Raw genomic sequence first — 101,859 nt, forward strand, 5'->3', positions numbered from 1 at the left:
GGAGTCAGCCACGCCTAGCTATATCAAAATACACGCAACGAGTAGCCCACAGAAAGGCTAGGCTAATGGTTTTTACTGGTTTTGATGAGTTTTAATGCAAAATACATATATATACCTAATTTTTATTTTAAACTTAGTTTCTGCTTAGATTTTAGCATAAAACATTGATTGATGGCGACAAGAACCACGACCATAGTGGGCGGCATGCGACGTAATAAAAACTAAATGAGCGAAGTTTTGGCGGCAAAAACTGATTGCCGCCATCTTGCCGTTGATCTATAGGCGATGTCCACTACGACCACATTACATAGATCAGGATCCTTAGAACTGTGTCGTAGGTATGCGTAATTTGACTTGTGATCCTCACAGTGAGTGGTGCTCCTTGGCTTCTTGGTTTCTATTAGAAAATAGAAAACTGAAAAGGTTTACTGGAAGAAATTCCTTAAAGGGATAAGTTCGGCTTTGTACTGCCTATCCTGTGCCATAAATTTGTGTTTTGTACAATAAAGAGTTTATACACACATACATATATACTTTCAATAATTATGTCAAACAAAGGGGGTTTTGGGTACTAGACAGGACACAGGACCATTAACAACTAGGCGCACCTGACTCATCAAATTGCGTTCTTACCTAGTTATGGACTCTTTCCAAAAAACCCCTGATTATTTCTTATAACGCAATCAAAACATGTTTTCCGCTCCACGTATCTCACGTATTCATATCCATTTGCGACATTGTATGAGTAATATTCGGAACGATGCGATCAAACACGACGCGATATTGGATTGATTTCGAACGGCAAAATATCATACACACTTACCAACATATCTTTACTCTCACTACCGACCCTATTAACAATCCGTTAAGGTCGATATTAGTCTAAAGAAGCCGTAAGTATAAAGCGGTAAAGGTTTACGATAACGCGGGGGTGGCTATTCTAAATCGCGCTGACGTATTATAGTCGGACCTTTGCTTTCACCTGATACAGATAGCATAGTAGGGATATGGCTTGGCTTAAGTACGTGTTTTTTTTGAAACTATAATAAATGAGGGTGGTAATCAGTTATATTAGTTAGTTATTTCTGCTGTTAGGGAATATCACAGAGCGCATTATTGAACGACCGAGCAAAGCGAAGCGAAGTTCTTACATTCTACTACAACTTCGGCTGGCTTGGCTAGGGGCAAGTAAAGGCATTTCGAAGATTTTTTGATTTTTCATACTTTGTTTCGCGATATATTTTGTCTAATTGAATTGAAATTAGGTAGGTAAGTAATAGCGTATTAGAGGGCTTTCTACTTTGTATTAAGTTTTAACATGAGCAGGGTCGATCAAGGGGTTAAGGAGCTAGAAGTCCCAAAAGCTATTTATGACGGGTCTTGCTATACTGGTCAATTCGTCTGTAAGAAAGTATGCGTGGCCATAATGTAGGTATGTGGTGGATACCTACGCGAGAAACTGGGCGTTTTAGGGGGCATATAAAATAATAGTAGGTATCACTGTTCTGCGTGAGTTAGAAATGGTGAATTAATGGTACAGGCCCGGTGGTTTAGACCTTATCACAGTTAACACTTTTAAGGCCCGGAACCCGCTAAGCGGGCGATCTGTTCATAGTCGCTGTCGCTTTCCTCTACCCAGAGGGGAAAGGCAAGAACCGGCTACAAATGTACTGGTAGCGCTACGAAGAAGTTCAGTGAATTACGTTAACTTCATGGTAAAATGATACGTAGGTACTTACTGTAATGAGTCTGGTATAAAGGTACATTCATTGTGGCACGCTTCTGAAAAGAAACAAAAAAATTACTGATCCCTTTCTATACCTATAGGAAGAGTACACATACCTTAGTACTGTTAGTACCTACCTAAGGGTGAATTCCAACTTTTCTTAGCCTTGCCATTGCGAAATAAATAGAACGGACATTATTTACCAGGTACCATTTTATCACGAAATACTTGATATAGGTAGCAAAAAATAAATTACTTGGTTAGATTCTGCTACAGCTGCTACACCGTTCAATCATGACAATGGCTCCAGAACTCAAAACAATTCAGGATCATGAGGTAAATCTTTACGTCCGATCTCTATTACGGATAACAAGTCGTATCTATAATACGGTTCTTTGCTATCATAAAGGCGCAAACGACAGGGCCACGGACAGCAAAAACAGTTCGGATAAATAAATATAAAAACAATAAAACTGTTGTCTATGGGCGGGAGAATGGACGCGCGCTGGCGGCACGGTGACCACACGAACGTAATTCATTGGTTTTTTATTCGATACTTATAGCGAAATTCATATTTTCTATGGGACGATAACCCTTCGCGCCTTTTTTTTATTTGCGGCCTTTTTCTACTGACAAGATTTGCTTGACCAAACTATAAATAATAATTCTATATATAATTTGAAATGAATAAAAATATGATGAATATATTTAGATGTTAATAGGGTACTAATATTTATATTTCTAACACGAATCTGTTGCCAAGACGGAAATGTGCCTTGACTAGACATTTTTAGCATAAAATGTATCTAAAAATTGATTTTTGATGGTTAATCTTTGTATGTAATGTCTATTTACACATTAGCAAGATGGTCGCAGTTAAAATTTTCACCGCATATAAATATTCTATTTGAATCTATTGCGACCTATAGATAATTTACTTGATGGTAAATAATGAGTTACATATACTTAGGAAGGTACCTACTTCATCTAGAATGTTTATTGAATTCCACTTGAATTTTACACCTAATTACCACTTAAGTTTCCACTCCCAACGATTATTTATATTATTTATTAGTACCTACGTAACCTTATTTTAAGGTGTTTCTATTATAGTAAGCAACTGTTTATAACTGCCTTGCGGAATGTATTTCTGCCTACAAAGTAGCGGCTGTGTCCCGCTGCCCCTAGAGCCGTGGCCCCCCTAGCGTGGGGGTGGTGTTTTCAAATTCAATTGCGCGCAGTCCCGGGGCGATCTTTCTGCCCGAATTGAATATCAATCGCCGTGGACTGGAGTGGACATTACGTTTGAATTAAAATTATACTGTTGTTAGTTAAACGGGTACCTTTTATTAAAGCGTGTATACTATAGTGATCAGTTAAATACACATTTTTTTGTCATTTTTGCCACGGCTCATTTAAGTATGGAGCTTGGAGTCCGCTCATCAACTTAATCTAATGAATGTTTCTTCACGATGATTTCCTGCACCGAAAAGCGACCGGTAGGTACCTAAACATCAAAAAGAAAGAAAGAAGTTATACCAGATAGAGTTCCGAACCGGGCCGAGGTTCGAACCAGTGATTATATTACTATCGAAATAATAGTCGCACGCATTGCCGCTATGGGCCACCAAAGCTGCTTAAACATTACATCTCCTTGTCTGTTAACTCTCAAGTCATCGCACTTGCTTTATGGGGTTTTCAAACAGTGGTAGAAGTGGCACATGGCGCATCCATAAGCGCTCATCCTATCCCCGATGGTCTAAACGCACAGATATGTTCAGAAATTGTTACGCTACGTCTTACGTAGGCGAACAACGCGCGAACGCGGCGCGGCGCGGCGCGGCGAAAGCGGCCGCCGCCGCGCCGCGCCGCGCCGCGCCGCCTGACGTTCGCGTGCAAATCGCGCCGCACCGCGTTCGCAACGAGATCGCTTACGTAGGACACTTCTATGGGCATCAAAGGATTGATTTCGCCGCGCCGCGCCGCGCCGCGTTCGCGCGTTGTTCGCCTACGTAAGACGTAGCGTTAAAGGGGACTTCTTGAACTTCGCAGTCCGTTCGGAAATGATATCATTGCACAGCGACGCGAGGGAAAACCAAATATTTTCCTATTCTTGCTCACGATCTTTGATTTCTAATCTGTAAATACAAATGGTGGCTTTGATATTGTAATAGCAAGACAAATAAGAATATTGATGGCTGCTCTTTGTTGTCAAGATGTTGTCTCTAGAAATATGTAGGTAAGTAACCTATCTGTTTACTTATAGATTGGATTGCTATGAAATAAACTTAAACACGTTGCTTATAAGTATACTTCGTGTATATAAATATCTGTTTTTAACTATTTTTCTAAATATTTTTTTTATCAGCATAGAATAAATATTATTATAGATAGGTATTACACTTTATGTTCTTGGTCTGTATACTAACATACTGCATCATACTTTAGCAAAATATTACGTACAGAAGTGACTGAAAATAAATTACATGCACATGCTCAGTCGTCCCTCTTTAAGTCTTACCGTCCAGCAATTTGTAAGCATTTGTTGTATTTTACTTGTACCTACTCGTACAAGACAATTTAACTCAACAGCGGAAGTGAGGAACATAATTTACTTAACTCGCCAATATTTTTAGAGTCTTTTGATTTATCTATTGTACATTGTACCTAATATCTATTAGAACACAAAGTGAATTTCTTGTCCAGCGCATTATGAGAAAAAGTTAGGAGATTCTTTTTATTCTCAAGTGGTATCGTAAAAATATGAGTATGCGTAATAGGGTAGGTAAATAAAAATGCTCCTTCAAACTAATTATTTTTATTTTTATAAACTATGAATGAATCAACGGGCCACTGCTCTTTTTTTCTGTGTTCAATGTCGTGGTACCTATTTATATTAATCTCGTACCTAACTACTATTATCTATATTACTATTGATTCATTTGGTACACAGATTTTTGTAACACCTAAACATTAACCCCCTTATTCATAAAACCAAAAAACTGTATAGGCCTGATTTAGTTAAATTATGTTTTATCCCTATCATACAAATACATTAGTCAAATTAACATCAGATAAGGACAAACGATTATTAGCTAATTGATGCTTGTAGTGCGTTTATGAATAAGGGGGTAAATATCTTGATCCCAATACTTAACCCAGACTGGCAAAAACAAGTAAGACCACCTTTAACCCTTGTATTTTATGGTTACACGCAGAAAAGGTTAAGAAGACATAAGTTATACAGGTGGTGGTAAATATTTTGCGCTACAGGGTGTATGGAAATGCGGCCAATAAGGGCGTTTACGGTCGATCGTAAAACTACCGCTGCGAATAAATATCGGGCTGCTGCTACTGATCACGTAGATACAATACCTACATCCAGACTAGAAGGCTTACCTAATTAGACTGTGGGAATAATTAAAATTCAGGTCATTACAAGTTTTAATATGAGCCAATCCAACCTCATAATAACAATATCAGCTGTAGCGACCTATTATTTGAAGAGGTACATGTTGTAAATAATATACTTGGTCTATTTCAATTCTAAAACTAATGTTTATCAAAAGAAGGTTAAAATTACCCTGAATTACTTGAAATTTGGATTGCAGTTGCCCTGCCTTTGCGGCTTTCAGTAGGAGGTAGTTTATTTCTGTGTTCTGGCTATAACAATGGAAAGCCACTCGTTTCGAAGAGGTTTATTCTTTTTGCTATGCCGGGAACGTGCTCATTAGGCATGTCTATTCTAAGTTTCCGTCTTTGATTCAAGGAAGGTACCTAGACGGTTTTCTTCCATATTATAGTTAGTATCAGGGGGTTGTCAATCAAACACCTATTTATATTTATGTACCTACCCGTATTTTTGGGTGAGTTTATATAGTAATTAGTAACGTAACCATTGTAGGATATCTTAAGGATAGGATATCTCACACTGCGAACGTACTTACATACTACCACAAAGACTAATAAACTGTTGGGCAGGCTTGCATTGTATTTTTACTGAAAGTGGAAGAATATAGTCTATTTTATAACATATAAAAATACACCCTTCAAGGATATTCTATACCTACATATATATCTATATATATAAATGCAAGTGTCCTGACTGACTGATTCATCAACGCAGAGCCGAAACTACAAAAGATAAAAAGTTGAAATTTGCACTCTAGATTACATTTATAAAGTGTACGAGAGATAAGAAGCGATTTTGAGAAATTCAACCCCTAAGGGGGTTAAAAAGGGGATGAAAGTTTGTATGGGGTTCAAGTTTTATTTTAAGCTAGAAATTTGAAACTTCGTGAAAAGATATATTATTAAAATACAAGAAAACTGATTTCAGCATTTTTGAAAATTCATGCCCTAAGGTGGTGAAAAAGGGGTTGAAAGTTTGTATGGATATCAAAAAATTTTGCGAGTGGTGGACTTGAATCTTTATATTTAGGGAGATTATTAGAAGACAGGAAAAGTAATTTCAGCGTTTTGTAAAATTCATCCCCTAACAGGGTTAAAAAGGGGTTGAAAATTTTATCCATTACAAATGCTTTGAAATTTCTTAGAAAGGCATAATAGCCGATTATAAAAAAGTGTTTGCAACGTTTTTGGAAATTCAACCCCTAAGGGGGTTAAAAAGGGGATGAAAGTTCGTCTTCGGGTGCAAATTTTATTTTAAGGTAGGAACTTGAAACTTTGTAAAAAAGTATCAAATATAAATACAAGACAACTAATTTCAGCGTTTTAAAAAATTCATCCCCCAAGGTGGTGAAAAAGGGATTGAAAGTTTGTATGGATATCAAAAATTTTTTCGAGCGCGGGACTTGAATCTTTGTATTTGGGGATACTATTAAAAGACAATAAAAGTAATTTCAGCGTTTTGTAAAATTCATCCCCTAACAGGGTTAAAAAGGGGATGAAAGTTTGTACGGGGTTAAATTTTTCTTTTGAGCTAGGAATTTGAAACTTCGTTAAAAGATATATTATTAAAATAAAAGAAAACTAATTTCAGCGTTTTTGAAAATTCATCCCCTAACAGGGTTAAAAAGGGGATGAAAGTTTGTATGGGGTTAAAGTTTTCTTTTGAGCTAGGAATTTGAAACTTCGTTAAAAGATATATTATTAAAATACAAGAAAAATAATTTCAGCGTTTTTGAAATTCATCCTCTAAGGTGTTGAAAAAGGGGTTGAAAGTTTGTATGGATATCAAACATTTTTTCGAGTGTGGGACTTGAACCATTGTATTTAGGGATATTATTACAAGACAGGAAAAGTAATTTCAGCGTTTTGTAAAATGCATCCCCTAACAGGGTTAAAAAGGGGTTGAAAGTTTGAATCCATTACAAATGGTTTTGAAACTTCTTAGAACGGCATAATAGCCAATTACAAAAAAAAATTGCAAAGTTTTTGGAATTCCAACCCCTAAGGGGGTTAAAAAGGGGATGAAAGTTCGTCTGCGGGTGCAAATTTTATTTTAAGCTATGAACTTGAAACTTTGTAAAAAGGTATTAAATTAAAATACAAGAGAAATAATTTCAGCGTTTTTGAAAATTCATCCCCTAAGGTGGTGAGAACTAAAAGAAAAGTTCTTAATTTCAACATTGCTTGGATATGAAAATTATAGGTTCTAAAGATGTAAAATGTTGAAGATAAGATTCCACGCGGACGAAGTCGCGGGCAACAGCTAGTTAATAATAAAATATTAGCAGTACTGGCAATCTGGCGCAGTAGGTCATCAAGGTATCTCCCTTAAGTTCTGAAAGTTGACTTCTCAACACAGCGGCAGTGAAGTTAAGTCATAGGTATTAATTAAATTAGGTACGCTACAACAGAGAATGGCACAATATGCCATCTAATATAAAAAGAAACTCGTAAAAACGAATAATATTTGACCTTACGTTATTATTTTGATGCCCCACATGAGGCGTATTCATAGCAATAACAACATAGTTCTGCGGGACCGCCGCAGGTGCCGGCGCCGTAAACTTTTACCGCTTGCGATTATAACATAAAACCCCGATACGGCTGATACACTCGCGGCCCTGGAAGGGGTAGCCACGAGTCACTCTAGCGCCATTTGCACAATTCCACTAACCCGGGGTTAACCGGTTAGACCGGTTACCAGTACAATTTGACACTGCGTTAATGGTTTAACCGCTTAACTCCGGATTAGTGGGATGGTGCAAGTGGGCCTTAGTAGCTAGCTAGTTGTACTTGGTTGTACCCAGTAAGCACGCGATGGTCGTAGGTACTTATCGCGCGATAACGTCGTATGTAACATACGCCACTTTTATAAACTGACACAGTTCTGAAGGATATCAGAGGCTTTACATCATTTTCATGTGGAAATTTGACCATAACTTAATACGTGTTAGGATTATTTATTACATAAGGGTCATTCCACCGTTTCGGGTGTAACACTTGAACTCATAAAATAAGGTTTTATCCGATATTGTAACAGGAACTAGGAGGTTATAACTATTGATTCATCTACTACTTTGATAATATTTTCCTTTCCTGTACGCACATTATTAAAGTATAAGAGAAATAACGAGAGAATCACTAAAAAGTAGCTGTTTCGGGCGTTACGCGAATTGGCCTATACCTTCTGACCATCAGTACCAAAATGCATAATTAAGCGAATTTTATCAAGTAAGCTCCAGTTTTATTTATGTCAAGTAATAATAGTTAGTATAGTCTACTGAAACACTGAAGTAACACTTAGTATCACTTCTTATTTAAATTTAATAAAATAAATTACCTGTTTCGGGTGTTACTCATGGTTCGTTTCGGGTGTTACGAGTACGAAATTAAGACAGATTTATACGAAATTATGGCTCATTTTATTGAAATTATTGTCTTTTTAATAAATTCGATTAAAAATATAAGTAACAAATGCTGAATTATTTTAAAATACATTATCTTAACAATAAAAACTGTTTCTCGAAGATATCATAATTATTTTTCTTTCGATGCGAATATTTCCGAAAATATTCACTTAATCAAAAACTTGTTGATGGTGACACCTATTCATTTTGAAAGATCTATCCAACGACACCCCACATCACAGGATTAAATGCAAAAAAAATTGAAAATATTTTTTTTGTACAGGAGCTACCATAAAAAAACATTTTTTTTTCGGTTTTTTTTTGTGACATGAAGGTTCGGTATGTTTTCTATGGAAATAGGTTAGTTTTGACTTCTTAAACCAGTTTTCATTTTTCAACCCTTGGGTAGCGTTTCTTATGGAATGACCCATAAGTAATATTCACCACAAAGGTGTACACATGCTTGTAGTGTAGCTTTTATGATGTCATGAGTTAGTGTTACACATGATAATAGTTGGCAGGCTGCTAGGTTTTACAGTTGTTTTGTAACTACATTAGTTAGTTGACTTACACAAAGAAAAGTATGCGTAGTTTTTTGTAGTAGGTATCTACACAAATAATTAATTTATCCAATATGCAAAACCAAACAAGAAAAATATCACAAAAGGTGGGCCAAAATTATTGTTCGACGAAAATGCGTTACCATCGGTTCATCGCGGTATTAATATCGGGGGCCGATATCGTAAGATTAGGCAGATCAAGATCATAATGTTTTGACGATAGTCACATTAAACCAATATATGGGCAGGATAGGTTCGATTAGGTGGCTTCAGATGCCCGAAGGGCAAACTGCCCAGAAGTAGTCCGTCGACTCAGGAAACGAGTCAAAGATTTTTACGTTTCACGATATGCCTAGGAATTTCACGATATGCTTGATCTTACGATCGGCCGCCGACATTAATACGGTCATGATGTACTCGTAGGTGTAACACTGCCTAACACTAGCGAGCTGGATGACAAGGCGAAGCGTAGCGTGAGCGGCCCGTGTCGCGTGCATGGCACGTGCGCATGTTTTGGGTGTTTGTTTACAAGTGTTACGAGTACAAGTTGATACGTTATCTGACAAATTCTGGGTAAAATACAAATCAAACATTTATGTATACAGTAGATACAATTCAAATTTAACACAATATTTCGGCCTATTGATAGTCTAGTATATACCGATGGGTTTGAATATTTGGCATTAAATTTATGTACGTGTTTTATGTACCTGTATATATCGTCGTCTAGTACACTGTATTGAGCTTACTATGGATGGCCTACTATTACTAGGCCTATTTAGGTAAGACTGTCTCTACATTCATACATACATACATAATATAAATTGAAAGCAACACTATAAAATGTGAAAGGATACAATTCTGTTATTGCACCAAAAATTGAGGTTGACAATAATTATATAGCGGCATAGAAATAAATGTACGGATAAATTCTAGATAATCTCGTGTCCATACCTCAACCCTTTTTCGCCACTTTAATTAATCATGGTTGCCGCATCGGACATGTTTAGCAACAAGCTCGTGGTTTAGCGTCGCGTGCAAGTCACGTGTAAGTCACGTGCAAGTCACGCGTTACTCGCTTAATGAAGCATAACAACACGCCACTAATGCGATACTGTTCAAAACGATGTTACAATTTAAATTACTTTTTAAATCTTAGGATTACTAGTGTTGCTCTTACTTAAGTTGTATGCTGGTTGTGTATCTAGTTTGATAAGCGATTTACTTTACCCCTTGTTTTGTATTGTATTGTGTTTGTTAATCTTTAAATGTGTTTACTTTCTTAATGTGTAATTATTCGTAACTTTCTGTATTTTTTTAGTCTTGTCTTGACATAAATTTTACCTATCTAAGTACTTTTATGGGAAGTCATACTATATATTATATTTCATAGAGGTACCAGGTACAAAATTATCTGCAGTCCAATCAAATAGGTACCTGCTTAAAATAGGGCTCTCAAAAATTTGTGCTAATATCTGTTAATACTCGTGAGTTTGGTCAAAATTTCAATAAAACCTAGTAGATTATTTTTCGTTTTCGTGAGCCATTAATGTATTAAGGTATAAATTATATGCAGGTGGTACTTACATTTCATATGAATACATACTCATATGAAATGAAAAACAGGGCCTCACAGAACTCGTTATGTCTTCTAAATCTAATTAACTGAGTATAATGTATAATAAATCTAATAATATGATATAAATGACAGTTCCTCACAACTTGGCAAGTTTAATAAGCCCTCTTGTGAAGGGAAACTATTGTAAGTAGGGGTATTAAATGGTAAACTTATAAGTAACAACGAATAGTGCTTTGTATAGTTAAAGGGAACGCTGTAAGAATGTAGGTACAATCATGAATAACTGTGAAAATATTACTGCAAGTTACTTAAGTTATTAGTGACTTATTACAATACCTAAACTATTATATTGGCATTAAGTTTAATAATGAAAATTTTAGGTTCTAGACATGTATATGAGGTATTTTTTAAAACAGCCAAATGTTGTGTTCGATTATTAGGTTTGAGTGTGAAAAATTCAGACAAAAAGCTCTTCTCTCCTGTACTTTTCTTACCACAGGCAATTAATACTCATCGAGAGAATTCTAAAAGCCCCAAACACAATTAGTTTCGTTATTTTATCACAGAGTTCCTATCCTGGCCACCTCTAGTCTCCATCATCAGATCAGCTCAATGGCACCATAATAACTATTGCATTGTCACCTGACTTACGTATGTATGCAAAATTTCAGCTCAATCGGAAACCGGGAAGTGGATCAAATTTAACTTGCAAGATTTGATTACAGATAACGGTCAGGTGAAACTAAATAAAAGCTTGTAAAATTCAGACAAAAAGCTCTTCTCTCGCGTAAACTTATGGGCATAATATGTATGTACACATTTAACCAAAGGATCAAATTTTGTATTAAAAAACCCCACGGAAAAGTTGGATGGATTTATCGCATATTGTATCATGCATCCCTCTCGAGGTTGGGTACGTTCTGTTAGTACGTGACATCCACATGACATACGATGAAAGCAACTATCATACATAATATATGCTGGCTTGCTGTGGTCAATCATATTCATGGTAAAGCCTATTAGACTCAGATGTTTTACTGCCGTATTCGAACTTCAAGATATTCACAAGAGATGACACGTACTAGATCCATTCTAGATAGGTACGTTATAGTTTAGGTTTCAACTATGTAGTTCTCTTTTGCAGCTCAATTCGGGCAATCAGTGTCACTTTTACGTGAGATAGTGTTAGATATCTATTAAATGTGAATTGGATCTCTAAGTCATATCTTGTGGAAATCGTTCAAGTGTAACTCCAGAATCGCATAAATGTCAAAGACAGGTTAGATCTTAAAACATATCGTTATAATAAATAAAAATAAAATAAAATAAAAATCATTTATTTCAGACCTTGGTCCATACACTTACATCGAAAAAACTAACTACAAACTAACTAAATTTAACTTAAAATAAAGTTTTGTTGAATAGTATCTTGGTGACGTCTAAAAGATATCTAGTAGATGTCTATTTCAAAATCCGAATCGGGCCCCTAGTCTTATAATTTTGAAGTAATAAGTCTATTTAGTAAAAAACAAAAGCAATTTTGTGCTCACTTATCCCAAAATAATAAACACAACCACTAAGGGTGCGTGTACACTGACTTTCTAAGCATAAACTTACTCAACTCGGAACTTCTCTAACGTGTATGAGTTGGGTGAATCGGGGCAGGTATTATAATAGTTGTTTTCACTAATTTATCTTTTGCGAAGGGTCATATCATATTTTACAGTAAAGCATTCCAAAACGGAAATCGCTAATAACTTTTCTGACAAGTCGAATATTGTGATTTGTTTTTTTTTTTGTGGAAGGTATGTCAATTGAATCTAATAAATATATTTTTTATTTTTTTCCAGATCCAACAGATGAACAATTATCATAAAACAAGGTATATCTTTACTAATAAGAAGAGCCACTGATACGATAAAAATAAGGCAGACTCACGCTAGACCGGGCCGTGACCGCTGATCACATGGGGCTTTCCATAGAAAACCAAGCGCTGGAAGCTCCGGCCCGGCCCCGGCCCGGTTTAGCGTGAGTCATACTTTATAGTGACCTTAATCGAATGGCATGAAGCAGCTCTTTCGAATGTATTCATATAAAGGAATAACTCCGTACGCCAGGTGATTGAGATTACGTCCCGAAATCATTTCTATTTTTATACGTTTTTATACGATTGCGCCTTTTATAGCTTGCCTGTGTCGCATATTTAAATTTTATTCGCCTTAATGTCGCCACACACGCCACTGCTTGCAATATCATACCTATACCACCAAGTCAACATTACAATTCAACGTGCAGATGTAAATCTTATTACATTGCATTAGGGTTTAATTTACGTTTTACTGGGTGAAAATAAAATGGTCTTACGTATACAGATGTCGGCGAATAGAAACGATTTGGGAGCAATGTTTTTATTTAGAATGATGCCATTTGGTGAAGGCTTTACCTGAGGGTTTTGATTCGAACGCCATCTCTGGGCTCCAAGTGATACTTTGCATGATTATGGAAACTGAGAATAATGAAATTGGGAGAGTGTATTACAATGTTTGATTTTGAAAAACAAGACAAAGATGTGATGTATTTTAAGGTTATGGCCAGTTATTGAATATAATATGTATTTATTTAATTAAATATTTTACTTGCAATTAAACAATAATATAGCTACCTACGTAATGAGATTAAGGTGTATTCGGGTAATACCGAATGTCGGATAATTCCGAAATTCAGATGAAAATCACCCTTAATGCCATCATAATAAAAGTCTCATTTCGGAATTATCCGACAGTTTTCGACATTCGGAATTACCCGAGTAAACCTTAGTTTAGATACGGATAAGATTTATAGCTCCTGATCTAACTAACTACGGACATTTTTCGTTGCATATTACGAGCTACGGCGTAGCATTCGTAGCACATATTTGTGCGTGAATAGAAAAATAATCAAGAGTCGCATTCAATTTTTGGAAATTGAATTGTGATTTGACATTAGCTTGATATTATTTTGTTTATCACGTTTGCATTTATATCAATGCGAGCGAGACGTACAGAGAGTAATATCTAATCAAAATTAGAAATTTAAAGTTCGAATGCACTAGGAAAAATCACTAGGAACCTATACTACAAAAATGAACCACAATAAAACATCAAATAAACGGCAAAAAAAATCCGTTTGTTGTACGGGAGCCCCCCTTAAATACTTATTTTGTTTTGTTTTTTGTATTTGTTGTTATAGCGGCAACAGAAATCCATCATCTGTGAAAATTTCAACTGTCTAGCTATCACGGTTCATGAGTTACATTCAGATAGACAGACAGATAGACGGACAGACGGACAGCGGTTAGTAATAGCGTCCCGTTTTTACCCTTTGGGCACGGAACCTTAAAAAAACATCATAAAAGAGAACCTGCCAGTAAAACGGTTTTCAGCTTTTGTCAAGTGCCTTGAGCAGAGCACATCGACAAACAACGGCGCGAATATAAACTTCCGTCATAAATTAAATCACAGCAAATCAATGGCGCACGTAACCCAATAAAGGTGTCGCTGCACTGGCGTGAATTTTTTCCTCTAATTAAGGGGGCACCGCGTGCGCATGGCGTCGCGTAAATCATCCGCCTTATTAAAAGAATTCCACGAATCGAACCTCCTTAAGAAACCTTTAACGACTCTCAAAGAAAAAATAACCTTAACTGAATCGATACACGGTCCGGTTTAGGTTGTGTATTCAATTGAAAAGTCATTGATAAGTAGGTGCAGAAAAGAAATGCTTTTTAATATCGCCGAGTGTGAATGATTTTTGTGTATTAAAACGGCTTTGGATTTATTGCTGTAAGTGAAATTACCTATGTCGTTATTTTCATAATAAATATTTAAAGTTCATAAGGAGCTGTTTACCATATATCTTATGATAATGAAATGAGGTGGGATTACCTTTTATTTTTATAGACACCAGTGGCGGCGCGTCAAACATATCCATAAGCAAGTCGGGGCTAATTTGGTTTACCTATTTCCTTTACAACTCTGCTCAAACGTCCAAAAACAGGCAAGCCGGTGGGAATCGGCTTTTATGGACGCGCCGCCACTAATAGACACTTAAATAAATATATTATTAGCTCTTAAATTAATTGTAGATTATAATGCTACAATATTCTAAATAAATTAACGTCAATTTATTTTTGATGACGTATTTATTTTTGGTTCTGCTTTTCGGTGAAGGAAAACACGCTTCGTGGACAGGTTTCGTGAGGAAACCGGACTAATCCCAATAAGGCCTACTTATAGTTTCCCCTCTGGGCTGGAAGGTCAGATGGCAGTCGCTTTCGTAAAAACTAGTGCCTACGTCAAAACATGGGATTAGTTGTCAAGCGGACCCCAGGCTCCCATGAGCCGTGGCAAAATGCCGGAATAACGCCAGGAAGAAGAAGAAGATTAAAGCACGAAATATTTACTATTTGTTATTCTACTTTACTATCAAACTCTTAATTATTATGTATTTATCTCTAGGGATAACGCTTAAGTATATGAAATTGGTTGCAATTATTGTAATCAGCAAGGTATAGATTATTTCCGTTTCATCGGAATCAATAGCGATCATTATAATAACAACATATGACGGCAATAGGTCTTATAGAACGCCAGCGTGTACTACAGTGGGGAGGGTGGAGGGACATTATTAGCCGGGACTGATCCGGATCGAATCACACCCGCGATCGGAACACAGCTACAGCGCGTTCGATGGTTGTCAGACCGATAATTTAAGAATTATCTTAGATCAATATAAGCAATATCAAAGAAGAACTCGTGATATAAACATATGACGGCAATAGGTCTTATAGAATGCCAGCGTGTACTACAGTGGGAAGGGTGGAGGAACATTATTAGCCGAAGCTGATCCGGATCGAATCACACGCGATTGGAACATAGCTACAGCGCGTTCGATGGTTGCCAGGCCGATAATTTAAGAATAACCTTAGAGTTAGACCAAGGAAAGTCAGCAGCGATTTTGATTGCCAACGCAGTGCAAGTGTTATTTATATGCTATAATTTCATAGAAGTTAGACGGTTAAAATAACGCACTACGTGGGTTATCAAGATCGCTGCAGGCTTTTCTTGGCCTAACTCTAGATCAGTATAAGAAATATCAAAGAGAGAAATCGTGATATAATAATATGACTGCAATAGGCCCTATAGAACGCCAGCACCGTGTACTACAGTGGGGTGACCGCTGGAGGGACATTATTAGGTATCCAAAACTGATCCAGATCGAATCACACCCGCGATTAGAACCCAGCTACAGCGCATTCATTGTTTTATGACCGAATAAGAATTGTCTTAGAATTAGATAAGTAAGAACGGTCAATGGAGGAAATCGTGATTTGATACAGACTGCTAAAATTACAGAATAGTCGATGATCGAGGTATCTACTTAATGCGAAATCTAAAATAAGTAGTTATTGTAGATTTCGCACCGCGGGTATCAGCTATATGCTCTGATGTCAACTGGTCACGTCATGTGGTACCTATTACCAAAATCAATTTGGAATCTAATGTTTGTTATTCGTTTTATTTATAAATGTGTAAGTAATTTTATGTATTACATTTAATTCAACTTTTAATACGTGAACATCAGCGAAATGCTGTACAGAGAACATACATGGATAATTATGACTTATTAAATTAATTTACTTGTAATTTCAACTATTTATAAATAACTTATTAAAAATGTGTTTACATTTCTACTTTGATATACAACAAACTTTGTATTCATTTAGCTAGATGGAAGCAAATAAAAAATAACCTGACCTGAACACAGTGAATTATGGATCCTTGATATTGATGAAAAATTAAAAGTTACTTACAGTTTCGGTCCAGACTAAAAATATAATTTGGCAAAGTCGTAATAAATCCCTCTCAATTACAAACTAAACGAATCAGCCTGTAGCCGATCGGCCCCCAATTCATTCGAGCATATTTTCATAAATGCAAACATTCAGAAAGAATTTCCTTCGAAAGCTCATAAATATTTCCCACTTTTACTACTCCCACCCACGCCCTTCATTACAAAAGCCAACTTTATAATAAAGGACATAGAGCTTTGAATGTATTGATTAGAAACAGTCATAAGCGCGTTTTTAAACGAGAACAGGGAGTTGGAATTAAAGATTAATCTGAATCTCCAATAAATATTGGAACGCATTCGGTTTGAAATTGGAATCGAAGAATTGGAACTTATTCCGGACCCATTTGTAGATGAGGTGTTTTTGCAACGTGAGTTATGGCGACGCTAGGCGAATTGGTTGGGATGAAAAAACGGTCAAGAGTCATTAGAGTACTTGCACAATTACGTGATTGGATAGCGACTTTAAAAAAATCGGAGGATTGGTGAGGTAACATTTGTTCGAATTTAAAAATAAGTAACTTTTTCGGCCCTAATAGTTACATTACAGACATTTAAGTTCATCGTAAAAAAGAAAGGAAATCAAGCTCTTATTTATTAAATATAATCGGGGGGCACGGCAGTGCCCCCGCCAAGTCGAGCGCGAAGCAAACACTGCCGTACCATCCTTTACTGGAACCATTTCGCCGCATTTTCAGGCCCCTATTTGAGAACCTCTGGATAAGACCAGAACGCAGAAATTTTGGTCATCCAGTAAGCTATAATCACATACTTAAAATCCAAACTTTCAAGTCTGTAGGTCATTTAGTTCCGAAGTTAAGCGAAAGCAAAGTTTCGCATTTATGAAACTCACTCATGATCATCAGAATAGAACTAGTACTTCCCATAAACTCAGAGAGCTGAAATTTGGTACAGAGTTAGGGTTTAATGGCCACATAAAGAGAAAACCTAAAAATATTGCAATATCAGTCACGTTTTAAAGATCTAAGAACTGCATAAGTAAGTTTGTAATCCCATATAAATATATGATATTACAAAGTTACTGTTGCAGTTCCTACAAATAGTAGGTAAAGTAAAGGTACACTACGATGTACGATGTGAGTATCAATGAAGATATGTTTAGTTATGATATGTGTATACATAGTATGGGTATGAGTACCCGAAAAGAAGGACTGCCTACAAAAAGAGATGAGATCCCATCAAAAACATTACATGTAAAAAGGTGCAAGTCTCGCAACACTTTTACTACAAAAAAGTTTTGAGATGTAATGTGAAACCAAGTCGGTTATTTTAATCAGTGCCAGGAGGTTTCTACAAAAAGAAGTGAAATCCCACCAAAAACATTCTGTAAAAAACTAGCCAAGTCTCGATGGAGCTGCTTGTTTATCTCTAAAAAGTAATGAAATCTAGACAAAGTCGTGCCAAGTCTAAGGTTCCTTACTGCGATTTCTTTATTATTATAGTTAATGTTGTGTGACTTGGCCGTTGAAGGGTACACAAGGGTACAAAACCAGGTGCTCCATGACACCATTGCACCAATCTGTCGCCAGAACCGCTACCCATTGACGATGGAAAATTGCCACTTGGAAAACGTTGATTCAATAACCCAGTCAATTGTAGGCTTGATAAAGCTGCGTATTTCAATAATACTTATGTATGGGCGAGCCTGAAAAACACTTCTTTTTGGTGCAATGGCAGATTGGTGCAATGGTGTCATGGAGCACCTGGTTTTGTACCCTTGTGTACCCTTCAACGGCCAAGTCACACAACATTAACTATAATAAATCGCAGTAAGGAACCTTAGACTTGGCACGACTTTGTCTAGATTTCATCACTTTTTAGAGATAAACAAGCAGCTCCATCGAGACTTGGCTAGTTTTTTACAGAATGTTTTTGGTGGGATATGATTTACAGTTTCTTTTCAAATATTTACCTACCTGTATTCCTACTTAGACCAAAAGCCAAACAAAAATCGATTTCACTTTAGTTAAGTATTAATATTATTAACAAGAACATTATTTTAATCAATTAATTTATTTCTCGCGGAACCCATCAATATTTGTAATAAATAAAAAAATATATACGCAAAGTAGAAGTTAAGTGATCCGTTAATAAGATTTTTTGTTAATTATTCGGATTACTAAAGGGTGAAGGACTTATTAGATTAAGATGATTTCTTGCGCTCTTTGAGACTCTTCACTAATTTAACTTTTTCAAATTAGTAAGAAATATACAAAATTGAATTAAAGACTTCGATAATACTCGTAAATCGGCGTTCTATAATTAATAACTTGTAGTTCATTTTTTTTGCATTAGAAAGAACTTGGAAGAAGGTAAGCGATTTTGGCATGTTTTTTAATTGAAAAACGCTTATTAAAAATCAGTAACTATCATTTATGAAAGCAGAAGAATATAAATGATCGTATTAGATTCATAATTGTTACATATTTGCCGTAACTTATTTATAAAATGTGTTTTTCAATTAAAATACATGTCAAGATCGCTTACCTTCTTGCAAGTTCTTTCTAATGCTAAAAAAAACGACGTATAGGTAACTGAAAAATCCCCTCACCTTCACAACACAAACTCATTCCTAACATTTTGATTTCCGAACTTAGTTTAGCATAGTAGGATTTGCTTAGTTTAAGTTAATAGATAAGTACCTAATGAATTTCTATAACCAAAATATGTTTGACTGTTGATACTGGCGAAATTAAACGGAATGGGACAAATGCTTGGCAAAACAACGAAATTAGAAGAAATCGCACTCCAGCTATTATCTCTTCTGACCTCGCCAGCCAATCGGTAACTGACCGCAAATAAATCTGAGTCCGCGTTACCCGTAAATCTGGTCCATTAACTGGCACTTAGCACTTGGCCGAGGGGACCTAATTCCATTTGTTCGACCGCTGTCTTGACGACGGGTAATTTGGCTTTGATTGTTTCTTGGATGTTAGTTTGGCTAGATGTTTGAAAATTACACCAGCAATTATTAGTTGTCTTCGTTTTATTTCTATTTCGAATATTTCGACGGAAGGAAGCTTAATAAAAGGTGTATGTCGGGTAAATATACCGTAAGCATAAGAGAAATAATTTATTTTCATTGGAAAATATAATATTAAAGTAACCTTCATCTTATTAGCTTATTAGCGTTATTTCTAAATTACTGTTTAGCTGCAATTAAATTTAGGTACAATTAAATTTGGCAGGTGGTACTGCGATAGAGATTAGGTTTAGATGACATATATGTTTCATGCGGATTGCGGGTATGTATGAATTGTATGATATCTTAATAAACTCCCAGAGAAAATTACACTACTTGAAAACATATTCATCACGTAAAAGACAGTGCTATGTCCTCGACCGAGTCATCCGTTTTTCCTTTAACTCTTCTGAATCATTAATTTTGAAACAGCAGCTGCAATTTTCCATTTACACATTGTGCCATAGATCTTATTTAGGCCGCGGTTTCCTTCCGGCTCGGGCTGAAATGTGGTGCACTTACGTCGCACACTTGGCGACGTATGGGCCCTCTAACTAGCCGAGACAACAGACGAGGCCACATGGAGAGCAAGGAACGGTTAGAACCTCACTGTTCTAGTAACTGTACACCCGTGAAGTACCCGCACTAAAAAGAACGGAACACAATTTCAAAATGTCATTTAACAAGTGTAAAATTACACATTAAGTACATGCAAATCATTTCCTTGTTGTGTCCTCTGCTGTTAGGTAGGTACTCAAAATTAAGGTACATACGACATTTCTTAAGTTTAAATATTGGGGGTGTGCTAATTCCACAGAATTCAAAACAAACAAATTTCTGAAAAAAAAAGAGTAATTAGAAACTGTCCGTGACAGACTGACGTTAAACGTTTCGTTAAACACGAAACCATGCACCCAGCTTACGCTTTCGCTTGAAAGTCTTCCATAACCTTTGATTGATTGGACCTATGTAATTAGATTGTCAATATGTTTCGGCCGCCTCTAGCCATCCTTGGCACGCTCGGCGTCAGCGTCGAAGCCGCTAATTGCAGATTTACCGCCCGCGCCGGCGCCGCGGCCGCGACGTATGTGCCGCCGCTCCGCCCCATAAGTGCTAAGTGCTGCTTTTATTGGCTTCACTAGCTAAATTGATGGAAACCGAGCTCTTGGTTTTTACGCCAACTTTTGGACCACATTTGGAATCGCGCTTTAGACTTTGTTCAAATTAAAATTTATATTTCACTGAGCAGAGATTGTCATTGCCAAGCTGGAAATTCTACATTTATTTCACATGCACTTTAGTAGGTTGTACCTACAAAAGTTACGAGTGGGCACATTGTGGAAACCTTTATTTTTGATTTGGGTGGTACCTATTTGTTGTACCTATTTGTAATGGTTTTGAGAAAAACACTTTTAAGTATATTTTAATTATTGTCTTGGAATTCAATAGAAATTTTAAGATACTCTTGCTCATTATTCATAATATTCTTAAAATATTACATGTAAACACCGGGGCTGTTCATAAATTACGTCATCTATTATTGACGATTTTTGACCCCCCCCCCACCAAATAAAATGATGTAGGTACTTAAGTAATTTCCATAATATGCGTTTATACTACTGACCTGTTACGCTATACTTATAGAATTACAAGACTACAGGAGTGTTCGATGTATTGGCGTTCACCGGGAGTGGTAAGGCCCGGGTAAGGGACAATAAACACGGCGCAGGTGTGCGACTATTGGAAAACTTGCGGATTAACGGACGCTGCTTACTGTTGACTAGAGAAGGACCTGTTTTCGATTTAATAGGTAACGGTTTTGTCGATGTATCCTTTTTTAAAATTACCTGCAATGACAAATGACGTGTTTCAGGCTGTCGTTAAAGTAAACAACGAAGATCCATATGTTTTACTAATTTTATCAGTGTTTATATTTTACACAAAAAATATTAAATAGGTACCTGAGCGTTTTCCAAAAAAAATTACATTTCATTAATTTAGCTCATTTTACTCAGAATCATTTGTACATTCACGCTTCATACATGAAAAAATATGTCCGGAGATTTTATTTCCAGATAGTCACATTTTTGTATGAAAAGGTTTTTTATTTATATGAACGTGATGCACTGGAAAAATATTTTTTCATACAAAATTTTTGGGACCAGTTTTTCATGTATGAGGCATGAATGTACAAATGATTCTGAGTAAAATGAGCCCAAGAAGTCAATATTTTGAAGACATGAATGAATAGTACATTTTTTTTAAACGCTCACTATGGCATGGCATGTTTATAACTATACCACTATATTACCTTTTTCGCTATTTTTTGATTGAATTATTTAAAGAATTAGTAAGAAAAACAATGTAAACCATCCTAATACCCTGTTTACTACGAACATCTTTAAACCCAAGCAGGTTCCTTTGACAAAATATCGGTACAATAACATCCTACTCCTACGGTTCAGTCTATCGATACTCTCCCACCTCTAGGTATTCGGTGCACCTAACATTAATTTTGTGTTGTATCGAGTGACGCTACATTATCGACCACTCGAATTAAAAGCGATAAATTGTAGCCGCAGCGAATTGAAAAAGTTCACCAAACGGCAACATTCGCGTAATGCACATTGTTTATTGTTTAATTTTAACTTAAGTGACTTTTACATTTCATTAAAAAACTTTGAATGTTAATGTTAACAACACTTTTTTTTTGTATTTTATGTGAATGCTTTACAATGATTCGTTTGAAACTTTTGCTTATTGTGTTCATATTTATTTTATTTTTCATTTCATTAAGCACTAAGTATGGATACATACACACCTGAAAAAAGTTCCCGATTCTCATTTATCTTAAAGCATCATATATATCTAAGCAAAAATATTTTCACTAATATTTCAACTTGATTTGATTATAAGTAAGGGCAGAGCGTAGGTATACTTACCATTAATTATTTAATTAAGCCATAGGTACAATGCCACCTTCCTCGTCATTTTGTAGGCAGAGCTATTTATTATTTTAGCTTTCTGCGTATGAAAGCTGTCACTACTACAGAATAAATAATAGTCACTACCTACTACGCTACTACTGTTTAAAACTACGACACCAAAACTTGGAGTTCCTTGTCTACTATCAGGGTCCAAAAGTAAGATGTCTGAATAAAAATGCATATTATTCGTATTTTTAGTCAATGGCGCCATGTATTTTTGACTTTTTGTTATAAAAATCTTTACGTTGTTTTAATTAAGTCAAATGGCAAGAGCGATACAAAAGCGACACTAGTTAGTAAAATTCTTCTGCAAGTTTTTACTTGGAAATAATTCAAAATTTTAAATAATTCTAATTTTTAATGATTGATCTTGTCACTGTGGGATGAACCACAATTATACATACACTAGTATTTTGTTTTTATAGTAACGTAACCTACTAAATAACTAAATAATAACACTTTGCACAGTAATTATCATAAAACTTAATTACTCTATTTACTGAGTTAACTATCCGTTCTTCCTGTTAATTGTGTAAACTCCACTCTTAATTCAATTAAGGCTTATTTACACGCGCAATCCCAGTTAACCTGAGTTTAGTAGTTGCAACGGACAAACGGACAGACCACTGACGCAGTTTGTTGCTAATTGCCCTTTACGTCTTAGCGCGGTGCTAGCATGCTCGAGCCTGAACTAAGTAGAATATGTACCTTACATGCACTGCAATGCTTACGGCTCGATTCGGAAAATGAATTAGATTTCTACTAGACTTCAACAAGTTACGATATGGATAATTTAAAGATATTTGTAAGATAGATATGTCAAATTTGACGTTTCCGCGATTCTGGAGGTCCTCTTGAACGATTTCGGCAAGTTATATGACTTAGATATCCAAGTCACATCTAGTCGATATCTAATGTAGATCTAGTTGATCTCTAAATCGTCTCTAGATCTTGGGATTATCTCGAAATCCGAATAGGCCTGCTATCCATGTCATGTCAAATTGTTTTAAATGATTTACTTTACATACATACTTACATCATTAGCCGGGTCCACACAGAGCGAGCCTACGCGCGAGGAATGAAATTATGTGATGCTTGTGTCTAATAATCTTGATTAACAAAATACAAGAATATCATGTAGGTTAATACTTTTTAGACCCTCCTTGTGTCAGAGTACACAGACAATTAGAGTAGACAACGTAGCCTTAAAACAGACTGTTGTCAAAAGAAAAAACTCGTAGAACTGGCGCCAATTTCACATCGGTGACAGGTGCGACGAATTGTAAAATCACTATTGCTGACGTCACAGGCATCCATGGGCTACGATTACCACTTACCATCGGGCGGGCCGTATTCCTGTTTGCCACTATCATTGTATTATTTAAAAAAACTTTATTATATCGGAAAAAGACAGATATTTCCCCTGCGAAGTTTCTGACAATTGTCAAGGATTTAGAAGAATTGTAGGTAATTATAATATGTCGGAATTTCGTGACAATTGTAGTGTTTCTTGTGACAATTGTCATAAACTTAGCAAGAGAAATATCTGTTTTTTTCCGATATCATAAAGTTTTTTTTAATAATACAATGATGGTGGCAAACAGGAATACGGCTCGACCGATGGTAAGCGGTAACCGTAGTTCATGGATGCCTGTGACGTCAGCAACAGTGATTTTACAATTCGTCGCACCTGTCACGTTGGTGAAACAGGGGCCTGGTAGGTGTAGGTAAGTACACTCTGGCAGAAAGTTCCTTAGAAAAGGAGACGGCCAGTTCTTCATACAAACGTAGTCCCCATTTTCCTCTCTGGATATTGACATTATGGATAATATTTTTGGAAGCGGTCGTCCACTATCGATAGTCAAAATCGCAAGAAACCGTTGAGTGAGAGCACCATACGTCCGGTACTTATGGAAATCCTAAAGGGAAGACCAGGCTAGTAGGTATGTACATACCTAATAGAGACGACTGATGATATGGTGATTTTGATTACACAGATAGTAATAGTCACCACACGGGATTCTTATGCCATTTAGGAATCTTGCTAATTTGGAAATTCTATAGCGTAAGTATTGAACAACCAATTTGGCAATAAATATGTATTACGTATATTATGACGCCGGTTTGATCGGTTCGATTTAGCTATAGGACCCTAAATGGCACAACAATCGCGGAGCGTGATGGTACTTGAAAATTTGCTCAATATTTTCTACGGATTTCCCCAGAATTTCCCAAAAACGGCCCCACCTTGAAATATTCTGTAACTTACACAGTATCTGTAGTCGAGTGCATGCTTGCCCTGCTGGTCATTTTCATAGCGTAATGGCGCGTCGTTAGCGCCATGTTAATGAAGGGACTACAGCCAACACCTCTATTACAACGAGCGGCGACTAGTTAACATATTGCTTTTTGACTATCTGCTTTAAAATTAAGCAGTAAATATTTCATGAATAACTACTTAGGGCTACTTGCACCATCAAACTAACCCGGGGTTAACCGGTTAAACCGTTAATAAAGTGTCAAATTGTACTGGTAACTATGGTAACTCCAGGTTTAACGGGTTAACCCCGAGTTATTGAGATGGTGCAAGTGGCGCTCTCGTAGAATGTTTGTACCTACCTCTACTATGTGTATAAAATACTTTCAGCCAAATATGTTATTGTTGTGCCGTCTTTTCAGTCACTGCCATCACTGTCAATCTTGGGTTGGACATACTTATTTTTTCTTACAAATTAGGTTCAATAAAAGTGATTTCAAGTATAAATAATTGAATTCTCAAAAAGAGGTAAAAGGGGAAGGTGCTACTTTTAGAAACTTAAACATGAACAAACTGTGGCATTGAAGCTTTACACCTAATAAACGCCATCACAGGGGCACTGAAATGGGCCGCGATGATTCCATTAGGCAATGACACGCTCCCTTACCCGCGGCCCGCGGCCTGCGCCATGTTCACTCACTGTGAACGGATGAATTTAAAAGGTTTGGTTTATTTAATGTTTCTCAGAGATAGTTGAGGAAAGTTGGGTAAAAAGGATTTAATTTTTTCTGAACTTTTCCCAAATGTATGTAGGTGCCTGTACACTTTAACATAGGGGATAGTACCACTATTCGTCCATTATATTATTAAATTTACGGATATCATTTTAAGATCAAATATGTAAGCTAATATGTTATGTAAGTACTACCTCAAAAAGAGAAATAAACAATAGGCTACATTCCTACTAGTCAAATCAGCTTCTTTTTTAGAACTGTCAAAACGATTTGCTAATATGGAATTTATATGAAAACTAATGTAGTGACGTCATAGTCAACTCACCTACTTTTTATATTTCAATCCGTTATATTAAATAGAAATAGTGCTTAAAAATAACTGCTGTCTATGTTTTTCTGATTATTATCTGGTGCTTTATTCCGTGTATGGTGTGAAATAATTTATTTTGAGTAGAGGAAACATCCCTATAGCAATAATTGCTATTGCAGTATACAATTGCCCTCAAAATTCTATGTAACTCCATTTATATCATCAGAAAAGTACAATAAAATATAATGCAATTATGTTATACCCAAAAATGTAGTAAAACAATCTAATTTTAGGCATACATCGACAACATTTTCCTAAAATCACTTTTGTAATACTAAATTTTACTATTAAAAATATAAAGTCATATTCACATCGCGTCATAGGGTAGGACCCCACGTCATTGGAGCGGAGGGTTTAACTCGGTTTGCCTACGCGCACGATTGATTTATACGCGTTTATGGAGATTAAAAACTAACTCAATTGGACTTTTAATCGCAAATGCAATAAACGACTTTATTTTGTTTAATGGCCGGATTAATTGTTATGCCGGTTTTAGTGTGTAAATAATGTTTATATGGCATGATTAAAGTTTCTACCTTTTAATAGATTTGAAGTTAACTTTTCACATTGTAACTTTTTTTTAGTAGGTATGTATTATATAATTTACTATAAAACAGCAAAGATTGCCAATTAGGGCTCCAAAAGCGTATACTACAAACTATGCGAATCTGTTCCAATGTTTTTTCAATTGGGTTTTTACTTTTAGAATGAATTTGTTCGGATAGTATAAATAAAGAGTACTCAATACAATCTAATAAAACAATTACGACAAGGAATTAATTATATGTACGAGTATGTAGGGTATGTTAATATTAATACAATTAATTCCTAAAAGTTAATCAATGTAAGTAAGTCTCATGTTTTATTTGTAGGTAAATGGTTTTCTTGTAAGAATTGAAACCCATGTTTTTAAAATCCAGTTAGTTTCCAAAATCCTTTACTTATTTACTGAAATTTTATTTTATTTATTCTAGAACTTTTAGCGCTGTTTGTGGCGATAACGAAAAAATAGCCTCTTAAACGTGACATATGGCTCTTAAATAACCTATAAGCGTAAATTTTCAAAAGTTTGTTCAGGCGCGGGCACGTCCGAGTACTATCGTGTCTGAAAATCATCTAGGCAAAAACACGTGGGGTGACCGGCGGGTGGGGGCGGGACCGCCGTTCTCTCAGCCAATCAAGGACGGTATTGATTATCTCTCTCACTCACCCGTGGGGTGATTCTATCTGAATGCGCGGTCACACTACTACTCGATTCTTCATATCGGTTGATTTTTTTATCGCTGTTTAAAGTTTCGCAGCGAATATGGTGGAGCCGCAATTCGTATAGAATGTTGCCAATTTTATTGTTTAAAGATTCTTGTTGTGTACTAGTTGCAATCGATGCATTGGAGAATTTATTAAAATTGTTTCTTTGTAATAATAACCGGTAAGTACTTAATGATTTTTTTATAGGTAATTACATATAAGCTCCTTAGTTCTTACAACTGATTATAACACTAAAGTAGATGATAAAAAAAAACAAAAAAAATCCAAATCATTTCGTTTTGATACATACTATTTACTTCTCTATATAGGTAGGTATGCTAAGATTATTTTTCAATTAAAGTTATATCGTAACACGAAATTACAAATTACGAAATTCTAAAGCACCCCTGACTAATCTCTAAACACATTATCGTCCTAAAAGCTGGCTATCAAATCTCTACCGGTTATAACCAGATTTACGACTAAAATTACAACAATAACCTACACATTTCTTCTTTATTTTCTGTGCAATAGAGTCCAAAATAATCCACAAAATGAAAAGTTATGAAAATATCTTGCAGTTTCAAGGGTCTTTAATATCATGTGCAAAAGGTCCAAAACTGTTTAAATTAACGTGTTTAGACTGTGGTTGTTTAATTTGGGTCATATAATAGACCGTTTATAATGGCCGACAAAGCAAAGGTGTTGGTCTAATTGACGTAGGGATGAATGGAAGAGCGAGGGGTACAAACGAGGTGCCAGTTATAGCGGGACAGTAAGCGAATTGGCAAACTCAATTTGCCGCTAGTGGGTTATTATTTATTCTTGTTTATTAAAAATCTGCTTATCTACCATATGTTTGTAATGTTATGACGACGTAGCCGATATCATAATTTCCGGTATGTTGTGAAGAAATAAAGCTTCGTAGAGGCCTAACAACAATGAGCCGGCATTTACGCAGTGGGTTAAGAGGGATGTTCACGAGTTTTTGGCACTTATTTTAACCTCTGCTAGAGTATAAATATCAATGTATTATTTATACTCATCAACCTCATCTTTCTCGCGCTATCCCAGCATTTTGCCACGGCTCATGAGAGTCTGGGGTTCGCTTGTTCTTGTTGTTGTTGGGGTTGTAATGTATTACTTACACTGAATTTGAAGAAAATAAATTAATTTTTTGTTGATTTATAACTACTCATTGGTCACTCAACTCTCAATTAATGTATAAATTATATTTATTCAATTTTACATATTATGTATGTATGTATAAATTGACTCATTAAAAGGTAGATAGATACTGATTATTTACCTATTTGAGAAATTAAGATTTACAAGCTATTTCTAATTAAAACAGTATTTTCGGAAATATCGCCCCGCAAGCTCTAAAATGTGACTTTTAGTGCAAATGAATAAAGCGGAAAAGATTTTTTTTTTCAAAAGATATTTATACCGAAATATGAAAACGTAGTAGGTAAGCGTATAGTAGCTTCTCGCTCGCACTGGCACCTCACCCCGTGCATCCGGGCGTCGCGCCTGGGCGGCACATCCGGCCGCACAAAAGCGCAACAATTCGATTGTAAACATAATTAATTGGCAGCACTACACGGTTGACGCTTGACGCTCTCCCAGCCACTTTGGTGACGTTTTGGCAGTTATTTAATTGCTGATTTTTATCTTAGCGTTAGCGGATTTTGGCTTTTGAGGGCTAGCTTCACAAAAGTTTTCACGTTAGTGAAGATAATATTCTTGGTATTTTTAAACTGAATAAGTACTTAGTTACGGATAACACATAGGATGATATTTACCTACCTACAATGTAATTTCACAATAAGTTTCTGTCTGTAAAATTTTCTGTTTTAATAAAACGTGTCAAAAGCCTGTGTTTATAAATTATTAATAAAATGTGCAGATATCTGTTCTTAAATATAATATATTTACCCATATATTTGGTATACACTGAGATCAAATTGTACTAAATATAAACGTATTAAGAATATTAAAATAGAAAAAAAATTAACCCTACCCGTATAATATAATATCCATTAAATGTAAACTTTTAAAAGACATTATCTCACTATTTAACCCAATCAATTAAACTATTACCCCAACTAAAAAATACTTTATTGTCAAAAGTCAGGATGTAGCTTTTGTGAACCTAATAAATAGCTTTATTGTTATTTATTTATGATGGCTGGAGCTTTTTAATTTGCCTAAAGCTTTTGGGATCGGAGGGGTGTAAACCGGGGTAATGTTGTGGCGGTTTATACATATAATAATAAGCTTTAAAGGTTTTTTGTTATTTTTTGACCGTGAGCCGGATGTAGCTGGTTTTTTTTTAAACAGGATTTAGGTAAGAATTATATTTTACAGCTACTATTTTCACTAGGGTGATAAATTACAAAAAAAATGTACTTACGTAGAGTTGATATAATATTTATAGGTTTAGATGATTATTAAATTGGATGTAGCAAATCTGTTGTCTCGTTACACCAGAGTCATCTGTGTTTGTATTTTTATTGGTATAAAATAAAATAATATTCAAAAATTTATACGGGAAGGCTAATGCGACACTAACGATTAAAAATGTATATCATAAGCTAACTGGTTTAAATAGCAGTTTATTGAAGTGCCTATTATACCTAGGCACAATTCAGGTCAATAAATCACATTATAATTCGCAAATTTGTCAAAGATTTATTACCCATTGACTATCAATAACAAACAAACAGCTGCATTACATTTGTCGGCATCGACAAACTGTACCGACCACGACAGCGGAGGGGGGACAAAAACTGCACCCGACTTAATTATAAAGAGACAAGAAACGCCATCAAATAGCCATTCCCTCAATCTACGCTCTTCTGTTAACACCACTCGTCTTCTCACCCTTTCTAACGTATGTGAAAAGGAGTGAGTAAGTTATAGTTTTGTGAGCCTGCCTCCGAAGGGGCGTTGTCTATAAGGTTCAGATTGACTGGGCGGTCTCTATCCAGTTTTTATTTGGCCGGTTTGGTTATTTTCATTTGCAGTCGCAGCGCGCGCGCGGCCGCCCGCGTCACGGTCGTGTGATGACAATCCAGTGTACTCAAATAAGATTTCTGCACTAGTGCGATTCTAACCTGTGAACTTGTTGATTAGATCCTAGCTCAATTGACAGTGGACTGGGCATTGAAGACTGCCAGATTTAAATGTAATGCCAGATTAAATTGAAATTGGACTGATAACCTAAAAATCCGTGATTATTAGAGACTTGACACTAATTTACGAGGACTTTACGCAAGGTTGCTTTAAGGGCATGTTTTGAAAAACACTGTCCTCCGAGGACTGGTGTATAGACTGAAAAAAATGTCAGAATTACGTGGGTCGCCACCTCTAACGCGGAATCTCGAGAACGGTTTCGCGCCGCTGGCCGCGCTGAGCTCGCTGGCGGAGGCTCCGCCGCCGGCGCCGAACCCGCACGGCATCGACCACATCCTGTCGCGGCCGGTGGGCGGCTCGGTGGGCATGGGCGGCATGCTGACGCCGCGGCTGTCGCTGGCTGCGGCGGCGGCGGGCATGGCGCACTACCTCCAGCACAAGCCGCTCTACTGGCCCGGCTTCCAGGGCCTGGTGTCTAACCCGATGGCGTGGAGAGACCGGCTGCAGTCCAGTAAGTCTTTTAAATAATTAGCATTAGCCTTTAAAGACAGATTGTGTGTATGTATTTGTACTTACCTTCCGTTGTTCTCTACAATGCCTATGGAGCAGATATTAAATTCACAACCACCACTATATTTATTCATATTTAACTGGAAGGAAGAAATTCATACCCTTTTTTAAACTTTGACACAATCATATATAATTTTGTGTGTCAAGTGTCAATACGTGGAGCTTTAAAAAAAAATCCATAAATTCATACTTAATATAGGTAGGTACTTCTACTAATAAATTTATACGTTTTAAGACTGTACTTTACAGTTCTTATTAGGCCTGATGTACACATGACCCAAATACTCTTATATTACAAGTATTTTATGATGTATAATAATAAGTTTTAAATATTTGAGGATTTGTTTGAGATGTCGGCTTATGATTAGATAACATTAACAACCACTTAAATACCTAGTAGGTAGTCTGTATACGTCATAATAATTTTAAATAGTAATAAAATACATTATACTTACTTATATTTTAGGAAGTCAGCTATTTAACATGGAGACCAAAGTTTATTTAAAAAAAAGTCCGTAAAAATAAAACTCATTTTAACGTCTTCAAATTTAAAAGAAAGACATCAACGCGCTCCATTGCTGTAAAAATTACATTACAATGTTTCGATAATTTTCACGAACCATATAACCATATAACATAACTAAAAAACAAACAAATCATGTAATTACTCATTATTTTCAAATATACATATTACGATTCTTTATTGAATACCTAGTTAAAAAAGCGGATTGTAGACAAATGCTTAAATCCTTAATAAATCAAATAGGTTTTTATATTATTCAGAAAGAATTATCGAGTATTGTAGTTAATTTCACATTTCACATACACGTCTTAAATCCATATCGAAGCCAACATGGCACGCGCGCTTCCGCCGCCGTCGGGCCACTTCCGGCGTGGCGGCCATTTGCGGAGGCTTTACGGCTGTTCCCGCGCTGAATGGATGTACTTGGCGAAACACCCAACAAGATATTTGCCAATTCTGGCGTTACATATATTTGATTGCCTCTTAAGTTAACGTCTATAAGGTAATTGAATTAATTTGAACCGCCTGTTGTCTGCCTCTACATAAGTATCTCGTTAATCGATTGTTTTTCTTGAAGCTATACAGTGTGGCAAGATATGTCGGGCCCTGGAGGGAAACTACCATAAATCCTTAAGCTGGCTCATTTTACTTAAAGGAGATATTCCTTTATTTTTAAATGAAACAAAACTGCATTCAAAGATTTTTCTTTTTTTTCTTCAATTTTGCTTGTCTAAAAAAATCTTTAGTACTAAATATTGGATTTTATGAATATTTTGTACGACAGACGAGTGTAAGGCCTTATGTTTCTTGGAGAAATTCATTAACATTAACTGTATCGGCTAGTGTAATAAAATTGCGAGTGTTTATTTTTTGGAATTTTTAGTCGGTTCGAGTCCCGGGCGAGGCAAGCGAGTTTTAGAAAATCCTTGAATGCAGTTTTATTTCTTTTTAAAAATAAAGGAATGTCTCCTTTAAGTAAACTGAGCCAGCTTGACGATTTAAGGTAGTTGCCCTCCAGGGCCCGACTTATCTTTCCACACTGTATATTATAAAATGTATTATATTTTACATGCAGATAAATACTCGTAGTTTTACCTATAAAATATTTCTAAATGTATACTCGTGTATGTAGCTCTAACATTTTTAAAGATTAGGTACACGGGTTTTTAGAGACTTATTTGTGTGTTTTTTTTCTCCTCCTACTGCCGGCTTATCTAGGTATGAAGTTTGTTACTCAACAGCTTTCCAAAAATGTACGATCTCCACAGTCGGATACTATATTTATGCATTAAAACTGGTTTCACTATCTTTCTAGTCCTCCTTTTGGGCAGAAAAAATACTAAATTATATTTAGACGCAAATAAAATCAATCAATCAACCGTTGAGTTATAAAAAATCCATAGGCGATACGGTGAAATTGCGCTTATATTAAACAGAATTATAATAGGAAACTTTATCTATCCACCAAATTTTATCAAAATCTAACGGAATGAAATGACAGCAAATGAAAAATCGTCCCTTATGCGTTCCCCATTAGATTCGTTAATTTATCCTTAAGTTTCTTCAAAAAACTAAATGAAGTACTTACCTACTATTAATAGTACATTACTACAGAGGCCGGGACGAAAGGGGTTGCCGGCCGAAGACATATAGACGGCCGAGCGAAGCGAGGCCGGATAGGTCTGAGCGCGGGCAACCCCATTTCCCGCCGAGGTATGTATAGTGCTTTTCTCAAACATGCAATGAAATAAATAAAATAAAAAATCCACGAAACCCAAGTTTTATTTATAGAAAAAACTAAAAGTAAACTACACCCAAAATATAACCAACACGTACCTATATCATTATCACGCGTATGTTTTACACGAGTCGTGTATTTTTACTACCCGTATATTTTCATGTATCTTTGATTTTTTCGCCTTGTATCCGTCTGACTGTCGTTTTCGGCATATAAGTTTACATAGTCTTTCATATTGATATCATGTTTCACATACATCGTTGTTTTATGCATGGAGTAAATAAGTATAATTTCCACAGTGTTGACGAATTTGTAGTTACATTCATTTAAAATATGCCACAAAACTGTTTCTAATAAACTGTAAGCCATTTTTCTTAGTTTCTCAAATAATAAAATTGCCATAAGCAACCATATACATAGGTACTTCGTCTTTGACTTGGCGGCAGAGGCAGCAAGTTATTTAAAATCAATTCTGCTTACGCTGCCAATTCCAACACCTAGTTACGATTACAATTAATATTAATTTCATTATTTCGTCGGGACTCATATTAAAGTCAAAAAATCACCAACGCACCATAAATCCAATGAAACAGAATGAATATTTTTCAACTTTACCTCCATAACAATTAAAAAAATATAACTACGCGTGTTTGAGTAGACCGTTTTACCGCTAACGTTTAGATGAAATATTTTAAATGTTTTTATTTGTGTAGTTAAATTTATAATTTAAAATTATAAAATTATAGAATGTATTATTTATTAAGTTTATGTTGATTTTATACAAATAAAACTGCAAATTATAGCAAACATTGTTGTTTGTTTTTTTTTTATAGGCGTAGTGGCAGAGTGTCATTACGAACCATAAAGCAAATACTGCCTCTAGTTTTTTTTTTAATGGATGAATGCCACGATGCTGTGTCACAAATATCTGTGAAATTAAAATTAAAAAAGAGGACTTTGCCGGCCTAGGCCTGCAAGATGTGTATGAAATTCCATTAACGACCTTTTGTCCTAGCCGCACCTGAAACGTCATACTTCGCAGCCTATTATAAGGAACATAACATCAATATTTCATTGCATGTTTGAGAAAATATTATTACTTGTTTCATCTGATAACTCATATCCAATACAGTGTACTCTTTGGAACGCGTACGTCGGTCTACGTCCGACACTTTCAGTATGAGGGCGCCGAAGGCGCCCGGCTTCGGAACGCGTACGACAACAGGGCTTGCTTATTACACACGTAAATATCAAACCTTTCGGTATTTTAGATTGTGAAGTCAGAGCGGCTAAGTGATTTGTATGAGGTTGAATGTTATGTCGTTTTATAAACACGTAACACGAACCAAATTATATATTGAGGCTGTGACGAAATCTACCTAGACAGTAAAATGAAGGGCGGACGGATAAAATATTTATTTATATTATTCTGACATAATAATAACAGCTTGAGCTTTTTGACAGACCCAAGCCCAGATAAGAATAAAACATAGGTACTCCTGCTCCTAATTTGATTACCTATCAATTGATTGATTAATTGATTACAAAATTAATATCAAAGCTCCAATATTTAGTCACACCGTTACGCTTCCTAACTCTAATAAGAATAAAACTTGATCAAATTACGTCGTAATCGCGCTAAGCTCGTCCGATTACCGCGCGATACGGCGCGATACCGCGCGATATCCGCAGATAGTGGTTATTAAACTCGCGCGTATTACAGCTTTAATGCGTGTAATCGGGTACTCGAGATACGCGCATAGCTTTAATTAAGAGTCTCGGAGGGGGAACTAGATAGTTTTTAAGGGGGTGTATAATTAAACTTACCTATTACATGCTATTTGTACTTACAGAAAACAAGTACAGTCAAAAACAAAAAAATGGTTACTTTGATTGTACATCTTATGACGGTTATATCCAACAAAAATTTATTACATTAAAACAATCATAAGTAACATAGGCAAAGGGTTAGGTAATACATATGACAGTTATCTTAGCTCGTATAATTATTTTTTTTAATGTTTTCCTTCTATAAGTAAACATTGTGCTGGGTAATTTACTTAGACAGGATCCAATTTTAAATTTTTAGACGTGAATCAGGTGCATAATGAGGAACAATACCTATACAGTGCGGAAAGATAATTCGGGCCCTGGAGGGAAACTACCTTAAATCCTTAAGCTGGCTCATTTTAGTTAAAGGAGACATTCCTTTATTTTTAAAAAGAAACAAAACTGCATTCTAAGATTTTGTACAGAGGTGCTTTGGGATAGCTTCGAAAGCGACATAATTTTGAAAATCATGAACAGACATTAACGTAATTTTACAAGAAAATATTTACGTCTCGATTCGGAAAATTAATTAGATTTCTACTAGACTTCAACAAGTTACGATACGGATAATTTAAAGATATTTGTAAGATAGATATGTCAAATTTGACGTTTCCGCGATTCTGGAGGTCCTCTTGAACGATTTCGACAAGTTATGACTTAGATATCCAAGTCACATTTAGTCGATATCTAATGTAGATCTAGTTGATCTCTAAATCGTCTCAAGATCTTGTGATTATCTCGAAATCCGAATAGGCCTGTTAGTCACGTTGTCAGCCTCAACGCTGCAATGCAGTCGCTATCCAAATGTAGCCTTTATGAGCCACGACACTGCGTCGTCATGGTACTTGGTAATTTTAACTAAGCGGCGGTGCATATTAACTGATAGCGGTAACGCACTGATAACAAAACACAATTATTGCCAACAACACTTCATTTCATGTTATTGAAGCTTTCATAAAAGGAAAATAGCCACGAGTGTATTTACTATTCTGATATAAAAGTCGGTGGTTGATTTTGGGGATGATTTTTCAGAGTTTTGTGTACCTAGTAACCTAAGGTAGTGTTACATTGTCTACCTACGAGCTTAAGGTGCCATCATTCATCAACATCAACGTGTAATTTTTAATAACGATTTTACGCACACATTTGTGCACCACCCTCTTGCCATTTACCTTCCTAACCGCCATTCTCTAAAATTACACAATTCAATATCAAATTAGAAGCGTTCATCTAAAAACATTGTCCAGCGCCGCCTCATCCGAACCAAACCTTAGACGCAAAATTTAATATTCGAGAACATTCGGTTATTAATTAGCGCGAGGGCGCGCTGCGGCCGCGCTGGGCTCGAATGAAGTGGGACACATTTTTTTAATGACCCCCACCCACACCCCACGCCCACATCCCCGTGCATCCCATATGTCGCCACGAATTAAAATTTCAGCCTCCAAATGCAACTGCTTTTTGTTTTTTTTTAGTTCGAAGTTTGGAACATGGTGTTTATTTTCTTTTGTGTAGTGGGTAATTGAAATATTTTATGCGCACCTAATAATGTTAATGTTGTTAATGTTTTACTTGCACACATAATTAACATTTTGATCCAATATACACATTATTGTGTTTTATTTTTATGTATAATATTTTTTACAACTACTACAACGATTTTAATTAAAATATTTTTGACAGTTACTCTACGTATGCTGTCACGTTGCAACATACAATCTCTTTACATCCAGTTTCACTTAAACATTCTTCACTGTATTCATAAGATTTTATAAAAGCCCCACGCACAGCCAACAAAAAAATCAGCATAACAATTTTCTAACAATTACCTCGAAGCAATTATAGTACGGTCCGCATAAAGACCGCGCAATCTCGCCCGGCCTAATGAAATTAAATTAAGCATAACATAATTCCCACCCCCACCAGAGGAGGGGGAAGGGGGTTAGAACCGCACATTTTCGCTTTCCCCCGTCTTTGTTTTTCGGATGATACTCTGAGTGTGACCTTGTTTCTACGTAAAATGTAGTTAAATGTTGATGTTGGGTAGGTAAATTGCGTTATTTTATTTAAACAAGAAGAATTGAGTTTACACTAAGTCGCTTAAAATTTTAATGATTGAAATATATTTTAGCAGTCTTATTTTTATTCTTTCCGACAAAAATATTCATCGCGAAGCGCGAAAGTAAAATAAAAATCACAATAATCCTTTGTATTAAAGCAGCAGAAAGCTATTCGTTAAAAGAATATGAAAGATTGGCATGTCATTGTATCATAGCAAAAGTGATTTAGACGGATATGATCCCATTAAATACCTTAAGGCCTGGTGTAACTGTTAATCTGGACACGTTTATCACCTAATTTACGTGCTAACCACCTAACACGACACAAGTCGCTGCCACGTGTCAATGAAATACCCCAAAATATTAATGTGGACCATTGGACATAACCTAATATAGAACTCATCGTTCAAGCGGCAAAAGAAGAAAGTCAATGGAACAAAGCATACACGCGTTTGATAGATACAATATTAATAATATCCAAATCCATATTAGTAGGGCACGATAAGGGCGCTGATCTCATTAGAGAGCGTTGTGGGGTACATCGCACCCTAAACATTCCGATACGGGCAAATGGAGTGATTGTTTTGGCGTGATACGGTTTGCTGATATTCGATTGTAGTTACGTATTGTGATAATGTAGATCGGAGACTAAAAATATACCTAATATTTTGATTGGTGAAAAATACCCTATACGGCCCCGACACTATCATGGATACTGACATTACTTTGATGGAATGACGTTTTTAGTGATAGTGTAGGGAGTGTCATGAAGGAATGACGGCAAGTAATGAAGTTTATTTTAATAATTTCCGTCAGTATTGGAGTTATGTCAAAGTAATGATACTAGAAATGACATTATACTGACAGTGAATTGGTTAGAATGATGGAATCATAAATGACAGAAAGAATGATTGACGATAATTAAGTTATTAAACATTTTTAATATTTTTGAAGAAATGTCAAAATAATGACATTATACTGATAGTGAGTGGAGCGCATATGAATTTAATATTGTGTATCAGAAAGCAAAATCTATTGAATGTACCTAAACTACCTAATTATAGGTACTTACTCAAAGCAAAGAATTAGAATTAGAAAAAAAAAATTCTTCGAAAATAAAATTTGTCAATTCTTCTTTTATGTTTGTACCTAAGTTTATTGCTAATTTTTTTACACTTTTTAAGGTAGAAGTACTAGTGCTCGACGCTGCACTAGTATTCGACATGGGTATTTTATGTCAAAGTGACAAGGATTAAATTTGAATACAGAAAAGTCATCGTCGTTTAAATTTAACCTATATTACTTTGACATAAAGTGCCCATGTCGAACACTAGTGCAGCGTCGAGCACTAGTATTTCTACCTTACTGCTAATGGACTACTTACTTACCATCATCTTAGAAAGCTTTAAATTTTTTTTTTAAATACCTATTAGTTTCAGTTTTGTAGGTACATAGTTTCAATTTTAGGTTACTTTATTGTTGTTTAAATAAATGTACCTATTAGATAATTCTAGAAAATAATATTTATTTAGTAGCTTATAATTTATAAATGAGTTGCATGTGTGTAGATTAGTGTATTGATACATTTGTATCACTATGTACTTACGTAGACAAAGTAATGTCTTACAACATCGCGCCCTACCGACTGATAACACACCCTCACAGGTGTGGTGAGGGCTCGCATGCGAGCCTCCAGGGTTGCTACATCACGGGTCAAATGGAGATTTTTCATAAAAAAAAAACTAAGTAATACGTTTTAGGCATGTATTTAAGTAATTTTAAGTCTATTGATGAAATATAAAATATTCATAACTAACAATTAATAATGAATTAAGTAATTATCAAGTATTTATAGCAAAATTATGTTTTTTTATATTAACTTAAATAGTTGCTATTTGCATTAATTCAGTAAGTCCATATACTTATAGCTTGAAGTCGATTTTTGTGGCAAAACAACTTTGTTCCACACAGAGTGCACAAATCATATATGAAATTAAATTATTTAGATCAGTAAAATGATGGTAGCATAATTTAAACACAGTAAAAACCTAGTGTCAACCCTGCGCGCCGCGTGTTATAGGTTGTAGGTACACGTATCGCGTACGGATGCGGCGTGTCGTCATCGGAGACAATATGGCGGATGCTTATCTGCTTACATTGCACGACATGCTAGCGAATTTAGCTTTCCTATTACAACATTAACATTGTAATTAGGCGGTGACAATGTTGCATGTCAGCGTAGTAACGCCGCGCCCTAACTGTACGGATAACGCGAACGCGTTGCGAGACTTGACAAAGATACCAAGGATAGTTAGGTACAGTTGCAATCAGATATGTATATCGGTGCGGTAAAGGTACTCAAAAATATCGGAATATACTGTTTAACGTGTACGTGACTTTGTTCAAATATTTGTGAACAACTTATCTACTAAAGTGCTTACGTAGACATGGCGCATGGTCACTTCAGTCACATAGATCTGTTCTGTTATAAATGAATTAAGTCAGTTTTGTCTTGCAAATAATTAGGGAAACGAGGTAGACTGAAACGGAAGTAAATAAATAAATGGATTTATAGACAAGGTTGTGTATGAATGGGCAAAATTGTTGTCATATATCTTGTACATATTTAAAAATAAAGCCTAAAACATAATACTCTTAAACATACTTTTACATAATAAGATTAATAAGTCTTCCCTCACACTCTCAACTCGAACATTATATGTAGAAGTATGCGTGTGTACCTAGTATCAAGGGCAAGAGTAATTTAAATTCTGGCACATAATTCTGATTATATTTACAAACTGCCCCACTCGGGAACTCTTAACATTAACTCTCTACATCTTATTAGCGCTCTATACCGTACGCGTTTTAATTCCGGCGTCAAATGAAGCCACTTGTAATTCCCCTTCGCGGCGCGGTTACGCGTCACGGTTACGCGCGAGTTCGCGATATGTGCGAACTTTACGTAGTAATTAGCGCGAACAAATGTAACAAGCTTCTTTGAGGTTTACATAGGGTTGGCAATTGCAGGGAAAAGTTGGCGTAGCAAACTTTAATTAATACTTGAAACAATAATATTAGGATGGCGAGTTAATGAATAATGCATAAATTTGTTGCATTCATTAATATTATCGTACTTGAAGTACCATTTCATTATTACATTATGTCATACGAGATTATGCATTATGCCTTTTTTGTATTGAAATATACCTACTCGGTATGATATGAGTATGACGCTTTTGCCCCACCAGACCTTATTATCATTATGTGATTCAATTGTCTTTGTCGCCGTCACGTTTTACGACTTTCAATCGCAACGTTTGAAAATCGTAAAACACGACGTTGGAATCAATTTTCTATCTGTAATAGAATTGGAATCAGTTGCAAGTAGCAAGTACACATAGTTGTATGTGTACATGCCATAAAAAAGTCAAATTTGGCAGTGTCTGAATAAAAGATTTCCTTTGGCAGAATTAATCTTTATGCATTAGTAAATGCATAAAGTTGATAAACTTTTTTTATCAAAAACACAGTCTTGCCTAGCGGCGCGATTCGGGAAATGAATTAGAGATTCACTAGACTTGAAATAGTAAAGATATGTGACGTTCCACGGCAAAAGGTACCATTGCCCCGGCTGAATATTGGAGTGACGTTAATAATAGCGTAAGCGCCAGCCGCCAAAAGGTACCTTTTGCCGTGGAACGTCAAGTATCTTTACTATTTCATATCTAGTGAATCTCTAATTCATTTCCAGAATCGCGCAGCTTTTATAATTACCTCGTTCGGACAAGTAAAACACCAAACCCACATCCCCCATGTGACATCGCGTAAGAATCTACATTTTAAGCACCTATATAAGTTAATACCTACTTGAGCCACATAATAAAAGTACATACCATCGCCCTCTACACGAGTTAACGTCTCCCCACCGTTCGCTCCTCGTTACCCCTCCCTAGGGGGGAAAGGGGTTGATGGAACGGTACGCTTTGATAGAACTACGTTATTGCAAATTCAACCTTTTTAATTCCATTGCAAATTAAAATGTTTATAATGCGCTTTAGACTTACACCTATGATATACCTATGTAACTATGTGTATCAATATTATGACATTTTTGCCTTAGCGCCACTTGCATCAGGCCATTAACCCGGGATTAAGCGGTAACCATGGTAACTCCAGGTTTAGCCGGTTAACCCCGGGTTAGTGGAATGGTGCAAGTGGACCTAAATGTTTTAATTTAACCCGCTACTGGCTACGGCGTAGGCCCCAGCGTAGCGCTTAGCTTCGTTGGAAAGAATTAGAAGTGACATTAGAATTTTTAAGATCTGCGAGCGCAGCACGGTTCCATTTTTATCGCCTATCGCTATGCGCGTCCCTTTCGCACTTACATACTTGTTAGAACGTGACAGGCATGGTGACAAGGGATAAAAACGCGACCGTGCTACGCCGCCTGATCTGATATTGATGTGTCATTTTCATCATGCTCATACTTACATATTGGCGAGAGCAAAGAGATTTTTAAACATTGATTAAATAATGTCTACTATTATAATATAATTATTTTCATACAGACCCCACGTTGATCTTGAATCTGAATTTTGGACAATGCCTACGTAAGTTAGGAGAAAACGTCTGTATAGAATATAAAGTATACATAATGTTAATAAGAAAGGAAGAAAGGTAAATAAAATAAAAAACATAACATAATAATAATTATCTATGGTTTATTTATCTCAGAAGATATTTATTGCACGTACTTTTATATGGGTCTAATAAATAATGCAATTCAATTTAATTTTGGAATAGATAAGTACCTACAAAATAAAAATTTCCACCTAAAATATTCGGTGAGTGGTATTCTGATATTAAAGTAATCATACTAATCATCATCAGTATTCACGTTTTTATAAAATTAAAAAGTAATCTAGCATCCTTATTATGAAGCAATTAGCTCTTGCTTTCTCAGCAGACGTTTATTGGAACACAAAATACCCCGTCACTTGGCTTATTGCTATAATTATAGCAATTGTAATAATGGTAGCCATTGCAATAATTGTAATTTGGTGTAACGTTGCCGCGAACGCTGTTGCAGCTCGTATCCGAAGAGGTTTTATTGCGGTACAGACGTGACTGGAATAATTTCGCAACTCGAAAGGGTCGTGGAGATTTCGGGTATTACAAGTGCAAGGGTTTGATTAGGTGTTTCAGTTACATGCGGATTTAATGCTGTACAGCTATTTAAAATATTAGTATTTTGTTGTAAAATTTATTGCATTATAACTGCTGTCTTAATTTAAGCTTGTGTTTTAAATACATATACAATTTGTTCGAATAATACTACAATTTTCTTTCTTATCCTTTCTCCAGATTCACATCTGGGGCAGATACAATATTGTAAGTACCTATTTAAGATTACATTGCTTTAGTAAAAAAATAATATAATGTCAGAATAGGTGCATCAACTGAGAAAATTCAAAGCGTGTGAATATTAAGTTATTTTTTTATTTATTGCTAAAATGTGCAATAATGCATGTGTTTTATATAACACGATAGATACCCAGTGTCCAGTTTGATAAAACAATATAGTTTTAGAACTCCTAACACCCAGTCTCATAACCCCGAATAGTGGTGCAATATTAACAGTATGCATTATGCATGGGCAGCATGGCGTAAAAACTACGCCGGCAGCTCCGTACGAGTACGAGTATACGAGTAACTAGTGCAGCTGGGGTAAGTTGGACGTCGGTATTGACCACCAGGGAAAAGTAGTTTCAAATGGAGAGGATGGAACTGTTATTTGTTAGATACCTAGTTTTTTTCGAACGCCAGCGGGAGGCTTTAATGAAACTAGGCACTGTAGGAATTTCGACACAATACGTAGCATAAACATAATTTAAATGTTTGATAAAAAGTCACAATATAAAGTTATTGTTTGTGACTGAAACGTGATGGCTGGCAGAAAGCCATTGCCCTAGTTGGTGATATTTTGTATTTATTAGTATTGACTTAAAACTTTAATGCACAATGTAACAAATAAAGTACAAATATCGGACTTAATGCCTAAAGGCATTCTCTACCAGTCAACTACCAGGCTAAACAGAAATAGTATAAGTATACGTACCTATAACAAAACCACATTATTTTAAATACCGCCAATAGCATCACTTTATTACATTTTAGGTTACCGTAAATACCAATACACATCTATTGATTTTACCAGTAAGATTTCGTGTTGTAGTACTTGTAGTTTTTATAACTTCTCTGACTTTTTATATTTTCCCTACGTCATTGTGTTGTTTATTCTCGTTACACGTAATAATGACGTTCATATTATGATTTCAATGCAATCTAATTTTCTGTAACGCAATGTGTTCAGTTAGCGTGACACAAACCCGACAACTTACGTTTCAAACGTATTTACTGCCTTAATAAATAAATAGCTCACATTAGCAGGCGCGCAGTTAGCCGTACTAAATATTGTCAAACAGACGTAGTACAAACAACGACCAAATGAAATCAACCAACCTAACAGAAACCGCATAAACTAAATCCTACCCTATCATCTTCTCTATAAAGTTGAAACTCATTTGTTCACACTGAACCAGTTTCGCATTAGGACTTAATATGTTGGTGGAGCCACTGCCGTGCTTATTGAGACTGTAATACATGGAGATAGAGTTTAGTATGCTGTGGGACCAGTAAACGGGGGTTTGGCGCAATGTGGTGCAGGAATCGATGTAGTTTCCAATGGGATCTCCCTGACGGTTCTTGTAATTACTTGCTAATCGAGAATCGTCGGAGGTCTTTCATTTATATGTAAGATATTCATGCAGCTCGGCTGCTACAATTATTGGTTAGATATTTGTTTATATACATAGAGTGTTCACATATGCATTATTTCTTATTTCTTACCTTCAACCATTTATATATATAACTTAAATGTGCATACATACATACAATGTATAAATAAGATTTATTGTCTTTAACGGTATTCATGGAATACGTTTTGTAAGACGGTACCTACTTATTTATAAAGGGTGAAGCAAAAAACATACATAGAATTTTCTTAACTAATTAAATTACATAGGTAAATATTCAGACCGTAAATAATTCTGAAAATATGTGCCGCAATAAAACCAGCGATGATACATATAATGGGGCGGTAATAAATTACGCTACCTCGGAAAACAACCCGGATTAATATTAATGAACAATCCGGACTTCTGAAAGTCGCCCGTAATATTAATATTATTTTATACAACGTTAAAGTGCCTACCTAATATATATATATATCCTATTTCAAAGCGCATTGATCTTTCTTCGTGTGTGTCTATGTGTTTATGTGCGTAAGGTTGGGAGCAGTATCACACTATCTTACAATTAATGCGTTAAATAACATTTCCAGGTATAGGTAGTACTTCTTTAGCAACAACGTTTTTTTATATTAATTTTTCATTTTTTTTAATAACAGTGAGGCCTATTCTGACATTAGTTTCTTATTATCAAACGGTTATGGATACAATCTGTTACTGTTAATAGCTAACTGATCATATCCTTAATCATTAAATAACAAAAAAATACTGTCGGAATAGGTCTAAAGTAGCATGTTATATATTTTTTACAATTGTTTTCCTGAAGCTGTTTCTTTTACGGAGGTGTGCAATAAATAATATTCTAATAATCTATTATTTATAACAATCTGATGTATTATATTTAACACAATTTGTGATAGATCAAGATATATATGTTTATAAGTAATTACTACACTTCATAGTTCTTCTTGTAATCATTATAATTTAAGCAAATAATTAAATGATACTTTAAACAGTAATAATTATTTACTAGGTACTTATTAACAAGAAGATAGCACTTTTGAGCGCATCCTTACAACTGAATGTTCAAGCGCAAACTGGGCATAGTTATTCACTATCCAATCCGCAAGTACAGTCGCGCATCCCGCCCCGCGGTACATTCGGTACAGTCGCAAACGTTCAATTCAATTCCGCTTTATTTATCGTTGGTACCGTCGACAAAAGCGCCATAAGTCCCTGTTTCATATAATTAAGTGCTTAACCGAATTATTTATAACGTGATTGTGTTTATTTTGATGAAATAGCAATGTTAATAATGATTTCCCTCTCGCGTTTAATTTGATTATGTAGGTCGTTTATTTTGATGTTTTTGCTCGGAGGAGATATTGATATCTCTATAGTTCGTTTTTTTTAGCATTAGAAAGAACTCCACAGAAGTAAGCGTACAGTTTTTATCAGGCTCTTTAATTGTTAATAATTATTGAATTATCTAATGTAGCACGGTCAATACATATAATTTACTTCAAATTATTACCGCTAAAAGTACCGGATTTGGAACCACAAGCTTACTTCTGCGAAGTTCTTTCTAATGCTAAAAAAAACGAACTATAGAGGGTGATTTAGGTTAATATATGGGACGAATACATAGTTGTTTTATTACAGAATATTAAAAAAAAGTATGATTATTTATTAACATTAGCAAAATAGGTACTACGTTACAATAAAGCTTAATTAAAACGTGTAAAATGTTAACATTCATACATTGAAGTCGGATTCTTTAAAAGCAGCTTTAATGAAGGCTAAGTAACAACATACATTTCTAGAGCTTCATTACCTATTGTATTATGTAACAAAAAGACATTCAATATAATTTTCGAAATAACTCTGTCCCCATTTCAGACGGAAAGCTTTCCCAAGATTATAACATACTACTGTGTATCTAACGGTGCGGTATTGATAATGTTCTGTTCTAGTGTTTGACACTGCCCTAATTGTTGCCCTATTAAATCCTAATTTCAGGAAAAATATGTGACAAACGGTATATTAACTATTATAGTCTGTATCTTTATAGTATTTTATGCAACAGTTTTATAAGAGGGGTCAAAAAATGTGAGTGGCGTGGGTAACAATGTGAGCCGAAGGCGAACATTGTTAATAAATACGCCATGAGCATTTTTTGACTACTTATACAACGTTGCATACAATGCTTTTTCTATGAGTAGGCAATATTAAATAAAATACAAAAAAATATAAACAAAATTTTATTTATGAAAATGTCAATGTAAATTTTGGATAGTAGGTATTACTATATGTATGTAGCTCTTGTCTGCGACAAGCACCCATAATACCAAATATTACTGCAACCTGTAACAAGAAAAAGGAGAATTAAATAATATTCAGTTTCAATGCAAAAATATAAAATGTACATAAATATAGCTCGTTGTACTGTGTACCCTAAAAATGTGTATCAAAAATTTTTATAACATATACCAACCTTGCTTAAAAGATAGATCTGATCCGGTGCTTCCAATTAGTCTTTGAAAATACACCAAAGACGTTTTCAGAGAATGACGAAGTTTTGTGCTCCAATCTCCACGCCATGCACTTCTCATAAGATTTGTCGTATAGGTGCTGAGATTTAGTACTTAGGCAACAAATTTTCGATCGCTGCTTGTGCTGCAGCGGATATTTCTTCAGGTTTAGAAACAATGTAGTCCTCTTTGTCCATTTTCAACACTTTTTATGAACGCAAAACAAATAATAACGCAAAGTACTCAAAGAACAAGAAATTACCGGGAAAGGCGGGAAACGAGAAACAAACGAGTAATGTCTATGGTTATGTTTTTTTTAAAGCCGTTACACACTACCGCACCGCACAAGGGTCGTGGTGCTGTAGGGTATAAAAGTATTTTTTATTATGTTGGTAGCAATGAACTCAGTACAAATTTGTTTCTTTTTTAATAAAAACCGTATGCATTCAATCGTTTGTCACGTTGGTAGCAATGTACCGGTTTGTGCCACCTGCTACCCTGCACTAGCTTACCGTATCGTAATGTCTCTAAAACGATACAAGTGCTTTTTTGGGCAATAGACTATAGACTTTTAAGGAGTATTAATAATTTACGCCCTTATATGTTCGTTCGTGACTATGTAAATGACAGATAAAAGTACCCGAGTAGAAAAAGTATTTAAAAAAAGTAAACAAACAATTTGTACATTTTCGGGTAGTTATAACATTTATTGATGAACCAAACAAATACAAAACCGCCTAGATCTGTCTCTAAACGACCTGACTTTAACCTACATTATTTAATCATGTAATGTTTTCAACTACCCTCAACTGGCTTAAGGAGCCATTTGAGGGTAGATTTTCTTACTTTTATTTAAATACCCAAGGATACAGAGTTTAGATTTAGCCCCTTAATTATAAACGCGCTACAAACCTCAATTAGCTAATAATCGTTTGTCTTTATCTGTCATTACAAGCTTTTATTTAGTTTCACTTGACCGTTGTCTGTCTGTCTGTCTGTCTGTCTGTCTGTCTGTGTGTAATCAAATCTTGCAAGTTAAATTTGATCCACTTGATTGAGCTGAAATTTTGCATGCATGTATACATCGGATGACAATGCAATATTATGGTACCATCGAGCTGATCTGATGATGGAGACAGGAGGTGGCCATAGGAACTCTGTGATGAAACAACGCAACCTAATTGTGTTAGGGTTTTTTAGAATTGTCTCGATGAGTATTAGTTGTCTGTTGTAAGAAAAGTACAGTCAGCGATAAAAGCTTGTACCAAAAATGAAATTTTTGCCAAAAACTTATTTTAATTTATGTATTTATAAGAAAGGGATAAAACAAACTTTAACTAATAAGGGGGTAAGACTGTTAAGTAACAGGACATCTACCTCATATAGTACATTCGATAGCCCTTTATTCCGACGCTACCACGTTTTTATCAGCCACCCCTCCCGCGGGACGCGCTTCATCAGAATGTTCCGAGCGTCGACCGCGCGGTTTCATGAGCCTTTTATTTCCCTTTTCCAGTTGAGTTTTTAATTTTTGAGTTGGGTCTGGGGACAATGAAAATGATAAATGCAATGACAGATATATCTATCTATAACTGTTGGTTAATGATAAATATCATAAATGACTTGAAGATAAAAGCGACGTGATGTTTGTGAATACCTTGTGACAGTGTCAGTTGTTTTTAGACAATTTCGGTAGCCATCAAAGTAAATTATAATTTATAACATTATAAATCGTTTTATTTACCCTAAAGATTAATGAAAAACTAATTAATGTTCTTTAGACAAATTTATTTTCATTTTAGTTTTTCGATAACATTCCTTCTCGAAATACGTTTCGAGTCTTTTTGATGTTTTTAAATTATATCCGCATAAGCTTTTATGCGTTGTTCACTTTCCCGTATAAGCAATTACACTGGCAAACGTCCAACGTGCTATAAACCTAGTTAATTGTATGTATTTAGAGTCGCGTTGATGATAATACATATATTCGTTAAGAAATAATAAGTCGACATTAAAACTCTATCTCAAAATATGATCTTGATCATGATCGAATGATTAGTGCATATTATTCGTGCCAATATTTAAAAGCACATCCATAATGTCCTGAGAGTAATATAAAAACAAGACCATGCTTTTAAATTAGGATGCGCCTCCAGTGATTTAATCTATTTATCCTTAATCTCCGCTGGATGCGGGTGGCGCAAGACCGGTGTCATTGTAACACTCTTTGGCGAAGGCCTATGTCCAGCAGTGGACGTCCTCTGGCTGATATGATGATTATAATGATGATCCTTAATCTTGTTCCAGTGAGCAACGGCGCACTGAGTGCGTGCGCACAAGGCGGGATGGACAAGGACGGCAAGAAGAAACACACGCGGCCCACGTTCAGCGGGCAACAGATCTTCGCGCTGGAGAAGACATTCGAGCAGACCAAGTACTTGGCGGGGCCCGAGCGGGCGAAGCTTGCGTACGCGCTTGGCATGACGGAATCACAAGTCAAGGTGAGGCATATTGTCAGCTTTACTTATATGGGACTATTGGGACTGTGGGTAATTGGGGTGAGGTCTATGGTAAAAAAAAACACACGCGGCCCACGTTCAGCGGGCAAAAGATCTTCGCGCTGGAGAAGACATTCGAGCAGACCAAGTACTTGGCGGGGCCCAAGCGGGCGAAGCTTGCGTACGCGCTTGGCATGACGGAATCATAAGTCAAGGTGAGGCATATTGTCAGCTTTACCTATGTGGGACTGGTACCTCGGTTGGGGTCTAGGGTAAAAAGAAGACCCGTTGATAAACGGAAAGACTCAGATGGTTTTACGTTTTAGGGATTTCCATTTCTGACCGCAGCTGCACTACTAGTAGGTAATTAGGAACGCGTCGGTATTGTCAATTTATATAGTAAAATGAATGGTAGTGCTGCTGTCGTTAAAAATGGACTGTCACCTTAATTTCTACGGTTTTAAGAAAGCGCATAAATATTAGTCAAACTCAGAGGGCTGCATACACATACTGGAGAAAATGACTCAGTCACAAGTCTGGGCATATCGACTTTAAAACACTTTACGTAACACATTTTACAGTTAAACATGCCTAACTTTAATTAGTTTAATGTAAGGAGAAAGCTACGTTCACATACTTAATCGATTAGTTACTTGCTTGCTTCTTTTTACTTAGGTTGGCAGTTGATTCCGCAAACTAACCAACGCAAATTTCAGTTTTCTATTACTATAACATCACAATCTGTGTCCTGTTTAATACGAGTGAAACAAATGGGATAGTAATGAATATTTTCTTCATAAAGTCAGCTATAGACTGCCGATGTTAAATCTAATTAAGTCCAAACAGTGACAATCCGCCATGCTGCATGCACATGTACATGCACAATTAACCGGCCTGTAATCCGATTACGGAGATTGAAAAGTCAATCACTTAGCGGCGCAGTCAAACGGGATTAACCGTGGCGCAGTTGCTCTATTGGAGTACAGATATCAATGTGTGCGTATCGTATCTGAACGGAATATGGTAAAAAGAGCAAGCATGTTTGTGACTTAACCTAACGGAGATATTTTGACAGTGGGAGATTCCACCGAAGTATGTATTTTTTTAATATTTCTGATAAAGCTATGATGCCGATATTTGTCATGTTAACATTTGTTAATTTAACTTTAAATTCTACGGTAACTATAATTACCTATGGGCAATATTTATATATTCTATTGATTATGTCGCTAATTAAAGTAGCTACCATACGCGTTACGACAACCCCAATAAAACTTGTAATTTTGGTGAAAGACCCTTAATACATCAGTGTTACCTGTAGTAAGTAAATTATTATAAACAGTGACACATACTCTCATATCATCATCATCAGTCGATCCCTCAATGCTGAGGATCGTGACATCATGTCCTAATGTTGCTGACCAGTCTCTACCATAAATACTCTCATATAAAAGCCAAATTTTATTTCAAAATTCAGAATTATAATTTTAAAATTCAGTTCTTAATTAAGTTATTCACGATCTTATTCAAATGTAATCAGTAAATTCCTTAAAGTAACTTTTCAGACTTTTCAGTAAGCTGGAAATTGATTACCAATTACAATTTCAGTAGTTATAGACGACACTAATTCATTTCAAATTTGGTATAATTAAGTTCGGTATTATACTTTTTATCTTTTGTTTAAATTAATATCAATTCAAGCTTTTCAAGATTCCATTAAACTAGTTTTGAAAATGTATCTAAATGAATTCAAATAATCTCAAAGCACTTTATTTAAAAACTAAACGAGCATCTATCAATTAGGCGAATAACGCGCGACGATAAAGGCTCGTTTTTATTCTGAACTAATTAGGGTGTGACCCTCAAGTGACGCTAAATGGAGCGTTTACGCTAGCGACTGATGTTAGGGACGAAACTGTCGCACTTACCCTACAGCTCGTAAGGGCTCCAAACCGATGTGTTTACCCTGCGCCCCGCTGGTTAGGAATAGTACGGTTAAATTATTAAAAGCAGTATTTTTACTGGTCAATTCCATTAACACAAAACATTATGAGTTTAGTTTCGGCAAGATCCATTTTATTTTGATGAAATAATATTTCAGTAGTCGACTAATAACGTTATTTTCGTCATGTTTCGCATAAAAAGACATAACTTCCATCAGTCATACTGCAATTAGCTGGGTTACTTATGTCAACCTTGTAATATTTGGCCAGCGATTTGGTACCGAAGGTATACTGAGTATTGAAGAAATACACCCATTATTATTGTGGAATTGTGAATCCCATTTATCTTTTGTATGGTACCTACTACATATTTAAAAAAAAAGCACTTGCACCAGGCGTGGTTCACTCCGCGATTTCGTCGCTTTGCTGCAGGTAGCTAAAAGTACTTCCGTTCTACACCAATTTTGGGGAAAGCCGTAAGCCGCGCGTGGCGCTGTCGCCACCTAGCGGCCATATCTGTGCTGATCGTAACAGACGCGTTTTGTTAGAGAGTGAGTCTTCTGTACTATTATTTATTCTGTGCTTGCACTGCGTGTGCTGTCAAAATCGTTGCAGACTTATCTTGGTTTAACTCTTTCGTGACAAGTTAATATACTGGCAATATGTATTGGAGTTACCGACAACGTATCACAGTCAAAGCCCAATGTGAAGGCATTTACCCCACTAGTTGACGTGCTAAACTATAGGTTAGGGTTCTAAACGCTGCGGTCACGCGTATTTAGAGCGGCAGAGGGCGCTGCAGCGTAACGGAGACGATGGGGGCCGGTTGATAAATGAACATACAATGAAATAATCAAAAAGTTAAGTGAATGGAAACTATGGTAGTATAATATTGTTAGTTTAAAATGGTCAAAATGGACGCATACATATGTAACTCTTAATAGACTGTGCTAAGTAGGTATTTAAAAAGGCAACCTAACACCTTGTTTAAGTTGAGAGGTCCATCCATGGTCAACCCTAGTAGGAGAATATGTAGGTAATGAATGTTTGTTTGTCACTCAGCTTAGCGTTACAATTATATTAATTTTATACTAGTTGCTGCCAATATATGTAGGTATATTCAGAACGGCACAACGATTCTTAGAGGAAATAAACGTGTTTTAATGATTTGAACCTAGTCTGATTTACAATCAGAATAGTTACTGTTAAAGGGGCCCACTGATTAAGAGTCAGTCGGACGGTATCGGCCTGTCAGTTGTTTGGAACTGTCAAAATTTTGTTCTAACTGACAGGCCGATACCGTCCGCCGGACTGTTAATCAGTGGGCCCCTTAAGGTAGCTACGGGCCTCTACGACTATTGCAAGTCAATTAGACCACGGCCTACAAATCTCTTAGAAATAATAGGGCTAACAAACATAAAATAGGAGTAACGCATCATATCAATATACTGTACCACTTAGCTAAAGGCAAAAACAAAATCAAATGTAAGTACAGCAGTCAGCCATCAAACATAATTAAAATCGTCATCCATAGCCAAACGTCACAAACTCGCAGTAACAAGTCTCCCTTGTGAGGGTACAAATCGCATTATACTAAGTGATACTTACCATTTAGAGGGTGCGTGTTAGTAGTGAGAAGTGGAGCGTGGTTTTATGCGTTTGGAAAATCAAAAATATATTATACGTTACGGCATGAGACGTTTGTCACATGCCGATAAGAAGGTGGGTAGAAGTTTAAATCGGTAGCCTCACTTGACTAGTTATAGCCTCACTCAGCCCTACTCTGACTCTGTGCAAGTAAGTTTATTAGAAAAACTACACATTTCGAATTCCGTAGTAGATTGTCAAATAAGCTGGCGAAGTTATTTTATTCGAAATAATTTTTTACAAGAAAAAATGTTTTGTTAGACAGACCGTCAAGTGCTCATGGCTATCGTTACCTACGTAATAGAGGCTACTACTGTACGGTTACCATCAGTTTGGCATTGACATAAACGCTATCGTGAACGTAATTTACGTTCTGTATATCTCTTTTGCACTAATATGTGACTACGAGCGAGATGCATAGAAAGTAAATTACGTTCACGATAGCGTTTATGCCAATGCCAAACTGATGGTAACCGTACTGTACGGCTTCCACCAGTTCGACACTGACATATACGCTCGCGTGTTCGTAACTTACTTTCTATGCATCTCGCTCGTAGTCACATATTCGTGCGTTATCAAATATGTCAGTTTAACACTGCTAAGGCAGTTGTGGTAAGGCTACTGGTATCATTACTGTCGCAAATAAGGTACCTATCTGCAAAATTCCCGTTTTATCTACCAGTACCTAAGATACATCAAATAAAGTTAGCGTGTCATGCATTCAATTTGGTTCAACGGCATATCATAATTTACGCAAAATTTATTACTATTATCCTCTTTAAGTGACTTAACCATTAACTGACAATACGAGTATTCCGAAGGGCCATGGCGCTTCGCCGGGTAGTTGACTGGAAGTAACGCGATGAATGGATACCGTTAAATTTGTGCTCGCGGAATGCACTGCAGTGTCAATAAAATGATCAATCATCGACACAGTACATACATCTAAGATATGTTTACATTTGCACCTTATTTCATTGTAAAATTGCAGGATATTTCGACATTGCCATTACACACGAGTCACTATCTAAGTGGAAAACAATAGTTTGACGAATATACTGTGTCTTGTTTTAAATACATTTAATCTGAATTTCTTGAAAATACGCTTGATCTGTCGGTATTTAAGTAATGTCAAGAAAGGTTTTAATATAAGGAGCAAATACAACAGATTTGCAGTTCCAATTCGCATATATACCTACCTAAATGCATACAATTACTTACAATTGGTTGGCGTGACTGTGAGCCATTTTTGTTTAATGTTTTCCTGCAGCTATTATACAAAGCCGATTAAACCTATTCCGTATAATATCCCACTTAATAATCCTCCATATTAACTTAATAAAATAAACAATTGCTTAGAATTAATTGCATCAGTGCAACACATGTGTAAACACAGAACCCCCTGCATCTCCCTTGGGATTAATTTATCGAATGTCAAATGAGCTATGACACCCGGACACTCGTCTGACCGATTTATTTCATGCATCCATCAAGCAGTAATAGACTCTTTGTCAATGCATTAAGAGCTGACACATAGCACGTAAAAGTTGGTATTAGTGTATAGGGGAATTGAAAAATACAAACAAATATTAACATATGCAGCCACTCTTGAGTCAAAGTAACAAAGTTGAAATTTGGCTGGCTAAAGGACAGATAGCAATGGTAAACCGTGCCCCCATGGTATGGTTTTTAGCGCAATTTGTGAATGGAGATGATCTGCGATACGTTTAGCGTTTAGCGATACAAAGGATTATTGTGTAGCGACTAATGACCGTTATAGAGCCTAAAGTGTCAATTGGGCATCGGACCGCGAATATTGCAGTACCTACTTATCGCACTACTTAGTCTTCGTCACTAGATCCATACCAACACATTACCAACAATGTAATATAGATGCGAATATCTTGACCGACTCCGCATTTTTAATAGTTCGTGATCGAATTTGAAAATGCCACTTTTCACTAAAATTAATTTCAATGTGACGAGTTGTCATTAATTAATTAATACAGATATAGTGCCTAATTGTTTTCCATCGTATTTTCTCGGAAACGTTCGTATTTGTCATGCTAGTTCAGTCAACCTTTTTGTAGAGACTGGCTGAAATGGCAAGACACCTTCGTAGGTAAGTTTTCACGGAAACGTCATTTCAGCCAGCTTAGCTCTTAATTCGAGTCTTACTCGTACATAAATGTACCCAAATATGTACTAGTTTTTTGCTTATTGGTATACATTAAAAAGTTAGAAACGCATAGGGTATTAGGTACCTACTAATATTTAATGACTGTGGGTCTACTCAAGACCCTTAATGACGATGACACTGCGCTAAAGAACGTAACGCAACGCATTCAACGGCGCGCGAATTTGCATAACGCGTGTAAATGATCCACTTCATAGTTTAGACAGAGATTTATAGTTATCGATGCTATACTAATTCTGTAATCATTAAGGATTTCCAGTTCGTTTCTTGTTTTTCGATAAAACAAAAGTAAATTAAACTTTTGTTTTATCGAAAAACAAGGAAATTTTACCACTATTAAAAATAGTTGCCATGTTGGAGTATCGGCATTTTGTTTCTTTGCTACATATTTTGGTACATATTCTATCCTAACTCAAATTAATCTAATTAAAATTTAACTATTCGTGGGAAAAATAAGTTGTTATCATTGCATATTTCAATTTGTATTATGTCTGAATATTTTGCAGTTACACCGTGACGCAATAAAATCAAAAATAAAACCGCATTTCAAAATGCCCCTAAAGAGCACTATAATAACACCACAGATAAAAATTAATAATATCGTATCAATGTGAGAAACATGACGGACACAAAACGAATTCAATTTTTTACTGCTCCATAAAGATGATAACTGAAATGATTTGCATTTTGAGTAGGAGAAGGAATTATGACACGCAATAAGAAGGTTATGGGGCTGTAGCTGTATATCAGGGCGAATCGTTAAGTTTAGGACCAGCGAGTCAGATCGGTGAGCCAATATTAAGAGCATGAATCATTTATGGTGCGGTTGACAGTGAAATATTCTGTGTCAAATATGATACGTCCATTAACTGTTTACCCATCTGTATCTGTAGGTAGTAGACACTTATGAGCCAAATGTAGGTACCAATTGAACACCTCCCTCCTTAACACTCCCTGACACTTCGGGGTTGCATAATGCATCGCAACCATAATGTTATTTGTAGTATTTAGTTCGAAAAATGTTTTTTAATATGTATGCTAGTTTTAAGGTATTTATGTATGAGCCACTAGTATAATATTAACTTTTATTTTATGTAAGTACCTATGTATAATTCAAAATTCCGAATTTAAAAATTATGAATATTTTTAAATCACTTTTTGGGCTGTTAGCATTAATTTAAAACTACTCCGACACAATTTGAGAAAATAGATATTAATCACCTACAACTTAATTTATTATGTATATTTAAGTGATTTACATTATTAGGCTGAATACACTGTTTTCTCAATACAAAGTAACAGCTGCATTAAAAATAAGAAAATATCTCGCCCTAAATCTCGACGACAGTCGCAAATTATATTTAAATGGCGTTTTAAATTATCACAAAAAATCCGTAACGCGATTAAGCATTCATAAAATATCAAAACACATTAAAATTAAATTACTGCGTCATCCATCACGATAATTTAATATGGTGCTGCCCCTGGAGCGAGAGGGTAGTGGGCCCAACTATAAGTGCGAGCGAGGGCTAGAGGTATCGGAGTGAGTGACTACATGAGTTTAAACTGTCGTTTGTCTTATCTGTGTGACGTCATTAGGCGTAAGGGATGTATACTATTCTGTATAACGTGCGACTATTTGAGTAAAGCTTGTGCGGTGGGCGCTATTAGACAACGATAGACATTATATTTATATTTACTGTAACATACACTATTTTGAAATTTATTAGGTACCTACTTAAATACATTCTTATACAGATTAAGTCAGATTCAGGTCCAATGGAGAGGTCTATGTTCAGCAGTGGACGTCGTATAGCTGAAATGATGACAGATTAAGATGATTTAAGAGTTAACAATATTTTGTAACACATCATATAAAATAAACCAAATGTGTTATTGCTGTTTTTTTTTGTAAAAAGTGAAATCAATTGCCATCATATTTACTTAGGTAATTTGAGAATGTTTTCAAAGGAAAGTCATTGAAACGACGTGGACGTGGACGTGGACGTGGAGTTTAAGTGCTCTATAATAATTGCTGACAAAAGAGTGTTATGTAGGATTGCTTTGTATTTGAGTAGGTTTATACATCTAATATTGTAAGATACAAAATTATTATTCAACTTGTCGTGACAGGGTGAGATCGTTGTTAGGAATTTAATCATAGTTTCCCGTAGGCATGTCTACAAGGCGCACATATGCCGGCCCACCTGTACGAATAGATAAACGATAGGTACCTCAGTTATTAGTTTGTGGGGGCATGTCGAACACGAGTGCGTGATAATGGCATGAAATCCATATGTCAACGAAATATTTCATTGTATTTTATTCATACTTAAGGGCGATGCAGTATGGTTTTATGAGTCATATAATAGAATAAAACCGGGCAAGTGCGAGTCAGATTCGCGCACGAAGGGTTCCGTACAATAATGAAAAAAAAAGCAAAAAAAAAAGAAAAAAAACACGGTCACCCATCCAAGTACTGACCACTCCCGACGTTGCTTAACTTTGGTCAAAAATCACGTTTGTTGTATGGGAGCCCCATTTAAATCTTTATTTTATTCTGTTTTTAGTATTTGTTGTTATAGCGGCAACAGAAATACATCATCTGTGAAAATTTCAACTGTCTTGCTATCACGGTTCGTGAGATACAGCCTGGTGACAGACGGACGGACGGACGGACGGACAGCGAAGTCTTAGTAATAGGGTCCCGTTTTACCCTTTGGGTACGGAACCCTAAAAATTACGTACTGAACAAAAATAAATATTTAGTGTAGATTTAGGTTATTTAGTAGGATTTGTAAGTATCATAAAGTGCTGCTGAACAACGCGGGTATGCATCTGGCCTACTGAGTCCTTATGATACATATAGTGTAGATATATTTGCTTTGCTATCAGTATCCGATAAAGCTGTCCGCTTACACTCATATGAACGTAGAAATATCTATAAAAAATTGGCATTTCTCATTTTCTCAATGCATTGCAAAAAAAAATAAAAGATGAAACAGGATATATTACATGTTTGCACTGTATTAGTAACTGAACAGGAATAGTCCTAACTGAACACACATAATCAGAACGCAATAGTAATAGCAATAGCGTCCATATAAGTAAACCATATCAGTGGTCGCACAATGCGTCGCGAGTTACGATAAATTGATAGCGTTAACAAACGCGACATCGATAATCCTTCCAAAAACAAAATCCAATCACACAGACACTGACGAAATCACTTTTACACTCTTCTGCTTTTCCTATAACTGTTCTCTATAAGGAAACCAACTCAATGTACTATTGATAAGGGTCAAAATGCAGTGTAATAATTACTCGATATCACCATGCCTATGTATGATGTAATGAGAGCTCTATTACAATGTTGCTTAGGTTGAAAATACGCTGCAATGATGGTTGATTGCCCCGGTTTGGGAAATCAATCGATTGAGCCGATGACAATAGCGGGGTAATCGAGTCTCATCAATTGAATCCAGCCGAGCTGATTGATTTCGAGGACTGTTGGTAAGTCAATCCTTTTGTTACAATTCTTTATTTTTAATAAATACAGGTTGCTCGGGTCAACAACCGCTCGGGAGGAAAACTAGGTAATGATTTTAACGATGATTTAACTTAGCACTCTTAGATTTATACAATGTTGTGATTAAAATGTCGTCTAATTTTACAACCCTACTATTAGGGTCTAAATCAACTGTCAGGCGATGCAGTGGCCACTGGCCATTGATGACTAGGGTAGATTTAGGTGGTTCGTAGTTTAGCATGTTAGGCTTACATACCTATTATATGTAATCTCAGAAAAAAAAATGAAAATGTTGTTTTTTTAAGAAATCATCATTATTATTATACCTGCTTATACAGAATACTGCAAAAAAACATCATTTAAAACAATATTTATAAACACAGTCGCTGTGGCCTTGCATCACGATTATGCTAGTAAGCTGTTCCAGTGTATTTTCCAATATACAATACCTACATAATATTATATGCATTCAATCTACATTAACTCAATATTAAACTAAGTAAGAGTAGGAAATCAGGCATAACAATAAGACCGCGGCTAATCGGATCCCTCGGCCATCTGTCGCACCATCAGCTGTTCTGGACATTTTATATATATTTAACATCATACTTGCTGTATTGTATATACCGAGGTATTATAATCTTTATAGCTATATGTATAATAAAATAAAATAAATTACATAGATCAAGTAAAGGAAAAGCTCAACGCCGTGGCTGTGAGAAGGCAGAGAACCGACATTGCATGAAAATCGCTCCACAGACCAGTCTAAATCTTATATAAATTATGATGAATAAAATTAAACTAATTCATCTACTAAACATGTACAGTCACCTGCAATAATATGTTCCACAACGAAGGCCGCAAAAATATCTGACACGATCTTATTTGTAGAGCCATAAGAGCGTGTCACATATTTTTGCGGCCTTCGCAGAGTAACATATTATTGCAGGTGACTGTACCTAGTCATAATTCGTAGTATCTCCGGGTTGAAAAACAATTATACAAAACTGCATTTTGTAATTTCACAAGAAGCCATCCTATTCTCCTATATTTTAGGTTTATTAGGTACCATATCGTGCACTATGAAGTTATCATACCGCCTGCCATTCATCACTCGTGACTAGAACATAACACGGAACATGGTTCGAGCAGAGCCCATAGGGAAGCATATTGTAATGCTAATATGGATATAATACGACTGCGGTCAATATGTTGCCATACTAATACTATTATTAAATACTGCATGTCCGTACGCGCCCTCGCGCGTTATTTCTTGATGGATGAGATATGAATGCACATACTGTAATGTTTTTTTGGAATTTTACTCTTATTTTTATTATACTCTATTATTGCATTGATTGGTGATTAATTGATTATTGTCTAGTAAGTGTATTTAAATAGCACTTTCATTAGAACTTGAGACCTTCCTAACTGTACGAGTAAACAACTGAGATTAACGTAACAAATACATACATTCAAACAAGCCAATTTTGTCAGTAGAAAAATGCGCGACATTACAATACAACAATCAATTCAAAGTTTTATAGGATACCAACCCTTCGCGCCTACAGTTTTCAAATCTGCCGCCTTCTTCTGCTGACAAAGTTGACTTGCCAGACTATATTATAAACTAAAAGGACATAAATTGTTCGATATAAAAAGAAACAAACACAATTGTTAATATAATAATACTATAAGTACAATAAAAAGGAATAATTTATGATTAAAAATCCACAATAGATTTAAGCACAATGGACGTATAATCTAAAATTAAGTATTACGGATATTAAGTTGGCCAATTTTCAGCAAACCCCACCCTGGCCACATGTGGCGAGCCGCGAATATTCAACCGATTTGTTTACAAACCCTTCCTGAATATCAATGCAAAAATAAAATTATATTACAGCTCAAATCCACAATCCCACGCACCCTAGTGCAATCTTACCCGAGACTTAACTATGGAAACGTATGATTGATTCTTTCACGTCTCACATCCCTTTTGCTCTCGTTCACCTTTTCTATGTGTGTCTCATTTTCTCATGTTAAGCTGGGGACACATCTGCGCACGATCGTTTAGGGCTGTCGACATGTGGTTTTTGAAGAATTAGCGAAAAATTATACGCGTTGAATGCTGGGATTTTTATAAATGACGGTTTTTTGGTCGTGTCGTCCCTGACGTGTGCTATTGTGACATGTCATTGTTGTTTGACGTATGGCGTTTTTAAATAGATAGATGTGTTTTTTAATAAACATTTGCGGTACTATTTAACTAAAAGGCTCGAGAGCGTATGTACAATAGGTAGTTTATCTGTGGGTTCTAGCAGAAAATACCTAGCTAAGTTTGGGAACAAGTTTAGATTCAGAGTATAATGTTTACTTAGTGAGCTTAGCACAAATCAGACAACCACATACGTATAATTTCAACCACATCGTAATCAATCTCTCCTGTTCTCAGTTAATAGCCTAGTAAAGTTACGGTTGCGCAAAACATTCAAAAAGTCTATTTGTTTCTTATTTAAAAGTCATAAAAATAAAATAAATCATTTATTTTTCGTGATAAACTTAGTGTACATACAGATACAGACTTACAGACACAGAGTTAGTGTATTTCATTCTAGTTCGATCTGTTCAGATATTTAATGTCTGCAACAATCCTACAAAGCTTTCCATCTGGAAGTCAGTTTGTAGGTATTTTTTTGCACAAATAAGCGCCGATTTTTCTATTTAAATTAATAAGCAATACTTAGTGCGTATTATAACGACATTTTAGCCTACAGCCAGGAAAAAGTTAAATGGAATATAACTCAAGTCAGTATCTATAGGTGAACAGTTAAATGACTGGAGTAACTGTAGGGCTAGCACAGAAGGGGCGCGACATTATCTCGAACATGAGATAAAGTAGGTAATCCCACTCTAATAAATGTATTTAGAAAAAGACGGGTAGTCTATCTCGCGGGCGATATACTTACTGACGCTCCACTCCGGCTGGTAGCTATAGGTAACTACCTATATAGCGGTTCCTATAACCTCGAGTCAGTAATTTAGCAAAATATATGGCTACATAACATTCCCCCACACTCCGTAATGCCTACTGTTCCATATTTTTACAGCTCGACCTGCCATAAACGGGCAAGTTAACGAGCCCAATCAATTAAGGGCCCGTCTTGACAAGTGCCTCCTGACTGCGTGTGCGAGGGCTGCTACTGTTGCTAGCCCTGGGCCTTGTTTCTATGTTGTATTGAAGGTACAATTGACTTATCGAAATATTTTGGGAACAATTGGTTGTGTACGCGCACTCGTTGTAGAGCGCAATTAAATGTGCCAGCATAACACACTGATATTGGATTGGGAGCAGGATAATTCTGCAATTTCGACAACGTTGAAATATTTTATTGAATTGTGAAATTATTAATTTTACTTTCACATAAGGCCCAACTGCATTTTCTGTCAAATTGGATATATTTATATCTATTGAATGTATGATTTCCGAGTAAGTCCTATAGTTAAAAAATGTGACATAAAGCGACATCAGACTTAAAACAAAACAAAACAATTCTTCAAAAACAATAAACGGCGCGGATCTCACGAAATCCCGCAATAATAAGGCCCGTGATTGATACAACAATGAAATCCCTTGTCGACGCCGCCATTTGCATTTTTATGGGCGCCGCCCTACGCGCGCCCGCCCTGCCGCCCTACGAGCTGCTATGTGTGTGAATGGGCCTTCATTTAGAATTTAAATGATGAAGATGAAAACATTGCGCTTGTCATGTGACAATTTTATTTTTAAGCTTACTGAACCGAAACTGATATAATCAGCTCAAATAAAGCCGATATGACTTTAATTTTTCTATCTGTTTGTTTAAACTTAGCTATTAGTTATTTTTATTATGTGCAATATTATGTTCATATATTTCTTACAATATCAACCACTCACAATTTACTTAAAGTTTATGAAAAATCGTAGAGCTTTTTTACGGTTGTCAATAGATGTGAATAGCAATCTTGAAACCTTTTCAAGTAACCCCGTCGATTCGAATCCTGATTAACAATCGTCGCCCGATAAAAAAAATCTCGACTAACTCAACATCAAAATTTAGCTACCTTTGCACTAAAGCTATTAACATGAATATTGATTCTATAAATTGCGTAATAGGATCATGGATTACTTTTTTCTGTTAAAAATAATACTTAATTCAATAACAATGGTATCCCCGATCGCGGGCACGCACGGATCCGATCAGAGAGTCTACCGCGAACCACGTTCGACGTCTTGTCTCCCTGTCACACTTACGTACGAATTTACAAGTGCGACAGAGAGGCAACACGTCGAACGTCGTTCGCGGTAGGCCCTCAGTGCTCAGCGTGCTGCGCTCACTGCCCTAGCCTGCCCTGCCATATAACTATTGCAGACTAGCAGCCGTATTCATAAACAGTTAGAGCATTGATCATCAGTTGCTGATAACCGGATGTCACAAAACGTGATTCATAAACACTTTTTAGCGCTAAACAGTTGATCATCTCTTTATTAAATCCTCGGAAAGTTACGGAGCCGAGGACCCTTCTTTATCTGTTTATTATCTGCTATTTTACAAGATGGCGGTCACGAAACAGCTGATTTTGGCAAGAGTGACAAGAGCAAGAGCAAATAGTACGTTTTGGTTAAAATCCCAAATGTGAATGGAAAACAACTTTAATATGTGCAATTACGTATTACATACCTGGATATAGTGCGAAAATGGCGCGAAACCTAAATATCCCGCTTTTTATAAGTTGTTTATGTGATTTTGTGTATGGTGATTTTCGTTTAACCAAAATATCGAAGAAGGCAACAGAATTCTATGATCGCGTAGTCGGAAAAATGCATCATAAACGGAGCGAGTTCCTCCCTCACAGCTATTAGGCGTTTGGAGAAATAGGTAAACCGCCAGATTCACTTAAATCTATGCGGGCCAGCTTCATTGCTCGCCATACAATCGCATTTTCGAAACCAAGTTTGGCTTGGCAAGTAATATTAGAGCGTTCCATGTTCCTAATTAAAAATATTTGGAGGAGTCGCCATCGTCGGACACGGCGAGGACTTACTTATATTTGTGCGTAAACCCTTTAGTTATTCGTTATTACCACTTGCCAGAAACGTTGTTTTTAATTTAAGATCAGGGTGTTCGCATTTCGCAAACTTAAATTTAATTGCATTTCTTGCGCACATTATACCTACCTATATAATATTATAGACCCTGTAAGAGTACATCAATCTCGTTCATAGTTTGCAATTGAATAACTAACCATTATACCTAATGAGATTATAATATTTACCATAAGTTAACTTGTTTTATAGACATATTTAACCGACTGTGTTTAATAAAAAATATCACAGGTAAGTAGGCACTACTTAAAAGTATCAACTTATTTACAGGTAAAAGAAGTGTGCACTCTTGTCAGTCTGGTAAAGTGATGAAAAATCTGAAAAAGTCACGGGTATATGCAGTCATTGCATAGGCAGTTTGCTCAATATTGGCTTTGAGCATAACAATTTGGCCTCCAGGTAAAAATATTGCAAGCTGAACTTTATAGAATGAAAGTTTCATTTATGTCAACTAATTATTCAGTATGGTCATCCAGGTTGGATTCTATACCTACCTGTTCTTGACGCTAAGGTTTCCAGTGCTCCCAAAAATGCACTGTCGGCTATTTGTAACTCCGCTAGTTGCCTGTAGGCTGCAGTGCTTAATATCAGATGGGCAGCACTAAACTTGTCCTTGTCATTGTCTGGTATTCAAAAATACCTTTTAATTTTATTCTACATAAGAACCATTAATTACCAATATTATTTTTGAACTTCTTTGAACTAGGTACATAGCATGAACTTACCTATGAATATCTACTTTACTTTATATAAATTGTACACTTTCATCAGAACAATATTGCAAACACATGAATATCATAAATATGTGCAAAATAGGGTCCTACTTTCCTTTTTAGAACTCTCAAAATGATTTGCTATTATGGTATTTATATGAAAATTTATTTTCTAATAATAATCTGGTGCTTTATTTTATACATGGTATGGTGTGACATAATTTATTTTAAGTACAGGAAACATCCCTATTAGACTGCTAGATACATTTAAGATTTTATTGCATTGTAATTAGAAAAATGGAATTTTGAGTATTTCAATATGGGTACAGTCGCCTGCAATAATATGTTACTCTTCGAAGGCTGCAAAACTGTGCAATGCTCTTATGGGCCTTTGTTGTGTAACATATTATTGCAGGTGACTGTACATCATTAATAAAAATTGTACAAACCTTAACAAGTCAAAAAATATATTTAATTAGTAAAATAAAACACCAATTAAATTAGAACAATTTTATTACTTCAACCTAAATCAAGCTAGGTTTTCATTTTGTTGTTTTTTTTCTTTTAGGTTTCTTGCTGATTTCCTGCTGGGACTTGCAGTGTACGGAGTCAGTTACACTTCTCTGACCAATATTCACAGCTGTTCACAGGCCACAGCTTTTCTTCCAAAGCCTGGAGTTATTCAACAATAACAGTGGCTAATGATGGTACTTTCAGGATCTGAAAAGATGCAATAATTTGAATAAAAGTATTTTTGTATTCAACAATTTTCTTTAATTTTTAGCTTATGATATAATGGATGTACTTAAGTTAGGGTCACATGATTCAATATAGTTATGGTAACTAAGTATCATTTTAAGCTATAGACAGAGATCAATCATTATTCATTACCTTTATTATTCATTACCTATTAGGTACTATAATATGATATCATTGTACATTGACCTTGCAAACTCTCTGGAATAGATGTCCAAACTGTCTGATGAGATATAGATTAGCCAACTTAATTATAACCAACTGTACGCAGAAAACATCTTATTTTTAATCAGCAGGTACACAGTATCTATACACACACCTGTACACTGGTATTTAAATACTGCCTAATTTGTGAACCATCCTTCCTCGTAGTAAGTAGGTTGGCTAGGTGATCGAGTATAATAACCATCGCATTGTTCCATGCATAAAATAAATACCATTACAAAATTATTACTAATGACACGATGACAAGAAGTAAACTCGCGACACAACGGCTTGTTACAATAAAACATCACTTGTACATATAATTATCATTTGGTTCCATTGTATGGTTAAGAAATATAATACCTATAATAGGTAGGTACCTATGCATAATTTTAAACAAATACACCAAGCTCCACAAAGCACGGATAAATTTACCAAATTTATAAGTGTTATAACCTTTAAATAATGTCAAAGCCGTCAATGCAAGTGTCAATCTTAACATGTTCAGATACTACATTTTATGTTACGTACCTATGTCTATAATATATTATAAATAGATGGTCATGCCCAAAATTTGAACTGTACCTAGAGTTATCATCAAAATCGCTGCAGACTTTTCTTTGTCTAACTCTAAACACTGCAGGTATGTAAGGTAAACAAGAAAGTATAGGACATTGTTCATACCTGATTTAGTGAGTCTGAATGGACTTCGTTTTGTTGACCCGTTGTGAATTTCTGCCGCAACCAGAATAAATTAGTGTGAACTCATGAACCATTATTCAATGGTTCTTCTTGCGGAGGCGAGTGGGGTCTGGTACGGTATCTGGCTTCGACTTCTTCTCTTCGCTAATTATGCACTTCTCGGTTAGTTTGAAAGAACCCCACTTCTTTCGACTCCATTCCACATAATATTGAAACTAAAAGCAATAAGATATAGGTATATCAACATTGCAGTGAACTCATATTATTACTTGTTGCTGTATAAGATACTTGTCTGTAAACGTAGTTACTCACCAAGTTTTATAAAATTTCCGGCCATGCAGCAATCTTTAATTATTTTTGTGGCACAGAAGCTATTTTAATAAGAGATAATTCCGAAAATTAGTCAAAATAGTAAATCAACTTCTTCATGATATTACGATTGGCCGCTAGTGCTGCTGTCAAACTTTTTTTTTAATTTAATGTTCAGCCATATTTTAGTCTATGATGCGCCAAGATGCCAACATAACGCGTCTAATCTGCTTATTAGTTAAGAAGCCCCTAATAAACGTTTATAAATCATGGTTCTTATCAACGGCTTATTAAGCCTAAACAGCGGATTAGCTAATAAGCTGATCATTCCTCATTTAAGGATTTTTTATGAATACGGCTGTAGATATTTATACCCTCTTTTCCAGTGATTTTAATTCACTAAAATCCACACCAAACGATGATTTATCAATTCTATAATTTTATCACGTCATTTAATTCTTTTATTTACTTGCATCAAAACAGACACTAATTTCGAGCTGTATCAGTATTATCAGTGTCGAGTTTAGCATATTCATTCTACAAGCAAAACTATATTATCTAAAACGGTAGCTTAAACTTCTATAGCGGCTCCCATGATTACTTTTTAAATAAGCCCCAATTTGTTAATCGCCTTATCCAAATTAAGAATTTTAATTACGACTGTACCGCGGTACAGACAGCAACACTCTTAACTATACATCTGTGGACCTTATTGCAAAAGGCATAAGGTCCACCGATGTACAGTTAACAGTGTGGGTGATGGTACACGGGTGATGAAAGTCGTGGCTATTAGCTGCGAGTGACGTTTCCGTCGCCGCCTTAATAGGTTTCTAATTAATTTTAATATGGGTATCATAGTGGAATAATAATAATGTAATTGACAGAACTAGCCTTATACGGTGGAATCAAGTAGCATGTAAGAGGCAACGACAAAAAATTAACTAATCATTGAATTGAGTAGGTTGAAATGATTTGCTTTAGATAAAAAATGATATCTAAAAAAAAATTATTTGTTCACCGAACTATGCTGTAGCTATGGGCTAAATTGATTTCTTTAGCTATATCTGCTTTAATTCCTTTCTGGGGATTTAGATGACAGTTTCTTTAAACCTGATCCACAAGCGGTCATCAATCGCTCGTAATTAGAACGTTTATTAGCTCATCTGTAAACATCTTGTTATCCGGCTTAGACCGAGACGTCGACAAAACGCTTCACGTTTTACGGAGCACAAACAATTATTTATGGCTGCGAAAACAAGCGAACACCCTAAGCGAAACTAAAGGTACGATCAAAAAACAACCTTAGACACCCTTATTAAAGTCTCAAATCATTTAATCCGCGGAGAGCGACTCTCGAGCAAGATTAATAGGGCATAAAACGTAAGATAATACAATATACAAGAAGACACGTTGTTAAACGTTCTCTTGACGGCAGCACCGGCAGTCTCTATCCATCTCTGTTATCCTCATGTATTTGTTCAGTATCTGTCTCACTCACACAGTTTCAATTATCTGCGTAATCCCTCAATTACGTGGACAGATGTCGCTCGCGTCTTCGAGCTTATGTGCCAGTTTAAAGTAGCGTCGGCAAGCAATTACTGTTCATGAGATTTGGAAATTTTAACGCTGGCATAATAGAAATAAAATTTTTTTAAGATTAGCATTTAAGACGCAAATTGTTTTTTAAGGTTATCAAATAATTGTATTATTTACGAAGTAAAGGACCTTCCGAGAAACCTTGAATAAACTATAAAGATATTAGAAGATAATGCTTAACATTGATGATTTTATTTAATGTTATCGCTATACTAGGTATTAGGATCTGTCACTATTATAAGATTAATATTGAAAAACCAGATAATATTCCATATTATTTTTTCTTAGTTTTGAATATTGGCAACCAACACGTAATATTCTTTATTAAATATAACGGTCCAAATTAATATCTCGTTTAAGCCTTACAATTATTTTGCGGTCGCTACACCAAAAGGGTCGGGACACGAGTTAGCTAATAATTAATATTCTAATTAATGTTTAAATTAATCGCCGACCGCGGGGTCCTTAACCAACTGCGATTATGGAGGTTAACATTCATCCCTCATTACGGAAATTTAGTCGCAGGTGTTTGTATTAAGACAGTTTTAAATTAAGGTAATAATGTTTTTAGTGTTATGACTCTATTTCGAATTCGTATGGGTTCACTTTAATATTGACAAATATGGTATTGTGTGAAATCTGTTTTATAGTTGTAGAAACAATAAAGTTTCCTGTTCTACTTACAAATAACTGATTTGCAAGACCGAAGTGATCCCATAAGTGTTCCGTAAACAAAGTTTTGTACGGAACACTAAAAATTGCTACTTATGATTATTCTAAAATGTATATTTAGGTTGAGCTTGCACTCGCCTTACAGCAGGAGAATTGTTGTTCAAACAACTATCTAGCAAATTGACATTAATTATGATATTTCCTTAAGTGTTGCAGTCGGAGCAATGCTGCACCAATAACGCTGATGCAATCTTAATCCGTAACAGAGGGCCTACCGCGAAACACGTTCGACATGTTGCCTCCCTGTCACACTTACGTACGAAATTACAAGTGCGATAGTGAACAACACGTCGAACGTGGTTCGCGGTAGGCCCTCAGTTTAGCCCCTAACATACCTTTTTTAGACGGTAGATGAAAGTTACGCTCCATCTACAAATTACAATCATCGTAACTAAATTATTCGTTTATGCTTATCTATAAGATAAATCAATTTATGCATAATAACCAACAATTTAAAGACTCGTCAGAAATTCGTCGAAAATAACAACCGTGTAACGAGCCGCCTTAAACCCGTGTACCCGTCGATCTCATTACTCTAATGTCATTAGTAGCGACATTTTCTCCTCTTCAATTAAAAATGCCTTAACTAAAAGTAAATACCCAACGGAATTAGCTACTCTACGTCAAAAAGTATAGAGTTCATATTTGTATCATAATGTTAATAGAAATGAATGAATAAGGCTTTATTCTAATGGATTTAATGAAACCAACGCGCTACCGAACGGCGGCACTCTCACACAACATCATTACCATTTTGACACCAACCAATCTTCCGAGTCACTTAATCACTCTATTCATTCCACCTAACTGCCACCATCGTCTCACGTAAAAGGTATTCTATCTCTAATATATTAAAGTTGATTTTTGTTTAGCTGCTATATGTGTAAGAGCGTATGGAAATGGTATTTGATAGACGGGTTTGACAGCTGAAATAGTAATCGCAATCCGAATGCGCAATAAGACGATTTTTAATCGATTTCTAGATTTAATCCGTCTATGTTGGAAGTTAATTTACTGGCTCACGGTGCATTTGATTTTGGAGTTCTGTATTTTGGCTGACTTTAGAGTTCTGTAGTTTTTTTATGAGATGAAATCAGACCTAATTCGCTGTTGTCACATCTTAGAGAATATAACCAACGGAGTGGTCATTAACAGGCGTTACCCTCTGTCGAAAAAAGGCGGCCAATGGTCAACCACATGTCAAACACATGTATGGACTGAAGTTTATCTGACATGGCTATGTTGACGTTGCGCATACATTTGATGTGCCCCTCCCCCGCAAAAAACGGCAGACTATTTTGTACCGAAAATTATAGACATGGCGTCTCCGTTGGTTATATCCTCTAAGTGTCACATAATAATATATGTATAGTTTTAGTAGGAGCCTGTTTGCGAAATTGGTGGTTTTGGGTTCCAATAGATAATAAATAGGTACGTTGTAACATTGTTCCCAAAATTGGTTAAGTACGAGTAGATACCTTAAACATTTTTTTTGTAGCCTATTTGTGTGTCCCACTGCTGGGCAAAGGCCTCTCCCCTGGTTCTCCATGACTCCCGATTTAGCGCTTTCTCCGGCCAGTTATTAAGGAAGGCGTCAAAGTCGTCCCGCCATCTCCGCCTGGGCCTGCCCCGCCCACGCTTCTTCGTCGGCATCCACTTGGTGGCTATGTTAGCCCACCTATCCGGATGCATACGATAGACGTGGCCAGCCCAGTCCCATTTCAGCCTGGCGGTTTTTTTGCCGACGTCGATCGATCCTAAAATGAGTGAATACTAACAGAACCTGTTATTATCTTTATCGCTAGTTTACTTTAAGAAAAGTAATTTATGAATAGCTAAATAATTTTCCTTCGGAACTAACAACGAGTAGTAAAGTCTCCGTAAAATGTTGCATTCCTCCAAAAAGAAAAATTCCGTACAAATCGCATCACTTAGTAAAAAAATCTTTCTCAAATTAGTATTCCTATTTATCCTATCTAGGTACAAGCGGTATTTTAATTAAGACCGCAGCTGTGCCAGAACCAACACACTAAACCCGGCTCACGCTTGACCGGCCGTAGATAATTATCGACGCCTGTATTTACGGCGGCTGACGCTTTCATTTGTCACGCGACGGACGGATAGACAGACGGAGTGATATATTAATCGATGATATTAAGATAAGGCCGGCAGAGACGCGACATAGGAATAGGTAGCCGTAATAAGTAGCTGTAATATTTTCTAATCATGCTTGCACAAAGACAAAAATCGGGTTCATTAAGTTTATCTTCTCTATAGTTTTCAGTCAAACATTTCGGTTCGAGACCGGTAGATAATGAGTAGGTAGCATTCCTTTAACCGGTTTATGAAGTAAGATTGAATAAAAGTTTATGTAGTAAGTTTGATTTGTTCCTCAATATGTGCTTTAAAGGAATTGACAAAATATATTTTTTTGTAGAATCCAATGCAGTTACTAGAAATCCTTTGTTTTAATTTAATCCAATGACATCGGGCGACAAACTCTCAACCATTTTGAATGTTAACGATAAAAATAATAAAGAATACCTACACCTGCAGTTTATACTACAAGTATCTACTGTATAAATTCGTAACGAACCCGTAATATTAAATTTATAGTGACATATTTAAATAGTAGACTATTAAAACTATTGTTATTTTATTTTTGTTTATCGGAAAAGCGAATAATTTGCCTCAAAATAATCCTTACCTGGTAAAAATACAAACATCATGCAGAAAAATTATTACAATATATTTCAGGCAACCAGAAAACCGACTTCGTAGTCGCACGAGGAAAATGTTTGAAATTAACTCCACTGTAACTACTCCACCTAAACCAGTCACTTGCGTCCTAAAAACGATTTTTTTGATCAAAATCGTCTAGTAGTTTTGACCCTATGATGGAGTTTCCACACCACACAAGCATACCCCTCATTCATACATACCTACCTACGTACTCGCTGCTAAAATCATAACTCTTCACGTACGGCTCGATTCGGAAAATGAATTAGATATCTATTAGACATCAAGAAGTTACGATATGGATAATTTAAAGATATTTGTAAGGTAGATATGTCAAATTTGACGTTTCCGCGATTCTGGACGTCCTCTTGAACGATTTCCACAAGTTATGACTTAGATATCCAAGTCACATCTAGTCGATATCTAATGTAGATCCCAAAAATCTCTAGTTCGTCTCTAAGCTTGCAATTATCTCGTTTCCCGAATACGCCTGGTAGTCGGGTAAAAAAAGGCTTTGCCAATCTAATAAAGATAACTACTCTCTCACGGTGTCAGTCAAATCACGCGTGTAAATTCCTCGTTTGGTCACGCAGCCACTTTAATTGATTTAATGTGCGAGAGCTAACATATGATCTATCGATATTATCTCGAAAATAAAGTGGTTTGCATCTAGATTGTCACTGCGAGCTGCGTGATCATACACGAAGCTATATCCTGTTTAATTCTTAAAACTATACGTATTTAAAGGTTAATTCAATGTAAATCTACGTACCGCTATAGCGTATTAAAAAGCAATGCGACAAGCATTGATTCATACAGAAAGATTGGTCGATATACTCGTAGGGTCCAAATGTATAGACCATAGAAAAATGTCGGAAATAATTAGTCCTACTTAAACATTCAGGTGCAAAATTAGGGCAAAGTTGCGATAATTAAATGGTTGTTTATTAATATTGGCGCTTATAATAACTTCTACCCAGAGACCATGATAGGTAGGTACTTCAGAAGCGACTTTCTAATACATATAGTAGGTTATATACCGTTAAGAAGCTACTAATGTTACTATATGCTGTCATCTACAATACTTGGTTTTACTGTAATGCTGTGCTACTTATTTGACTAATTAATAAATAATAAATAAAATAATTTGATGATCTTCTATCAGTAATGTTTCCAATGTAACAACACATTTTGCCCATATACCATAACATAACTGTGTACGTAACATTGTAATAAAACAAACTTCTATTGCAAACATTTAGGTTCTACTTAGAACTCCAAGATGTTGTATATGTAATGGCAATATAATGGCACGTTTGTCTGTCAGCATTCCCGCCAAATAACACCTCATATGTGCCCATATACCGTATTACTCTTGTCTATAACGCACAGTATCATTCCCTCCCGAGGAGGAGGACAATCGATAGCACATTATTCATATGAGCCGACGACGCGCCCGGCCTGGCGGCGGCTAAGGAATGATGTAGAGTCGCTCTTTGTAATATTGATGCAAGTTACAATTTGTATACATTACTATAACATACTAAGTGTAAATGTGCATGAGTTTTTATTTTTTGAGATTGAAGAGGAACAAGCAGTTTTACAGTAGGTAATATCCATTAATGAAATTTCATAAATTGAATCCTTGTAAGCTTAAAGGGTCAGCAACAAGCTTGTAACTACACTATAGCTGAGAGCTGCTGTAGCCAGTTCTGGCTGTATTATATCAATTATATGCCACCGTCGTGGTATTAAAAAATAAATAATATAATAAGGTAACAGTATAATAAATATTAGGTAGCATTATTTGTGCAATATTAAACTTACTACACGTACTTACATTATAGTTTATTTATGAATTATTAAAAAATCTACTTCTAGTTTACGACACAATACTTATATATCTAATTTAATGTCCACTCTTTCGTAAATAATAACAACTCCAACAAATTCAAATATTACAAAAATAATATAGGTAAAATATTTGAAAGGTCTCTCCACAGCTTCCTAGTCCGGACATCGCCAGCGTGTCGCGGTATTGCATTATCTGCTCGACTCCATGTACACTTTGTTATTGCACACTTGTTATGTTCTTCTAATATTGTAACACTCGTACATGCTCCATGTTACGCTGATTGGACTTGCAGCAAACAACGATAGCAGATTTGCTCTGATCAAATGTTTAGGAATATTAAATACTGTTTATACTCACTTTATTATTTTTTTATTCTGTTTACGCGCATCTACCATATCTTATTACTGTAATCGCAATTTATAAAAGAAAAGTGTCTTTATCTAGGTATTATTTTTCATGTAATTTATTTACTTATATATTCCATAGATAAAATATACACCCTTCTTCGTAACAAAAGATCATACACGTGAATCCATATTCAGCATCTGTTAATGAACTTAGGGCCCGATTCGGATTTTGAAATAGACATCCATTAGAGAGAGATCTTTTAGACATCACCAAGATACGATAACGATATGTTTAAGATCTAACCTGTCAAATTTGACATTTGCGCGATACTGGAGATACTCTTGAACGATTTCCAGTATTTCCACAGGATATGACTTAGAGATCCAATTCACATCTAATAGATACCTTACTCTATCTAACGTAAAAGTGACATTGGTTGCCTGAATTGCGCTGCAAAAGAGAACTAGTTGATATCTAAACTATAACGTATCTAGAATGGATCTAGTACGTGTCGTCTCTTGTGAATATCTTGAAGTTCGAATACGGCAGTTAGCCTTAAAAAGTATCAAATCCCCTGAACACATTATGTTATTCCATTCATGCTTCCTTACACTCTTTGACCCATCTTCCAATATTTCCAAAGTGCACAGTCTGTCACATTATTTTAAATAGCCATCAAAAGCATGTTGGCCGGCCAATCGGAAAGGCATTAGCCGGATCGATTCCCGCTACACGTGTCTTTCCCCCCACAGTGGGGGGGCAGGGTGTCCCGGGCCCCGTATGGACTGCTTGGGCCAGACGTTTTCGGCAAACGTAGACAATGCCAGTTTAAATACCTATTGCGGTTTGGTTGTCTGAAGTTTTTTTTAGTTTTTGTATAAAATGTCTTTATGGAGAAAATAATTTTTTGGGATATAATTTTTTGGGATATAATTTATTTAAGCCTTAAGTTACACATTTTATAAATGGTCTTAAGTAAATTTGGTTATTTTTAAAGTTATTTATAACTTTTACTTTAACGCTCTCAAAGCTCATCTCGTACTGCGCTCGTGCTACGCTGCGTCTAGGTCTAAAGCCAATTCACCGCTATAAATAACATTTTCTTGCAAGATTTAGATCAAGCGCTAGTTAAGTGTGCTATCAAAATCGTTGCAGACTTGTATTGGTTTAACTCTACACATTTCGGCAAAATACACTTCTACAGGGTGTCCCATAAGTGACACGTCACAGTGACACTGGAGGTAGACCAGGCCAAGAGGACCCAAACCAACTTAACATGACCCCAGTAAAAGTGGCACGGTTTCCGAGTTATTGCCAAATTAAGGTTTTTCATGAATTTTGACCGTTTTTAGGGTTCCGTACCCAAAGGGTAAAACGGGACCCTATTACTAAGACTTCGCTGTCCGTCCGTCCGTCCGTCCGTCCGTCTGTCACCAGGCTGTATCTCACGAACCGTGATAGCTAGACAGTTGAAATTTTCACAGATGATCTATTTCTGTTGCCGCTATAACAACAAATACTAAAAACAGAATAAAATAAAGATTTAAGTGGGGCTCCCATACAGCAAACGTGATTTTTGACCAAAGTTAAGCAACGTCGGGCGTGGTCAGTACTTGGATGGGTGACCGTTTTCTTTTTGCATTTTTTCCGTTTTTTTTTGCTTTATGGTACGGAACCCTTCGTGCGCGACTCGCACTTGCCCGGTTTTTAACATTGTTAGTGCCAGTGTGCACTCGGAAAGGTCTCGAAGTTAGTTTTTTTCATGTGTAAGGCATCATGAATAGTTAATTAAGATAACAGAATAGGTATTTTATCGATAAACAATGTAAAATACAAAAAAAGTACTGGTTTAATCTTGAATTAAATTTACAGCGACACATCAATTTCGACTTTGACCACCTGTCGTGAAAAAAAATTACTAAAAAAGTAATGCGCAAATAACGTCAAAAAATTGAACATGTTATGCAGATTCAAAAATGGTATAACACATGTACCTTTGCAGGCAATAAAATAGGAATTATTATCATCTTTCGAAAGCCTCATAAAAAATAAGTGAAAACTAGGAAATCTGCAGTCCGTTGCTACTTGTAGTAAAAATAACGATTTATGTTGAGATATCTAATTCTGGATTCAGAAATAAAAAAAAAGCCTATTCAGTATTTGCCGAATGCTTTAAAGAAAGAGATGGAAAATGGTTATGTCCCTTTTTAAGGATATCATTGAGTTGATAAAGGTTCAAAAACTGCAGGCTGAAGTTTAATCAAATGTTTTAAGTAATTTTATTTTAGAATAGGTGTTCGAATTGTTTTTCCCCTGCTGGTATGCACCCTTGGCACCGTCTTGTAAAACTTCAAGTTAATTTCCTTAAATAAATTTCGGATATGTTTCGTGCCGCCTCGAACATGCGCCGCCGTAGTTCTTCTTGGGGCCTTATTGGCACGGAGTAAACTTTATCTTTAAAGCATTTTAAGCATCCCCAATGAAAAAATCTAATGGGTTTAGGTCCGGGGAACGCGTCCCAATCGGCGGATCTATCTGGGAATTTCTGTGTGAGGTGGTCGCGGCCAGCGCGTAGTGTTCTGGGCAGCCATCTTGCTGTGGATCCAGCTCCAGAAGATGGATCGGCCGACTGGTATCAGCGGCATGGCCTACGTTCCCCGGACCTAAATCCATTAGATTTTTTTATTGGGGATACTTAAAAGAGAAATTTTATTCCGACCCAATAAGGTCCCAAGGGGAACTACGACGACATGTTCGAGGCAGCACGAAAAATATCCGAAATTAATTTAAGAAAATTAACTTGAAATTTTACAAGACGATGTCAAGCATGCTTACGAGCCGGAGAAAAGCAATTCGAGCTCCTATTGTAATATTATTTCAACCTACCCTTTCAAACTTCAACCTGTATTATTTTCTTTGAACCTTTATCAACTCAATGATATCCTTGAAAAGGGAGATAAGCATTTTCCATCTCTTTCTTTTGGGCATTCGGCAAATACTGAATAGGCTTTTTTTTTCTGAATCCAGAATTAGATATTTCAACATAAATCTTTATTTTTACTACAAGTAGCATCGGATTGCAGATTTCCTAGTTTTCACTTATTTTTTTATGAGGCTTTCGAAAGATGATAATAATTCCTATTTTATTGCAGGAAGGTACATGTATTATACCATTTTTGAATTTGCATAACATGCTAAATTTTTTGACGTTATTTGCTCATTACTTTTCTAGTAATTTTTTTTCACGACAGGTGGTCAAAGTCGAAATTGATGTGTCGCTGTAAATTTAATTCAAGATTAAACCAGTACTTTTTTGTATTTTACATTGTTTATCGATAAAATACCTATTCTGTTATCTTAATTAACTATTCATGATGCCGTACACATGAAAAAAATTAACTTCGAGACCTTTCCGAGTGCACACTGGCACTAACAATGTTAAAAACGGTCAAAATTCATGAAAAACCTTAATTTGGCAATAACTCGAAAACCGTGCCACTTTTACTGGGGTCATGTTAAGTTAGTTTGGGTTCTCTTGGCTTGGTCTACCTCCAGTGTCACTGTGACGTGTCACTTATGGGACACCCTGTATATATAATATAGTTACTTTGAAAAACAAAATACCTTTTAGAGTCGTTGATTTCTATGTAATTGTAAATACCCAATGATTTCTTAAACGATTTTAATAACTAAAGTAGTTTATATTTATATCCCTATTGTTCGTTTTTTTTTAGCATTAGAAAGAACTTCAAAGAAAAGAAGGTAAGCGATCTTGGCATGGCTTTTAATTGAAAAACGCTTTTAAAAATCAATAACTATTACTTATGAAAGCAGAAGAATATAAATGATCGTATTAGATTCGTAATTGTTACATATTTGCCGTAACTCATTTTTAAAATGTGTTTTTCAATTAAAAGACACATCAAGATTGTTTACCTAATTTCTAATGCTAAAAAAAAAGTATGTATAGCATATTAATATGTATAATCATAGCAACCTACAATAATCCAAGATCACGGTGGGCGCGATTCGGATTTTGAAATAGACATCTATTAGATATCTTTTAGTCATCACCAAGATACGATAACCATATGTTTAAGATCTAACCTGTCAAATTTGACATTTGCGCGATTCTGGAGATACTCTTGAACGTTTTCCACAGGATATGACAGTGAATTGGATTCACATCTAATAGATATCTTACTCTATCTAACGTAAAAGTGACATTGGTTGCCCGGATTGCGCTGCAAAAGAGAACTAGTTGATATCTAAACTATAACGTATCTAGAATGGATCTAGTACGCGTCGTCTCTTGTGAATATCTTGAAGTTAGAATACGGCAGGGTGTCTATAAAAGGTAAGAGCGAATAAGCAATAGCGATCGACTGGAGAGGCTCGAGACCAATAATCGCGCCGTGCGTATGCGGCTCGCGGACCCTTTATTATTATATCCACATATTGACTCGCGCTCAGCGAATTTCACGACAAATGGACGAAAGTGAGCAGTGGCATTACAGAGGACTAAAATAGTTTGTTTATTAGCTACATTCACATTTGGTTTTGGTGTCGTAGAAATGCCAACGGCAAAATACAAAAGTAATAAACCTACCTATCTAGTACTCGAAGTTTATTTGTTATACTTGTATCATTGCGTTTAACTCTATATTTGCCACAGTGGGATCATATTAAGCTTCTGTACTGAAATTCATCACAGTAACAATTAATGACCAATATTTAAAAATAACCACCACAGATTAATAAAAACCACGCGTGTCCATAAAAATCAGTGTGGCCATGAAATTTGATGCGCCATCATATCAATATAACGAGGAGTTCTCTCGATACCATTCGATTGTATTCGATTCCATTCGATTCTCAGATCGATTCATGAATATATATTGCGCTTTCACTCGGCCTATGCGAATAATGAATTCGTTTATCCTGATTATGTTCTCGATTCGTATGATGTAATTTATTTGCATTTTTTCTGGATAAAAAATATTGTATGGCAATCGATGTGTGAGTTGTATTTGATTTTGCCTCTTTTCTGATTGGGCCCTTTGATGTTGGCAAATAAATTTATTGTGCATATATTACAATAACATAACAATAACCGCACTCAAAGTAAGTAATGTTAGATACTTATAGCAATAACTATTACTATTCCTGTATACTTTAAAAAATTTCTACAGTTCTAATATTTCTTACCTATACTGAATTGTGTGAATCAAACAGTATCATTTACTAATATCTAACTATATATGTATAAGTCACGGAAATGGAGTCCTAAAATACATTTATTTCATGCACAGATATATATGATTATTTGATTATAGCAGGATTATAGTATAGGCCAGCGGTTCTCAAACTTTTTTGGTGAAGGAACCCTTTCGGCAAGCGAAATATTTGACGGAACCCCAAATTGAAAATTTTCGTTCATCACTGTGGACCATATATTCCTATAGAAGAGCTGGTTTTTTTCTTATTATTACAAGTATATTTTCGCGGAACCCCAACAGAGGCTTTGCGGAACCCTAGGGTTCTGCGGAACACACTTTGAGAATGGCTGGTATAGGCAAATAGGCACGCATATCCTACACTACACTTGTGCACATAATGTAGTTAGAAACGCGTGTGCATTGGTCATTACACAACAACGTAGCACACTTGTATTACGATGTACTAATATAATTTAGGTTTAGTAATATGAAGGATTTGCTGATGATACTAATCTAGATTCGATGTATTATATTAGTTGTTTATTACAGACATTGCAGTCTAGCACACTAACTTTAAGAGTTTGTTTCAGCCAAATGAAAACTAGTGATCAAGTATCAAATTTAGTTGGTCCGTAGGTATGTTACACATCTCGGATCCTTCAGCTACACGTACCTATAACTCATAGATGCACTTGAAAAGATAGATTTATGTCACAGGTGACAGCAAAGCGACTTGTTTGTCACCGCCCATTCGTCACACACGTAAACGAAAATCGGCTGTTAAAAAAAACACCATTTGTTACCTATCCATTTACCCGGGCGGGTATCAGGGTCCATTAATAACGCGGACTTATCCGGCCTAATCTGGTTCATTCCCGCTTTCCGCGAACGATTCTTTTTCGCGCCAAAAAAGCCGCCATGTCTGTCCGCGCAGATTTATTGCGTTCGCGGATTAAACGCTGGATAAATAATAAAACCGCGTATAAAACACTCGGTGTGTGATTCCGATATCGGATATACGAACGTTTCTGCCAACGTAACCAGCAAACTCGCGAACGTTCATATTCCATTTTGTTGCGTTGTCTGTGAAGCGAGTTTCCTTTGTTTTTTCAAACTGGAAACATTATTGTCTGCACCAAAGAGTTGGTTAGATAGGGCACTGAATGTAGGGTTGTTTGCGCGAATTTTCAATTTGTTTCGGCGGTTTCCTTTATCGGGCTCCTCTCCGGGGACTGAGATATCCCCCTGTTATTGATAGTCGTAACAGCGTAATTGGAGTGTTTACGGCCGAAGCGATGGGCTATGAAAATTATGTTAGTAAACAAAGGCTTCCTTGACGCTTTATTACTGTTATCTATAAAAGAAATAATGACTACAAAAGAGCTGAAATTGCTTGTGACGCTTGTGCGTCTTTGTTTGTTACACATCATTTCAAAAATCTGTCAAAACACATTTCTAGTTACTTACTTCACTAAAATAGGAGAATCATAAATCTGAGTTAGTGTAAATCATCACTTTCTTTTCTTTATCTGATTTTAATCAACATCAAAATATATCAGCTGCACTGAGAGAAAAGTACAACAAAAACACACTTAGAATTACAAAAATAAACTTAATCCGGGGACAAGGAGAGTTAACTAATAGGAACAAATTGACTTTTGCAATTTCTATTAGTTCTTGCAATTTCTATTATCTGTTTGTTGAAATTATATTTGGGATTACTGAGCTGTTTGTAGAAATAAATAAACTTTACAGAAATAGTGAAACGTCCATAATTATTACTAATACTTCATTTTTTCCCCCAGTACAGAACTGTTTTTTAATTCCTGGTGATGATTTTTCTCTCAGTGTGTAGTTAACTAATTCATGATTCTGACCGCCTTGGGGTAGTTAATTGCAATAATAGTCCAGTTAAAGAATCTGCGCCGGACATGAAAATACAGTTATACTTTCAAACTTTTAACAAACGCATCACTTTATACTGATATATTAGTAATCCCATTAAGCCGTCACATTACTCCATATCACTAAACAAATCAATCTAATCGCCCCTAAACGAACAGTAAATACATTGCAAAATGTAAAATAATGCACCCTTCACACGATAAGACGTGGCCGCGGTTTGCTGGCAACACTGGCTAATACCTTAATTTAAATTTAAATGACATCTAAGCTCGTGGACGATAGGGGGTTTGGAGTGACGTTGTGTTTTGTTTAATGGTTTTACAAATTGTGGTCAGGAGTGATTTAGCTATAATGTTAACCCAAGCGCTGATCTTCCTGTGGTAACGAGAGTCTGTGCAGAAAAAGATGAATCGTGTAACCAATACATTCTGTGACTTCTTTTTTCGCACATACTCTATATTCTTTTTTAAGGTTACATTCGTATTGAGACTGTACCCAGCCTTGCAGCATCAGGAAATGGGCGATGTCAGTGAATTTCCGTGACAAATTGTCTTCAATTTCATTAAGGAAGTTCAAGCCGGTCAATAATTTTATCAAGGAGATTGACAGTGACAGCTTCGATTTCCCTTTGCTGCAACGCTGCATTAGCAATACTGCCGCAATCACAATTAGAATGTAGCCTATCCTCCTAAGGCCCAAGGTCCTTCCTATAGTACTTTTTCAGTTCGATGAAATTTAAATCATATTCAATTGCAACAGAGTCGCTTTTGCATTGTTTTGTTCAATTTTCAAACAAAGCAAAATCAACTCTATTTCTTGCACTATAAGTTCAAATTTCGGTAGCAAATTTTAGATTTTTCATTTGTATGGCTGGGCCTTAGGAGGCTATACGTAAAAATATTATCAATCTGCGAATTAAACATGCAGGGGGGTCAATTATCTCTGCACCGCTGACTTAAATGTAACTTAACGTAAATGACGTGAAATCAATACACAAACTAGTTTAGCGTGAATGGTAACAACGATGTAACCATATTATTAATAGCGTTAAAATAATATAGATACACAAAAGTGGCGTTTTAATTACAATGATATTATGTGTGTAATTTTCCCGCCACACCCAATACCAACATAACGGCGTGTCGCGCCATAAAGACGGGCTCGCACGCTAATTCCGAATTGATGAGTGGCTTACATGCTGATAAGGCGGGGGGTGGGCACCCTTTAAAATTTCAAGATTGAAGATAACCAGTTTACATGTGCTGGCTTGATTTTACATATATTACGTGTGTGGAATTATTGAAGATTAAATGGCGTGTGTTTTATTTATAATAGGATGATCTGAGACTATTGGATTAAACTCAGTTTGTTTTTAAATCTGAGGCATAGTTTTATAAGGTGCAACCATTAAGTATTTTTAGATTTCTTCCAAAGGGTTTAGGATCTGGTTGAGGAATAGAAATATGACCTTACTTACTCTATTAGTAGCTACTAACCCTACTAAATTCATATAATGTTTTAATATACGGTAAAATATTAAAGCTCCGGATAACGAAAAATAAGCAGCAAAAGTTGGTCTTTGTCATCTGTAACAGAACTTGAATCAGAGCCAAAACTAATAACGGGCGAAATTTAAAAACTCCAAAATTAATAAGAAAAGGTGAAATCCATTAGTCATGTCGGAAAAAAATTAAAAAACAAACTGCTATCAAAAATCTCAGCCGTTTCATTAACTCTGAGAAAAAATGTCGCTCGAAGATAAAATTTTAAAGGTACTTTTTTAAATTAATTAATAAGGGAGAGGTGAAGTAGGGAGAAAAATTAAACGTCAAAATTACAACAAGATTTGCTTTAATTATGTCCGTTAGGGAGCCGTGGGGTGTACACTAATTACATTTTCTTAATTTGCAAACTTCCTCTTGTTGCATTTGGACTTGTCCGGTGCTGCCGTCTCTCGTGACTTGTATTGGAAAAGTTTGTATTTGACAAATTTTAATCGCTTTTGGCATTCTTCGTACCGTAGTACGGTAACCGAATCGAACCGTATAAAAGCCGATTCCATCCGGTTTGCCTGTTTTTGGACGTTTGAGTAAAGTTGTAAAGGGAAAATGTAAGCCAAATTAGCCCCGGCTTGCCTATGGATATGTTGTGGAAAGAAATTTAGTTTACACTTTACAGCTGCAATCTTAGTAGGTATGTGTTTTTATGGTGTACAACTGTACTATCAAATTATTTTAATTGCAGTTTTATATCCAACTTACATCATCAAGCCATAATTTCTTGTTGAATTCGTTCAAGTAACTAAGAACTGACACAATCCACCTCTTTATTTTTGTTTCAATGAAAAACCGTCCTTAATTACACTCTTAAGATAATGCTAAATACTTCACATTAACATTTTTATATTCTCTTCACTGAAAAAAGGGGTTCACCCACCGGGGGGGTAAATTGTAGATAACTGAGTTTATCGCTTTAATATCTCTTCGTCTTTAAAAATTTGCTAATGAGTTTTTTTAATAACGCAATTTGGCTCTTCCCTAATCCTTTCCTTGATTTAGAGACGTCACGACATCCCAGTTATATTCGCCGTAAACTTTTTTAGTTATTGTTTTAATTTTTTTATCTACTTGGTGAGAGTTAAAAGAGGTGATGTTATTTACTTAGCATTTGATAGTTAGAGTATTATTATTATATTATATTTATGGTTTTTTTAATGTTATGCAGGAGTTATTAACAACATACTTTATCAGTGGGTGTACTTAAACTTGTAAAGCTCTCTAATATGAACGCAACTTTGTATTCGATATTCAATCTTTATTATTTACTTGTACCGATATAATTAACCTTGATTATCGTGTTATTGCCAAGCTCTGTATGGTCGTGCTCTAATCTAACTACTCGTACAGTCTTCCTAGCGCCTTGCTTGCGTGGGAACCGGCCAAAGATCAATAAGTGATTAAGGCCAATCCGGCGCTTATTCTCTGATAATGGCCGAATAATAATTATTAATAAGAGTTACTGAAGCGCGGATTATTGCATGTTTCTAAAGAGCGGTGAATGCTGACTAGATTCTGGCGTCTAAGACAAATAATCACAGAAGTCACATAGTTTTTCTACTAAGGTTACGTGGGATAAGATAAACTATGGGGCAAGAGAAACACTTGTAGGGAAAATAAACAGTTGCAAATACTGAAAATATAATAAATTAAATTATAATAATACAAAAAAAAGTAATGCATTAATAAAATTACCTTAAAAATACTAACGTAGAAGGATTTTCCTCATACGGTTTCTTTTGCCCCAAGGAAAATAAACTAGGTATACATATATAAATATCTTACCCCACCTGAACTGACCTTATTTAATATATCTATGTTTTAAAGGAGATAACATCATTTTTCAAAGCATTCTGACTCTTTATTTGTCTCTGATTATTTGTATTGCACTTATATCATATATCATTCATTCAACATAAAAGATCGGGAGTCATATTGATATTAAAATAAATCTGAACATGGTAGCACAACACAAAGCACTCGAAGCATGTCGCGCTATATGTGATCTGTTACCGTTATATTTTTGTAGTCATAATAACGTAGTCATCAATGATATTTGTTGTCCTTCTTCATTTAAAACCATATATGAATTTATGAATACCTATTCCACGTTTGGGCAAACCGTGTCCATAAATATTCTAAAAATCTAAAAGGCCGCAAAGATACCATCCGAATGCACAATTGCACAGAATGGAAATTGCATTCCATTTCCATTCTCCATCGGTATCCATTAGGCCGACGTTTCCATCGATCAAACGTTCCAATTTGTTTCTGGCCACAAATACCGAATGTCAAAAAAGAAAATAAGTCGTAGCTATGGTCTGTGACGTGCTGTTTGTCTGTGGTTTTTGGCGGACTGTGAGAAATGATCTACTGTCGACTGATATTATTAAAACTTTTATGTAACGGCCAATCACCGACCAGTTCTAAGTTTAAATAGTTACATAAGTCGCCGTTAAACGTAAGTTTGGTGAACCTAATATAAGTTTAAAATGTACCATACTTTTATGAAAAAAAAACAAATAAGTAGCTACACACATCATCCTATCAGTAGGATGATTCGCCAATCTGTCCGATTCGAACTTTAAGATACGTCAATTAATAGATCTAGAAACGATATGGATTAGATGTGACGTGTAATTAAAAAAATAAACGCGAAGAGTTGACTTAAAACCATAGACAATTTGAATTTCTGTTGACAAGGTGGGGGTTTTTCAGTATAGGTAATCTACTTCTATGGAGTTGTCTTTTTAATGACTTCTATAACCACGAGAACTCAGTCGCGGGCAGTAGCTAATTGCCATGTCATTTTCGCAATAAAGTTATAGAAACTTTTCTACTTTTACGTACATAGCAACAAACTTAAAATGAGGTTTAAGTAATGAAAATAAAGCTTTGACACGTAGAAACGTTTAGACTCAAGACATTTCATTTGATTGTAGACGTGTCACGGCATCTTGCAGGATTATGTGATAAGCGTGATGACCGTAAAGACCGCGAAGTAGTGTAACAAAAACAAAAAACTGCATTTTTTCACCATAATAAAATGTAAACAAAGGCAATCTCCACTTATCTAGGATAGACAAAACCCTTTCCAGTGTATCCGCACATCATTAGCGATCATTTGTCACTGCACCCTTCCGCTAATGGTGCCGCTTAATGGCCCCGCTCGTACATGTGTCGGATCGTAGCTGTGTTGGACCGCCTGATTTGGTTGCGCTTCATAAAGTCGCTATCAAAAATACCTGTATACGTAGGTTGCTCAAAGTATCTGAACTGCCGGCCTAGCCAAGGTTACAATCGCTATCGCTTCGACAACGAAAAGCATTATGTCTCTCTATCACTCTTCCTTATTAGTGGGACAGTGATAGTTGCGTTGCTATCGCTACAGAGCGTAAGCGATTGGCATCTTGGCTACGCGGCCTGAACGTGCATTGTAATTAATGAGCTATAAGTTAATTGTAAGAAAATGATGACAGTGGGACTTAGATACAGTACGTCCGTGTGGGGAGTAGTATTTTAGACTTAAGGTGGTTCGCCTAGGTTACTCAAAACTTAACTCTCGCTAGATGGCACCACTTTTGCAAAATTTCAGATTTTATTTTTTTGTGAAATGGTCTTGGTATTTGTATACTTAAAAGTATGTTTCGCGCACTCTTTAAGTAAATATTGAACTATTAAAATAAACATTGAATACTTCATTGTGCAAAAACCACCTTTTTAATTCGACGGAGTGTTGCTGTCACGCTTTTTCCTACTATTACTCACACATGCAAACAGTGTTTCCGTGATCCTTGTAGTAGACAATTTCACACAACGTAAGTATGTTGCAATAGCGTAACGGTATGTTCGTGGAAATATGTGCAAGAGGATTGGGGTTCAAGACTGGTGCGAGTAGGTATTAATTTCTTTTTGTTTCTCCTTTGTGTTATCTTACCTTTAAACGAGCAATTATTAGATATATAATTATTTATTTATATATTTGGATAGTATCAGAAACGGCTCTAACGATTTCGATGAAATTTGCTATAAGGGGTTTGATCTCTTAGCTAGGTCTATGAGAAAACGCGCATTTTTGAGTTTTTATGTTTTGTAAGCTTTGGTCGGTCTCCCAGATATTCAATCTCCGCTTGGCAACTAATCCCAGAATTGGCATGCGCACTAGTTTTTACGAAAGCGACTGCCCTGACCTTCCAACCCAGAGAGTAAACTTATTTGGATTAGACCGGTTTCCTCACATTGTTTTCTTTCACCGAAAAATAGGTATCGGTGTATAAATAGGTATCAAATGCTATTTCGTACAAAAGTTCGAAAAATCATTGGTACGAGCCGGGGTTAGAACCCGCGACCTCCGAATTGCTTTCCGCTAGGCTAGTGTTATCAGGTTTTTTAAAAATAAAAAACGATTACTTATGAAAGCAGAAGAATATAAATGATCGTATTAGATTTATAATTGTTACATATTTGCCGTAACTTATTTTTAAAATGTGTTTTTCAATTAAAAGACACGTCAAGATTGTTTACCTTATTTCTAATGCTAAAAAAAACAAACTATAGTAATAATTGTGTTTTTCATTCATAGACAAAATCCATTATTTTTAACCACAGGAAATTTTATACACTTCTTTTTAGGGTTCCGTACCCAAAGGGTAAAACGGGACCCTATTACTAAGACTTCGCTGTCCGTCCGTCCGTCCTTCCGTCCGTCCGTCCGTCCGTCTGTCACCAGGCTGTATCTCACGAACCGTAATAGATAGACAGTTGAAATTTTCACAGATGATGTATTTCTGTTGCCGCTATAACAACAAATACTAAAAACAGAATAAAATAAAGATTTGAATGGGGCTCCCATACAACAAACGTGATTTTTGACCAAAGTTAAGCAACGTCGGGAGTGGTCAGTACTTGGATGGGTGACCGTTTTTTTTTGCTTTTTTTTGTTTTGTTTTTTTTTGCATTATGGCACGGAACCCTTCGTGCGCGAGTCCGACTCGCACTTGCCCGGTTTTTATTGCAGTGAGGATGTCCTGATTGTAAAAATCAGAGAGATTAGGTAGAGTATAATTTCTAATTATCTTTGTAAAAATAAAAGAATACGTGTAGCCCATACTTAATAATCGATTTATGATAATAAGAAAAATTTAATAAAAATTAAAAAACAATACGAAATTTAGGTGTAACAAAAATACAAAAAGTTATGTTCCAGCATACATACAATGACTGGGTATCGAACCGGGAATCTTCCGTTTGCAAGCAAAAAAGCGACTGTTTGCATAACACGCCATGATAGTTCTTAGCTAAGCTGACGAACTTCTCGCTTAGGTCAATTAACTACCTGTCAAATATCAGTGTCAACAAAATTGCACTAAACATGACGGCACTCCAAATTCGAGCCGTGGTCAGCCCGGCAACGTCGGAAATGGTATGGCAACGTCGCAAATGTATCTGTACACGACATTTGTGACAAACACATACGTAAAATTGATGAAAAGTTAACTATGATTTTTGCATGATTTCTGTATGAAACATTGTTTTCCTGTTAATTTCGCGCAAACGAATATTCGAAAGAAGATAAATGCGGAAATATTTGTGTACTAATAGTGTGTAGTTACTTAATGAGCTTTGATTGAATTTTGTATGAAAAGCGAACCACCTTAAATGAAGAGCGTATTTAGGATTTAATTATATGTATAGCTGTATTTTGAAGGTGTTGCACAAAATGGACTTTACGTTATTTGTAGAGGTTTGGCAACGGATATAGTTTTTTGGTAATCGGCCACGAGAGCTCAAATATTTTTTCAATTTTTTTTGTCCGTATACTAATTTGGTGTCAATCAGGCGTACAGTCCCCCTAATAAGTAAGTAAGCGGAGACCATAGTAGTTGATTGAAAAACGTACTTGTACCAGGATTTACTGTACTAATTGTTACCATTAGTTATCCCTGCAAATCCTACCTTGCAAATAAACAATCTTCATAAAGTACCTACTAAATTATTACTTACCTTTTAATTACTGTGATGATTACCTACCTTTGATAACTTTAATCGTAAAAGTTATAATTGTGCTAACTATAATTTAATTCAAGACAGTCGTAAAATCCTCCAGGATTGCTTATATGAGTATTATTATAGTGTGTAAAAGTGCAAAAGTGGCTGTTTCGCGCGTTCCCCGACGTTGGCACGCAGGGCACGCGTCGCAAACTACCTCACTGCGATGAAATGCTTGATTTATCCCGCCTATTGACAGAACCAACGATTCGCCAGTCCATGGAGAAATATTATATTTAAAACTCTCACATACTTACTGCAAAGTATTCGCCAACAATAAGCAAAAATATCAAATCAAGTAAAATGTTTCATAAATACACTGAACGCGTTTCTAAACCCTTATTCGTTAGGGTTGTCAGCATACCATGCGCCAGAACGTTTCTTATAAATCAGTATATTAATTTGAATTTATACCTATTGAATGCACTCGCGTAACAAAAGAATAAAACATTCTCCTTATCATTCAAATTAATTGCTTGGAAAACAACATGGCGGACATGTTAAGACGCCTTTATTCGCCGACGCCACTGAAAGCGCATTATCTCTATCAAGCCATTACAGAGCTCTCTTGTGAAAAATAATAGATATTCACATAATTATCCCAACCCTCCTCTGGCGCGTGAGATGGCGATATCACTGTCATAGCATACGGCGAAGTGAGACGGCCATATTTCGTTTCGTGCGTCTTTAAGCACTTAAGTAATTGAATGCAGGGGGCTCGGGTAAGTTGGGGCATAAAGGAAGACTGGAAAATAATAATATAAGTAATAATGTTCGCGGCGCGGCGTGAAAGGGTCGCAAGTTATGGAGACTACTGTAGTCGTAAATATAATAATAAACATACGTCACGATGTTTGTTGGGCCAACATTGAGTTTATCCGAGTTGTTATGAGCTGGGCGGTAACTGACACATAAAAGGTGGTTAACTTGAACCTGAAATGAAACCAGTTCTGATTTGTAAAGTTATTTAGCTCACATATTTGCTTCCATATGCTATATATTAAACGCAAGTATGTTATGAAGGTGTTTCAAGAATTACTTTAAGTATACCTACCAACTTTATGTAATTAAACTTTGAAAATGTCTCTGAAACCACGCACATGCCTTTGAAAATTTTAATTATCACGTTACGCCAGTAGACAATCCAAAAGTAGGAGGTAAGTGTTTTAAAAGGTAGAGTAAACAAATTTGTACCAGAATCTATATACAAATATAGATTCTTTTACCAATCCCATCTTATGGCTGACATCTTTACAATGTAAACTACTAAATAGACACAAGACATAAACATGAAGTTTGTCGCATCAAGTTGGCAGTAAAAACAAATGACGCAATAATAATGCGACTAACTTACGATGTCTTGTTTTGTACGTTCCCATTTTTTTTATTGCTATTTTGTTGTGTGCTGGCTTTATTTTTTTCAATTCTGTATAATGGCCTACATAGTTTCCTCTCGGTCGTTAAGTTGTATTTAGATTAGAAGGTAGGTAGGTAGGTACATGTACTCGTATAATACCTACAAACTAACAAATTTGTACTTTTTTGGATATTAAAAAAAACATATAGGTATGTTTATGTTTACCTTAGATATTCATTGCTATATTTTTAGAGTAACTAATTGAGGAAAGGAATATTAAGTATACGAGTTTAAATTAGTACTAATTTATTTATTTATTTAATTTTTAATTCTAGTAATAGTTGATATGTCTTTATAATTGAAAATGTAATGTGTGACCTGTATTGTATTTTTAACCAATAAAAAACAATACGAGTCTTCTTTGTATTTTTGCTCGATTTTGGTCAGAGATGGATGTAATAGATAGACGTTTTATAATATTTTCTAACAATACGCACATCGAATAATTTGTCACAAATAAGGAGTAGGTACCCTTTAGTACCTACCTACTTTGACGCTTAATCGAATAAGACCCCCCGGCCAGTTTGAATGTAAGTACACTGACATCAGAATGATACGTAAATGATGTAATTTAGTTATCGTGCTTCTCGCTCGCGCCAATACATGTAGGTACGGACAAGTACGAGTACGAAATGCACGATAACTATAGTCCGTTTTTTTTAGCATTAGAAAGAACTTCGCAGAAGTTCGCTTGTAGTTCTAAATCTGGCACTTTTAGCGGTAACAATTTGAAGTAAATTATATGTATTGACCATGCTACATTAGATAGTACAATAATTATTAACAATTAACAAGCCTGATAAAAACTGCACGCTTGCTTCTGCGGAGTTCTTTCTAATGCTAAAAAAAAGATATCATTCTCATATCAGTTTTCGGCTGTATTGGCCTGCCCGTTGCCCATCATTCAGTGAATCGCTTGGCAATTATTTAATTATTTAATACTTTAGTTTAAAATTCATTTAGCACTGAACACTAACATGTCTGAAAGAATAAATCGAAACGTGCCAAAGACTTGTAAAAACTGCAATAAAAGATATAAAGAAGTGATTTAATGGGTTCACAGTGACCATAAAGCTTAAAAATCACACAAATCAATTTTTATTTTCAATTTCAATTTTAATGAGGCTGTATAGAGTGCGAAACGAAGATTTTATGGCGCTAACGCAAGTTAAGGGTCTAATTAATGAACGGTATTTGATGTTGCAGTTTCGTTTAGTATGCACATGCAATAGGTAATATACCTATATATTATCTGTCTCTTATTTTTTGTCAGATGTAATTTTTAAGGACAATTTTTTTTTATCGCAATAGTAGGAGTTCTAGTTTCAAATGTGACGTATTATTTTACATAAGTACCTACGCTCTTTAAGAATGAAGTAGATAGGTAGATAGAACACAAAACAAATATGGGTCGCTTAAAACTTCATCTTCTTTCTAACCAGTTCATAGAGTAGGAAAGTTGTTAATATGAAATATTAGTCAATCGCAATGCGCACGATAAACCTGCTGGGTTGGCTAGTGTCTACAAATTACAATAACTATAGGGAAAGCTGTATAAATGCATATGTTTGTCATAATTTAGATGAATAAATACTATTAACCAACAATATTAGATTAGATTGGATGCGATACAAGATATCACCTTAATATTGGATGAAAGGTAACTAAACTTCTCGGTTACCTATATCTTAAAATTCAATTAAAAACATTTGACACCATTACCGATCATAATACCAGGACATAATAACGGTGGCATCTGCTTCAAAGTAAATCACCCAGCCCGGAATCGACAAGCATCCTTCTAATAATGAGAATGTATTTATGACCTAATTAAACTGCCGGCTGCCTCCCGGAACCTACAGAGCGGGACAGGTTTACTCTGATCTAAAGAAGAGAAAGAAGGATAGCGCAGGGCCGACGCCAGTGATTAATGATTGTTATATGGCTGGTTAAGTACCGTGTAATTTGCAAAACGACCCTTAATTACCGTAGAACACGGCTACTATCTCCATCCTTATCGCGCTTGAGGCGTTTGGGTGGGCGCGAGGGAGGGCAGCGTAAGTTGCCGGTTCAACTTCAAAGGCGTTGTTTAATGAGGCATTATGATGTCGCTTGAGCAGATTAGGTTCACATGGCGCTGAAAATTTGTTTGCGCGCTCTTTATATTTGGCTTTCGGGTGGTAAACAGGGGCTTGAATTTAGTGGCGCATTACGGCGCCCGCTACACAAAGGTGTTTAAGTTTGTAACTAATGTTTACTTTCATATTCACATTTAATCCCAAGATCGTGAAATTTCATAAATGTACCTAAATATGAGTATAAGGGCGTAATACTGGTACATAATACCTATATACATAGAGTAGCAACAACATATATTATCTAGGTGCCTATGTGTCAGACAGTACAGCAAAACTACTGTTCCCCCGCGATGTATTTCAAAATGGTGTTATTAATAACAGTACTATTAGCCCAGTAGTAATCGAGCCGAAAGTCCATCGGAACATATTTTAGTATCTATCCTCATCTTAAGGACGACTCACGTTAGACCGGGTCGTATCCAGGCCGGAGCTTCCTGCACTTACTTTTCTATGATGTGACAGGCGATCAGGTGATGCTTTCCATAGAAAACGATGCGTCGGAAGCTCCGGCCCGGACACGGTCTAACATGAGTCATCCTTAATAGTAAAATAGTATCTTAAAATTGAAAAATACTCATATTCACTTTCTTGTACACAGGTATGGTTTCAAAACAGAAGAACAAAATGGCGGAAAAAACACGCGGCCGAAATGGCGACCGCCAAGCGCAAACAAGAAGAGCTCGGCGACGAGTGCGACGACCAGGAGCCCCAGGACAACGACCCCTGCAGCGACGAGGACGACGCCAAGCGGCCGCGGCTCGACCTTCACCACCCCATGCACCACCTGCCTCACCACCGTCAGTGATCGCTCCCGACAGGCGTCAAAGACTATGAACCCAACGCCTGTGCAAAATCTAGTGCTCCCAGTGACATTTACAGACCACCCAGTGACGTTGGATGGTACTCCTTCCCCGAAGAAGGCCCTTGTGATCTCTCCAACTGGCAGGTCAAAATGAACAAGTTCGAACAGAGTATGGCGGAGAACGAGAGAGAGATAGCCACCAGCGAGGTGGATAGTGAACAAGGTGTGAGTGAAACGAACGATGATGCTCAGCCTATCAATTTTGCGTATTATCATTTTTAATGAGATGTAGGATTTTATCCGTTGCTGGCACATCAAGATAGTATGTTATATATTTCTGCTATTCATCGTAACATACATTGTTTAAGCCCTTTTTGCAAATTTAATTCACAGGTTTGTATATTTCATTGATACAATCGGTCTAAGACCTTTAAATTAAAAGTTTTATTTTAATAAGTATTTATTTTAAATTGGAAAGTTTTATACTTACTAAAGATGTACAGCAACGTTTATGTATTCACAATTGAAGCTTGATCTTTAATGTTGTAAATAGCTACATTTAAGTAGTCATGTGATAAAATAAGTATTTATTATAGTTAGATTTTACATGGTACTAAATGTATTTTGTGAGTAATTACTAATAATTGTACATTTTATGCTCCCGGTGCCAATTTTCCTATAAGTAGAAACATTTAGTATTAGTAAGTATAAGACCTGTGGTTTTTGCGACCTATAAATTGCGATATGTAGCAGAGTGGAGAATAAAAACGTCATTAATACTTTACATCTGAAACGTACCTAAATATTAACTCACATTTATAGACGGGTCTAACGCGAATTTTATTCAATTACCTTGATTTACCGACGTTTCCCCACGTTGACGTTTGAGTTAATATGTGTTCAAAACGCGAAAGTTTAAAATATTGTACCTAAATATATTACATAAAAGTGACATGTGGATCTAAAAACTGCAATTTATATAACAAAGTTGGTTGATCATGATCATTTGTCATAAATAGTAGTTACCATCACTAAACCATTACCCATAAAAAAATTTTTAGTGGAATACAAATTCATCATTTTCATCAATATATGAAAAGCTGTTATTATGGTCGTTCCAGTTGAACATAACAATAGTCAAGTAACTTCTAATTTCGGTGTGATATGCAGCTAATTGCTAGCTCTTACTTTTTTTATTGTTTCTTGCCTTGAAATTAAAAGCAACATAGCAGACCATAAGACATTTATTGATAACAATTATCATAACTAATTATGATATACGAGTATTTTGATAAAATATAAATAAATACGCTTATTTTCTGTACCACTACACGTTTTTTTTTTTTACAATTGCTCCCAGCTCCCTCACGGCTGCAAAATTTATTTGCCATCATTATATGTACTCTAGTTTATAAAACAAATTGTAAATATGGAATTATTTCAAATTATTGTTCATATAAAAGCATAATATTGAAAATTGGCGACGCCGTTGTCGCCCTGCAATATGTAAATTGTACATTTAAGTTAAGAAATGTAAATAGATATTTAAACGAATTTAACAAGTACTGTAATTATAACAACAAGGATTGATAACCACGCAAGTTGTATATAATAATAGGTTAAGATGCAATCAGTCAGTGTCAGTGCAGAACTGAACTAAAATTTTATTTGTATCGGAAAATGCATATGCTTCTAGGTCTGTACCAAAATAAAAAGCACCTGCCAAATCTTACTGTATCCCGATAATGTATTAAAAAATAATATGTAATTGTTACGCAAAATAGAGCAAAATTAGAATTTTTACATAAAATATTGCAACGAGGAGCTATACTTATGATCTAATTATTCATAACTATTTCAGTGTATTAACAGTTTTGTTATAAGAACAGATAAATGACTTATTTCCTTCAAGTAAATTAATTTGTGGAAAAGAAAATATACCTCGACGAAAAACCTACAAATATCATGCATTTAACACATTCCACTGCCAGCGACGCGCTAGGCGAGTTCTGTGGGCCCGATTCGGATTTTGAAATAGACATCACCAAGATACGATAACGATATGTTTAAGATCTAACCTGTCAAATTTGACATTTGCGCGATTCTGGACATACTCTTGAACGATTTCCACAGGATATGACTTAGATATCTAATTCACATCTAATAGGTATCTTACTCTATAATGTAAAAGTGACATTAGTTGCCCGAATTGCGCTGCAAAAGAAAACTAGTTGATATCTAAACTATAACGTATCTAGAATGGATCTAGTACGTGTCGTCTCTTGTGAATATATCTTGAAGTTCGAATACGGCAGTGTGTTCGTAGGCGTTTTTCGCTACAAACGGGAAAACCAGTGTCAACGGCTACGCTCGTAGCTCAAGCTCGCAGGTGAATGTGTTAGAGGCATGAACATTGAACCGCCGCAACCATGTATCAAAACAGTTTATCAGTCCTTTAAAGCCGATCAATGACTAACAGTCTGCCGGACGATATCGGCCGGTCAGTTGTTCGAAACTGTCAAATTGTTCTAACTGACAGGCCGATATCGTCCGGCGGCCTGTTAGTCAGTGGTCGGCTTAAGGGGTCCACTGATTAACAATCCGCCGGACGGCATCGGCCTGTCAGTTGTTCGGAACTGTCAAAATTTTGTTCTAACTGACAGGCCGATACCGTCCGGCGGACTGTTAATCAGTGCCCCTTTACAAATATGAAATATCATTTCTTAAATGGGTTATAATGAGCTTGAACACGTATGTGCTTTTTACTATCATAGTTATGCCTTTAATACCGATTGTAGACTTGCCGTGGGATCGACATAAGTGGTTGAATAAAACAGTTAGTAAAATATTATATTGCATTTTCATTCATTTCATTATTGCCATAATACACAAAATACCTATTTATGTTACTAGCAGACCATAAAGAAGAAACCTTCACACACAAAAAAATATCTAGATACCAGTAGGTAAGTATTCAAGAAATAACATATGGGGGTCAAATTAAAAGTACGAGTATAAGTAAGTGCCTAAAACGGTTTATTAGATAACTATCTAATCGTCGTCAATAGAAATGAACACTGTGTCTATTATGTAAATTAATAATACAGTTCTTGATATACAGCTTACTGACAGATAAACTAGTAGAGAGACAGGCAGCGGCGTATTAGTAATAAGATTCTGTCCACCCAAGTAGACAAGTATATAAATGCTACCTATCGAAACTTAGGTACAATTAAAAAAAAAAGGTTTGTAGTTCTTTTGCTATCGGATTTTGCTTAATTAAAAATAGGCAAATCAAAACAATATCCAAATTTTTTTCGATACACAATATTTTTGTTTGTGTATATCAGTGGCACAACCATTAATTAATGTGAATTGTGCTTAATGACCTTTATATATTATTGTTACCTAGATAAGTAAGTAGGTAGGTTAGTAGGTAGGATATTAAACTGTTTTCTAGCAGTATTCGCTTCATTATATTATGAAAAGACACAAAAGGTTATTGCAAATAACATTCAGCCCCAAAGAAAATCAGAACTGAAAATAACTTCAAGCATCGATTCAGTTGCAAATGAAAATCCCCCGATTCGAGAACCGGTGGAAAACATTTCAAGAGTTCTTTGTTCGCATCAATTTATTCCTGCAAACACCGTTTATCGTATATATAGCTGCTTACATCGAAAGTGATCAGAAAAGCCCTTCGGAAGGCAATCGAAGGAGCCCGGCCAAAAATCGGGACGCGCACCCTAAGTTACCATGGAGACCGGCTAAATCTACCACAGCCACATAAGGCAAAGAGGACTTTAGCATGCAGCGTTAAAGTTCAATTTCAATCGAGGTACGACGAGGCGATCCTGTGGCGTCACTTGCGAATGTGGCTTGTAGTTATAAATGTAAAACAGCGCTTTACTGTTCCATATTGAAGTGAGACGCGAAATACGGTTCCCTCTTTTCTGGAGCGAGAGGGCGTTATTCTTGGGAGGGCTGAGGGTGCTGGGGAGGTATTCTTTCATTTGTTGTGGCGGTTCGCGATAAGGTGCGTCTACCTTTTATTTATGACTACATTTTAAAGTGGGGGTAAGTATGTTACGCAATTTGGTGTGATTCCTCTGCGGGATCATGTTCCCGGATTTGGGCCTGATTTATCTGCCTCTTACACGCCGCCTGTTTTGAGCGCTCTTGATTTAGGGGCGTGTGGAGTTTCTGGACTGTTGAGCTGTAGAGGTGATACTTGTTACTCATAAGTAATCTCAATAATTGCCTGCGACAATGTATTTTGGAAACAGAAAACACAATTGATTACGAAGAACTTACTAAAGACACGTATTAAAATAAATGAAACATACATAATATATCCTGATAAACTTGCCCGTTTCATTTTCAATTAGACAGGGAAATCGTTCGTTAAAAACTGAAAGGTTTGTCAAGACATCATTATGCATGTATAAATTTAAAATTATGACTATGGTTGTGATAAGTTGTGATGGTGGTTGGCTTGTTATTATAGCGATAGGTTGTATCATTATTTTGCACTCAGTAGGTATACATATAGTTTTAATGCACTTTTATGTAAAGCAGCCTGAACAAGGCAGAGACATGGCAACTTAATTATATATCAAATTAAGCTTTATCTAGTTGGAAAATTATTATTGTAATTTATGTATTGAAGACAATATTTCAACAACAACACGGCCACACAAGCTGACGGCCGTATTCTGATGATGATATTGCCATGTTTCTGTTTTGAAATTTTAGTTGATTCCCAATCAGATAAATTATTTCAAATAATTATCTCTCTCTCTTTGCCTAGCCACATCCCATTTTATTTGGGGTCGGCTCTCCTCGTCAATCTTCGCCATAATCTTCGGTTCTGGGTCGTAATGTCACCAATTTGACACATTTTATTGAATCTCCAATAATTATATGAATATATATATAATTACCTATTGTTAATTTTTTATCAGTTACAAATGTTTCTTCACTATCTTAGCGCTCTGTAATGTCAACCTTTCTTCCAACAAATAAATTTATTTTCTATAGTTTTATTTGTTCTGGTTAGTCACCACCATGATACTTATTGAACTGTAACAAACATACGCATACAATAACCGGTCAAGTGCGAGTCAGATTCGCGTTCCAAGGTTTCCGTACATAAGTCCGACTTACGCTTGACTGCACGTTTCTAATAGGTTTTCCCGTCATCTATAGGTAAAGAATTATTTTGTGTATTTTTTCGAAATTTTAGACCCAGTAGTTTTGGAGATAAAGAGCGGGGGGGAATGGTCGGACAGACAGACAGACGCACGAGTGATCCTATAAGGGTTCCGTTTTTTCCTGTTGAGTTACGGAACCCTAAAAATCGACTCTTTTTAAAATATACTCACCGGTAAATTGTCGTCACCATCGTCTAACTCTTTCCATAACGCTTTTTCATTCCAGAATCCGCATTATCGAGACTAACTGCCGTATTCGAACTTCAAGATATTTACAAGAAATGACACGTACTAGATCCATTCTAGAATTTCTAGATACGTTATAGTTTAGATATCAACTAGTTCTCTTTTGCAGCGCAATTCGGGTAACCAGTGTCACTTTTACGTTAGATAGAGTAAGATATCTATTAGATGTGAATTGGATCTCTAAGTCATATCCTGTGGAAATCGTTCAAGAGTATCTCCAGAATCGCGCAGATGTCTAATTTGACAGGTTAGATCTTAAACATATCGTTATCGTATCTTGGTGATGTCTAAAAGATATCTAATAGATATCTATTTCAAAATCCGAATCGGGCCCACAGCGACGCTCCGCGGTGAGTGACACGCGTCAGTAGATTTACTGCGTCCGTCTGTCTGTCCGTCCATCCATCCAGTGATTTACTACACACACTGCCCATGCCTAATTAATAACGTATTCTTTACAAGCACGGCATTACATTGACGATTACAAATGACCTGTAGTAAGATAAAAAAGAAAAACAAAAAACCTGAAAATCCTGTAAGCTCAGAAAGATTAATGTTTTTGTGTGAAATGGCAAGCAGGTAAATCAAAAACTGTCATGTGTATAGAAAAATGCTAAACAATTAAATTGTCACCCGAGGAAAAATATTCTTGGAAATAGTTTATTGCCTAACTTGTAGCTTATTTTCGAAGACAGTGCAGAGCATGCAGTGGCTGCGAACTTTTATGAAGTTAACGATGACTCGGGCCGGAGCTTCCGGTGCTTCGTTTTCTATGGAAGCATCACGTGATCACGGTCATCTGTCATAGTCAAGTCCGGAAGCTACGGCCCGGACACGGCCCGGTCTAACGTGAGTCATCGTTTAAATTAGTCTCCTAGAGGAGCTACTTAGAATTTTAGCAAGTTGTAACCTTACTCTTAGGGGTCATCCATTAATTACATCACACGTTTAGGGGGAGGGAGGGGGTCAAGAAAATGTGACATGGGAGAGGGGGGAGACACAAACTTTGTGACGTCACTTTAATTTCATCAGTAACCGAAAATTTAATTAAATTATTTTATTCGCTATACATTTAAATAACAAGTTTTTAAAACGATAATCGTTTTATTCGTTTAATTTTCTTTCCTAAGCAGTTTTGGGTTATAAAATTACTAATATTTATATCGTCAAAAATATTTTGATAAAATATTAATAATACTTAGCTACTTAGGTACTTAATTCGATTTGGCGATTTCGTTTAAAAAATGTGACGTCACACTAGGGGCGAGGGGTTTGCCAAATGTGACCAAGTGTGACAAGGAGGGGGGTAGGGGTCAAAAAAGCTAGAAATTCGTGTGACGTAATTAATGGATGACCCCGTACTTTGACTACGACTTACTTGGACTTTCCATATATTCCGTCATAAAATCTGTTAGCTAACAAAACGTCATTAAAAACCGATTTAAATTAAGTTTTATTGTGGCCAATACAGCCAGTTTGTAGACGAGATAGTTCTAACGGCATCGTAAAGACGTTGCGTTGGGCGTAAAACAAAGACACACAAATCACTACTTTTTTCGAATAAGGTTGATTAATTTGGAGTCTGCCTAGCTAGAGATTATCTCGTTTCCTACTTGTAAGTCTATAAAATAGAAAAATTTCATTGAGGGCCACCCCCACATCTAGCGTCTTTCGAGCGTCGGCGTCTGGTCAGCTCTATGGAAAATGACGTCGCTGCGCAGTTGCGTCGACGTTGCGTCGAGCAGCGGCCATAGAGTTGTAGACGCTCGAAAGACGCTAGATGTGGGGGGGCCCTACTCTGTACAGTCAGCAGCAGAAGGTGCTAAGCGGGCGAGGTGTTCAAGATGACCTTGACACGCTCCTATTCTCTTAACAATAAAGTCGCGTCAAGATCATTTTAACCCCTGGCCGGTTTAGCAATTCTGCTGCTGACTGTACAATATCTATGTATGTACAATCGTCATTTTCTTAGGTATATTCTTCCGAGGCTCTCGCTCGCTCCAATACATGTACGGACAAGGACGGTTCGACCGGCTATCTATGGAGCCTCAAACCAATGTTATACATAAAGGTAGGGTAGGTTATTGTCATGTGTGAAGAGTATTGGTGAGACTCTGCTCTTTGTTTCATCGATTATCATGTATCAAGACGGGCCCTTCTTGGGATGTCATCTGTTCCTACCCGTCAATTCCTAATTTTACTTCTGATACGTTCAATAAGTTATAAGGCCCGCCGTAAAGGATGACTCACGTTAGACCGGGCCGTGTCCGACCCGGAACCCGGAGCTTCCGGCGCATCGTTTCCTATGGCAAGCATCACGTGATCGCCTGTCATGTCATAGAAAAGTCAGCGTCGGAAGCTCCGGCCCGGACACGGCCCGGTCTAACGTGAGTCAACCTTAAGCCGGTTAGCTTTACGAGCCGTTATTCATTTTAATAAAATCGCTAACAACACCATTAACAATTATTGCCGCGAATTGATTGCCGGTGTTATCGCGCATTTTAACAGCCATATTCCGTGTAATTAGATATATTATTTCATTACGCTGAATAAAATATAATAAACTGGTAGGTATTACTAATATAATAATATAATTATATTAATACTAAAAAATTATATGAGTGAATGTCGGGAAATTCATATTCCCAATTAAGTTTATGTAAGTAAAAGATGAAACGGATGTCATCACAGTATGTTAGCAGGCCAATTCGAACGTACAGAATTATATCTGAATGATATTCTTTAGATATTGGGCTTGTAAATATCCGTACACCCTGTTCATGTATGGACAAGTAAGTACAAGCGAAATGCACAATAATCAGTTAAACAGATGTTAATCTGATGCCAGTGTACGTTCGAATTGGCCTGTTTGTGTGAAATACACATCCCAACGTTTCCGATCCTTTGCAGCACTTAATATCTTGAAGTTACAGATTGAACGTCGTATATTAAAATAATATTATAATACCTAACTAGTTATTTTTAAACTAATAAAATTATATTTTCCTAATCGCGAAAACCAATTTATTTATAAATATTATATCTACCTAGTTTAAAGTTATTACTAGTTTAGTAAACTGGAAAATTATGATTTTATAACACATATTTTTAGTTTAGATCTTAAAAACAATGGACCCAAATATTCCTCTCTCACAATTAAACACTACCTATAACCAAGGACGATAAAGGAGGTATTAAACTGTTTTAAAATGCAGTAAATTATGCGTTTAACGAGGCAGGCTGCCATTAATCAAGTGGAGCTAGTTTTTATTGCATGTAAATGAGAGGTTGAGCCTGCTTGTACGAAGGTTCGACGTCGCAAGGGGCAAACAGCCGGCCTAGCCAAGGTTACAATCGCTATCGCTTCGACAACGAAAAGCATTATGTCTCTCTATCACTCTTCCATATTAGCGTGACAGTGACAGTTGCGTTTCGATCGCTACGGAGCGTAAGCAATTGGCGTCTTGGCTACGCGGCCTGAGGTCCTACCGTGAACGACGTTCGACGTGTTGCCTCTCTGTCGAACTTGTAAATTCGTACGCAAGTGTGACATGGAGGCAACACGTCGAACGTGGACCGCGGTAGGCTCTCAGTGCCTCAAATACGTAGGTATCTACAGTTTAGCATGAAGCAATAATTGATAGTGTATTCGCGGTTAATTATCCAGAGAGCTATGACACACGCTAGACCGGGCCGTGCCCGGGCCGAGGCGTCCGACAAGTCATGACGGCTGATCGGTGATCACGTGGTGCTTTTCATAGAAAACGAAGCACCGGATATTCTGGCCCGGTCCCGGCCGGGTCTAGCGTGAGTCATCTTTATTTATTTATTTATTTAAACTTTATTGCACAAATTATAAAAATAATGTACAAATGGCGAGCTTCTCCTTCTCCTTCTTCTTCTTCTTCTTCTTCTTTAATACCTAATAGAGTCCTTATGTGCACCGAGCTGCAAAATTGCAGTTCATTTTCTCAATAAGCATCTGTCATTGCCACACCCGATATGGGGAGCATGTATTGAAAGAATTGTTACTGGAAAACCTGATACA

The 101,859-nt window shown here is 36.0% G+C and overlaps 1 protein-coding gene and 2 long non-coding RNA genes across 3 annotated transcripts; 2 read left to right on the forward strand and 1 right to left on the reverse strand.

Annotated features, from left to right (window-relative positions):
- Positions 1-30,462: 30,462 nt before the first annotated feature.
- LOC134666053 (homeobox protein Nkx-6.2) lies at positions 30,463-92,674 on the forward strand. Its single transcript, XM_063523169.1, has 3 exons — positions 30,463-30,800; positions 48,661-48,854; positions 92,149-92,674. The coding sequence occupies exons 1-3, from the start codon at positions 30,497-30,499 to the stop codon at positions 92,353-92,355; spliced, it is 705 nt and encodes a 234-aa protein (XP_063379239.1). The 5' UTR covers positions 30,463-30,496; the 3' UTR covers positions 92,356-92,674.
- Positions 62,597-64,793, forward strand: LOC134666160 (uncharacterized). Its single transcript, XR_010098460.1, has 3 exons — positions 62,597-63,086; positions 63,584-63,712; positions 64,595-64,793. It is a non-coding gene; the product is annotated as an uncharacterized LOC134666160 (long non-coding RNA).
- Positions 64,522-66,352, reverse strand: LOC134666155 (uncharacterized). The gene is made up of 3 exons (XR_010098459.1): positions 66,001-66,352; positions 65,671-65,903; positions 64,522-64,746 (listed from the first exon to the last, which is right to left on the reverse strand). It is a non-coding gene; the product is annotated as an uncharacterized LOC134666155 (long non-coding RNA).
- Positions 92,675-101,859: the final 9,185 nt, after the last annotated feature.

This window comes from Cydia fagiglandana, chromosome 1, assembly GCF_963556715.1.
Source record: "Cydia fagiglandana chromosome 1, ilCydFagi1.1, whole genome shotgun sequence".
NCBI classification, from domain to species: Eukaryota; Metazoa; Arthropoda; class Insecta; order Lepidoptera; family Tortricidae; genus Cydia; species Cydia fagiglandana.

Bases quoted from the DNA above. Each gene is read 5' to 3' on its own strand.
- LOC134666053 (XM_063523169.1), top strand. From the start codon at position 30,497: ATGTCAGAATTACGTGGGTCGCCACCTCTAACGCGGAATCTCGAGAAC. The intron at 30,801-48,660 runs GTAAGTCTTTTA...ATCTTGTTCCAG, and splicing joins GAGAGACCGGCTGCAGTCCA to TGAGCAACGGCGCACTGAGT. The intron at 48,855-92,148 runs GTGAGGCATATT...TCTTGTACACAG, and splicing joins TGACGGAATCACAAGTCAAG to GTATGGTTTCAAAACAGAAG.